At 56.1% G+C, this 135598-nt stretch overlaps 8 protein-coding genes and 1 long non-coding RNA gene across 18 annotated transcripts; 7 read left to right on the forward strand and 2 right to left on the reverse strand.

Moving 5' to 3' along the window:
* Positions 1-20493: 20493 nt before the first annotated feature.
* FAM187B (family with sequence similarity 187 member B) lies at positions 20494-31731 on the reverse strand. 2 transcript variants are annotated; one of them, XM_012775057.3, is made up of 2 exons: positions 30970-31731; positions 20494-20907 (listed from the first exon to the last, which is right to left on the reverse strand). In XM_012775057.3, the coding sequence occupies exons 1-2, from the start codon at positions 31725-31727 to the stop codon at positions 20520-20522; spliced, it is 1146 nt and encodes a 381-aa protein (XP_012630511.3). In that variant the 5' UTR covers positions 31728-31731; the 3' UTR covers positions 20494-20519. The 2 variants fall into 2 exon arrangements, with proteins under 2 accessions (XP_012630511.3, XP_012630510.2); XM_012775056.3 differs by lacking the exon at positions 30970-31731 and adding an exon at positions 22770-23598.
* A 3188-nt stretch (positions 31732-34919) lies between these two features.
* LSR (lipolysis stimulated lipoprotein receptor) lies at positions 34920-48993 on the forward strand. Of its 4 annotated transcripts, none has more exons than XM_012775052.3 (10): positions 34920-35324; positions 36464-36811; positions 41817-41936; positions 43614-43670; positions 44167-44313; positions 47367-47540; positions 47673-47732; positions 47836-47964; positions 48160-48761; positions 48853-48993. In XM_012775052.3, the coding sequence occupies exons 1-10, from the start codon at positions 35207-35209 to the stop codon at positions 48886-48888; spliced, it is 1791 nt and encodes a 596-aa protein (XP_012630506.2). In that variant the 5' UTR covers positions 34920-35206; the 3' UTR covers positions 48889-48993. The 4 variants fall into 4 exon arrangements, with proteins under 4 accessions (XP_012630506.2, XP_012630505.2, XP_012630507.2 ...); XM_012775051.3 differs by having other exon boundaries at positions 34921-35324; positions 47833-47964; XM_012775053.3 differs by lacking the exon at positions 43614-43670 and having other exon boundaries at positions 34921-35324; positions 47833-47964.
* A 946-nt stretch (positions 48994-49939) lies between these two features.
* On the forward strand, positions 49940-59255 carry USF2 (upstream transcription factor 2, c-fos interacting). Of its 4 annotated transcripts, none has more exons than XM_012775218.3 (10): positions 49942-50094; positions 50367-50413; positions 50505-50623; positions 50718-50918; positions 51347-51497; positions 51619-51706; positions 51995-52053; positions 58133-58227; positions 58385-58513; positions 58606-59255. In XM_012775218.3, exons 1-10 carry the CDS (start codon positions 50033-50035, stop codon positions 58693-58695), a joined length of 1041 nt encoding a protein of 346 aa, XP_012630672.2. In that variant the 5' UTR covers positions 49942-50032; the 3' UTR covers positions 58696-59255. The 4 variants fall into 4 exon arrangements, with proteins under 4 accessions (XP_075849116.1, XP_012630672.2, XP_020139196.1 ...); XM_020283607.2 differs by having other exon boundaries at positions 50718-50837; XM_075993001.1 differs by lacking the exon at positions 51619-51706 and having other exon boundaries at positions 49940-50094.
* LOC142861081 (uncharacterized) lies at positions 51227-54051 on the reverse strand. Its single transcript, XR_012912453.1, has 2 exons — positions 53752-54051; positions 51227-53657 (listed from the first exon to the last, which is right to left on the reverse strand). It is a non-coding gene; the product is annotated as an uncharacterized LOC142861081 (long non-coding RNA).
* A 1995-nt stretch (positions 59256-61250) lies between the features above and the next one.
* On the forward strand, positions 61251-62683 carry HAMP (hepcidin antimicrobial peptide). The gene is made up of 3 exons (XM_012775055.3): positions 61251-61409; positions 62334-62393; positions 62475-62683. The coding sequence occupies exons 1-3, from the start codon at positions 61320-61322 to the stop codon at positions 62577-62579; spliced, it is 255 nt and encodes an 84-aa protein (XP_012630509.1). The 5' UTR covers positions 61251-61319; the 3' UTR covers positions 62580-62683.
* Positions 62684-67317: 4634 nt separating this feature from the next.
* On the forward strand, positions 67318-82504 carry MAG (myelin associated glycoprotein). 3 transcript variants are annotated; one of them, XM_012775050.2, is made up of 12 exons: positions 67318-67352; positions 68981-69035; positions 69420-69488; positions 69636-70004; positions 71591-71887; positions 72374-72631; positions 74225-74485; positions 79011-79298; positions 79473-79569; positions 80918-81017; positions 81300-81344; positions 81995-82504. In XM_012775050.2, the coding sequence occupies exons 3-11, from the start codon at positions 69443-69445 to the stop codon at positions 81330-81332; spliced, it is 1749 nt and encodes a 582-aa protein (XP_012630504.2). In that variant the 5' UTR covers positions 67318-67352; positions 68981-69035; positions 69420-69442; the 3' UTR covers positions 81333-81344; positions 81995-82504. The 3 variants fall into 3 exon arrangements, with proteins under 3 accessions (XP_012630504.2, XP_012630501.2, XP_075849117.1); XM_012775047.2 differs by lacking the exon at positions 81300-81344 and having other exon boundaries at positions 81995-82503; XM_075993002.1 differs by lacking the exons at positions 80918-81017; positions 81300-81344; positions 81995-82504 and adding an exon at positions 79935-80074.
* Positions 82505-95794: 13290 nt separating this feature from the next.
* On the forward strand, positions 95795-109100 carry CD22 (CD22 molecule). The gene is made up of 14 exons (XM_012775044.3): positions 95795-96550; positions 98437-98492; positions 98778-99152; positions 100440-100736; positions 102669-102926; positions 103036-103299; positions 104112-104369; positions 104572-104835; positions 104919-105182; positions 106588-106684; positions 106825-106900; positions 107073-107191; positions 107955-108039; positions 108312-109100. Exons 2-14 carry the CDS (start codon positions 98459-98461, stop codon positions 108441-108443), a joined length of 2523 nt encoding a protein of 840 aa, XP_012630498.2. The 5' UTR covers positions 95795-96550; positions 98437-98458; the 3' UTR covers positions 108444-109100.
* A 2104-nt stretch (positions 109101-111204) lies between these two features.
* Positions 111205-114652, forward strand: FFAR1 (free fatty acid receptor 1). Its single transcript, XM_012775046.2, has 2 exons — positions 111205-111759; positions 112181-114652. Exons 1-2 carry the CDS (start codon positions 111343-111345, stop codon positions 113273-113275), a joined length of 1512 nt encoding a protein of 503 aa, XP_012630500.2. The 5' UTR covers positions 111205-111342; the 3' UTR covers positions 113276-114652.
* A 3348-nt stretch (positions 114653-118000) lies between these two features.
* Positions 118001-119531, forward strand: FFAR3 (free fatty acid receptor 3). The gene has a single exon (XM_012775239.2). The coding sequence runs from the start codon at positions 118005-118007 to the stop codon at positions 118989-118991; it is 987 nt and encodes a 328-aa protein (XP_012630693.2). The 5' UTR covers positions 118001-118004; the 3' UTR covers positions 118992-119531.
* The last annotated feature ends 16067 nt before the right edge of the window (positions 119532-135598 follow it).

Genomic DNA, 135598 nt, shown 5'->3' on the forward strand with positions numbered 1-135598 from the left:
AGTATCTGCTTCCATAGAACATTTTAGTGAAAATAAGGAGGGCAATGGGGTTGGCTCATTGCTTCTAACTGTGCTGTAAAACTCGAGGAAAGAAAATGATGCGCTCAGAGCTTCAAATTCCCAGCTCAAGTTCTGTATAAGGGACTTGGAAGCTCCCGTGACCTCCCTGAAAGAAACTCTTATTTTCCATAGCTACAGAGATGAGATTTCTGAAAATCAAACCCAAAGTCTAATCCTTTGGGTGGCTGAATTATAACAAACATTGAACTTCCAACCTCACAGGGTCTCTTTTGTTACAGTTAGGGCCTTGATTGGGATCCTGAAAGTTGGGATGGGGACATATGAGTAGATTCCAATAAAGCCGGGGGCCTTACACCCCTAAATTCTGCCAGTTCTCTTTGTCTACAGAAGCAGCCCTTTCCCTCTTGCCTGCAGAAGTGAGTCTCTTCTTGCCTGAAGAAGCTGTAACGGCCTCCTATAGAGTTGCCGCCTTGCAAGGCACTGTTGATGCCCCTACTCCTATTGCTTCTTCTTGCTTCTAAGACCTGTCGCTAGACTCAAGGATCCAGGCAAGGTACACAGAGTAACCCATGAAGAGGTACAATGCACACCCAAATAGTTGTCAATTTCTGTTTGCCAATTTATAGCAGCAGAAATCTGGGGAATATGTGGGGAAATGGATCTTAAGGGTGTGGAATCAAGGTGGAAGAATATAAACTTGGATGAGGCAGAACCATTAGCTAAAAAAGGAAAGAGAAGAAGACCCAAGTAAATAACACCAGAAACAAAATGGGAAACATTGAAACTGATATCACAGAAATAGAAAGATCATTAGAGACTATTGTGAACAACTATATGCCAACCAATTGGAAGACCTAGAGGGAATCAATAGATTCCTGGACACATATAATCTACCAAGCTTTAACCAGGAAAAAAATAGAAAACCTGAACAGACTAATAATGAGATAGAATCAGTAATAAAAAATCTTCCAACAAATAAAAGCCCAGGACTGGATGACTTCACTGCTAAATTCTACCAAAACCAATCCTAAAATTCACATGGAACCACCAAAGACCCTGAATAGCCAAAACAATCCTGAGCAAAAAGAAAAGAACAAAGCCGGAGGCATATAACACCATCTAACTTTAAAATATACTATAGTAACCAAAACAGTATGATACTGGCATAAAGATAGACACATAGATCAATGGAATAGAAGAAAGTACCCAGGAAGAAATCCAAGTCTTTACAGCCAACTGATTTTAAACAAAGATGTCAAGAACATACATTGGGGAAATAAATGCTGGCGGGAAAATTGGATATTCACATGCAGAAGAATGGAACCAGACCCCTATCTCTAACCATATACAAAAATCAAATCAAAATGGATTGAAGACTTAAATATAAGTCCCCAAACTATGAAACTACTAGAAAAAAACACAGGGAAAATGTTTCAGGACATTGGTTTTGGCTAAGATTTTATGGATAAGACCTCAAAGGCACAGGCAACAAAAGCAAATATAAACGAATGGAATTACATCAAATGTAAAAGCTTCTTCACAGCAAAGGAAACAATCAACACAGTGAAGAGACAACCTGCAGAATGGGAGAAAATATTTGCAAACTATTCATTGACAAAGGATTAATATTCAGAATATATAGGGAACTCAAACAACTCAACGACAATAAAACAAATAATCTGATTTTAAAATGAGCAAATATTCTGAATAGGCATTTCTCAAAATATACAAGATACACACATGGCCAAGAAATATATATATGAAAAATGCTTAACATCACTAATCAAAATGCAAATCAAAACCACAACGAAATATCATCTCACCTCAGTTAGAATGGCTATTAAAGAAAAACAGAACAAATGCTCGTGAGGATACAGAGAAAAGGGAATTTTTATATACTATGGGGAAGGAACATAAATTAGCACAGCCAAAATGGGAAATAGTATGGAGGTTCCTCAAAAAACTAAAAATAGAACTACTATATGATTCAGCAATCATACTGCTGGGCATTTTTCCAAAGAAAGAGGATCAGTATGACAAGGGAGTGATCAGCACTCCCTTGTTTATTACAGCCCCATTTACAATAGCCAAGACATAGAATCAACCTAAGTGTCCATCAGCAGGTGAATGAATAAACAAAATGTGGTACATATACCCAATGGAATACTAGGCCACCATAAAAATAATGAAATCTTGTCATTCATGACAGCATGACCCTTTATGAGAAATAAGGCTCTCCTTTCCAACTTTGTGACCCTCATCATTCTTCAGTGAGTTAACAAATCTCCGTTTTGTTATTAACACCATCTAGTGAATTTTTTATTTTGGTTATTGCAACTTTCAGTTGCAAAATTTCCACTTGTTTCTTCTGGGTATGTTCTGTTTTTTTGCTGGTACCTTTATTTTAATATTTGTTTCAAGAGGATTTTTTATATAATTTCAATGTTGGTGTCATTACAAGGGCATCTATTGATTGTCATTTCCCCGTGAGAGTTAAGATTTTTGGTATTCTTCGTATGCCAAGTAATTTTGGATGGCATTTTGCATAGTTTGAATTTTACATTATAACACTCCGGGTCTTGTTTAAATCCTATTGAGACTATTGAAGTTTTTGTTTTAGTGACCAATTAACCTGGGTAGATTCAGACTGCAAGTTCCTACTTGCCTTTATGTAATCTTTGGTTCCAATGTCAGTTCAGTTTGGGAAGAATTTGTGATGCTATTCTGATCTGTCTCACATATGGGTCACCCAGTGGTCAGTCCAGGCCCTGGCCAGAAGTCTAATCATGAGTGCAGTTTCCAAAGTCTGTGGTATGCTAATTAGGCCCAGATCAGTCCAGGAATTCATAAATAACTTTATGGGGTGACTTTCTCAAGTCCTTCCCTCTCTGCTATGTCTTGGGTACCTTCTGGTTCCCTGACCACTCTCTTTGATCCTCCAGCCTGAAACTGCCCCCTCCCACGATTGCACCAGGTCTAAAACCAAGAGATAAGAGAACAGAGAGGTAGCAAAACGCCATGGGGCTTGGCCCTGCCCACTGGATGGTGAGATAAGTCCCTCTTCCTTATATTTTTGGCTTCTGCCAGCTCCTAATGCCAGCTGCTTCAGCTGCTGTGATGAGATGACTTGCAAGAGAACAGAGAAAAAGAAAAGAAATTCTCTCCACTCTCTCTGAGATTTAGGAGTTCTCTTTCCTGCTCCTCAAGCCAGGCTTCTCCTAGGTTTCTCCTTATCTACACCACAGGGAACAATTCCGAGTTTTGGATCGTGTTTGAGTGAAAGTCAGAGGACACAGGAGGAAAATGAAATGGTAAACTCACCATTAATTCTATGTCACTTTGAATTCTTTTATCTTTCCCCAGTCCAACTATTGCAACTTGCTCTTCGGAATCTTCAAGAAGCTGGGCCATGTATTCTGTCCAGATTTTATAGTCGTGTTCAGTGGAAAGAAAGGGTGGCATGTGTTTACTCTTTCTTACCTGTGTGACGTCTCACCCAGAACTGGGACTCGAAATGGACTTTCGAAGGTTTGGTTACAGTGTCATCCGTCTTAGTCTGTTCAGGCTGCTAGAACAAAAATAGCATAAGCTGGGTGGCTTAAACAACAGAAATTTATTTTCTTGCGGTTCTGGAGGCTGGGAAGTCCAAGATCAAGGCACTGGTAGATCCGGAGTCTGGTGGGGGCCACTCTCTCGTCCATAAATGCTCCCTTCTCACGATGTCTGTCCATGGCAGAAGGGACAAGGGATTTCTCTGGGACCAGCTTTATAAGGTCACTAACCCCATTTGTGAGGGATCTGCCTTCATGACCTAATTACCCCCCCCAAGGCTCCACCTCTGAATACGATCACCTTGCGGGTTGCAATTCCAACATATGAATTTGGTGGGGAGGGGACATTCAGATCACAGTGTCATCCATGTGGCGACACCTGTGGGGCCGGGGCAGTGTCCTTCGGGATGCGGCACCTGCTCTACATCAGTGGCTAACACGTGGTGGTATCACTCCCCTAGGCAGGGCTCTTGAGTTCTCGAATCAAGGGGAGAAACTGGAAGTGGTTCCTCTCACTACTTCCCCTAGCGACCCACCCTCAAAATCTTTGCTACCTGTCCCCGCAACTTCGGGTTCTGCTCGTCCAGAGGTCTTCGTTCCAGAGGGAGTGATGCTTCTTCCACCAGCAGATGTGACAAGGGTTCCACTGAACTGGAAGCTGAGAGTGCCACCTGGCTACTTTGGGCTCCTCGTGCCACTGAACCAGTAGGCAAAAGGGGGAGGTGCTGTACTGGCTGGGGGCATGGATTCTGGCTATCAAGGAGAAATTGCAGGAGGGGGAGGTGGGGATGGGCAAATTCACATTCAACGGATGCAATGTGTGTGCTGTCTGGGGGATGGGCATGCCTGTAGCCCTGACTCTGCAGTGCCAAGGCAATTTATGTAACCAAAGCATTTGTGTTCCCCAAATACTCTGAAAAAACAAAACAAAAACAACTTAGCATCCTGATCCTCCTACTTTCGTTTATTGTTTGGAGTCCTTGGGTAGTTTCTTTCTGTTTCTGTCCAGATAGTCCTGTTGTAATTAGTTTGAAATACAGCTCTAGCGAGCTCATGCCAGTATGCTGGACCCAGAGGTCCTCCCTTAATGTTTAAATCAATGTTTCTCAGACATTGATTGACCCCTTGTCGGTCATGGGATCAATTTTGTGGATTATTTGGTCCCATGTTTTAAAAGTAAATACATTAGAGACTAGTCTACATCCTATCGCATTGCATCATGTGTAATAAGAGTAAGTTATGTATTTGAACAAAGGATAAATTGTGGGGGAGGAGGACTATGTTGGAATAGAGAAGATCACCCAGGGTGTCTCTGGGTATTCTCCTGTCTTGTGATTGTACGTTGATGGAAAACGAGAGCCATGCAGTTCAGGCAGGGCTGCCCGTGGACCAGCCTTTCAGAAGTGAGGGTTTGGGTCACTGCACCAGGCAAAGGCCCAGGACCAGGTGAGGTGGCTGCTGTCACCTTGACCAAAGGCCAAGTCCATATGGACTGGGTAGCAGGGAAGGTCGAGCTATACATGTAACTGTAAACGCCAGCCACGACCACGTGACCAGGTGTAGAACTACAGACGGTCATAGTTATAAGTCTTCCTTAATTTGATATGAATGTGTTTATATATATATATATATACCATGTATTTTTAGTTTCTTTCCCCCCTCTCCCCTTGTTATCTAACATCAGACGTGTTAATAGCGGTTACTTTTATATCTCAGTATTGAAACACAGGATACCAACGGAGCAGTGTGAATCAGCCGAGATAAGAATGAGCATCATCCAAGGCAAAAAAAAAAAACTATATTGTATTCTCTTCTGGGGAAAGTTATGGCATGTTTTCAGTTTTTTTTTTTTTTTTTTTTGAGACAGAGTCTCACTTTGTTGCCCAGGCCAGAGTGAGTGCCGTGGCGTCAGCCTAGCTCACAGCAACCTCAAACTCCTGGGCTCAAGCGATCCTCCTGCCTCAGCCTCCCGAGTAGCTGGGACTACAGGTGTGCGCCACCATGCCCGGCTAATTTTTTCTATATATATTAGTTGGCTAATTCATTTCTTTCTATTTATAGTAGAGACGGGGTCTCGCTCTTGCTCAGGCTGGTTCTGAACTCCTGACCTCGAGCGATCCTCCCGCCTTGGCTTCCCAGAGTGCTGGGATTACAGGCGTGAGCCACCGCGCCCGGCCTTGTTTTCAGTTTTGCCAGGCAGAACTGGGAGAGAAGCAGCAATGGGTAAATGTGGTCTCTTGTCGGAGGTGAAGCGTGGTGTGAAGAGGTGTGCACGGCTGCAGGTTGAATGGGGCGGACTGCGGTGGCTTTGTGACACGCTGAGTTGGTTAGACTGCACTTCCCAGAGCTCCCTTTTTGGTATTTTCGAGTTAGGCTGGGCCACAGGAGAGAGCCCTGGGGGAGATTTGGCAATGGGGGTGCGTAGCAGCCGCTTAGACACTCACACACATGTTGTCGCTCACTCCATTGGTTCTGAGACTGCCCCACCTCCCCTGGGTCCTCCTTCACCTTCTCCGGCTCCTGGGCCAGGTGTGCGTGTCCCCCCGTGGTGAAGGCGCTGGCTGCGGCAGGCACCTGAACCACCGAGGTCTGAGGCCACAAGGACCGACCTGGGCTTCAGTCCGTCTCTGTGGACTCCAGCTTCGTCCTTGCTCTCCCCAACTTTACGCACATCTTCCCCTCCTGACTTCCTGCACCTGCCGGCTTCGGGTTCCAGCGTCAGACTCAAAGACAAAACCGGACAGAGCCTGTTGAACCAGCTCTCCAGTGGCAAAACATCAAATCCAGTAGGCACGGCAGCACAGATTTGTTGAATGAGTGAATGAATGAATGAATGAAATGAGTCCCACAAAGCTGAGTCTCCTCTGCCTATGCCTACCCATGAAACACTGTCTATCCGTCTGCAGCTACATTTTTTTAAAACTTTAAAAGTCCAGCATTTTCCATCAAGTAAAATGTATTCAGTGGAAAGGAACATTCTACGGGCACAACTTTGCCACTTTCCCCTGGTGTTAAACATACTGTCTAGTGTGTAGCTAGAGCCTTGCACACTGTGAGTGGTGGCTCATTAGAGTGGTTCATGAGATCAGTTTAGAAGGGCCTTTTGAGATGAGTCTTTATCCTTAAAAAAAAAAAAAAAAAAAAAAAAAAAAGAAGGGCCTAACTAGCATTTTTTAAAATTAATTAAGTAGGAGAGAAGAGAGATTTCAGAGCATCAGGGTTTGTCGCCAGCTGTGTTGTTTGGGGAAAATTTTGTCATGTGGCTGCATCCTGGGTGAGATGTCAAATGACTCTCTTACAGTCCCCAAACTTTGAAAGTCACTGTGGTTGACAGCAATGCTTTTTAGTTTGGTAGCTTTGTTTCGTTTTCCATGTCCTTATCCGCAACATTTTTTTTCTCAGACTTTCCTAAGTCTCTGTCTCCCAGCCCCCAGGGACCTGAAGGGTGAAGACCACTGAGCTCCGGGATTTGAGGGAAGGAGATTCCTAGAGAGGCCTGGCTCGGAGGCCAGGGAACTTCCTGTTCCGGCCGGCCCCACCCCCATGCCCAACTCCCCTGGCCCTGAGTGCCAGTCCAGCTGCCCCCACCTGGTGACAGCGTGGTGGGGCAGGGAGCACAATGGGGCGGCTGCTTGCTGCCCTCCATCCTCCCTCCGTGCCAGGGGACAGCCCCTCGCTGACCCTTGAGAGCCAGGGGGAGGGCGGCGGGGGGAGGGTTGGAGGTGAAGCCAGACACCAGCCATCAAGAAGTCACATGACCTGCCAGGAGCTTCCCCTCTAGACTAGTTGGCTGAGCTAATTACATCGTAAATTATTTTCCATTTTCTGCCTAGAACCTTGCTCTGGACACTAATGCATGAGCTCATTAAACCTGCACCACAGCCCTCTGTGTGTGTGCGTGTGTGTTTGCGTGTGTGCGTGCATGCATGTGTGTGTAACCGGTGAGGAAGAGCAAGATGCAAATCAGTATTAGATGAACGAGGGGTTGGATGAATGAATGAATGAATGAATGCCTACAGGCAGGGACTGCAGGGCCCTGGTACTGCAGTGGACGGCATTTTGCAGAGAGACAGACAGCCCCAGAGCTGGGAGGTCACTTGAACAGGGTCACACCGGCAGGAAGCCACACCCATGGCTAGACACTGGAGGTCCAAGCCAATGACTGCTGTGCTTAACCTGCCCCCCCCCGCACCCCCCCGCACCCCCCCTCCCCGACTTCACAACAACCCTGGGGTGTAATAAGAAGTCAGTTATATGGCCTGGTGCTGTGGCTCACGCCTGTATTCCTAGGAGGCCGAGGCGGGAGCATCGCTCGAGGTCAGGAGTTCGAAACCAGCCTGAGCAAGAGGGAGACTCCATCTCTACTAAAAATAGAAAGAAATTAATTGGCCAACTAAAAATATATAGAAAAAAAATTAGCCAGGCATGGTGGCGCATGCCTGTAGTCCCAGCTACTCAGGAGGCTGAGGCAGGAGGATCGTTTGAGCCCAGGAGTTTGAGGTTGCTGTGAGCTAGGCTGACGCCACGGCACTCACTCTAGCCTGGGCAACAAAGTGACACTCTGTCTCAAAAATAATAAAAATAAAAATAAAAAGAAGTCAGTTATAATAGTGAAATAACATAATGGCTAACGCTTATGGGGCACCTCCTGAGTTTTCTATAAATTTATTTATTGCATAGAATTCCTCATAGCACTCTCCCCCTACATTTTTATAACCCAGAAGAAAAAGGGATTTGAAAAAGTGTCGTGCTCAGTTTTAACAAAATACAAAAACGAGCATCAGGATTACTGACGTGTTAATGTACTGAACCGAAAAGTTCCCAGAAACCGACGGGCGATGGAAACCGGCGACTCGGTTCACAGGTGCTGCTTGGTGTGCTCCAGACGGGCCTCGCTGGAGGCTGTGTCTGCTGTCCTGCCCGTCTGGGGAAGAGGAGATTGAGGGGCAGAGCGGGCGCCCTCGTGCAGGGCGCAAAGCTGGAATCGGGCGCCTGGCACTGAGGGCTCTGAGCTGCGGGGTGCAGAGTCCTCTGTGCCAGGTCTGTGCTGGGCACTGGCTGACAGCCGTGACCCCCACGGGTTCACAACGTGAAAGCTTCAGAGAGAGGAAGGCACTGCAGGGTGGTGAGATTGGGCGGGGAGTGTAGTCAGGGAGGGCTGCCTGGAGGAGGGGACATCTGGCTGAGACCCAAGGGCTGAGAAGGAAGCAGCTTTGCAGAGTTTGGAGGGAGGGTGTCCCAGGCAGAGGGGGACGGCAAGCACGAAGGCCTGAGGTGGGAACAAGCTTGGTGTGTTTGAGGAACAGAAAAGAGGAAGTGAGGCTGAGGCAGGGAGGGAGGGAGAGGGGAGGGGCAGGGAGGTTTTGGATAGGGGAGGGTTTCTCGGCAGCTTAGCAGACTCCAGAGCAGAGAGTGGGACATGGGGTGTGGTCTCCCAAGTAGGGTCTGCTCCCACCTGTTGGCCCCTCCTTCCCCCTCCCCCCACCCTCCTCCCCCCCTCACCCTCCTCCACCCTCCTCCCCCTCCACTCCTCCCCCTCCCTCCCCCTCCCCTCCCCCTCCTCCCCCTCCCCCTCCTCCTCCCCCTCCTCCTCCCCCCCCCTCCTCCCAGGCAACATCTGCCCCTCTGCTTCCCATGCAAGCTCTACAGCTCCCGCTGTCCCGTTGCTAAAAGGACTCACGGGTTCCTTCTGGGCAGGAGTGGGCATTCATTCCTTCATTCCTCCATTCCTCCATTCATGTATTTATCTGCTCATTCAGCAAATACCGATTTGCCTCGGGTCTTTGGCCCTGTCCAGTCCCTCTGCCTGAAACACTGACTTCCTGTCCCCCAGGGCTCTGCTTCCGATAGTGCCTCTTCCCAGACCTTCCCTGAACATCCCCCCACCCCCCACCCCTGCACCCCCCTGTACCCCCTGCACCCCCTGCACCCCCCGCACCCCCGTGGCCTACCTAACTTAGCCCCTCCCATCAGCAGCTGACCTGCTCTTAGTGCTAAAACAGGGTCAGCCGGGGCTCCCAGGGGCTCTCTCTCTCTCTCTCTCTATATATATATATATGAGTTAACAGTGCCCTGTGGGCATTCATTTACCCGTATTTTCCTTCGGGAACCCTCTTTCCCTCCTCTTAGCCTATGTGATTCGGATAGAGCCAACCTCATACCCCAGATGCAGAAATGAGCCCACCATCCAAGCAAAGCTGCAGGGAGGCAGATTTTGTTCTCCTGTGTTTACTTTTCTGCCAAGCTGTAAGGCTGGAACTGCTGGAGGTCATCTCTGTCCCCAAGAGGAGAGAACCTGTATGAAAATGGAATCAATATTGAGGAAAGCAGGGGGGAGAAGGGGAGAGAGGCACAGTCTCGAGCCTATTGGTTAAGCACCTGGATCCAGCCACACCTGAAATTCAAACTCCCCCGGACTTTCCATTACAAGAACCAACAAATCCCCTTTGTGCACAAGCTAGTTTGTGTTTCGGTCACTTGTGCTAGAAGGCTTGAGTGATAATAAAACCTCAAAGACAGGCAGGCGGTAAAGGGTAGGTACTTTCCTCTGGAGGGATGTGGCCAGTAGCTTCCTTCTCTCAGAAATCACCCCGCCTCCAGGGGCCCCTATTCTAAGAAGCCTGAGTGTTTGAAGTTTGTTCAGCCTGAGGCATAAAAGCAAAAGCAAAATGCTAGGCCGGGAGTGACTATAGAGACAGCCACGCTGCAGGCGCCAGCAACTGGGACTCTGCATTATTAATAAGCAAATACATTTTCCTTTACTCTGCTTATTTAAATGAGGGCCCTCATTTTATTAGCCTGTTTACATGCATTCAAGAAAAGTAGGCCGGGCGCGGCGGCTCACGCCTGTCATCCTAGCACTCTGTGAGGCCGAGGCGGGCGGATTGCTCGAGGTCAGGAGTTCCAAACCAGCCTGAGCAAGAGCGAGAGCCCGTCTCTACTATAAATAGAAAGAAATTAATTGACCAACTAATATATATAGAAAAATTTAGCCGGGCATGGTGGCGCATGCCTGTAGTCCCAGCTACTCGGGAGGCTGAGACAGCAGTATTGCTTGAGCCCAGGAGTTTGAGGTTGCTGTGAGCGAGGCTGACGCCACGGCACTCACTCTAACCTGGGCAACAAAGGGAGACTCTGTCTCAAAAAAAAAAAAAAAGAAAGAAAGAAAAGAAAAGTAATTTACTGTAGGAAAAATGTTTTCTGTCTCTTTAAAAACTTCCCCCACTCATTTTGGACACCGAGGTCTGCATCCCAGCCTCGGCTGAACTGTCCCCTGGGGGTGGAGGTCTGGGTGGGCTTCCCAGGTGGGCAGAGGCTTTGTCTTGGCCAACAACGTGGGAGAATTAGACTCGTTAGCAACAACAGCCTAGAACCGAGGGCCCTCCCTTTAAAAGCTCTGTGTTTTTGCTTATGCTCAGCACACTTTGGATTTTGAGACTGCCATTTTTCCTCCTTTACTGGCAAAGTAATAAACTTCTCTTTCCTTTTCCTCAACTGCTTGTCCTCATTCTGATGCAGACTCTGTGCGCAAGTGCTGAGCTTTTGGTAACAGTAACCTCAGCCTCTGCGTGGCCTAAGCCAGTCATAGTTCTCCCGTCTCCCTGTTAGTGACCGGTTCTGGAGGGGGCCGTGACATGTTTCTTGACATGCCCGGAAGATGCAAGGGGCCAGTCTGCTGTGGGCTGGTCATCTGGAGGCTTCTGGGATAAAATGTTTTTGTTCTTAATACTCAATCCAGGAGGTGGGGTGCTGTGGCTCACGCCTGTAATCCTAGCACTCTGGGAGGCTGAGGCGGGAGGATCTCTTGAGGCCAGGAGGTCAAGACCAGCCTGAGCAACACAGCAAGACCCCACCTCTACAAAAAAATAGGAAAAGCTAGCTGAGTGTGGTGGCGCATGCCTGTAGTCCCAGCTTCTCAGGAGGCTGAGGCAGGAGGATCGCTTGAGTCCAGTAGTTTGAGGCTGCTGTGAGTGAGGCTGACGCCACTGCACAATAGCTCCAACAACAGAGGGAGACTCTGTCTAAAAAAAAAAAAAAAAAAAAAGAATGCAAGAGAAAGAAACCTTCTTTTTCTGCCTCCCAGAAAAAAATGTGGCAGCGTGAGGAGGCATTAACTGGCATAAAATGAGACTCTTTCAAACTCTTACTCTAAACCAGAATTATAATAGAGTCATATGTTTTTGTTTTCCCTTCCATCCACATGGGAGAAGAGGGGGTGGCAATAATATTCTTCTGGTTTAACAAAGAAAAAAAACCCTCATAAATATTTATCCTTTGCAGAATCTACGTGCCAATTTAAGTATTATTCCCGGGGCAATAAATTATTAAGTAAGGCAAGAAATCAGAGTTACAGATGTTGGAAGGTTAAGGTTTCCTTTGAGAAGACACGCTAATGATCTCTGCAGTCCCCGTGGTCCACAAAGAATATTTGCAAGAGCAGTTTCCTGATGCTGAGGAGTGTCTGATTTTGTGTGGCTACAAAGAAAGAGATCATTTTGCTCCTTAACTTTCTGCAGTTTCTTTCACCAGAACTTAAAAGAGCTTCTAATCCTCAAGAGCTAGAATCCCGTCGGTTAGCACGGAGACCAAAATCAGAAAGGCCGAACACTTCAAATACGGAAAGGAGACGGGCCGAGGTTGTTTTTAGCAAAAGGAAGTGTAAGGTGCAATGTAAAATCGGTTCGACTTTTCTGCAGGTTTGAAAGTTTTCATATTTAAAAGTTGGGGGAGCATGAAAAAAGCCCATCTATAGCAGATACCCAAAAGAATCGTGCCTCAAACCAGGCAGAAAACTCTCTTTCTCAGACACAGCCCAGCCGGGCCCTTCTCCCCGGCTGTTGGGCCACCCAAGGATGTCGTCCCCCGTGGCTCAAGACCACCTCGTCCCCCGTTCCGGGGTGAGAGAGGAGAAAGCAGGAAGAAATGGAGAATCTGTCTATCGTTGAAAGTAGCAAAGATAACCAATAGAAAAACCAACAATGGCGATGACCACCATGAACTATGACTGACAGCTCGCATACCCAGCGCCCTGACCGTGGGCAAAGCCTGCTCTGAGCGCCTTGCAGAAATTCACTTGTTCTCTCTTCGCTGCTACCTGGAGACGTTATTCTCGTTTGCAGGTGGGGACACCGGGACTCGGGGAGCTTGAGTGGCGTCTCGTTACATAGGAAGGGGCAGGACACAAAACCTCCCCTCCCAGGGCAGGAAGTGAGCGGAGACGGCTCTGTGGGTAACACCAATGAATCACAAAACAGCGGCACAGACATCTTGTTAAGAACTGTGGAAGTTCTGAGGGACACGTTGTCGTGGCCCGTTTGCAGGATGGAGGATGAACGCAAAACACAGAAAGACACACAGACACACACAAAGACGGTTACAAGACTGCAGTGCAGAACGCACCAGTCGTTTTATTTTTATACCCCCAAAATCAAAGTCAGTTCCTTGTACGTGCCCACCCAGGCATTTCAGCAATGGCCATAAATTCTGGAATGCGTAGCCTTAGGGAAGCAGATGTACCCTGACTCAGAATCTCCAGGTGGTTGCTCTAGGCGCCAGGCATAGATCACGGACCGAGATTAGCAAGGATGGGCAAGGCAAGCCACACGGGGCATTTCTCATCCCCAGCTTCTGTTAGGGTGACCCCCTGAGATCTTAGGCTGACCCCTGGCGGCTGTGCCTGGCTTAGGTCGCCCCTCTTCTTGAGGGGTCTTACCCGTCATTGACTAACCAGCCGTCTTATGGGGTCTGAGCAGCAATCACAGGAACAACATGTTTATCGTGTGGCCTCCAGACCCCCATTGTCATGGGGCTGGGCAGCTCTTGCTGACTTGCAGCTCAGGTCCTTTGTTATGCCTCTAGGCAACAGCCTTGTTTATAACAAGGGCCTTGTCCGGAGCACATTGCTTTTAAACGCTCTGGGCAGAACACGTACTTTACTCACTAAATTTAATCCTTAAACTAGGAACATATATGTCAGTCCCCTACACACGCAGCAGCGAAGGGTGGGAGATGCTATCGTCTCCGGAGGAGGAAGGAAGCGGAGGGTGGGGAGAGACAGGCGTCCGGGCACTGAGACGACACCAGCTCGGCGGCCGTGCGGGACATGAGGCTGGAAGCCATGGATCTCGGAACCTGCAGGGCTTCCTCCGGAGACCGCAGGCGTCGGGGTGTCTCATTCACGTGCGCGTCCACACCCCACTCATATCTGGGCAGAGGGGCAACGACAGCAGAGCCGGTGGTCGGGGTTTGGGCGCTGCCACCAGAGCCTGGACATCGTGCCTGCAGAGGGGCTCCAGCGTGGCAGCACGAGGCGGGAGGAGTCCACGTGGGCACATCCTGGGGCCGCGCCAGCTCTCCCAAGGCAGAGTTGAGTGACAGCCCCACCAGGGACAACAGGAGGCGTCCAGGAAGCACGTGCTCTGTGCCGGGCGCTCTCCTAAGCACGGCATGTGTAGCCTCCACTTAATCTTCCCAACGGTAAGGATTAGGTGGGTGCTAGCACTAATCCCACTTCACATATGGGGAAACTGAGGCACAGAGCGATGACCCCCATGAAAGGCAGTGGAGACCCGCCTATGAACTTCCCACCACACATGGTCACCATGGAGTAAAATGTCCTTAAAGGAGTTGGTGGCAGGGCAGGGACCGTGCAGCCGAGGCAGTCTGCTGGGTGAGCTAAGTGCCCCCCTGGAATCCAGCCCTGCCACGTGCTGGCCATGAGACTATAGGCAAGTGATCATCCCTCTGTGAGCCTCAGTTTCCCAGCTGCAAAATGGGGGCCGTTGTCCCCAAGCCCACAGGCTGGCGTGAGAACCCGGTGAGAACAAAGCACGCTTGTTGTCTTTGTTCAGGGACAAGTGGCACTGCCTGCTTTCCACTCCTGCGATGTCATTACATTACCCAGTTCTCACTTGGCAGACAAATCAAAGGGCTATGAATAGCCGTGTCTTGGTTTCTCATAAATGCATTAAATATGACTTGGCATCTTGCCCAGGCTTCCTGTCGGGGCGGTGGGCAAGGACTGTTTTGCAGAGCTCTGACAGGTGTCGAGGTTGTGGTCACGTGCAGATGCCTGAGGCAGGGCTCAAAAGGAGCCCCAGCTGTCCGGGGCCTCAGGTATCGTCACCCCAGCCCTCACCATCCGGCCACCGGCCCCTTTGCCTGGCCCCACCCCTCTGGCCCTGCCGGCCTTAGGTCGGTCTGCTCATGGGGAGTCCTGGGAAGGTTGAGCCAGGCAGCAGGTGGAGGGCAGAGGATGGAGAGGCGGGCTGTGGCAGGTGAACTTGCTGGGCTGTCCTGAGTTCCCCAGTCTGACCTCAGTCCTGGCTCTGGGGGCAGCAGAGGCAGAATCTGGACCCCTCTGCCTGGGTTCAAGTCCTAGCTGACCCATGTGTGACATCAGGCTTAGCTATGCTTGCAGTGCCTCAGTTTCCCCAGCTGTGAAATGGACATAATGACAATGCCTGCCTCGTGGCATTGCTGGAAAGATTAAATGATGATGATGATCATCATCATGATGATTTGTGGACACTCAGAATAATATCAGGCCCAGAGTGTCCTTCCTGAATCAGGGTTTGCTGGTATTAATTTTGCTATTTTTCTGCTGGAACTAAGTGGGGGTTCAGAGCAAGGACTCTAGAGCCGGCCTGGTTGGGTTCAGTTCCCAGCCCCACAACTTAGCAACCAGTGGAAACTTGGACCTGGGTTTAACCCTTCTGAGCCTCAGTTGCCTCATCTGTAAAATGGGAGTGGTGATCATTTATTCCTCAGAGGGTGTCACAAAGATAAGTCAGCGCTTGCTGTGTACTTAGCCTGGTGCCCGGCAAACAGTAAACACTGCATTGCTGTCGCCACCACTGATGTTATTTCTGCTACACGGTGTGTGCTCGCCTCCCACCCAGGTGGCTGAGCTGCGGAGATGGGACCCTGCAGCTGACCAAGGACAGCTCCTCTCCTCTTGGGAGGCGCCTGCTTGGGGATTAAGGCGATGCAAGAAAAAGTAGAGTAGGGACACGGAGGAAGGCAGCCTCGGGGGACGCTGTATGTGCGCCTAGATCTAACTGCACCTGAAGCAGAACCTGCCCCTGGACTTCTCACTTCCAGGAGCCGATGATTCCGTCTCAGCTCACACCACTTTGCCTGGGTTTCTGTTACTCGCGGCGAAGGCAATCGGGGGGCTCCGATAATAGGGAGGGAAGACAGGTGGGGGTGGGGTGGGGGAAGCTAAGGAAAGGAACAGAAGTGACACAACTGGAGAAGAGTACACTGCGTGGACGCAGGTGCCTCCCAGCTGTGTGACCGCCACCTGGGCCTGCCCCCGGGGCACCCCTTCGCTCCTCCTTGCGTGCGTTTTTGCATTGTGACTTGGCCGCTCTTCCCAGCAAGAGATGGAGTCTGTTTCTCCACCCCTCGAATCTGGGCTGACCTTGTCACTTGTTTGGGCCAATAGAACACGGTGAAAGGGAGGCTGTTTTGGTCCCCAAGCCTGGGCTTCAAGAACCCGTGCAGCTTCCATTTGCATCACCGTTGTCTGAAGCCGCTGAGTTCGGGGTGGTTTCTTACACAGCAGTAGCTAACCGCTACATCTGGTTCAACTCAGCCTTGCCCGGGGGCCTTCCAAAACCCAGACCTCCGGGACACATGGCGGGCTGAGGCCTCCCCATCCCAGTCCCTGGGGACACAGCGCTAGTTCTGAGACTGGGCCTCAGGTGGCCTTGCCACTTCAATTCGCTTTCTTAGACCCCTGCCACCACCTTGTGGACAAGCCTGGGTCGGCCTGCGGGGGAACGAGAGACCACCGGGAGGAGAACCCGGCGGCCCCGGCTGACGACATCCAGCCTAAGACGGCCAACTCCCAAATAGGCGGGGGACCCCAGCCAAGATCAGCAGGGGCGACCCCAGGACGCTGCTAATCAGAGAGGCACGAACGATCCCAGCTAACACCCGAATTACCCAGCTAACTTGTAGGCGTGTAAGCAGTTATGAATGCTTACTATTAGAGCTCTCTGATGTGGGGGATATTCTGTTTTGCAGCCACGACTGATACACTAACTTGGTATCCACGGGCAAATGAATTCACCTCTCTGGGCCTCAGTTTCTTCCCATGAAAAAGAGGAGTCCTTTGGGGGTGGTCCTGAGGATGCCACGAGCTCATGACCCTAAAGCTCTTGGCACATAACCCGGCCGTCATGTGACAGACAGAAAGCAGAGGGAGACTTCAATGTCTCTCATTTTTTATTTTTAATTAAAAAAAAATTTTTTTTTTTTGAGACAGAGTCTCACTCTGTTGCCCAGGCTAGAGTGAGTGCTGTGGCGTCAGCCTAGCTCACAGTAATCCCGAAAATCCTGGGCTCAAGCAATCCTCCTGCCTCAGCCTCCCGAGTAGCTGGGACTACAGGCATGCGCCATCATGCCCAGCTAATTTTTTCTATATATATTAGTTGGCCAATTAATTTCTTTCTATATTTTATAGTAGAGACGGGGTCTCGCTCTTGCTCAGGCTGGTTTCGAACTCCTGAACTCGAGCAATCGGCCCGCCTCGGCCTCCCAGAGAGCTAGGATCACAGGCGTGAGCCACCGCGCCCGGCCCTGCTTATTTATTTATTTAGAGACAGAGTCTCGGTCTGTGTCCCGGGCTGGAGTACAGGCCTCCTCAAACTCCGAGGCTCAAGCGATCCTCCTGCCTCAGCCTCCCAAGCAGCTGGGACTACAGTCAAGCGCCACCACGCCCGGCTAGTTTTTCTATTGTTAGTAGAGAAGGGCAGGCCTTACCACGGCTCCCGCTGGGTGGCGAAAGTTTCTCATTGTCCACTTGGCCACCCTAACCTGGGGGCTCCCCCGACCCTCACCTGTGGGGGACTCCACCGTATCACAACCACCATTTTAAACGGACATGAGCTCACGTCCCTCCGCCACTCAAAACCCTCCTGTGGCTCCCACCTCACTTCAGATAAAATCCTAAGCCCTTCTCGGGGCCCACAGGGTCCTACGGGGTCCGGCCCGCCCTGGCTCCCTTCCCGAAGCCTCTTCTACCAACGCTGCCTCCCCGCCTGGGGCAGCTCCGTCCACCAAGCGGACACCGGCCACCCCCAGCACCTGTGAACACGCCGGCCCGGGCGCCCTCTGAGAGTGTGCACGGTGTCCCCGAGTTGCACATCCAGGGCTGGAGAAGCGGAGGCTTGTCCTCCAGCTCCCGTCCCTCAGACTGTTTGGGTGGGGGGCACCGCCTGCCCAGCCTGTCCCCCCAGTGGCCCAGCAGGCTCCCGAGGTGACTTAAAAAGCCCCCCCCCCCCCACACACATGCCAGAACCATCCCTGTGCCTGCTAGAGCCGCAGGGACTGCCCGGGCAGGCTGGGGGCCAGGGCTGGGTCCATTACTTGTCTATTGCTGCCTAACAAATTGCCACACATTTAGCACCCGTTGGCGATCTCAGTCTGTGTGTGCCAGGAGTCCTGGCAAGGCTCGGCGGGGCCTCCCTCCGCTTGGGGGCTCAGAAGGCTGCGGGCAGGTGGCCACCGCGCGCGTTTGCACCTGGGGCACAACTGAGGATGCATCCGCCGCCGAGCTCCTTCCGATTGCGACAGAGGTCATTCCCCTCTGGCTGGGTGACTGCGGGCGCTGGCTTTCTGCTGGCTGTCCACTGGAGGTCACCGTGAGGTCCCCGAGGCCACCCGCAGTGCCTAGAGGCTGCCTGCAGCTCCTCGCGGCCACGGGGGTCCCCTCAGCGCACCTGCGGGGACCGAGTCTTAGAGTGACCCGAGCTGGGGGTGACAGCCCACACTTCTGCCATGCGCTATGGGTTAGAAGCAAGGTCACGGGCAGGGGCCCTGCTGCAGAGGAGGGGATCACACAAGGGTAGGGGCACCGGGAGGTGGAGGGGCACTGGGGTCACGTAAGGGACCGCCTGGCACGGTGGGGCGCGGACAGCCTGGGCGTGGGACCGGGCCTGGCTCTGGCTGCTGCTCTAGCTGCTGCACAGTGGGGGCCGCTGTGGGACACCATGGGGTGTCCTGGGAGCCGGGCTGGGGGGCTGCAGGTCTCGGTTCACCCTCCCCTCGCCAGCCCCTCCCCGAGATCGCCGAGCGACCTCAGGCCGGTCACTCCAGCCTCTGCACCTGGCTGTTCCCAGCTACGGAACAAGGCCAACAGCAACCCCAGCCTCACCGGGCTGTCTTGCTCGCGAAGGGCTCGAGTTTCAGCCCCACCAGGAAGTGCAGGAATGCTTGCTAGTATTCCTGCCTCTGCTTCCCTGGGAGCCCCTGCCAGTTCTCAGGGCGTGACCCCGAGCCCCGCGGGCATCCTCGAGTCTCTGGACACTGTGCGAGGCGTGGCGTGTTTTGGCAACAGTGTGTGGGACACCAGGGGCGAGTTCTGCCCTGTCCTCGGGGCGCAGGTTCTGTTCCGGGAGCGATTCACACCTGTCCTGCCACCGCTCACAGCGGACTGTTGGAGCGATGAATTCTAAAGGGCATGAATATCCGATTCCTCGCTCTTGCACTTGGCTAAGCAGCGGCTACGGTTTCCGGAAGAGCCAGGCCGGGTGGTTTCCACGGGCCAGCTCAGCCAGGCGTGGCGCCTTGCCCCAGCGGAGCGGCTGTCTCCGCTTTCCGGGGCCGAGGGGGCTCGCTGGCCCGGGGGAGCCGGGACGGCTGGCGAGTGTCTGACTGCCCTAGGTCTGGACCCTTCTGGCAGCCCCTCTGACTGGGGGCACAGCGGGGAGGGCGGGGGAGGGACAGGGGACAGGGCCCAGTGCAGATCTGGGGGCCTGGGTGCCGCCAGCCTACACCCCCCCATCGTGTCCTTGGGAGAATGGGGTGAGTGAGGAGGCTACGAGTTATCACACTTGGGGGACCCCCCCTGTCCCCCAAGAATGGCCTCGTTCCCTCTGTCCCTCTGAGCAGCACCGGCCTTGAGCCAGGCAACCTGGGTTTGAACTGGAGCCCCCCTCCAGCTACTGAATAGCTACCGTGTTTCCCCGAAAATAAGCCCTACCCATAAAATAAGCCCCGGGAGGATGTCTGAGCATGTGCGCCATAGAAGCCCCACCCCGAAAATAAGCCCTAGCGACGGGCGTGGCCGCGCAGCGTCTGCACAACCCGTGCGTGTCGTGGCGGGGCGGGAAAGAAGCCGAGCAGCCCTTCTTGTCCACCCCATCGTGAGAGCTCTGTGGCTCGACAGGAGAGATCGGGGCCGACGGATCTAAAGGAAACAGAGTCGCAAGACATTCAGGGTGGGATTCGGGGTCTGGAGAGTGAGGATGATGTTCCAGAAGAAGACGACTTCACTATACTCTGAATAAAGGTAGATGTTTGTACCATACTTTTAAAAAAAAAATAACACACCCCCTGAAAATAAGCCCTAGGGTGTCTTCTTGAGGAAAAATAAATATAAGACCCTGTCTTAGAGCCGGGTGCTGTGGCTCACGCCTGTAATCCTAGCTCTTGGGAGGCCGAGGCGGGCGGATTGCTCAAGGTCAGGAGTTCAAAACCAGCCTGAGCAAGAGCGAGACCCCGTCTCTACTATAAATAGAAAGAAATTAATTGGCCAACTGATATATATATAAAAAATTAGCCGGGCATGGTGGCGCATGCCTGTAGTCCCAGCTACTCGGGAGGCTGAGGCAGAAGGATCACTCGAGCCCAGGAGTTTGAGGTTGCTGTGAGCTAGGCTGACGCCACGGCACTCACTCTAGCCTGGACAACAAAGCGAGACTCTGTCTCAAAAAAAAAAAAAAAAAAAAAAAGACCCTGTCTTATTTTCGGGGAGACACGGTAGCCCTGCCTCAGTTTCCTCGTCTGTTAACGGAGCAGGACCTGGAACAGGGACGGGTGCGGTCACCCTTGGCCAGTGCCACAGGCCCGTTTCGGGCCGCAGGGGCGAGGCACCGCGCGCGGGAGGGGCGGGCGCCGAGGGGCAACGGAGGACGGCAGGCGGGCCCGAGGGCTGCTTTATTTCACCAGCACGACGCAGTCTCTCTTGGCGCCCTGGGAGGGGCGGCAGAACCTGAGCATCAGCCCCGCCAGGGCCAGCAGGGTGCCCGCGAGCAGCGCCAGCTTCAGGCCGGTGAGGACGGAGCCCGCCTTCCACCACAGGATCTCGGGGGCCACCTGCGGCCGCGCCCCGCTCCCGTCCCTCTGGGCCTCCAGAGCCTCCGGGCTGGACTTGGGGTTGAACTGGGCCATGAACTCCTGCTGCACGAAGCACCGGTAGATGGCCGCCCGGAAGACCTGCAGCTGCCGGCCGCCCGTGGAGGGGTCCAGGAAGGTGTTGAGGGCCTCGCCCGAGAGCTGGCTCTGCCACGTCAGGAGGGTGTCGTCGGCTTCCCAGGTGACGGGCCTGCGAGGGGGACAAGGTCAGCGAGCTGGCGGCCCGGGCAAGCGCCTCCAGCGCTCCGGGAGGGTGAGGATGGCGGCGGCCCCAGAGGGCCATCCGCAGGAACGGGGAGCACACCCCTTCATCTTAACGTGCGCCCCCTCTCTGTCCCCGTCCCCTCCCCCCCGCTCGCCCTCCGCAGCCACACTGGCCTCCCAGATGCCCCCCCCACCGGCGGACGCAGCCCCAGCCCTGCCAGTCCTTCTGCCTGGAAGGCTCTTCCTCGCCTGCCCCAGTGGCCCCCTCCCCTCCCGGTCCTGGCCAAAGGCTCCTTCCGAAAGCAGCCTTCCCCGCCCACCCCCCATCCACAACTGCGTCCCCCCACCCCCACCCCGGCACCCCTCCCTGCGCTTATCACGGCCCCAAATGCTGTCTGTTTTGCGCATCTTAAACCACCCCATAGCCTCGCTCCACAAGGGCAGGGATCTTTGTCCACTTCGTTCCCCGCTGTTTCCCAGGGCCCCACGTCAGTGCCCGGCATACAAACGAGCAGGGAAGGTGTGTTCGGTGCATCGATGAACCGGGCACCCGGCACGCCCAGCAGAGCAGCCAGGACGCCCAACGGAGCCAGGGCAACGCGCAGCGGCGGCGGCCCCCACCTGCGCGCAGACCGGGGAACTGGGTGCCGGGCGCTGTGACCAGCACTTGGCCGGCTGTCAGCCTCCCTAAACGCCACAGTGACCCCATGAGGCCCCCCCCCGTGCCTGTGGAGCTGGATGGAGCCCCCCTGAAATTCATGCGCTTCCCAGAACCTCAGAACGTAACCTTCTTTGGAAATTGGGTCATTGCAGATGTAATTAATTAAGATGAGGTCAGGCTGGAGTAGGGTGGGCCCTAAATCCAATGTGACGGGTGTGCTCTCAGGAGGAGGACAGACGCAGAGAGAGGCACGGACAACAGGAAGAGCGCCAGGTGGTGACAGAGGCAGATGTCGGGGGTGAGGCAGCTACAAGCCAAGGGGGACCACGGACCTCCGGCTGCCGCCCGCAGCTGGGGAAAGGCCAGGATTCTGCCCAGCACCTCGGAGGGTCCGTAGCCCCCCTACCAGCTTCTCCGCTTCAGCCTCCCAGCCCCTGGAATGAATGGTTGGGAGAAAATACATTTCTGTTGTTTTAAGCCAAAGTTGGTGGTACTTCACTATAGCAGCCTCATGAAACTGATTCACCCCCATTCTACAGGTGGGGAAGCCGAGGCCCAGGCAGAAGCCACGAGGCCAACGCCACACATCGGGGAGGGCAAGGGGACCCCAGTGGCCAAGTATGTGGGAATTTAGGGTACGCGCTGCCACTTCCCGCCACAGATCGGGGGAGAGGGCTGGGCCACTCGGAGCTGCCATTTCCCTGTGAAATGGACCGTTGGGAGCTGCTGGGGGAGGGGGAGGGGCGGGAGAAGACGGCACACCTTCCCCATCCTCACAGCTGGGGGTGGTTGTACTGCTTGTTATAGCACTTGTTTCTTATTATGGGGGGCGGGGAGGTGGGTTGGGGAAGAGGAGGGGGAGGGGCGGTTTCCCAGGAGGTCCAGGAAGGAAGACAAGAGCCCCTGAGGGGCACCATCCTCTCCTCCGGGGTCCCGCCAACCCTCCCAATAAGTCGGGGACCTCTCGGAGCTGCCCCCTGTCGTGGCTGACCCCAAGCCGCAGTCTCATCACGCTGCCTGGGCTTCCCCCACCCCAGCTGGCTCCACGCTGGGCCGCCTCCCCCTGGCCCCTGGGCAGGAATGGGGGCGGGGCCTGAAACGGTCTTGACCCCCCCTCGGAGCCTGCTGGGCTGACCCCCTTGGGACCCCCCTCTGCGCGCAGATGTGTCCCCCCGAGGCCCCGTCACCTGTAGATGGATCCTAAGGGGCAGGAGAGCCACACAAACTCGGACTCCTCGTTGAGCTGGAAGCTGTCAAAGGTGATGTACCCCACCCCCATGGATGGCCTATGCTGGCACTGGACGTGGCAGGACTCCACCTGCAGCTCAGGCCGCATGCGATTGGACCACAGGTCCACCTCCCCCAGGTAGAGCCAGCAGGGCGTGGGCTCCTCCAGGGGCTCCTGCACGTAGCAGTAGCCCAGGCGCTTGCGCTCGCCCGGCTCCCCGCAGCGGTTGCAGTCCTGCCAGGGCTCCCAGAGGGTGAAGATGAGCTCCTTGCTGTTCAGGTGCACAGACCCGTTCTCCAGGGGCTGCTGCCCCAGGTCCCTGTGTGTTACGTGCAGCACGGTGGCGTCCTGGAAGTCCACGTCGTACCGCGCCACTCGGCTGCCGTTCTTGTCCAGGCAGCTGTAGACGCCCGTCTGGGAGGGCGACGGTTCTCGGATGACCAGGCTGCCCTCGGGCAGGGTCTCTACGTTGGAAAGGTGGGTGATGTTGAAGGGCGGCAGGTCACCGGCGTGCGCGAAGAGGTAATGCCAGTGCGCCCCCGGGGAGTTGCAGTGCAGCAGGACGTCATTGCCCGAGAGCAGGGCCCGCTGGCACTGCTTGCCTCTGGGGCAGCTGACCGAGACGTAGACCCCCAGCGCCGGGACGGCGAAGCCGAGCAGCAGCAACAGGGGGCTCAGCATGGTGGACTGGGACAGTGGCCGTGGCCGGCACCGCCTGGACATTGTGAGGCCGCCCCCATGAGCTCCGGCCTCAGCCCTGGTCAGTGCATGAGCTGCAGCCCGCACGGGCCTGTGAGGTCACTGTCCCCTTTTGTGACAAGCCGACAACACACGACTCAATTTCTACTTCACTGGGACAGGAGGAGACCAGGTATGTCTGGTCAGGGCTGTCTCTACCACCTGCCTCCCCCAGCTTTCCCCAGGGGTGAGTCTACACTGCCGGGCATGGTCCAAGAGCATTGAAGTGTCGCCTGTGAACATTCAATGCATTTTTCCCGAACGCCTGCTGGGCTCCGGGCACGCTTGTCAGCACCGGGAAAGGGCAGCGGACAAGCCCTCTCTGGTGACTGTTCTGACGTCCACACCTCTCCTCCCACACAATCCCCAGCCACGCGGCCTCCCTGCTGTCCCGTCCCTGAGTGTGTCAGGCCAGCAGAGGGGCTCCTGCCTCAGGACTTTTGCACGTGCCGGCCCCTGGCTCTTCCCCCAGATATCCGCGTGACTCCATTCTTCCTAAACAAATAAATATTTTTTCTCAGCTGCCCCTTTTCCTATCCCTTTTCTAAATCCCTTCTCAGTCCTGATATTAAAAATAGTTACTGTGCTGGCTTGACCAGCTGTCATTCGGTCATTTCACAGACGTACAGCGGACGCCTGCTGTGTGCCAGCCGTGCCTCTGACCATGGCAGGGAGCAGGTCAGACGAAGCCCTCGCCTTCCGAGAGCCTGTCGTCTAGCGGAAGAGAAACGCAGGAAACAAATCTGTGACACAGGCCGGGCGCTGTGGCTCACGCCTGTAATCCTAGCTCTTGGGAGGCCGAGGCGGGCGGATTGCTCAAGGTCAGGAGTTCAAAACCAGCCTGAGCAAGAGCGAGACCCCGTCTCTACTATAAATAGAAAGAAATTAATTGGCCAACTGATATATATATAAAAAAATTAGCCGGGCATGGTGGCGCATGCCTGTAGTCCCAGCTACTCGGGAGGCTGAGGCAGGAGGATCACTCAAGCCCAGGAGTTTGAGGTTGCTGTGAGCTAGGCTGACGCCACGGCACTCACTCTAGCCTGGACAACAAAGCGAGACTCTGTCTCAAAAAAAAAAAAAAAAAAAAAAATCTGTGACACGTGATGACAGGTACAGTTGGTTCTCATCACTTGCGGCAGTTACGTTCTACGAAGTTGCTAAGAACGCTGAATTCGCAAACACTGAGCAATTGCTCCTAGGGGAAGTACAGGGTTAGGTTCCTATAAGCTTCCGGTCATAACGTATTTGTCAGCCGATCAATACATAACCTTGTTTTATGTGTATTTTTGTTAAAGGCACTTTTTTTAGCGTGTACTGTTGATTCATTAGCAGTGAACTCACGGCCACAGCACCGTAACTCATGCCCGGACAACGCTTACCTAACACGCGTGTCTGCCCCGTTGGGCGCAACACAGCCTCCTTGCCTGTAGGGGCACTAGCGTGTCGCCTTATTCTACCCGAGCTGGGAACAGGCTCCCTCTCGCGTGACTCAGATTTCTCACCGTTCCCACCACGTGTCTGCAAATGCCTATGAAAGCGCCCTGGGTATTGATTTTGGAGTTACAAATAAATTCTAGTGAGTAGGCAAATCTGCAAATTCGGAATCCACAGATAATGGAATGAAGATCACCTGTAATAACAATTACTCGGGGACAACAGGGCGGGGGGGGATGGGGGTAGAAAGCGAAAGGGTGGTGTGTGGGTGTGAGCTATTTTAGGGAGGACGAGCTATTTCAGGTACACCAGGCTTACACACACCTGGATGGAGTGACAGGAAGAGCCATGTGGGCATCTGAAGGAAGCAGGTTCCCGGGAGACGTCCAAACCCTGACGTGCCTGCCTGGTTGGTGTCTTTAAGGGGAGTGGTGGCCAGAGTGGCTGAAGAAGACTGAACAAGGGCCATAGCAGACAGGCCAGGGGTTCATCTAAGTCAGGCGTCCTCAAACTACGGCCCGCGGGCCACAGGCGGCCCACCCGGTGTTTTTGCCACCGCTGCCTGTCCTGCTTAGCAGCCGACTGGTCCCGGGCCCACAGTGCGCATGTGTGGGATGTGCACTGCACTCTCCAACGGCCCTCCAACCTTCTGAGGGACAGTGAACTGGCCCCTGTTTAAAAACTTTGAGGACCCCTGGTCTAAGTCTTTGCTAAGATATGTGTCTGGCCCATGGCTCAGGGCTTCCTGTATTTGGCACAAGACGATGCTTAGACTTCTCTGCAACTGTGGCTTGCATGGTGTCTTGCTGCTGCCCCGCCCTGCAAAACCATCTGGAGTTTTTGTCGGCTTCCTGGGACCCTGTGAAGTCCCTCCATCTGACATCCATGCCCCTATCCCTTCCTCTCCATTTCCCTCCTTCGCTCTGTCTCTATCTTTCTCTCCTGAGCCTACAGACTCTTTTTCTAGACAGGTAACAGGGGCTATGGGACAGTAGGAGAAAATCCACTCCCAACTTTCATTTTACGTAGGTGAGAAGTCACAAACTGGGTGGATCCAGCCTGAAGAAATGTTTTGATTGGCCGCTCTGGAGTGTTTTTGGAATATTTAAATCAGTGACCAACATGTAAAATCCAAGAGATTTCATATGAGACTCTAGATTCCCTGCTTTTCTTTAGACAGTGTGGGTGAGACTTCTGCTTACTGCTACAATTAAGTAGCTGAATCAGACCAACCCTGTAGCTAATAACAACTGTAGACTTTAAGATAACCACGATTAATATGTCTAAGGGATGACAAGATGAGGAATTTGAATCTATAGAGAAGAAAAATCAAACGGAATTCTAGAATTAAACAATATAACTTGTGAAATTAGAAATGTACTAGAAGGGGTAATAAACTATTAGACACAACAGAAGAAAGGGTTAGTAAAACAAAAGATGGGTCAGTAGAAAAATATCTATACTTAAACATGCCAGGACAAAAGATAAGAAAACACCAAAGTGTGTAAGAATCATATGAGACATTGTGAAATGTTACAACGTTCATGTAAGTGGAGACTCAGAAGAAAAGGAGAGGTAGAACCCAGAAATATTTGAAGAGATACTGACTTAAAACTTCCCAAAACTGATGACAGACATCAAGTCACAAATTCAAGGCCTCTGAACCCCACACAGTATAAACATAAAGAAAATCACATCTAGGCAGGTTATCAAAACAAACAAACAATCAAACACTGCTGAAAACCAAAGAGGAAATTTTTAAAATAGCCTGATAAGAAAAGGACAATTTTTCAAAGCAAAATTTCAAAGCAACAAACATTAAGATTTTCAACTGAATTTTAAACAGAAATAATGGAAGTGAAAAAATAGTGAAATGACATCATCAAAGCATTAAAAGAAGATAACTGCCATTGCAGACTTCTATACCATAGTTAAAATATCCCTTAAAGATGGAGGGGAAAAAAATGTAGGATTTTTCAGATGAAAACTAAGAGAATTCACTGCAGCAGAGTACACTAAAAGTAAATTCTCCAGGTAGCAGGAAAATGATGCCCAGTGGAAGCAAAGTAATGCAGAAATGAAGAGCACCAGAAGAGTAGATATGTGGGTAAAACTAAATTAACACTGAGGGTTTTTAAAATTAATCTCTTGTGGAGTTCAAAATACATGTAAAATAAAAATATTTGACTTCAAAAGTGCAATAGATAGAAATGCAATAAATGGAGCTAAATGGTTGTGAAATCTTTGCATTGGCTGGGAAATGTTACAAGTACAAATTTATATTATATTCTAATGAGTTAAGAATTAATGTTGAAATCTCTAGAGTAAATATTAAAAGGGTAATAAAAAGGATGTATATGTAATGAGCTAAAAAAGGGGGAAATGAACTCATAATACTTTATGAATCCAAAAGCCAGAAAATAGAAAAAGAACCAAAGAATATATGAACAAGTAGAAAGCAAATAGCAAGATAGTATATTTAAACCCAACTATATCTGTAATTACATTAAATTTAAATGAACTAAATATTCCAATTAAAAGACAAAGATTTTCATTCTTAATACCAAAACAAATATCTGAATATATAGTACTTAAAGGAGATTTATTTTAAATAAAGCAATACAGAAAAGTTGCAAGTAAAAACAGGGGAAAACATCATGCAAACACTAACCCACAGGAAACTTGTATAGTAGCTATACCAGTAACAGAAAAAGAAGACATGAGGGTCAAAAGTAATAGAGATTACAAGAGGCATTTTATAAAATGGCGAATTCAATAGGAAGATGTACAATCCTAAGTTTCTATGAACTAAAAACATACAAAGCAAAACCTGATATTTCTAAATGTTAAAATATACAAATCCACAAAGTTGGAGATCTGCATCTCTCAGTAATTGATAGACCATGCAAATACAAACTTAGTAGAGATATAGAAGATTTGAACCATATTATAAATAAATTTGCCCTAATTTATATATATGAAACAGTGTACTCAAAAACAGCAGAACATACATACTTTTTACATTTACATGAAACATTTGTCAAGGCTGACTATATTCTAGGCCATAAAGCAAGTCTCAATAAATGTTAATGGGATTGAATCATACTTTTTAGTCAGTGGAATTAAGCTAGACATAAATAACAAAAAGATAAGAAGAATTTTTCCAGATATTCAAAAATGATGCAATGAAATGTCTAAAAAAAACCAATGAGTTAAAAGAGAAATCACAACTGCAAGCAGAAAGTATTTTTTAACTGACTGAAGATGAAAATATAACTTATTAAAACTTATGGGATGCAAATAGTTTGTGCTTAGGTGAAATTTATTGCCTAAATACATACTTGCGGGGAAAAAAAAGGATGAAAATGAGATATCTAAGCAAGCATTTCAAGAAGTTATAAAAAGAACAGCAAATTAAGCTTAAAGAATATAGAAAAAGGAAATAAGAAATACCAGAAATCAATGAAACAGGAAAAAAGTACAATAAAGAAAATCAACAGATCAAAATTTGATTCTTTGGAAAGATAATGAGATTAATTAAGCCCTAGCCTGAATGATCGAGAAAAAAGGGAGAAAGCCTAAATAACATCAGTAATGAAAAAAGAGACATTGCTGTATGTAACTCCTACAGGCATAAAAAGATGATAAGAGGATATTACAAATAACTTTTAGCCAAAACTTCTCAAAATTTAGATGAAATGGACAAATTCATGGAAAAACTCAATAATGACACAAGAAAAAAACTGAATTGTGGCCAGGCGTGGTGGCTCACGCCTGTAATCCTAGCACTCTGGGAAGCCAAGGCAGGCGGATTGCTCAAGGTTGGGAGTTCGAAACCAGCCTGAGTGAGACCCGGTCTCTACTAAAAATAGAAAAAAATTAATTAACCAACTAAAAATATATATACAAAAAAAAAATTAGCCGGGCATGGTGGCGCATGCCTGTAGTTCCTGCTACTCGGGAGGCTGAGGCAGGAGGATTGCTTGAGCCCAGGAGATTGAGGTTGCTGTGAGCTAGGCTGATGCCACGGCACTCACTCTAGCCTGGGCAACAGAGCGAGACTCTGTCTCAAAAATAAATAAATAAATAAACAAAAAAAACCCTGAATTGTTCTATATTTACTATTAAAGAAATTGAATCTGTACTTTAAAACATATGCACAAAACCCCTCTTGAGCCTAGAAAGATTTAGCAGAGAGTTCTTTCAAACATTTCTCAACAATTAAGAAATGACATCAATCTTACAAAACATTTCCAAAAATAGAAAAAGATGGAACACATCTGAACTTCTATGGGGCCAGAATCACCTTGATACCAAAACCTTCTAAGTACATTATAACACAGAAAAACCTCAGGTCAATATCTTTTATGGACACAGACACAATAACCTAAAGAAAATATTAGCAAATTGATCCCAATGATTGGAAAACAAAAACAAAAGAATAAACATGACCAAATTTCGTTTATCCCAGGAAGGCAAGTATAGATTTATATTTGAATATCAGTCTATGTAATTCACCACATTTAAAAAACGAGAGAAAAACCATATAGTTATCCTAGTAGATGCAGAAAAAGCATTTGATGAGCTTCAACGCTCATTCATAGCTCATAGCTCTTGGAAAATCAGGAACAAAAGGGAATTTTCTTAACTTGAGAAAGTATTTCTATTAAAGACCTAGAGCAAAATTATACTTAATAGTGAGATATTGAGAGTAACACAAGCAGGCCTGCCATCAACTTCTCTTTTCAGCATTTCACTGTAGGTAAGTGAATCTAGCAAAATAATTAGATACAAGGTCAAATATAATTTACATAGCAGCAACAAAGAACTAAAACATGAAATTTAGAAGATGCAATTTATGATAGCATGAAAAAAATCAAATACCTAGGAATAAATGTAATAAAAGATATGTAAGACCTCCACATTAGTAACTATACGTTATTGAGAGAAATTAAAGAAAGACTGAATCATGAAAGAATTTATCACCTTCATGGATTGGAAGACTAAATATTGTAATATATTGATTCTCCCCAAATTTATCTTTAGATTCAACAAAGTCTTGATTTAAAAAAAAAAATGATTCCAAAATTTTTACACAAAGGGCCAGGCATAACCAAGACAATCTTGAAAAACAAAGTTAGAAAATATTTACTACTATATAAAATATTTACTACTATATATTACGACTTATTAAAAACGTATAATAATTAAGATACTGTAGCATTGGTGCAAGGATGGATAGATAAATTGTATCCATCAGGATCCAATCAGGAGACAGAAACCACATGAGTGGTGTCTTGGTCTCTAGATTTTACATTTGGTCTCCCCCTAAATATCAGGACCCAGTGCAGAAAAGAACTAGGTCTTCCTTAGTCATCAATTTAATCTTGACATTATCTGCCCAGGGCTCAGCTCAGAGGCAGCACCAGGCAATTCTTGCGGAATGAGCTAGCCAGCGAAGACACCCCTTCCTGCATAGACTGGGAGAGAGAGCCTGATTTCCTGTTGGAAAGTAAACCCCTAGGCCGGGCGCGGTGGCTCACACCTGTAATCCTAGCACTCTGGGAGGCCGAGGCGGGCGAATTGCTGGAGGTCAGGAGTTCAAAACCAGCCTGAGCAAGAGTGAGACCCTGTCTCTACTATAAAATATAGAAAGAAATTAATTGGCCAACTAATATATATAGAAAAAAAGTTAGCCGGGCATGGTGGCGCATGCCTATAGTCCCAGCTACTCGGGAGGCTGAGACACGAGGATTGCTTGAGCCCAGGAGTCTGAGGTTGCTGTGAGCTAGGCTGACGCCACGGCACTCACTCTAGCCTGGGCAACAAAGCGAGACAATGTCTGAAAAAATAATAATAATAAAAAAAAAAGAAAGAAAGAAAGTAAACCGTTAGCCCAGGGGGTGTGGGGTGTGTGGGGGGGGGGACAGGAAACAAAGCCTGGGTCAGGGCGAAAGGCAGGGCTACCGCTCTGGTCCTGTCACCTGTAGATGGAGGCCAAAGGGCAGGTGAGCCACATGCTGTTGGTCAACTTGCCCGGCTGGTAGATGTCGAAGACGAAGTAGGGCTGGTTGACTTCCTTGCCGCGGTCACAGGGCACGTGGCAGGCTTCCACCTGCAGCTCAGGCCGCATGCGGCTGTACGGCCTGTTGGTCTCCCTCAGGTAGAGCCAGCAGGGCATGGGCTTCTCCAGCGGCTCCTGCACGTAGCAGTAGCCCAGGCGCTTGCGCTCCCCGGGCTCGCCGCAGCGGTTGCAGTCCTGCCAGGGCTCCCAGTGGGTGAAGATGACTATCTGGCCGCCCAGGTGCAGCGTCTCATTCCCCAGGGTCTTTTGGTGCAGCCCCTTGTGCGTAATATGCAGGTCGCTGGCGTCCTGGAAGTCGAGCTCGTAGCCCACCAAGAGGGTGGCGTCGTTGCTCTGGCAGTGATAGAAGCCCGTCTGGGAGGGCTGGGGGTTGGTCAGTTGGAGGCTGCCACCAGGCAGCCGCCTTGCGTTAGGCATCGAGCTGAGCAGGGAAGGGTCCTCCCCCCAAATGGAAGAGAAGTACCAGAGTGCCTTGGGATGGTCGCATTTCAAGACGACATCGTTGCCCGTGAGCAGGGCCCTCAGGCATACGCTCTTGTAGGCACAGCTGATTAGTATGTGGGCCCCCACGGTGGGGAGAGAAAGGCTAACCAGCCACAGGGTGGCCAGCATGGTGGACCGGGAGGGCAGAAGGAGTCCAGGAACCCCCCGGAGCATTGTGAAGTCACCTACAGAACTCGAGGATCAGCCCTCGGCGGTGGAATGAAGGCTGTTCCACGTCGCTTCCGGGCTACCGTTCAGTTCATGCCATCAGACGGTGTGTCCCGGGTGGTAGGGCCGAAAACGCAAGTGTCCACAGGAGCTGGGCACAAAATGAGTAAACTGAAGTCACAACTTATTGGACTTAGAAGGCCAATACTCCACATACTCCATAGACAAGGATGACTTCGAGACCATCAGAAAGAAGGAGAGACACGCAGAAATCACCCGTGTCTACTGTTTCCAGAATCCAGTGGGGAAACATTACAAGGGCCTCCTGTCTTGTGGACAAGGGAGGATTCCTTAATTAGCACCAGCTCGGCTCTTTGGTGGGGGGCGGGGGGGCAGGGCTTCCCGAACCATTGCTGCTGTGGCTCACGGCCCCACTCTTGGGGAGGTATCTCCTCTTCCGCTATCCTCCTTGGCTGCACATGAAGTGGAACCGGAAGATGTGCTCTCTTTGAGACGGCAGAAGTTTTTCTCAGCCTGCTTTCTGTCTCCCAAAGTTTGGGACCTAAGAGTACCTTGTAAGCCTCCAGTCAAGTTCATGTGTAAAAAACAAAACGAAACAAAACCAAAAAACCCAGACCACATCCACAGTTCTGTTCAAGATCTTCTTCCTCCTCCTACTCCTTCTTCTTTTCTCTCTCTCTCTCTCTCTCTGTCTGTCTCATTGCAGGTAACTTAAACTCTATCAAGCATCCTTGGAGAGGCGTAGCTTTCATCTCTCTTTCACTGGAGACATTTGTCCACCTGAAAGGATGTTCTGGTAGTATCTTCATTCATTCAGAGATTTTAAACGATTGTTAATAATTATTTAACTAATGCTACAACCTTGATTTTATCCTTGCCCAGAGCTGAGTTCTAACTGGGCTTTGTCTCTCAGTGGCCAACATCCACTCCTAACTCCTGTATTCCAACTGCTTCCTCTCAAGCTGCAAGTCCATTTTAAGCTCATCATCTGCCTTCCAGAGTAGCTCAGGCAACAGTCTCCATCCTTCTGGTTTCAAATAAGTTTTCTCGTTCCCAGTGTATCTAAGCCAATGCCATGTATTTTTTTTTTTTTTTATTACATCAGCACTACCGACGTTAATTTCGGTATCAGTCTAGATAGGCTATTGGCTACTGTAATAAACTTCCCCCAAATCTCAATGACTTAAAACAATGGAGATTTGTTTCTCACTCATGCCCCGTGTCTGTTGCGGGTTGATGTCGTGATCATTCAGGGATCCAGCATGGTGGAGCAACCGCCATCTCAAACCCTTCCGGTTTCTTCAGAGGAGGAAGAAAGAGCGCTCTGCAGGATTTCAGGCCTATATTAAGTGCTCTGCCCTTCCATGACGCATAGACACTTGCTCACAAAACACTGGCCAGAGACAACTATATGGCACTACCAGTCCACCAAGCCAACAAAAGAAATGGAATTCTACTATGTCCAGGAATCTTTTGGCAAATGACAGTAATGATGATCGCAGCTAAGCTTTATTATAAGGAGTATTTCCTCTGGTGTGTCCCTTTGTAACATAAAATTAAAACCATTTCCAAAATCTTCCCATTAGTTCTTCCCTAAAGTTCCACTGGCCAGGATTGGGTCCCATGTCCAGATCTAAACGAATCCCCAAAAAGAAATGAAGTTTCCATAGTTGGCTTAAACCAATCAAGGAGGTGAAAGGCTTGTACACTAAAAACTAGAAGAGACTGCTAAAAAGAAGTTAAAGAATATCTAAATAAATGGAAAGACATCCCATATTCATGAGTAGGAAGACTTAACATTGTTAAGATGTCCCGGCAGGGTGTGGTGGCTTACGCCTATAATCCTAGCACTCTGGGAGGCTGAGGCAGGCGGATTGCTCGAGATCAGGAGTTCGAAACCAGCCTGAGCAAGAGCGAGACCCCATCTCTACTATAAATAGAAAGAAATTAATTGGCCAACTAATATATATAGAAAAAATTAGCCGGGCGGGCGTGGTGGCACATGCCTGTGGTCCCAGCTACTTGGGAGGCTGAGGCAGTAGGATCGCTTGAGCCCAGGAGTTTGAGGTTGCTGTGAGGTAGGCTGATGCCACGGCACTCACTCTAGCCTGGGCAACAGAGCGAGACTCTGTCTCAAAAAAAAAAAAAAAAAAAAAAAGTCCAATATCGCCCAAAACAATCTACAGATTTAACACAATGCCTATCACATTTCCAAGGTTCTTTTTCAAAGAAATGGAAGCAGATCCTAAAATTTGCATAGAATTGCAAGGGCCCCCCAATAACCAAAACAATCTTGGGAAAGAATAAAGTTATTTCCCAACTTTGAACAGCCGAACCCGCCTGCTAGTAGCCAGTTTGCAACCTCCCGGAGCCCGAGGGGAGGAAGCGCACGGGGTTCCCAGGATGCGCTTCCCCCGGCCGCCGTCGGGGGCCAGCAGAGGCGCGCGGAGCGCCGGGCCCACCGCTCGCGCGCCCCGCCCCACAGAGCTCCGACACAGGGGCTGGTCCCCGGGAATCCAGGGGCGGACACCGGTCCCCGGCCCCGCGCCTCCTCTCGGTCCCTTTAAGAGCCAGTTTCCGGAGGCTTGGCCTGGGGCAAGGGGTGCCCCGGGGTGGAACCAAGAGTTGGAAACGGGGAGGTGGCGAGAACTTCCTTAGTAAAATTCCAACTTTTCCTGCGCCGGATTCCCCTCCTGCGTCCCGAGGGGGCAGAGCTCCCCTCCCGCGGACTTCCCTTGGCTCTTTACGTCATCCAGCTAGGGGGGCACACGGAGGCCCGAAGCGCCTCCCTGCACCCTGACCCGAGGATCCCAGAGCGGTTGGAAAAGTCAGGCGCTACCGCCTGGCCCCTCCCCGCAGGGCGCACCTAGGCAGGTCCATCGCCAGCCGGGGAGGGGGGTGTGGGCAGGAAGGAACAGGTGCGCGGCGGGACCCTCCCCCGCCCAACAGGTGGATCGCCCCAAGTGGAGCTCGCTTCTCGTGGAGCTCGGTCCGCTCAGCTCGGCTCGAGCGGGAGGGGGCGTCCCCCGTCCCGAGCGCCCTCCCAGGGAGCCGGCCACTTGGTCCCGGCCCTGGGGGCCGGAGCGCACCTGGGTCAGCCCACTTCCGGGGAGGGAGGCGGAGGAGCCCCTCCCCACCGCCCACCCCGGAGCCCGGCCCTCGGCTCCCACCCTTGTGTACCTGGGCGGATCCATTCCCCAGGGCGCGCGGGGGCGGGTGGCTCGGAGAGCCGCACTGGGCCAAGGCATTTTCTCCCGATAGCTGAAAGCCTGCGCTTCGTCCACGTTGTCTCCGTTCCTTAAAACTTCTAGAACGCGGCGGGGTGGACTTGGAATAGGGACGAGGAACGGAAGCGAGAAGGGGAGGAGCGTGCACCCCTCCCGGCCGTGGCGCGCGCCGCGCCCCCTACCCTCCTCCGGTACTTGGGAAGGGACTCGCGGGCCGGGCGCGCCTAGACGGCCGCGATGGCCGCGATGGCGCTGGTGGCCCGCGGGCTCTGCCGAGGGCTGGGCTCCCACCCGGCCGCCCCAGGCCGGGGCGCGGTCGTCTTCCTGTGGCTCCTTCTGAGCACCTGGTGCACAGGTACACGGCGCGGGGTCCCCTGCGCTGCGGGACGGCGGGGGGGGGTCTCCAGAGCGGGATGGGTAGAGTCGCCTGCGGCCGAGGCGGCGGGAGCGCGGAGGGGGGAGGGGGCAGGGACCAGGACCTCCGGATCCACTGGATCTTCGGAAATCCCGCGTGCGCCGGGCTGGGGGGAATGCCCGGCCCGCGGAGGGGAGCGCTTCCCCGCCCTCGTCTGGAGATAGCAGGAAGTGAAACTCCCGGGACGGTGAGTCCCGGCGCTGCAGGGAGAACGCGACCCTTTGTGGGGTGAAGGGCCGCCATAGCGCTGAGCGTCGGAGTAACGGGGACAGGGCGCGAGGGCCGGATCGGACGCTTCCTGGAGGGAGAGACCGAGAAGCAGTGTCCCGGCCTCGGGTGGGGTGGGTGTGGGCCCGGGGGCCTCCCAGCCCCACCCACCTCCCGCGGCCTCCGAGTATCTGCACGTAAGAGTCCGGGAGGATGGACTCCTGGACTCGAAACCCTGTCTGCTGGCAAGCTTCCACCTGGGTCCGATGCTTGTTTGTGTGGGGTCAGGGGCTTTATCTTTCAGCCAGCTCTTTGGGCACGGTCCTTTCAGATGGCCTTGGGTAGGATGGGGTCCCCCCCGAGGCTGACGGAGATATCGTGGGGGCTTTAGCCACTGCCCCGCAAAGCAGTTCCATCAGACAGCTCCAGAATTTTCCCTCCAAATTCAAAAAACCCTGGGTGACTTGGAACCCTGGGTGGTTTGAAGTGGCCCTGGGGCACTGGTGGCACCGCAGTGGCCACTTGGGTTTCCCCGGGCGGGCCACAGGGGGAGGCCCTTCTCCGAGAGAGAGTGGCCAAGGGGACAGGGAACCGGGGTGGTTCGGAGGCCACGGGCTGGGGTCAGAGATGGACAGAGGGTTCCAAGGACACGGGCCATCTGTGCACCTGCCCCTACAGCCCCAGGGGCCTATGAAGTGGGCATGATTATTGTGGCCGCTGCCACGGTTCTGGGGATCAGGGAAGATCTCGTGCCGGGTGTTCAGTAAAGCCGCATGCTTGTGTGAAGCTGGCGACAAGTGACGCCGCCCCTTCCCGTTGGGGCGCTTGCCTGAGCTCCCCGCAGTCCCTGCTGACTCTCCTCTTGCCCTCAGCTCCTCCTGCCAGCGCCATCCAGGTGACCGTGTCAGACCCCTACCACGTGGTGATCCTGTTCCAGCCGGTGACCCTGCCCTGCACCTACCAGGTGACCACGTCCCCCACGGTGCCCATCGTGATCTGGAAGTACAAGTCATTCTGCCGGGACCGCATCGCCGACGCCTTCTCCCCGGCCAGCGCTGACAACCAGCTCAATGCCCAGGTGGCGGCTGGTAACCCGGGCTACAACCCCTACGTGGAGTGCCAGGACAGCGTGCGCACCGTCAGGGTGGTGGCCACCAAGCAGGGCAACGCCGTGACCCTGGGAGAGTACTACCAGGGCCGGAGGATCACCATCACCGGAAGTACGTCGGGCGGGGCTGGGGGGGGGCGTCGGGGCTGGGCTTGCGTGGGGGGGGGCTGGGGGCGCCCTGTGTCCAGCCTGGGGTCCCCACCCAAAAGCTCCTGAGAGCCAGTGTCTTAAAGGACCGGCGAAGGGAGCCGTCCTTCCTCCTATCCGTCCACCCATTCCTTTTATTTAACAACAAAGCCTTGCCGAGCACGTAATACACCTGGGGTTGTTCTCGGCCCTGGCGATGCAGCAGTAACCCAAATCATCCCGTTGCAGTGAGAGAGACAAACACAACTTAGACGGTCAAGTGCTTGAAGGTACAGGAAACTGGGCAGTGGAGGGAGAGGCAGGGGTTCGTTCTATTATCGTGGCGGTAATGGCGAACAATGAGAAGGAGGATTTATATAAGTAACCACCTACAGAGGGTCTCCCGTGTGCCAGGCTGTCATCCAGGTAGGAATGGTCTGAAGCTGGGACCCGGCAGCCCCGAGAGCTCTTGTTTGTGACCACAACGCAGCCTCCTGATAGGGGGCACCTGCTGGGACTCAGTAAGGGGCAGGGGGACTCATTCATTCATTCATTCATTCATTCATTCACCCGTTCAGGGTTTACCCAGCACCTACTATGTGCCAGGCACTGTAGTAGGTGCTGGGGGTAGCGTGGTGATCGGGACGGCCAAGGTCCCCGTCCTCAAGGACATGACATTCTAGGGCGACGTGCTGTATGGGACGGCTTGGGCGCGCCCACCTTACGACCCCTGTGAATGTGATTTGAGGAGGGACTGGGCTGGGCCTGAAGAATCTAGAAGGCAGAGGGGAAGGCGGGGGGACAGTGGGCCTGGGATGAGGGCTCACCCAGTTAACGGCTGCGTCTTTCGCTGTCTGTGACAAGGGTTAGAGTGGAAGTCTTGGGCGTGGGGGCAGGCGGGGGAGGGAGCATCCTGGTGCAGACCCTGAGAAACCAGGTCATGGCGCATGCTCCTTCCTTCGTGGGGCAGAACAGGGATGAGAGGCAGCGTTCCAGGGACAGCCTGTCCGTCCTGCTCCGGGGGAGGGACCAGCCTTGCTTGCCCTGAATTCCCATGGGCGGTTCAGCCTGTAAGCAAACATCCCACTGTTCTTGAGGATGGAGGGCTTCTTGGGGGGGGAGGGGTTTCAACCTATACCGGCCCCCTCCCCTCTAACCCAGGAGCTGCCCCAGTGCAGACCAGGCAGGACTGCCCAGCCCCTGTCGGGACAACCCTAACGCTGAGTGGGAGTGGCACAAAACTCCAGAACGACCCTCGGGCTGTATGGGTGGGGACCCCTTTGAGCTCCAGTCCTGGGTCTTCCACGCTCCTGGACCTGGGTCCTGGCATGCCACAGGCCCTGGTGGGCAAACACCCATTGTGTGCCCGTCCTTTCAGGAAACCAGCACCCGGGAGACTTCCTCCCTTTCAGCTGTGAGGACGGGGAGAGGCAGACTTCCCTGTGGTCCTAGGTTCTAAAAGTGAAAGGGCCTGGGCCAACCAGCAAGGTGCTCACCCTCCAGGTGTCCCTCGGGTCCGGGTGGGTCCTGCCTCCCTTCCATTCATTCTTCCCTGCATTGGGTGACGTGGGGCGCCTGGAAAGGACCCCCGTTTCTACCTCTCAGGCTCTTTGGGGCCCCTGTGCCCCCCTTTCTCAGCAGCACGGGAGCAGAGGGCCATGAGACCTCTGAAATCGTGGGGGCCACCTCTGCCACCTGTCAAGAGGGGACCAGAGGCCTGGCTCCCGAGCCCAGCAGAGACCTGGCATCTTCTCCCTGCACCTGAAACAGTTAAAGCCGTGCCTGGCCCGTGTGATCTCAGGGCCAGCTGGGGACCGGGAGCAGAATAGGGTGCGCCTTGCAGGAAGGAGGTGGCCCCAGGCCTGGGGATTGATCTAAAGAAGCCGGAAAGTCGTGTCTTTTGTGGGTTTTGAAAACATCATTCAGGCCAAACAAAACGCATCCAGGCCCAGACCCGGCCCAGGAGACTCCCGGATCTCAGCTCCTGGGCCTGGCGGGGGCTTCCCGCCCACCCCCCGGCTTCCGGCAGGGACCAGCTCTTGAGCTCCGGTGCTGGACAGGTGTGGTCAGGTCTGCTCTAAAGGTACAGGTGGAAAAATAATGGCCCAAGAGGGCACTGTGGAAAAACTGGGGGATTCAGGAGAATCTGGAGTTTTTTGAGGATTCAGTGAAAGAATGTGTGCAAAGGGGCCTGGCGCGTAGTAAGAGCTTGATCACCGGAGGCATGTCCCCAACTCCTTCCCTTCTGCTCCGAACGCCACCTCATCCGCAGGCCTGCCCTGGCCTCCTTGTTTAAAATAGAAACAGCCCCTGGCTCCGCGCCTGCCTGGTACTCCGTGTCTGCCTTCCCCGATCCATTCTCTGAACTGCTTATCACTGTCTGATATGTGACGTAGCTAGATTTTTTTATTTGTCTCTTTCCCAGTTAGAACCTGAGCTCTGTAAGGCAAGGATTCCTATCTGCTCTTCACGGCGGTGGCTCGCAAATATTTTGGTCTTGGAGTCTCTGTGCGCTCATAATTATTGAGGCCCTCAATAATTTATAGCCAGCACACTGAGAGGAGTTTAAGAAATGTTTTAATGACAATAATAAAGTCATTATTATTATAGGGGTTAACATAAATACCATGCTTTTTATGGAAAAAAAAAAAAAGAAAATATATGTTCCAAAACCAAACACTTTTTTTTTTTTTTTTTTTTTTTTTTGAGACAGAGTCTCATTTTGTTGCCCTGGCTAGAGTGAGTGCCGTGGCGTCAGCCTAGCTCACAGCAACCTCCAACTCCTGGGCTCAAGTGATCCTCCTGCCTCAGCCTCCCAAGTAGCTGGGACTATAGGCGTGCGTCACCATGCCCGGCTAATTTTTTGAATATATATTTTTAGTTGGTTAATTAATTTCTTTCTATTTTTAGTAGAGACGGGGTCTCGCTCAGGCTGGTTTAGAACTCCCGACCTCAAGCAATCCACCCGCCTCGGCCTCCCAGAGTGCTGGGATTACAGGCGTGAGCCACCGAGCCCGGCCCAAACACGTTTAAATGAGAAGAGCGGAATTGTTTGATAGTTGTGCAAGTCTCTGAAGTCAGGCTGAATAGGAGAGGCTGGATTCTCAAAGCTACTTCAGTGTCTGTCTTATGCCGCTTGTGGCTCTGGAGGACTCTACAGTACTCTCTGAAAAGGGAAATAACATTTTGGCATTATTATGCAAATAATGTTGGGCCTAGTGTGGTGGCTCACACCTGTAATCCCTGCACTTTGAGAGGTTGAGGTAGGAGGATCGCTTGAGGCCAGAAGTTCGAGACCAGCCCAGGCAACCTATGGGGACCCCATCTCTAAAAGAAAAAAAAATTTTTCTCTTCTAAAGATGACATATTTTTAAAAAAGAAAATAACTTTGACCTCAGGGGTCTTCTAGAAAGGTCTCAGGGAACCCCACAGGCCACACTTTGACAACCGTTGCTCTCTAGGATACCAAGTGTCTCAAATACTGCGTAGAACACAGGCTGCACCCGGCAATTATTTGTTGGGTGTTGGGTGAATGGATCAAGTGTGTATTTGCACGTAGCCCTGTGCCCGGAATGCTGGGACAGACGACAAAGGTCAAGGAAGGTCAGCACGAGGAGAGGGTATGTTCATTTCTGCTCCTGGCCTGGCCCCGTGTTGGGCGCTGGGGGACCAGCAGCGACGGAGACAGACCAGCTCCAGTGGCGTGGGGCCGGCATTCTCTCGGGGTGATGGGCGGTTAGCCCCAAAGCTGGGTGACTGATGCACCTCGGGGCTTGGGCATGGGAGCCGCGGCCCAAGCAGGAGCCCCTCATGGTGGTGACAGTGCCGAGGCCACTGCATCTGGAGTCTCGTGAGTGGGGGGGACGGTGGGGTCACTGAGGCTGGCTTGACAGCCAGAGGCTGGGTCATGCCAGGGGCCTCGTGGGCCTGGGGTAGCTGTCTGGAACAGCGTGGACAGGTTTTCCGTGGACAAGAGGCCTGCCTTCCGAGGAGGGAAGAAGGCTTGGGTTCTTGCATTCCTTGAGCAGTTGTTGACGCATGTCCCGGTGGGCGCCAGGTGGTGCCGATGGGGCACCCTCAGTTACTGCTCTTGGGCAGGTGGGGGGGGCAAGGGGTTCATGGGCAGGCAGGGTGCCAGAAACACCTCCACGGGCAGGCAGGTGGCCAGGAACAGGAGCGGCTGGGAAGGAAGCGGCTGTGGAACTGAGGGCATCTCCTGGCGGTGATGTTCACCCCTGGCCTGTCACTGTCCCCCTGGGCCTAGGCAGAGCTGCCCAGTGGGTGCCCCGTCCCATGCTGGTGAGCGCCTGCAGGTATTTAGCTAATTAGGGCCTGAGGAGCAGCGAGGAAACCGGATGTGGTGAAAGACTTTGATGAACTAAAGGCATAATTAACAGGTTCCCTGTCTGGGACTGCTTCGGCCCAGAGCGTCCCCAAGCCCCGGGCCTGACCCGGAATGTGGGGAGGGAGGGAGGGAATGGACGGGCGACTGGGAGGGTCTCAGGCTCTGTCTCCCACACGGACACACCCGCTCTTTAAGGCCGCCTGGGCATCTCCTGCCTTCTGGAATCTGATCCATCTCTGCCTCCTTGCTCTGGGCCTGTCCCCTGGGTCTACATTAGGCTCCGTGCAGAGCACGGCGGGGCTCCGGCTCTGACAGGTGGCACAGAGATGGCTCTAAGTTGTCTCTGGAGCCAGAATGTCCCTGTCCCACCACTGACGGGCTGCATGACTTTGGGGAGATTAGGTGATCTCCCCAGACCTGGTGTCTCATCTACAAAACAGGAATGCCAACGGCACAGACTTCTTGGAATAACCTGAGTATTTAGAACAGGGCATAAAGGGCAGCGTGCCCTTGTGAGAATCCTGTCATTGTCACTCGATTCACGTGCAGTGCTGGGAGCAGCGGGGGGGGGGGGGGGGCCGTGGCCCTGCTGGGGTCAGGTGGCCCCACCCTTGAGGTGCCCTTGTGCCTTCTCCTCCTGATCCAGATGCCGACCTGACCTTTGACCAGACGGCCTGGGGGGACAGCGGTGTGTATTACTGCTCCGTGGTCTCGGCCCAGGACCTCCAGGGGAACAACGAGGGGTACGCGGAGCTCATCGTCCTTGGTGAGTGGGGCTGGGCCCCGAGAGCCTGGAAAGGGGGAGGGCACGGCCCTTCTGTCCACCTCTGCCTGTCTGCCCTCTAGCTCGCCCTCTGGGCTCTGTCGCCTGCTTTGCTCTCCTCTCGGCGCCGCCAGTCACTTGGGCTTTTTTGGACCCTGCACCCCAGGCAGGGACCCCTCGCCACAGGGCTTCCCTCCAGCCAGAGCCAGACCAGGAGTGCAGAGAAATGGGGACTCGGCCTCTTCCCAGTCTTCAGTTTTTGAACATCCAGATGTGACCAGAGTTGACTGGCAGTGAGTGAGGATGGTCGGTTGTGTGTAAAATCACAGGGAGGCTGGGCCACCTCCCGCCACGGCCCCAGGGCCACACGTCACCCCGGAGTCCCCTGCCAGAGAGCACGCACCTTGCTGTCCGCCCTGCTGGGACGGCCGGGTGGCTTGCAGAGAGAGAGTGAGTTTGAGTGAGACTGAAAGGAGGCCGGCCCCAGATGCCCAGGGGCAGAATGGGGGTCCTGGCTGTGGGGCAGGATGTGGAGGGGACATCGCCACTGGCCAGCTGCCCTGCTGCGGCCGCCACACGAAGTCTCGCGTGGCCTGTGGGCCGCCGTCCCGACGTGTGTGTGAATAAGCATGTGACTGGGACCGAGTTCCAGGATGCTTGTGCCACACGACAGTTCGCGTGTGCACCAGTGGCCCAGGAACCTCCACGTGTCGCCTGGCGAAACACACCACCCGCATCCGCAGTTCCCAGCATTTAGTCTCGGGGCCTGTTCATACTCTCAAAAATTATCGAGGGTCTCCAAGAGTTTTTGTTGTAAGTTTTTGTGGGTTACAGCCCCAGTTGCTTAATGTATTAGAAATTGAAACGGGGAAGAAACTGAAACACACAGGCTGTTGGCCTACGGGGCGATGACGTCGTCACGTCATGGAGCCTTGGGAAAACTCCCCGTGCGCGCACGAGTGAACGAGAATGAAAAGGCACGTGACATCTTAGTGTCACCAAGTTTTGGCCAAATGGCCAGGACCCCACTTGGAGAGCCACTGATGGACACGTGTCCTGCCCCGTGGCAGGGGCAGGCGGTGCCACACGTGTGAGCTCTGGAGGGGCTTTGTGGGCGCAGAACCAGGCGTGTGGCCCTTCCGAGACACAAGGGTTGCGGGACACAGAGCTCCCGGCCCCCAAGGGGAGGCACAGGTGGAAGACATTTGCAGGTGATGATTCAGGAACTGAGATCAAGATTGCATTGTTATAAAGACAATTCGTTATTATACATTTTTTTCCCGATTTTAAGATAAAACATTTTCGTGGGCCCCAGGGCTAAGGATCAGGACTCTGCCTTGTCACCTGGGCGGGGACTCTTTGGGGTGCTAGGACCCATGTGTGATGAAAAGATGGGGTGTCTGGGCTGAGGTCGAGCCTTCAGAACGCCACGGGACGTGCCGGAACCCTCCGTGGCGTGACAGCAGGGGACTGTGAGACGGAAGTCACACACCGACCAGCCCCCCACATCTGGGCAGGGGTGGAGGGCAGGAGCCACAAGCCAGGTCTCTCCTGGGCCACCGGCCCTTCCCCACTTCAGGGCACACCTTGGACTTGGGCGGCTGGGGCTGGGTTTAGGGGCGGGGCAGCCTGGGCTGGCTCCTGCCAGCATAATCTCCTGTCTCTCTTTTGTCCCTCCAGGCAGGACCTCTGGGGTGGCTGAGCTCTTACCTGGTTTTCAGGCGGGGCCCTTGGAAGGTATGGGGGGTGGAGTCTTCTCTCTGGGGTCCGCACACACCATTTATGGCGACCGACTCGGCTGTTCCCCCTCCCAACTAAACCCCGCGTGCTGTGGACCCCCCCACTAACCCGGCCTGATGCGGACTGAGTAGCACGTAGTGACCGACGACGGGCTCTGGGGCTGGGCGGGCGGCAGAGGGCCCGGGGTGCAGGCGGGGCTCCCGTGACTGGCGCCTGCAGTGCTCTTCGGGGACTGGGCAGCAGGCTCTCTCTCTTCCGTCCCGGAGCAACCGTCTGTCTTGCTGTGGCCGGGGTGCCTGCTGCTTTCCGCCTTGTCTGGTTGAACCCCCGGGGGACTGGCCTGGAGTGCAGGGGGGTGGGCGCCCCGCTGCTGCTGAGCCCGGTCTCCAGCGGCAGGTTCCCCGCGAGCTTTGCACGTGGCCGCCTGCGCCGCCCTGCTCCGGCTGTGCTCTCCCAGACCTCCCGCTCAGGGCCTCTGCTCGTCTCCCCGCAGACTGGCTCTTCGTGGTCATGGTCTGCCTGGCCGCCTTCCTCGTCTTCCTCCTCCTGGGCATCTGCTGGTGTCAGTGCTGCCCGCACACCTGCTGCTGTTACGTCCGGTGCCCCTGCTGCCCCGACAAGTGCTGCTGCCCGGAGGCCCGTAAGTCCCCGCTCGTGACCGCCCCTCCTGGCCTCCCTCCTGGGTCCGGGTCCGAGGGGAGGAGGTCGCTGTCTCCCTGCCCCCCACCCCCCAGCGCCACCGGTCTGGAGGTTATAAGGTTAACAACCGGGAAAAAGCAGGCCAAGGAGGGTCTGCTATTTCAGATGATCGTTTACTTAATCCAGCTTTCAGTTTATTTTGAATTTTCATTTATTTTGAGTGTTTTGAATAATATAATCCATGCACGTGGTAAAAAGGAAACGCCCAATGGTATAAGATAGTCACATGGAAGTAAAGCTCCCTTTAAAAACAAAATCTTCAGCCGGGCGCGGTGGCTCACGCCTGTAATCCCAGCACTCTGGGAGGCCGAGGCGGGTGGATTGCTCAAGGTCAGGAGTTCGAAACCAGCCTGAGCAAGAGCGAGACCCCGTCTCTACTATAAATAGAAACAAATTAATTGGCCAACTAATATATATAGATAAAATTAGCCGGGTATGGTGGCACATGCCTGTAGTCCCAGCTACTCGGGAGGCTGAGGCAGGAGGATTGCTTGAGCCCAGGAGATTGAGGTTGCTGTGAGCTAGGCTGACGCCACGGCACTCACTCTAGCCTGGGCAACAAAGCGAGACTCTGTCTCAAAAAAAAAAAAAAAAAAATCTTCAGCAAAAAAAAGAAACTAAACAAGGGTTGTAGCGCCCCATAATTTAAGCAAATTTTTTTAAAAGCACGTGTCCACGCAGACACCACACGGTTCGCCCAGCTGCTCTAAGGGCCCCTGGGGAGGGCTGGGAGTGGGTGTGGGGCTGGGGCTGAAGGTGGAGGAAGCAAACCAAACAGGAGGGCAAGGGAGAAGAAAGAGTCCCCTTCTCGGGGACCATAGCTGTCACCAGTCCCTAGTTTTGTTCAGGAGAGTGTCCGAGTTAGGCCAGCATCTCTGTGACAACAAAAGGCCAGGCCACCGCTGCGAGCACGGGCAGGTGGAGGTTTGCAGCCAGCTCCACGCCTGACCTGCTCAGAAGCCCAGTGAGTGACTTTCCCTCCCCGAGGCTCAGTGTCCTCGCCTGGAAGATGGGGCTGGTGGCAGAGCTTGTCACACCGGCTACACCTAGGGATTTGCCTAAGTCACCTGCACAGCATTTGGCTCGGGGCTTGGCTCATTCCTCGCACACTGGCTGTCGGGCACTGCCGCCGTCTGCCTCAGCTGTGACCGAGGACCTACCATGTTTCCCCGAAAACAAGACCTACCCACAAAATAAGCCCTAGCAGGATTTCTAAGCATGTGCACAATAGAAGCCTCACCCCGAAAATAAGCCCTAGTGGTGGGCGTGGGTACGCAGTGCGTCTGCACAAGCCGTGCGTTTCGTCGCGGAGCAGTCAAGAAGACGGGCAGCCCTTCTCATCTGCCCCATCGTGACAGCTGCTGTCCCAAAGGTGACCGGAAAGGTGCAGGCAGCTCCACCAACAAGGTTGGCTCCCCTTGTCAGGTCCCAGCCACCCTGTGTGGGCTGCAAGCTAACACATCCCCTGAATAGAAGACCCTGTCTTATTTTCGGGGAAACACGGTAGGTGCCAGACCGAACCCTGCTCAGACAGACAGCAGTCCCTCTCTGAGCCCCGTCTCCTTCTCTGTAAGGCCCCAACCTGATGGGGTGTTGGGAGTGTTAAGGGAAGACTGTCCGAAAGTGGCCAGCACGGGGTGGCGGCTCAGTCCCTGTGGCTAGTTGTATAATCTCGGGGCTGGGCACCCTGGCTCCTCTGCGACAGTTCTGCCGGCCATCCCCACCCCTCCGTTGTCACGTTCAGCTGAGAGCTCCTGGCTCAGGCGGTGGGTGTTAGTCCATCTCCCAGATGGGCTGCAACCAACTTTGTAGTTAGCTCATTAATTAGGACGCGGCCTGCAGCCAGGACTGCAAACGCCTGCCCGTGGCTGCATTCCTCTGTCCCCATGCCACGTTTCTTCCATCCGGAGACCCTGGCACTCCAGCCAGATGTCCCGTTAACTCCCTGACAGAGGGCCTGTAACTTCTGCCCCTGTAGACCTGTCAGGGGACATCACCTCCCTCTGCTAACTATACAATGGCAGGTCACCCGAGCTAACGAGGGGCTTCTAGGTAGGGCTGTGCACTTAGCCTTCTGCTTTCAAAACGGTCAGGGGAAGGGAGCCTTTGAGCCCATCTCCCCCTTCCACTTTCCTGTTCAAGTCCCGGGGCGGAAGCAACCTGCCTAGGACCCACCGACTTCGAGCAGCCACGGGAGCCCAGCCTCCCTCTCGCCAGGGGGAGGAAGGAAGCAGGGAGGATTTGCCCTTGAGCTGTCAAGCCTAGAGCCTGGCACCGGCAGGGAGGGGGTGCGGGTGTGGCCCGGGAGTTGGAAACACTGGAGAGATTTTGCTGCTCGGCCAAGTTAACTCCTGAGGCTCCTGCCTCAGACTGACTCCCATTTCGTCTGGGGCTGGAAGGGGACACAGCGGGGAGGACCCAGCAGGTCTGAGTGCACCGAGTGGGCAGGGGCTCCTCCCAGATGACTCATTCTTCTAGAGCAGGGGCTCGGCCACCAACAGGGGTACTTGATCCCGGTTGTGGGGACGGTGGTGGACCCTGCACACGGGCTTTATCTAAAGGGGCAGCTCTGTCCGCTGTCGCCCTGTAAGCAGGCAGCCCAGGGTGGCCACATCTTCCACTAAGTCAGCTGGAGAGTTGGAATCTTACGTGAAACCTTTTGATTGTCACATGTTGGCGAACCACCCTGTTGTCCAGCCAAGCACGCTGGCCATGCCACACTGGGGCTGGGGCTGCCAGCGTGCACTGCCTACTCTCAAACCTCTACGAGGACTCACACAGGAGGTGGGGATGTGGTGAAGCCGATGTCCCCTAGCCTCAGGGATGCTGCAGAAATGCAATGAGGACCAGCAGGGACCCGAGTGCCTAGGAAAGGTTTACAGCAGAGGGGGCGTTGGAAAGGTTAGGCCCATGTCCCTCCAGAAGCCCCATGGGTGGAAGGCAGCGAGCGTGGCTCCTGCCCACTTTCTCATGCAACTGTGTGTGTCCTCCCAGTGTATGCGGCCGGCAAAGCAGCCACCTCAGGCGTCCCAAGCATCTATGCCCCCAGCACCTACGCACACCTCTCCCCAGCCAAGACCCCGCCCCCACCAGCCATTATTCCCATGGGCCCTGTCTACAACGGGTACCCTGGAGGGTACCCTGGAGACTTCGACAGGAGCAGCTCAGGTGAGGCCGGGGGGCATGGGTGGGGGCTGGGAACGGAGGCAAGAGTGGACAGGTGGACTGGGGTGGGAGGAGGGGCTGGGAACCCAGGGCTTCCTGCCCGGTGGACAGCCACTGACAGCCAGTCTCGCCTAGTCGGAGGCCACAGCTCCCAGGTACCCCTGCTTCGTGACGTGGACAGCAGTGTGACCTCAGGTGAGAACCCATCATTCTGAGGTTGGGCACGCCTGTGGGGGAAAGGGCCGAGTCAGCATCGTTCCTTCCAAGCTGACCACCTGCCACCCCTTGTCCCTAGAAGTCCGCAGCGGCTACAGGATTCAGGCCAACCAGCAGGACGACTCCATGCGGGTCCTGTACTACATGGAGAAAGAGCTGGCCAACTTTGACCCTTCCCGACCTGGGCCCCCCAATGGCCGCGTGGAGCGGGGTGAGCTTGGGGTCTGAGGGGGAGGGGGAACTCCCTGATACCTGCCCTTCCCATGCTGGCTGCAGTCCCTGGACACCGTCCCTCCTTTCCTACCCCTGCAGAGTTATGAGCCAGGAGGGTGACACAGCTGGACCTCAGGCTCCCGACCTTAAGTCCTAGCCTCCCCCCAGCAGTGACACCCCCCTTTCCTTACAGCCATGAGTGAAGTCACCTCCCTTCATGAGGACGACTGGCGACCTCGCCCTTCGCGGGGCCCCGCCCTCACCCCCATCCGGGATGAGGAGTGGGGTCGCCGCTCCCCCCAGAGTCCCCGGAGGTGGGAGCAGGAGCCCCCGGGAGGCGCGGGAGGCGGCTGGCGCGCCGGGCGGCCGCGGGCGCACTCCGTGGATGCTCTGGATGACCTGCGGCCCGGCTCCGCCGAGTCGGGGCGCTGCTCGCCCCCAAGCAGCGCGCGGCGAGGCCGGGCCTACGGGCCCCCGCGAAGCCGCAGCCGCGACGACCTCTACGAGCAGGACGAGCCGAGGGACTTCCCGCGCCCCCGGGGCGCCCACCTCGAGGACGGCAGGGCGCGCTGCCCGCGGCCCCGGGACCCTCGGGACGACGGCTCCAGGGCGGGGGGCCCCCAGTACGACGGGCGGCTGCTCGAAGAGGCCTTGCGGAAAAAGGGGTCTGGGGAGAGGAGGCCGCGCCGGGACGAGGAGGAGGAGGAGGAGGAAGGCCACTACCCCCCCGCGCCCCCGCCCTACTCGCCCTACGAGACCGACTCGCAGGCGTCCCGGGAGCGGAGGCTGAAGAAGGTGAGCGCCCTGGCCGCGCCCCCTCCCGGCCCGCCCGCCCCGCTCAACCCGCCCCGCCGCCCCGCTCACGCCCTGTCTCCCTCCTTTGCAGAGCCTGGCCCTGAGTCGGGAGAGTCTCGTCGTCTGACCTCGCCTTTTGTACGTAGCTTTTGTACTTTGTTTGTTTTTTAACTGGAAGCGACACTGATGAAGCGCCTCCCCCGTCAAGCCTCAATAAAGTCTGTGACCACAGGCCGAGTCTGAGCGGAGCGTCTGTCTCGCCCGTCCGCGGGCCCCGGCGTCCCGGCCGGGCGGAAGGGAGCCGCCGCGCCGGCCTCCGCCCGAGTACGTGCCCCGCGCCGCCTCCGCCCGGCCCTGCGTGCGCGCGCCGGCCCCGCCCCGACGTGCGCATGCGCCCCGCGCCCCCCCGCCCTCGCGCACGGCCGCCGGGAGCGCGCGCGCGCCCCCTTCGCTTCCCACCCACACGCCCCTCCCCCCCCCGACCTACTTCGCTGTCCCCGAGCCCCGCCGGCCGGCCTGGGCCCCGGCGGCCCGAGCCCCTCCTGCGGGCGGCCCGACGTTCCATCCGGGCCCGCGTTCCAGCCGGGCGGCGACCTCGCGCCCCGCCGGGCCCCGGGCCCGCGCGCGCCCGCCCGCCGGGCCGCGGCGGAGACGGACAGCGCGCGCGCTCCCCGGGGGCTGCCCTCCCCCCGCGCGCGTCGGGCCCGGGCTCGCGCCGCCGCCGCCGCGCGCGCGCAGCTCCAGTAAAGGAGGAAAAAAAAGGGGGAAAATAGAAAGCGGCGGCGGCTGCAGCAGCGATCCGCCGCCGGACGGGGCCAGGCCGGGCGGCGGGCGCGCGAGCCGGGGATCCGGGGCGCCGGCGGCGGCCAGCCAGCCAGCCAGGGCGGGCCGGGTCCAAAAAAAAAAAGTCGCGGCGGCGGCGGCGGCCGGTCGGGGACGGAGGCCGAGGGCCGCGTGCGGCGGGCGGGGGGCAGCCGCGCGGCGGGCCGGGGCCTCGAGCCGCCCGAGCCGGTGGGCGGGCGCAGGCGGCGGCGGCCCGGGAGGCGGCGGCTGCAGGAGCGGCGGCGGCGGCTGCGGCGGCGGCAGCTCCTCCTCACATGACCCCACTGTTTGTCCCCGTGATCAGCGCGAGCGGCTCCCGTGTCTCCTCCGTCCCCTCCTGCCGCGCGGCGTGAGCGCCGGCCCGGGCCCCCCCGGCTCCCGCCCCCTCCCCTCCCTCCCCCCCCGCCCTCCCCCCCGGGCCCCGCGCCCCCCCCGCCCCCGCCCCCCCCATGGACATGTTGGACCCGGGTCTGGACCCCGCTGCCTCGGCCACCGCCGCCGCCGCCGCCAGGTAAGCGCGCCGGCCGGCCGCCCCGGGCCTCGGCCTGTAGGCCGGGCCGCCATGATCGCGGCGGCCGCGGCCCGCTCAAAATGGAGGCCGCGCGGGCGGGCGGGCGGGCGAGGGCGGCGGGCGGGCGGGCCGGGGCGGCGGGCGGGGCGGGCGGGCGCGGACCCCGGCCCCGCGGAGCCCGCGGCGCGCACCGGGCCGGGCGGGGGGCTGCGCGCGGGCGTGCGGGCGTGCGTGCGGGCGGCCCTGACCCCTGTGCGCCCCGCGCCCCGCAGCCACGACAAGGGACCCGAGGCCGAGGAGGGCGTGGAGCTGCAGGAAGGTGAGCGCCCGCGGGCCCCGGCGCGGCCGCCCGGGGAGGGGCTGGGGCGCGGGCGGGCGGCCGGGCGGTGACCGAGCCCTGCCGGCCGCAGGCGGGGACGGCGCTGGCGCGGAGGAGCAGACGGCCGTGGCCATCACCAGCGTCCAGCAGGCGGCGTTCGGCGACCACAACATCCAGTACCAGTTCCGCACAGAGACGAATGGAGGACAGGTGAGCCGCGGCGGGGCGCGGGGCGCGGGCGCGGGGCGCGGGAGGCTGGGACCCGGCCCCAGCGCCGGCCTCGCCGCTCTGCCGCCCCCTGCAGGTGACATACCGCGTAGTCCAGGTGACTGACGGTCAGCTGGACGGCCAGGGCGACACGGCTGGCGCCGTCAGCGTCGTGTCTACCGCTGCCTTCGCGGGGGGGCAGCAGGCTGTGACCCAGGTGGGTGTGGACGGGGCGGCCCAGCGCCCGGGCCCCGCCGCTGCCTCTGTACCCCCAGGTCCCGCAGCGCCCTTCCCGCTGGTAGGTGCCCAGCAACCCCCGGGGGGTGGAGAGGGGACACTGGCTCTGCTCCCGGGGAGCCCCGGGGGGTAGGGCAGGTGGCGCGCACGTGCTGCCTGCCGGCTGCGGGTGTCAGGTCCCGGCCATGCGCAGTGAGACCTCGGGCAGAGAGCTGTTAGGGTGTCTCATCTTTCTTCACGTAGAGTGGGGATGATCTGTCTAAGAGGAAAGTTTCTTAGAGTTAAAAATGGATTGTCCGGGCAAGCGGTGGCTGAGCATCTGCGAAGTTCCAGGGCCACCCGAGACACGGGACAGAGTGGCACACGCAGAAGGGTCCCACTCCTCTGTTTATTGCAGAGGACGTAGTGAACGTCAAACACAGCCACGAGGACGTGGGAGTGGGGAACAGAGGTGGCTCAGGGTGGCCTCCGTGTCCCCTTGCTCCCCAGGCTGTAATCCAAAACCCCTTCAGCAATGGCGGCAGCCCGGCGGCCGAGGCTGTCAGCGGGGAGGCGCGGTTCGCCTATTTCCCGGCGTCCAGCGTGGGCGATACCACCGCCGTGTCCGTGCAGACCACCGACCAGAGCCTGCAGGCTGGAGGTGAGTGGAGGGAGAGGCCAGGTTGGAGGACAGCGGGGGCGACAGGCCTAGCAGGGAGAGAAGCCCCCCAGCCGGTTCCAAGTCTGCCCCTGTCATGGCACTAACCCCACTCTCCCCGCAGGCCAGTTCTATGTCATGATGACACCCCAGGATGTGCTTCAGACAGGAACACAGAGGACAATTGCACCCCGGACACACCCCTACTCCCCGTACGTGCAGGAGGCCTGGTCCCACGAGCCACTGGGAGGGCCTGGCGTTGGGGCCGGAGGAAGGGAGGGTTTCTGGAGTAGGAGCTGGGCAGCTCAGCACACGGCAGGCACAGGGTGTATTTTTTGGCCTGTTTCTGCTTCTCTAGTGCAAGTAAAGAAAGTGCCATTTCCTCTTTCCACGCGTAGATTTATCTTGCAAAGGTAATTCTCAACTCTAACTGCTTGACGAATGCTTGGACCAATAGGCCCGAGATAATAACATGTGCCCATTTTTTCCCCCTCTTCCAGAAAAATCGATGGAACCAGAACTCCCCGAGATGAGAGAAGAAGAGCTCAACACAACGAAGGTAAGGACAAGGTGGGGGCTCCTGGGCCACCTGGCTTCATAGGCTCAGCCTGTCGTGGTGTTTGGGGTCACAGATAGAGAGGCAGCTCTGTCCCGTCACGGGGCACACTGCGCATGTTTGAGAGGTGTCTGTCGCGTGCTGGGGAGGTAGGAACTGCGCGGGGAAGGGAGAGGGCACAGCGTCAGAACAGACAGGGAGCTTGAGCTGGAATTGGCCGTGTGTTTTGACGTACTTGGCTGGTGATTTCTAATCAATGACCAACGTCTAAAATGGTGGACTGTACCTTCCCGAGTGCACTGCCTGCCTCGTTGAAAAACTGGGTTGATCTGGCTCGCCTGGGCCGATCTTCCCATGCGGTGCTGTTGCGTTCACGTCCCTCGCTCCCAGGCCTGCCTGGCCTCCAGAAATAGCTCCGGTCTGCCGGGGAGCACATCTGAAGAGGAAACTGCAAGAAGCTGTGCCTCTGGCTGGCTGAGCCAGAGCATCCTGCCTGCTCAGAACTCTCACCTAAGGTCAATTTCGGCCTTCAGGGCTGCCCCCTGGACCCCTCGCTCCAGCTGCAGCCACTGCAGTGGGCATAGTGGCATGCAGGTGCCAGGGGAGCATTTGCACCCAAATAACCGTCATTCGCCAAATGTTTACCGACGGCGGGTTCCAGGCTGGGCAGCACGGGCCCCGTGCCAGGTCTGGAGCCGGCTGGGCGTGCCAGGGAGGCTCCGCGGAGGGAGGGCCTGCATCGGGCTGCATGCTCGCGGGGGACGAGGGGAGGCTTCCTGGGGAAAGCGTGCTTTGGGAGCTTCTGTGGGGGGCAAGGCAGGGTGGGTCAGGTCGCTTCAGGGGGTGCAGGTTTGGTTGTGGCAGAGGCTGCATGTGGGGTGCAGCTGGGAGGGGCTAGGCAGGCCTTGGACGTCAGAGTGAGGCGCTGAGTTCTGAAGGTGTTTGTCAGGGAGGGCCGCGGGGTCACTGGTCTATGCAGTCGTGTTCTAAGCAGCTCCCTGAGCTCAGCCATTCACTCGCTGTGCACCGCGCGTTCCCTGTTAGGCCCCCCAGACACAGCGGTACCGCGCAAGGGAACAAAGTGTCAGCTCGCCCCGAGTTCCCTCCGGTGGGAGCGACGGAAGTTACATGTGGCTACAATGTGACGTCCGGGAGCAGAATAAGTTACATGAAGGGAAAAGGAAGCTGGATGGGGCGGAGCGGAGGCAGCAGTGAGCCGCGAAGGCCTCTGGGAGAGGCAGCGTGGAGCGGACAGCTGGACGGGCCGCAGGAGACGGCCGGGCAGGAATCGGGGGTCCGGGGCAGGCAGGAGCGAGCACTGGGGCTGGAGCAGACGTGGGGTGACTGAGAGAGAGAACTCGGGAGGGAAAAGAGGAAGTTGGCGGGCGCGAGGGCGGGGGCGGCCAAGGCCCGGTTGCAGAGGGCTTGGAAGAGGCCCCGGTGTGGGCGTCCCTGGCCCCGTGGTTGTGTTCCGGTGCGATCTGCGTGCGGAGGGGGTTGCTGAGGGTGGTCGGAAACCGGAGGCTCAGAAAGGAGGTGCGAGGGGCCGGGCCGGGGTGGGGAGACTCCAGGGCTGAAGAGTCAGGGTTTCATGCTGAGCTCAGTTGCTGTGGAGGGAAGGGGTGAGTCTGAGCTTGGTTTTGGGGGTGTGTCGCGGGGCCCCCAGTGGGCAACCCCGGCGGTCCCGGCTGCACCGCTTACCTGCCATGCGGTGTCAGGCTGGTGGTTAATCTCTGCACCTGTCGCGCCCCTCGTAAAACCGCGTTGACACGACTGCCCCGGGGCTGCAGCGAGTTGCGATGTGAGGCTCCGGGCCGTGTGTGGTGCCACACGGTAAAATCTCGTGGTGCCACCTGGCCACCTTCCCGCCCTGCTCGCGCTCTCTGCCCCTCCCTAGATGAATCCACTTCCAGTCTTGAGTGAGTCTTTCTCACCCTGCGGAACGCAGCCTTCTTCGTGAGCTTGCCTTGCCCTCCAGCTGCATCCTCAGAGCACGTGACCCGCCATCTGCCCATCCTCCTGTAGCCTTGGCGGTCTGGCTCGTTTGTCCACCAAAACAGCGCCACTTAAGGTCATCGTGATGACCTCATTGCCAAATCTACTGGCTTCCTTTCCTGTCTGGGCTCCAGGCATCTGACCCTGCTTATTCCCCTCTTTTCCGGAATGTTCCTTTCTGCGCCACCCTCTCGGATTCTCCTGTGCTCTTTGCTTCTCTCTGCCCCCCCAACAACCCACTGCTCAGAGCAAAGCCCCCAAACTTCTCGTGGGACGCTTGTCAGCGTTCTCCAGAAGGTTCTGAACGAGTAGATCAGGGAGAGGCCCGGGCATCTGCTTCCAGCAAGCTCCCAGGTGATTCTTCACCTTGGGCGAGTTTGGGAAACTGCTGTGGCCACTCTAAGGCTGGTCCCTGTCCCATCTGCCCCAAACGTACAGCGCGTGGGGCCCGGGGAGGGCTCGTACCAGCTCCAGGTGAGCCGGAGCTCTGTTCCCAGTTGCAAGTCTTCATCGTTTCTCTTTTTCCTCTGGAAGAGTATGTGAGCCACACAAAGGTGAGAACTGCTTGCAGATGTCCCCCGGCCTGCCCCACCCCCTGGATGCTGGTCCTGCTCAGCACGGTTCTTACTCCAGACCCGCATTTTGAGCTGTCCACTCCAAAGCCCCATCTCTGAGTGTCCTGGAGACACTTCAGACTCGTGGAAAGCAGAACTCGCCGTCTGCCCTCTCCAAAGGCTCCAGGCGACATTTCACGTTCCGGAGTAGCAAAAGGGGCCCCTGCCACCACAGTCACCCACACCAGAAACGAACACCAGAGCCGCTTTCGACTCTGCCCTCTTCTTCCCTGCCCAGAACCTTCCACGGTTCTGTGCGTGGTGGATTCCGACCAGCTTCTCTCTCCTTTTCCCCTTTCCACCATGTCCTGGTCCAAGAGCAGCTCATCTTGGAGCCACAAGCCCTGGGGCCTGGGGGGGGGTGCACGCGGTGTGTCAGAAAGGGAGGGTCCTGGTGACCAGGGCACACGTGTCCTGCCTGCACGGGTGGCCCTGGCGCAGCACCGGCCCGTTGCTGTCACGTCACAGTCTAGGGCCACTGTTGCCAGAGCCAGAAATCCAGATCTTTATTTAAAATCTAGAATTGCTTTCTCTGTTTCATTGGTTTCCTACTCTTGATGTTAGGAATTTGTTCTTTCTACTTACTTTGAGTTTAATTTGCTGGGTTTTGTTCTTTGGGAGTTTTTTTTCCCCCTCCTTTTTTAAGGTGATTTTAAACCTTTCTTTTTAATATAAGCCTTTATGGTTGCAAGTTTCTCACCAGCCCTACTTCAGCTGCCTCCCATTTGGGTGTGTGGTGTTTTGTTATCATTCACTTCGGAGTGTTTTCCAGTTCTCCTTGTGATTCCTTCTTTCACGTCCTGGGTTATTTAGAGGTACGTTGCTTAATTTCCAAATATTTGTGAGTTTTCTGGATATTGCTTTTGTTATTGATTTTTAATTTAGTTCTGTGGTCGTCAGAAAACACACCCTGCATAGTTTCCGTTCTTTGAAATTTTTTGAGACTCGCCTTGTAGCCCCAGAGACGGTCTAGCTTGGTGACAGCTCCACGTGCACTCGACGAGAGTGTGTCTGGCCCGTCGGTGGAGGGTCCCCGGTGTCCGTGAGGTCCAGCTGGGTGAGCGTTTAGGTTTTCTGACCCGAGTTCTTCGTCAGTTACTGAGAGAGGAACGTCGGCGTTTGTCAGCCGCATCTGTGGATTTGTCCAATTCTCCCTTCACTCCTGACAGTTTTTTTTTCCCGAGATCTCGCTCTGTCACCCACGCTGGAGGGCGGCGGCATCATCCTAGCTCACTGCAACCCCTGATGCCTGGGCTCAAGCGATCCTCCCGCCTCGGCCTCCCAAAATGCTAGGATTGCAGGCGTGAGCCACCGCGCCTGGCCCAGTTCTGGCAGGTTCTGCTTCTCGGTTGTGCTTTAGGTGTCACATGGGTGTGACCAAAGTGTCTCTGTGGAACAGAGACAGCCTTGATCTCAGCGGGTCTTCCTCCATCTCACGTATGCTAACGGTCTTCCCCCAGCCGAAGGCCAGACCCCGTTGCCACCTGCCTAATGACGGCCTAGACTCAGGGCCTGGGCCTCTAGAGGAGGAGGAGCAGGTGAGGTCCAGCCTGTTGGCAGAGCGTTCAAGGCCTCGACGACCTGTGACCACTTCCCCCACCCTGACCCGAGGTTATTTTCATGGCACTGTTTCTGGGACCTTGCCACTTGTCTGCCTGACGCCCTGCCTCTCAGGAGCCAGCCCAAGTGTTCCTAAGTCTTTCTGGGAGGACTGTCCCACCCCCACCCGCATGCAGAAGCCATTGCTCTGCGGTGACACCCCCCAGGCTCTCCGTGCAGTCTTCAGTCGACACCCTTGTGCTTTGGTGTCACCGCTCCCGTGCATTCACAGGGGCGCTGAGTGCCCGTGGGCAGAACCGGGGCCGGTTCCACCTAGACGCCAGCGTGGAGGAAGGCCCTGCAGGCACGTTTAGGTGCAGACGCTAACCGGAGAAGGTGCAGCCGCAGCCCTGCGCACAGGCTCCGGCGGCCGGGCCCCGGGAAGGTAGAGAGTGACGCGGGACAACGTCTCTTGCCGGTTCCTCCGTGAGACCTTGGGAACGGAGCTCGCTGCTGAGTGGGGGGCCCTGCCTCCAGGCTCGGGCTGGACTCCTAGCTCTGTGGGCCACAGAGTTCCCACAGACGGGGATGTGGCGTCTGTGTCGGGAGGGCTCAGGTCGCCGTGACGGCAACGGGGTGCTGAGCACTCGCCGGGCCAGGGCCGGGCCTGGACCGTGCTGGGTCCCAGGCACCATTCTTGCCGTGGTACCCGGGGTTTCAGAGGAAAGAGAAGAGAGCGAGGGAGGAGGCGGCTCCGTGTCACCGGAGGGTGTTGTCACTCAGGCCAAAGTGGAGGCGCTGGGAGGTGGGGGGCTGGTCAGCAAGAAGAGGAGAAAACCAGGAGACGAGGGTGGGATTGGCCTGGTCGGGGCACGAGCATCCCGGGAAAGGGTGGGGTTGGGCGAGGTGTGTTCTCTGGTGACAGGTAGGGGCGTGCTCTGGCCCCAGTGTCCCTTGGCCACCACCGTGCCTTCCTTTCCGCATCCCACGCGGCCCCATCCCTCGCTCCACGGACGCCACAGACAGCGAGAGCCGTCCTGGTGGGGGGGGGGGGTGGGGGGGGGTGTGGCACGTGCAGGGCAGGAATCGGGGTGGCGGTTTCGTGTCCCCATGGTGCCTGTGCTGTGCTCGGGAGGCAACGCAGGGCGGGAGCAGAGGTCTCGGGCACGAGCACCCTCAGGCCCCAGCAGGTGTCGGCAGGACGCACTGGGGCCCGAGGGGCGCCCTGTGTCAGGCAGCTGCCCCCGGCTGCCAGATTTGAGTGGGATGGTGGGGTTCTGTGGAGCAACATCACACACCTGGGTTTCCACATAAACCCTCCATTGCTGCGCCATCCCGGCCTTCAGGGTGGGGTTCGTGTTGCTCCTGGGGGGAGGTAACAATGCCCATGAGGGAAAAGGGTTCTAAGCAGGGGGAGCCGCGGTGGACTTCGGTTTTAGAGATGAGGAGAGAAACAAAATCGGGAGCCCGGGCTGTCGGGGAGACCGGAGGATCGAATCCGGGCCGCGGGAGCTGGCTCGGGGGGCCCTGGCCCTCTCCTGCTCCCTGGGAGTTCGCGCCTGCTGTGGCCAGATCTCTGCTTGCCGAAAGACGCCAATCCTGACGGGAAATTCCCTGATTTTTAAATGTTGCCTCAAATTTTGGGAAATGTACCGAGCAGGCCAAAACGAACTGGCAGTCCCTGGCTTTTGAGGCCTGCCCGAAGGTGCGCGGCCCTGAGGGCCAGGGTGTCTTTGTTCCTCGCGAGAGGCTGGCGTGCAGGCCGGCTGCCTGGGTTCAAGTCCTGGCCCTGCGCTGGCCGGTGCTGTGAGGGGTTTGGGGCTTGCACCGTGCCTCAGTGTCCTCGGTCCGGGCACCTACCCCGAGAGGGGTGCCGCTGGGGCGCGCGCAGGAAGTGCCGTGGGCGTAGCCGCGTGTGGCTGTTGTCCCCGCAGTGGAGCGGAGGCGGAGGGACAAGATCAACAACTGGATCGTCCAGCTCTCAAAAATCATTCCAGATTGCAACGCGGACAACAGCAAGACAGGAGCGGTGAGTGTCCCCCGCCCCCGGCCAGGCAGCCACCTGGCCTCAACTGCTGCGGTGGGCCAGGCCCCCCAGCCCCCCTTGCAGAAAGTCTGGCCCGGGAGCTGTCCTGGGCGGCCGGGGCTCGCTCTGACGGGCTCGCCCCCGCCCTGCACGCCCGCAGAGCAAAGGCGGGATCCTGTCGAAGGCCTGCGACTACATCCGGGAGCTTCGCCAGACCAACCAGCGCATGCAGGAGACCTTCAAGGAGGCCGAGCGGCTGCAGATGGACAACGAGCTCCTGCGGCAGCAGGTGGGTGCCAGGGCTGGAGCCGGGTGGAGCGCCCAGGAGCTCCGGACTCGGGGAGCCAGCCCCGGCTCCCTCGTCCCCGTTGTGTCTGCCAGATCGAGGAGCTGAAGAACGAGAACGCCCTGCTCCGAGCCCAGCTGCAGCAGCACAACCTGGAGATGGTGGGCGAGAGCACCCGGCAGTGACGCCCGCCCGCCCGCCGCCGCGCCGGCCTCTGCGCCCTTCCCCAGCCCTTAGCACAGAGAGGGACACACGCCCCTCCCCCAGCTGCGTTTTTTTATAGTAGATTTTTAACAAAAACGGGGAGAAATAATGCATTTCTGTGGATACATTGCCCACCACCCTCACCTCGGAAACCACGTCCCCCTCCCCGTCCGTCTGTCCGCTCCCTCCCGCCCTCACTGAGCCCCGTCTGGCGCTCTCCCCGGAGGCGGGCGAGGAGTACAGCCCTGCCGTGCGCTGCCTCCCTGGCCTCGAGGTGCTGAGACGGGGTGCTCGCGGGAAGGAGGGGAGCCCGTGGGGGCCCCCGGGGCCTGGGCCTAAGCAGGGAGGCCACGCCCCACCCCACCTCCTGTTTCTGGATCCCTGCTCCCCTTTGGGGGTATGTGTGTATGTGTGTGTGTGCGTGCGTGTGCGTGTGCGTGCGTGTGTGTTTTAATTTTCTTTATGGAAAAATGGACAAAAAAATAGAGAGAGAGAGGTATTTAACTGCAATAAACTGGCCCCATGTGGCCCCCGCCTTGTCTGATGGTGTGTCTGTCCGTGTTGGGAGCGGGGAGGCAGCTGGGGCCTGCAGAGCCCCGTGATGACGGTCCCAGCTGTCCCCACCACCCGGTGCCCGCTGGTTGGGTGGGTGGGTGGAGGAATTAAGGAACGTCCTCTGTGAGGCTCTAGGTGTGTGCGGTGGGGACCTGGGTGGAGGACGGGTCCCACGTTGGAGGAGAGGCTGGGGTCTCCTGTGTCCGCAGTTCCTGGGAACAGGCCTGGCTCCCGGCCCTGCGCCTCTGGGCTGCAGCCCTCCCCCCTGCACCAGCCAATGGTGGGGCCTGGCCTTGAGCCCCCCACCCCCCGGGAGGGCAGGTGGCCAGGAAGCCAAGCTTGGCCCGTCAGCCTGTCGCCTTGTGCTGTGGCTCTGGCGCCTGAGCCGTGACCCCTGCCCCTGGCTGATGACGAAACCTGGCCTGAGCCGAGATGCGGCGACGTCCGGCAGGGCTGGGGGCTGCTGCCCGTCTCCCTCGGGTGGGCACGCGGCTCCTCGCCGGACACTGTCCTGCAGCCCTGTTCAGTCCCACCCACTCCCAGCAGCTGGGCCTGCCCACCTGGTCACCTTGCTGTGCTCGCCACCCTGCCCCCATCCCAGGTGTCCCCAACTGGCCTCTTCCCTCGAGAGTCCCGTCTCCTTTTGCTGACTGTCCCCACCTTCGGCCTCCCATGCGAATGGGGAGCAGCCCTGGCTCCCCGAGGGCCCGTCTGTGGTTTTGCGTGGGCTTTGCCAGTGCAGCTGCCAGGAAGAAGTGTTCGTTCCTTGGCAGCAGCATTCCTGGCCTCCGGTGACGGTTGACACGGGATGGCCCTGGAGTGAGACAGAGACAAAGTTGCAAAATCACTGGAACCAGGGTTTGTGGGTCCCCCTGGCCTGTGCACCCCCTGAGGTGGTCCAGGTAGTGGGTAGGAATGGAGGTGCCACAGCTGGGCAGCCTGGGCTTACTCCCCATCCACTGGTGTCTGGGGAACCAGCTCCCAAAAGAAAACCCTGGTCTGTAGTGCTTGCCAATGCCTGTGGTGTAAACTCTCACCACTGCTGATCGCGGGGTACCTCCGTGCCGCCACTGAATGTGGAGTTGGGATGTGCACAGTTGCTCTGTTGAGCTGGGTCTGGTGCACCTCTGTGCCCTGCTGTTTAGGCAGCACAGGGGGTGGGAAAGCCTGGTAGCTAAGAGCTCAGGCCCAGAGTCAGGCTGGGCACGCGTGGGCACTGCCCTGCTCTCTGCCTGCGTTTCCTGTGAGTGAAGGAGACGATTCTCCAGGCGGGGAAAGCTCCTAAGAGGGAGCAGGGTCTGGGGAGCCAGGCCCCCGGGGACCCTAAGCCCTGAGCAGAGCCCGGGGTGGGGCAGGTAGGAGCTGCTCAGAGAACAGGGCACAGGCCAAGGTACCACAGAAGTGAGCCAGCCTCTGCAATGCTAAGTGCTGCTGCTGCTGTCATGGTCACAAGCTCGCTGGGACATTGTGCAGTTACTGGGGCCGCATCTCGGGCGTCTGGCGTTTGGGAAGTGCTATGTGTGTACTGGGGCGCCACCGACACTCCCCTGCCCCTGGCGGCCCGTACTCGCTGCCCAAGGTGTGCGTGTGTCTGTGCGTGTGTCGGGGGAACCTGAGGCCGAGGGGCCGGTGCGTGCCAGCCGCGCTCTGCGTGAACGAGGGCGTGCGGGGAAGGACGGGCTCCCTGGTGCTGCTCTCGGACCTGGTGGACTTCTGAGGCTAAAGGGGGAATTTTCCCCCAGATCAACATAGTGACATCATGCTGGGCTCCCTCGGTGGCTGTCCCCCAGTGTGTGTCTGCGGCCCGTCTGCCCCACCCCCAGACACACCTCTGCTGGCTGAGGGTGACACAACCCTGTTCCCTGTCACTCTGTTCCCGCTTATCTCCCGCCTTTTCGGCGCCACCACCTTCTTGGAAATGAGTTAGGCCAAAGGGGAGGGGGCTCAGACCACCGCCTTCCCCAGCGGGCCCCATAAAAGCGGCTGTCACTGGGTCCCGGCACAGAGCAAGTTCCAGACCCAACAGCCGGACAGACAGACGGACACCGCAATGGCACTGAACACTCAGATCCGCGCGGCCTGCCTCCTCCTCCTCCTCGTCCTCGCCAGCCTGACCAGTGGCTCCATCTCCCCGCGACAGGTGAGAGCCCGCCGGACCTGGGTCCTAGCAGGGCAGCGCGGGTTGGGAGAACCAGACCCCCGGGGAGGGGCCCCCGCGGGCCGCTGGAGACTCCCCCACATGGGGCAAGCTCAGGACAGCTCAAGGGGCCTGGCAGCTGCTTCAAGGACAGGGATGGGGGACCTGGTGGCGGGGACAGGGGACTGGGGCCCCGGACTAATTACTCCGGTATTTGCCGAGCAATTACTCAGTATCAAGTCTTGCTCTAGACGGGGTTAGATAAAGCAACGGACAAGGCAGATGAGAGAGAAGAGCTTCGCTCTCAGGGAGCACAGCCTGGCCAAGGAATTAGTTAATGAATGGTTAGAACATAAACAGTGGTGTTTAGTAAACGGCACTCGGGAATAACATAAAGGATGGTGGTAGAGGGACCGTGGGGGTCAGCAGACGGGTCAAGAGGCTGGCGGCCTAGCGAGTGTTTGGAGAGCAAATGAGACTTGACCCGCGGCTCCGGGGATAAGAGATGAGGCCGAGGGGCGGCAGGGTACAGATCACGCAAAGTCCCTCGGGCAGCCGTGCAGAAGCTGGTTTTGCCTTGCACGTGGGGGAAACCTCTGTTGGCTTTTAAGATGGGAAGAGCCACGATCTGGCCACGTTAAAGTCTCTCTGCTGTGTGGCGGCGGGCGGAGAGCAAGAGGCAACGTGCGGGAGACAGGCGAGGAGGCTGGCGCCCGTACCCAGGCAGAGGAGGGCGACGTCCCAAACCAGAGCGGAAGCCGTGGGGAGAGGAGGAGACAGGTCTGGGAGGCTTTTAGGAAGCAGAGCTGCCTGGCGGAGCGTGGGTGACAGCAAGAAGGCAAGGCCCTGCCTCCGGAGCAGGCTGGGGGCCAGGGCGCCGGTCACCTGCGTCTGAGAGCTCCTTCAATACCCCTTCCTCTTCCCCAGACGGGACAGCTTGCAGAGCTCCAGCGCCGGGACACAGCGGGAGCCAGGGCCGGCTGGACGGTGAGAGCACAGGGATGCCCCTCCCGGCACCCCCTTCCCTGCCCGGCTGCCCCCACGCTCACGGTCCCTTCCTTCCCGCAGCACGCGCTCCAGCCGCGAAGCCGGCGAGACGCCCACTTCCCCATCTGCATGTTCTGCTGTGGCTGCTGCCGGAAGTCCAAGTGCGGGATGTGCTGCAGGACGTAGACCCTGCCTGCCCCGCCCCCGTCCCTCCCTCCCTTATTTATTCCTGCTGCCCACCCACTCTGGTCTTGGAATAAAATAACTGGTTCTATCTTCTGTTTTCCAAACACGAGTGTCTGCTGTCCTTTCTCCCGGCCTGTGCCGGGGCCGTGTTCCAGCCTCTGCCTTGCAGGGCCAGTGCTCGCTGGGGTGCACGGCGGCGTCCCTGTGTGCCGGAGGTTGCCAGGATTCTTGGTGAAGCAAATGTGTTTTCTGTTCTTTCCCTCCCTTCTCCACTTGAAAAGATGGGGAATTTGTGTTGCAATAGCAAGAGAGGAAAGTTAAAGTTTCCTCTCCTTGAAGTCCCTTCTTGAAACAGTTCTCACAGTAAGAGCCAGGGGCTCCTTCCAGGGCTGCACGAAGAGGAAACTACTAAGACGTTATTTGCTATTTATCACTCTCCTTCCCTCCTGAGGGTACGGTGGGGTTTTCCTGCGGCTTCATGACACGTGATGACATCATCACTGTGTTGGCTAAGGGATTGTGTGCTTGTGTGTCTTGGGCTATAAAAATTCCCAATGTCACTAATACATTAAGCAAGTAGAGATATAATCCACTTATACAAGAGCTTTTTGGAGGCTTCAAAATAATTTTTTGGGGGGGGTGGTATAGGGATCCTAAGACCAGTTTGAGAACCATGACCTTCAGGGGCCAGACAGGTCTAGTAAACCAGTGAGGCAAGTTGGATTTGTTCTGTAGGAGCATCTTAGGTTGTGTTCTGTCAATAAGAACACTTGAAACACGAATATGGTTCACCTCCGTAAGGAATTAAGTTCCCTCCCATTCTTCTTGGAAACAGTACCTCTCTCATTCTGGTTTTTTTTTTTTCCTTATATATTTTTAGTTGGCCAATTCATTTCTTTCTATTTGTTAGTAGAGACAGGGTCTCACTCTTGCTCAGGCTGGTTTCGAACTCCTGACCTCGAGCGATCCTCCTGCCTTGGCCTCCCAGAGTGCTAGGATTACAGGCGTGAGCCACCGCGCCCAGCCGCCTCTCTCATTCTGATTGCTCCACTTCTGATAGAAACAGAGACACGTGATGTATTTCACTATCCTCTTAGTGTATAGGAAAATACCGGCACTTGCATGACGGTAAAGGACATTGGCCATTTGGCCTCAATGTTGGGCATGGCCGGGGATGGGGGGCCTGGGCCCGTTGGAAGACGGCTCCGAGAGTTGGCTGCCGAGCCCACAAGTGGGCAAAGCAGGCCAGACCTGCTGATTTTTTTCAAGAGAAGGTGGAGAGGTGGGGAGGGGGAGGAGCTGGGGAGAGCTTGGCCTCCTGTTTCCGAAGTTTTTTTCCTCCTCTGCCCAGCCTGAGCTCCTCCTCCTTGTCTTTAAAAGGAGAGAAGCGGCTCTTTGACACTGAGCTCATCTGGCTGTGGAGCTGTCCATCCAAGAGGATGAGAGTGAAATTGTTTTGGAAACTGACAAATGCCTCGTAAATGTAAAGGATCAGTATTAGGGGGTGGAGGCCTCTCCCAGGCCCTCCTTACGTGCCTGGGAGCTGGGAAACCGGAAGTTGCCAATTAAATTTAGCGAGCGTCACAGTACCCCAGACGGCCTGGTGAAATGCAGATCGCTGGGCCACACTAGCAGAGTTCCCGGTTCCACAGGTGCAGGGGGAGGCCCTAGAGCTTGCATTTCTATTGAGTTCCCAAGGGCGATGCTGATATTTTGGGTCGGGGGAGCCCCACTTTGAGGACCCTCTTGAAGCTTCCAGCACTGACTGAGGGCAGCACGACCAAGCCCCAGCTCCCATTCAAGGGGCATTCATGGGGACGCCTGAGAGCTTGATTCTGCCTGGAGATGAGTTTTGCTTCGCTGCACAATATTTATTTTATTTATTTATTTATTTATTTTTTGAGACAGACTCTCACTTGTTGCCCAGGCTAGAGTGAGTGCCGTGGCGTCAGCCTAGCTCACAGCAACCTCAAACTCCTGGGCTCAAGCAATCCTGCCGCCTCAGCCTCCCGAGTAGCTGGGACTACAGGCATGCGCCACCATGCCCGGGTAATTATATATATATATATATTAGTTGGCCAATTAATTTCTTTCTATTTATAGTAGAGACCGGGTCTCGCTCTTGCTCAGGCTGGTTTCAAACTCCCGACCTCGAGCAATCCGCCCGCCTCGGCCTCCAAGAGTGCTAGGATTACAGGCGTGAGCCACCGCACCCAGCCTATTTTATTTTACTTTATTTTATCTAATTTTATTTTAGAGATAGGACCTCACTCTATCACCCAGGCTGGTATGCAATGATGTGATTATAGCTCACTGCAGCCTTCTGAACTCTCAGGCTCAAGCGATCCTCCTGCCTCAGCCTCCCGGGTAACTGGGACTACAGGCATGTGCCACCATGCCCGGCTAGTTTTTTATTTTTTTGTCGAGGCAGGGTCTCAATGTGTTGCCCAGGCTGCTCTTGAACTCCTGGGCTCAAGCGATCCTCCCGGCTCTGCCTGTGCTGGAATTACAGGTGTGAGTTACTGTGCCTGGCTGCACAATATTTCAGATAAAACTGGGCTAATATCTAAAAACCAGGACATTTCCCATAAAAATCTGACTTCCTGCTGTTATAGGTTAAACTGGGTCTTCCCGAAAATTCATGTTGAAGTCCTAACCCCTAGCAAGTCAGAGTGTGGCTTAAGAGGTAGGGTCTTCCCAGAGAACCCTTCTCAAGTTAAAATGAGATAACCGCAGTGGGTCCTAATGCAATATGAGTGATGTCCTTATAAAAGGAGGACGCTGGGACAGAGACGCGCACAGGTAGAACGCCATGGCAACAGGAAGATAGCCGTCTGCAAGCCCAGGAGAAAGGCCTGGGACAGCTCCTTCCGTCACAGAAGGGACCAACCCTGCAACTCCGGCACTTCTGATTAGAAGCTTCTAGAACCGTGAGACGGTAAATTCTGTTTTTGAAGCCACCCATTTTGTGGTGCCTGGTTCCGGCAGCACCAGCAAACTGACACACCTGCTTCCTCGCGGGAGAGCAGCCGACCGGGCAGCACTGGCCCTGGGTCCCCCGTAGATGGGCACCTGTTCTCCAGGCCGCGGTCCCTGCACCCAGCCCCTCCCTCTCACTCGCTCCGTGGGCTGGAGCCCCCAGACCAGATCGGAGGTTTCAGCTGCGGTTTTGGCGCTGCCTGAGGGCCGCACCTGCCTGCCCGCCCTCCCCAGGAGCAGCCTTGGGCCCACACCCAGGCAGGAATGGCGGCTCCGGACTGCGCAGGCACATGGTGGGGGGCTGAAGTGGACACTCAGGGCCCTGACATGCCAGCACCCCAGGATCTCGGCGCCCTCCCCCAAAGCCCAGGCGCCAGGCCCCTCTCTTCTCCGGCGGGACCCAGGCGTCCAAGCCCCACCCCACTCTCAATGGGCCTTTGTCCCCACTGGGAAAGGCACGGGCAGAGTCTGACATCATGAAGCCGCGGTGGGGGTGGGACTCCCCCTCCCCCTGCAGCCTCCCCCTGACTCCTCCATGGATCTGCTCCAGTCCGAGGGATTTCCCCGCCCCTCACCCCTGGATTCTCCCTCCGGAGAAAGGACCCTCCTTCCCCGTGGCTCCGGCCTGAAAGAGGACAGAAGGTGTCCCAGTGTGGCCGAACAGCCGGCGGGCAAACCCCTGCTACGCTAGAAGGTGATCACACCACCTCCCCCTCCCCCACCCCCATCTCGCGAAGGTCGTGACCAGCGGGAGGGGCTGCGGTGGCAGCAGGACCACCGAGGCATCTGCACACAGAGGCCCCACCCAGCGCAGAGTCTGCTGGGTGCAGGGGGCTCCAGGCACACAAAGGTGCACAAGAGGGACAGACAGGTTTCTGCCGCAGCTCTGCCCTCCGAGAGCCCCCGGGGCCAGCAGAGAGGCCATGCGAGGACAGCACTGCCCGGAGGGGCCTGGCGACAGGTGCAAGAGGAGGCTTCCCGAGGGAGCCGCATCCAGGCAGCCGAGCCTAAAGGATGAGCCGGCTGTGGTCAGTGCCGGAGTGGGCAGTGCCACGGGTGGGGACAGCTTTCCAGGGAGAAGGAGCAACAGGTACAAAGGCCCCGAGTCCAGAGATGCCCCAGTGTCTCTGAAGGACACATTCAGCCGTGCACTCCACGTTTATTGAGCTCCACTGCATGCCAGGAGCTAGCCTGCGGGCCTCGGTCCAGGAGGAGGATGCAGACGGAGGCCCCGCCCTCCTGGAGCTCTTGTTCCCCTGAAGACAGTTGACACGTGCGGTCATTTCAGGTGGCAAGAGAAGCCAGGAGGAGAATGGGCCAGGATGGCCGAGGGGGAAGCCACTCTGGACAGGGCGGGAGGGCCCTGTCTCCTCCCCCTGCCCACACCGGCCTCCGCTGGCCCCTTGGGACTGAGGTTACACCTGACCTTGCCAGAGGTCATAGCCTCCTGTCCCTCAGCCTGGGATTTCCAGAGGAATTAGACAGCCCCCCCCCAGAGACCCAGAATCAGGGCGCACAGTGACGGGGAGCGGGGGACGAGCGAGGCAGCCCCCATCCCTCCAGGAAGGAGCTCGTGGAGCCCAGGCGTCAGGCTGCCCTGTCCGAGCCCCGTGGTGACAAGGGCCCCTTTGTGCCCCCCTCCCCCGGGGGCAGGGAGGAGCTGGGCCCTGGAGGCAGGCGGCCCCTGGCACCCGGGGGGAGGGGAGGGGCCGGCAAGTGGGGGCCTAGACCCTGGGAGGCAGGGGCCGCGCTGGGCCGCGGCGGGCGCAGAGGCTCAGAGGCGAGAGCACCCAAGTGAGTACTGCGCCGGGAGGCCTGGCGGGCGCGGGGGAGCGGAGCCCGGGGCACCCACAGCAGGGCCAGGTCAGGTGCTCTGGGTGTGGTTTGCGCTGCTTTGGGAGTGGGCTGGGACGAGGGGACGCGGGCTTGGGGAAGGAACCACAGGGAGAAAGGACAGAAGGCCCCGGGCAGCCCTCGTGCGTAGCTGGAGCCTCTGCAAGGGCAGCTCCCCTGGGCTCCCGAGCGAGGGGCAGAGCGGGAGGCGCCCGGGGCGTCAGGCGCCCAGCAGTCTGGGGGCGGGTGGGGGCCTGGGCTGCGAGTGGGCGAGTCCCGGCACCCGGGCGCACGGCAGGTGGGTGCACAGGTGCACGCCCGCCCACGGCCTCCCCAGGCCATTCTGTCTGCATCGGTGTTTCCCAACTCTTCTCATCGTGCCCCACTGGGGGAAGCTTCTGGAGTGTCGTTCCTAAGCCCACTCCTCCCTCCAAATTTTCACACTGCGGATACGCCGTATGTACGCTCTGGACGCGGCCTTTACAGAGCCGCGCTGCACTGTAACAGCCAGGGCTGTTTGGGCCCACACCCGACAGCGGTTTCAGTCGTCAGGCACGCGTGACTTGGGTGCCCGTTCCACGAGCCTGCCCGGGCCGGGCGCTGGCCCTCACCTGTGTCTGTCTCCTGGGCCGTGCTCTTGCAGGTGCAAGCGTGGCGTCTGCCACGTGTCCTCCGGCGCGTGGCTGGGCGGACCCGTCTATGGCCACGGCTCAGCGTGCGTGTGCAGGTCCCCGTGTCTGAGTGAGCCCGGCACGCGGGCGGGGCGGCAGGTGGGCCTGTCTGTCCAGGTGTGTGTGGAGCCAGGTGTGCCTCTGTGGATGTGTGAGTGGGGACAGGGGGGTCTCGGTGCCGGCCTGCACGTGTCTCTGATGTGTGAGCCTGCTCCCTCCGGCTGGGACGGGATCTGTCACCTGTCCTACCAGCGGCCGGCCGTGTCCGACTGTGTCCGTGGGAAGGGCGCAGCGGAGGCTGGAAAAGCAGCCGCCCGGAAGCCCTGGCTCCAGCCCCAAGGCGACCCACAGAGCAGCCGGGTGCCCGCGGCTCATGAACCCCCACCCCAGTCCACCCCGGCCGCCCTCAAGGCCCAGCCGGGAGTGCCTGAGTCCTCTCTCGCTCCCCACCTACCCCGGAAGCCCCCCCAGGACGAGGCACCCGGTCCCCCAGGGAACAGGACTCTTTTGTACCGGCGGCGCTGGCCTCTGCAGAGGGTGGGGACAGCCGCGGCCGTCTGTGGGGTGGGAGGGGGCGGCAGGAATTCACGCGGCATGCGGGGAATGCCGATGCCTGAAACCCAGTCATTGATGGGACAAGGTCCCTGCCGGCCACCCCCAGGGACACCTGCTCCCTCACCCCACCCGCCACTCCCCTGCCTCGCCCCCAGTGCTGTTGTCTCCTCCCCTCCCCACAGTTTTCCCACGCCGGGCTGGCAGGGAGGTGTCGCCGTGGGGCGGCTTCATGGCAGTGTGGGAGGGTCCCGAGCGTCCACCGGCAACAGGGGCCACGTGGGCAGCCTTACGAGACAGGCTGCAAGCACAGGGTGGGGCGTGCTCGGGTCACTGCCCCCTTGCACCCTCTGACTCTCCTTCCAGGTTGGCTGGCAGCCTCAGTGGAACCAGAGGACACTCGCCACTCAGGGAAACTGAGGTGAGGGTCGGGCACCGCCGCCCCCTTCCTCCTGGCTGCTCTTACTTCCCGCTACTGGCCCCGCCTTGGTTCTTCCCTTTTCGGAGATCCCCGGAGGCATAACAGCAGTTAAGACTGCCAACCAGCTGTGTGGCCTTGGGCAAGTTACTTAACCTCTCTGGACCCTCACTATGCAATGAGGCTAATAACTGCACCTACCTCTAAGAGATCAAATGAGTTAACAGAGCAAAGTAGAGCCCTGAGGCCGGGCACTCGGCCACTGCCATGTGTTTGCAATTATAAATGATTATAAATAATAGCAGGGGCGGCTCACACCCACAGAGGCCTGGACAGAACACCCCCGTCACCTGCGCCGGACGGGCTGACCTCTCCTCTTCCCCGTAGCTGTCGCTCACGAGCCGCACAAGATGATATTCCTCACGGCCCTGCCCCTGTTTTGGATTATGATCTCAGGTAAGGCTGGGGCCCTGGCCCCCGGAGCAGGCTGGGGCTGTGTCTGCAGGTCCCTGGCCCCCCCAGGCCGGAGGATTGGAGCAGGAGGCGGTGATCCAGGGGGGACACGTGGCCCTCCGCCTCAGCGCCCCCCGCTGTCTCCCGCAGCCTCCCGCGGGGGCCACTGGGGCGCCTGGATGCCCTCGTCTATCTCGGCCTTCGAGGGCACCTGCGTCTCCATCCCCTGCCGCTTCGACTTCCCCGACGAGCTGCGGCCGGCCGTGGTGCACGGCGTCTGGTACTTCAACAGCCCCTACCCCAAGAACTACCCGCCCGTGGTCTTCAAGTCCCGCACCCAGGTGGTGCACGAGAGCTTCCAGGGCCGCAGCCGCCTGCTGGGGGACCTGGGCCTGCGCAACTGCACCCTGCTGCTCAGCAGCGTCAGCCCCGAGCTGGGCGGCAAGTACTACTTCCGCGGGGACCTGGGCGGCTACAACCAGTACACCTTCTCCGAGCACAGCGTCCTGGACGTCATCAGTGAGTGCCCAGAGGCTGTGGGGCACCGGGGGCAGGGGAGCCCCAGGAGGGGGGACGGCAGGTCCGGGAGGTGCCGGTTTGGCTGGGGACGCAGACCCCAGTGCCACACACCGTGCTGCGGATGACAGACATGAACAAAGCAGGTCCCCAAACTGTCTCGCTGCCCTGGGAGGAGCACAGGGGGTGCTCTCACCCTTCTAGAAACAACCCGGTGGGGCCCAGGGCTCGGGGGCAAGGCCTCTGGGTCCCTGCTTGAGCGAGGTCACCCTGCGCAAGTCACTTACCCTCCCTGGGCCTCGGTCTCCTCTTCCGTGAAACGGGGACAAGAGCAGCCGATGGGGAATAGTCGCCAAGCGCTCGCTCAGAGCAGGGCCTGGCACCTGGCGCCCAGCCCTGGCTGACGGAGCAGCCCTCGCTGTCAGCGCTCGGAGTTGCTAATTCCAGGGTTTTTTTTTAAATGTAATCTCTTAGTTATTAAATATCGGCTAATTCAGATATTTATTTTGAGACAGAGTCTCGCTCCGTTGCCCAGGCTAGAGTGAGTGCCGTGGCGTCAGCCTCGCTCACAGCAACCTCCGACTCCTGGGCTCAAGCGATCCTCCTGCCTCAGCCTCCTGAGTAGCTGGGATTACAGGCATGCGACACCATGCCCGGCTAATTTTTTTTTTTTTTATCTATTTTTAGTTGGCCAATTCATTTCTTTCTATTTTTAGTAGAGACGGGGTCTCGCTCTTGCTCAGGCTGGTTTTGAACTCCTGACCTCGAGTGATCCACCTGCCTCGACCTCCCAGAGTGCTAGGATTACAGGCATGAGCCACCGTGCCCGGTCTAAAGATATTTAAAAAAAATTTTTTTTTTAGGCCAAGTAAAATGCAGCTATGGCCAGATTTGGCGATCAGAGCAGGGCCCGCTGCCTGGTGTCTGCCAGGCCCCACGGCTGGGAGCCCTGAGATTTGGGTTCCCAGCGGCTTGAGTCTATAGAAGGAGCCAGATTACAGCCCTGGTGGAGGAAGGGGCCACATAGGTGCAGCACACATGCGTACACACACACACACACACACACACACACCCCACACATACACACACTACATACAACACACATGTACACACTACATACAACACACATACACACACTACATACAACACACACAGCATGCCACACACAACATACACACATTCGCAGGTGGAAGGAGCAAACCAAAGCTCACCTGGGAGAGGAGAGAGGGCAAGACACAGAAGCTGAACCAGAGTGATGGGGGTTGGGTCCCAGTCTAACTTGGTGCTAGCTGTGGCCTCAGTTTCCCGATTTGCGAAATGAGCACAAAAACAGCACCTGCGAGCATGGCTGACAGGGCCCGGCCAGCTAGGCGCCGTGGGGTGCTCGGGCGGCTGTCGGTACTTCCCGACCCCCTGGGGCTGGGTCCAAGGAGGGTTTCTGGGTCAAGGGTGACCTAGAAGGGGAAGGCGGAAGGGAATCCTGTCCCCGGAGCCGGGGGAGCGGACCGGGTGCCCGCGGGGAGCGGGGCGAGGTGGGGGGACCCGCGGCCCCGTGCGGCTCCTCACCCCTCCTTCTCCGCCTCGTGCAGACACCCCCAACATCGTGGTGCCCCCCGAGGTGGTGGCAGGCACGGAGGTGGAGGTCAGCTGCATGGTGCCGGACAACTGCCCGGAGCTGCGCCCCGAGCTGGGCTGGCTGGGCCACGAGGGGCTGGGCGAGCCGGCGGTGCTGGGCCGGCTGCGGGAGGACGAGGGCACCTGGGTGCAGGTGTCGCTGCTGCACTTCGTGCCCACCAGGGAGGCCAACGGCCACCGGCTGGGCTGCCAGGCCTCCTTCCCCAACACCAGCCTGCAGTTCGAGGGCTACGCCAGCCTGGACGTCAAGTGTGAGCCTGGGTGCGGGCCGGGGCGGGCCGGGCGCGGGGCGGGGTGCGGGCCGGGGCAGGCCGGGGGCGGGGCGGGGCGGGGCGGGGTAGTGGGGGCGTGGGCGGGGGCGTGGCGGGGGCGTGGCGGGGTGCGGGCCGGGGTAGTGGGGGCGTGGGCCGGGGCGTGGCGGGGTGCGGGCCTGGTGCGGGGCGGGGGGGGGGGACGCGGGACGGGCCTGTGGTGGGGGCGGGGCAGGGGGCGGCCAGGGGTGGCGGGGGCGTGGCGGGGGCGTGGTGGGCTGTGGGCTGGCTGCGGGCTGGGCGTGGGGGGGCGCTCGCGGGCCAGGCGCGGGGCGGGGCCAGGGCGGGGCGGGTGCGGACAGGGCACGGGCAGGGCGCAGGGCCGGGCGTGGGGGGGGCGCGGGCAGGGCGCGGGGCCCGGGCGGGGCGGGTACGGGCAGGGCTTGGGCACCGCCCGCTCACCCCGGGTGCTGTCGCGGGCCTCAGACCCCCCGGTGATCGTGGAGATGAACGCGTCGGTGGAGGCCATCGACGGCTCCCAGGTCAGCCTGCTCTGCGGGGCCGACAGCAACCCCCCGCCGCTGCTGACCTGGATGCGGGACGGGACGGTGCTGCGGGAGGCGGTGGCCGAGAGCCTGCTGCTGGAGCTGGACGGGGTGAGCCCCGAGGAGGACGGCGTCTACGCCTGCCTGGCCGAGAACGCCTACGGCCAGGACAACCGCACCGTGGGGCTCAGCGTCATGTGTGAGTCGCTCTCGGGGCACCCACGGCCAGCGGAGGGCGGAGCGGCCTGGCCCGGGGCGAGCGCAGGCTGCAGGTGGAGGTGTCCCTTGTGCTTCCGCAACTGTCTGCTGCGCCCGCCCTGCACGGCTGTCGCTGCAAGGCGCCATCCGTCGGAAGACTCAGCTTCCGTCCCTGCCCCTGCTAAGTACAGTTTCCCGGGGGCAGTGCTGGGCGGTCTGGGGAGATGTGGGCCTGGCCCAGGAACCTGCATTTTTATTCATTCATTCATTCATTTTATTATTATTATTTTTTGAGACAGAGTCTCACTCTGTTGCCCAGGCTAGAGTGGCATGGCATCAACCTAGCTCACAGCAACCTCCAACTCCTGGGCTCAAGTGATCCTCCTGCCTCAGCCTCCCGAGGAGCTGGGACTACAGGCACGCGCCACCATGCCTAGCTGATTTTTTCTCTATATATTAGTTGGCCAATTTCTTTCTTTTTTTTTTTTTTTGAGACAGAGTCTCACTTTGTTGCCCAGGCTAGAGTGAGTGCCGTGGCATCAGCCTAGCTCACAGCAACCTCAAACTCCTGGGCTCAAGCGATCCTCCTGCCTCAGCCTCCCGAGGAGCTGGGACTACAGGCATGCGCCACCATGCTTGGCTAATTTTTTCTATTTTTTAGCAGAGACGGGGTCTCGCTCTTGCTCAGGCAGGTCTCGAGCTCCTGAGCTCAAGCGATATGCCCGCCTCGGCCTCCCAGAGTGCTGGGATTACAGGCGTGAGCCACCTCGCCCAGCCAGGAATCTGCATTTTTAAAATGAACCCTGTTATAGTTCTAACGGATAGTTGAGGGCACCCCAGGCCTCCCCCAGCCCGTTGTGTGCACGCGTACATTATTGGGCAGCCAGAAGGGGGCTGGTCAGAACAGGAGCTAGGAACAGGAACTTAGCTGGGAAGTAGGTAGGGGCCATTCATTCATTCATTCATTCACAAATATTCACTGAGGCAGAGAGTCCGGGCTGAGGGTACCAACAGGGACAGCCACAGCCAACATGTGCTCGCAGTTCCGGATGCTTCCCACGTGCCCTCTTCCCCAGGCACCTGCCTAGGCTCGCTGATGCCGACCCTCACCGTCCTATCTAAAACTGGAACCCTGATTTCCCATCCTCTCGCCCCCTTTATTTTTCATCTCAGAATGTGCCCCCTTCTTGCTAAGTACGTATTTCGCTTGTGTAGCATCTCCCCACATGCGCTTTGTTCAAGCTGCAACAGCGCCTGCCGCTCGGCAGTTCTCAGTGAGTGTTGCAAGATCATCTCTGTGAGGTTGGAACCATTCTTAAACCCATATTCCAGATGAGTAAAGTGAGGCCCAGAGGTGTTAAGGCATGGGTCCGCACACAGCTTGGCAGGGGCAGAGCTGGGATCCAAAGACAGGCACTCCGGCTGCAAAGCCCCTGTTCTTGTACACGAGACGGCCAGGAGTGGGGTTGCCCGAGCCATCCTGAGCCGGTGTGCTGGGTTCAGGGTGCCTGGGGCGGTGTTTGAGGGGGGCAGCTGGCTGGCAGAAGCAGCACCTTCTGGTTCTGACTGTCGGCTCCCTGTCCTGCCTCCCCAGACGCGCCCTGGAAGCCGACGGTGAACGGGACCTTGGTGGCCGTGGAGGGGGAGACGGTCTCTGTCGTGTGCTCCACGCAGAGCAACCCGGACCCTATCCTCACCATCTTCAAGGAGAAGCAGATCCTGGCCACCGTCATCTACGAGAGCGAACTGCAGCTAGAGCTGCCGGCCGTGAAGCCCGAGGATGACGGGGAGTACTGGTGTGTGGCCGAGAACCAGTACGGCCAGAGGGCCACCGCCTTCAACCTGTCTGTGGAGTGTGAGTACCTGCCATGTCCACCCCTCGGTTGGATGGCTCAGCGGGGGACACCCGGATTCCTGGGAGGTGCCCATGCGTCCCAACCAGTGTCTGCCTTGCCCATACTCGCTGGCAGATGGGGAGGAGGGCAGGGAAACCGAATTCACAGCAAGAAAATAGAAATCCCACCTGAGAATGCGTGTTCCTGCATCCTAGGGTGGGCTATTGACCAGGTAGATTTCTGGATCCTGTGGCCACCAAACCTCTGCGTGAACTGAAACAATAGCCATGACGTCTAGCCCCGGCAGAGTGTCCCTGTGTACTAGGTGCTGTTGTTGGAAGCACTACTCATTTCGTCCTCATGACATCCTTATGAGAGGCTCGATGACTGGCCCCTAGTTTACAGAGAAGGAAACTGAGGCCCAGAGACCTTATGCCCTCTGCCCAAGGTCACACGGCTAAGAAAATAGCACAATTTGAGATTTAAATCCAGGCGGTGTGGGTTCGCTCTTCTGTACTGCCCAAAGCTGACCTCATCCTGTGCTCTGACATCAGAATACATTGGCGCAGCGATTGTTAAGTGCGCAGGGCTGCTCGGCTCTGCGAGAGGTGGGGCATAGGACCGAGAGGACAGCAAGCTTGTTGGGGGACACAGCGTAGCCAGAGAGCAGAGTCGGACGCACACAGAAAGCTACTCTGTTGGAAATGAGACTCATTGTTGCTCTGCAAACCAGCACGTCCCCCGAGCTCCGCACGTGCACCAGGGTCTCACGTGGGTCCTCGGCCCAGGCACGGCCCCCTCCTGGGTCTCTAGCAGCAGGCCGCGGACATTCGTTAAGGAATTGCCTCCTCTGCAGGGGTTACCCTGTGGTCCCTGGGGGTCACCCTGTGAAACGGGCGTGTGTTATTATCATCCCTCTTTACTGGGGAGAAAACTAGTGTTCGGAACTCTGGAAGCCGTGCAGCCATGCGGCTAGGAAGGGTGGTCAGGGCCAGGATTCTTCCAGACGCCGGTCTGCCCCCGCTGTTAAGGACTTCCAGCGGCGTCACCTCCTCCCAGCCCAAGCACACCCAGGCACTCGCTTCCCCTGGCTCCTCTTGAAATCAAACCAACGGATTGGGAAGGGGGCGGCCTTCAGCCTGCTGGCGTGGGGGACGGGCAGCGGGAGTCCTGTCCCCCGTCCCACCTGCCGGCTCCGCATTCCTTTCCCTTAGGTCCCCTCTGTCCCTGCACCTGATGTCCCCCGGCGCCAGGGCTGTAGTGTTTGTTCACTGACAACGGTGGGTGACCCTTGGGCAGAGGACCCACCTGTCCCACCTGCCAGCCCCAGGGCCCCCCACAGCGCGAGGGAGGTGTCCGCCCTCACCGAGCACTTGTGACCTCTCGGGGGACGGGGACAAGTCTGAGCACGTTATGTACTGACCTATTTTGTTCTCACAACCACCTGATACCGCGTTTCCCCGAAAATAAGGCCTCTCCATAAGATAAGCCCCAGCAGGATTTCTGAGCATTTGCGCCATAGAAGCCCCACCCCGAAAATAAGCACAACCGTGCGTTTTGTCGCAAAGCGGGAAAGAAGACGGGCAGCCCTTCTCTTCTGCCCCGTGGTGACAGCTGCTGTCCCAGAGGTGACCGGAAAGGTGCGGGCAGCCCCACCAACAAGGGCGGCTCCCCCTGTCGGGTCCCGGCCACCCTGTGCGTGCCGCGAGCTGAGGCTTTGAGGGGAAAATGACACATGCCCTGAGAATAACCCCCAGGGTGTCTTCTCGAGGAAGAATAAATATAACACCCTGTCTTATTTCGGGGAAGCACGGTATGTGGGGGAGGACGATTCCTCACCCCAGTTTAACGCAGGGAAACTGGAGTCTTGCTGGTGTCCGGGGCCGAGTCCCAGCTCTGTCTCCGTCTTGCCGTGTGGCCTCAGGCAAGTGACTTCGCCTTTGCCAGCCCTCAGCCCCATCCTCCGAAAAAGGGTTGGAAAACAGTTGCCACAGAGACAGCTGTGAGGACTGGGAGAATTACACCGAGGGTCCCCAGCGCCCGACACTGCCGCGGGCCCCATAGATGTCCGATGTCACCGTCTTTTGCCCGTCTCCCTTTGCACTCCAGGTTGGGTGTCTGCCGTGTGCTCTGTGGTTGAGGCTTTGCTCACGGGCTCCCTCTGCCGGGACGGCTCAGGCTGTCCCGCCTTGAGTACTTGGGTGGGATGTGGAGTGTTCGCGACACACCTGTGCGCCCATCCTCGCAGTCCCGCAGCCCCCCGCTGTGAGTTGAGGACCGCGAGCCCTGCCTGTGCGTGGAGAACTGCCTCCTGGAGGCTGCGTGGCCTCGGCCAGCCAGCAGGGGGCAGAGCCGGGTGGGATTCCAGCCGCAGCCTTCCCGTCCCAAACTCCCCACCCTCTGTACCTCTGTCTTTGGGGTTTGTCTCCCGTCACATCTGGGGTTCAGAGTTCTTCCCGCGCAGGCAGCGAGCTGGCCTTGCCCTAGACGCCGGGGCGGACGCTCGTCACCAAAGCACCGGCAGGGCCGTCTTGAGCGGGAAGTTTTTAAAAATGTCTGGTCTCTTTTTAGTTCAGGGTTTTGTTTTTTTTTGAGACAGAGTCTCACTCTGTTGCCCAGGCTAGAGTGAGTGCCGTGGCGTCAGCCTAGCTCACAGCAACCTCAAACTCCTGGGCTCAAGCGATCCTCCTGCCTCAGCCTCCCGAGTAGCTGGGACTACAGGCATGTGCCACCAGGCCCAGCTAATTTTTTCTATATATATTAGTTGACCAATTAATTTCTTTCTATTTGTAGTAGAGACGGGGTCTCGCTCTTGCTCGGGCTGGTTTCGAACTCCTGACCTACCTTGAGCGATCCTCCCGCCTCGGCCTCCCAGAGAGCTAGGATTACAGGCGTGAGCCACCTCGCCCGGCCCACTTTTTAGTTCAGGTTTGTTGTCATTAATGTACTCCGTGGCGTGCTGATTGGTTAACTCCGCAGTGGACATAATGCCTATCTGCCCAAAGAGAATCTGGAGCCCGTTGTTTTGCATTTAGTGGACTCAGAGGCGTGTGCACCGGGGTTGCAATACCTGAGGCGAATGCATCTGCTCACGCAGTTCCCTGGCGTGTCGCTGTTACCGGCTTATTCTTTTTGGCTTGGAAATGAAAGTGAGTGGGGCAGGTGGGCCAGGGGTCTTTCGCCCGTGTGTTAAGTGGGTTTGGGCCAGAACTGAGACCCGTGCTCAGTCTAGAGCAAGCAGAGGAGGGAAAGAGAACGTAGTTTGAAAAGGGACATTCGATGCTATAACGTAGCTTCTTATTTTGGAAGACAAAAGGAGAAAAACCACACCAGTGCTATTTTTGCAATCAGATGGCAGAAAAGCAAAGCTCAGCGGAATGGCTTTGGGTGGAAGGTGGTGTCTGGCGCTGGTGGCAGTGGGGAGTGCAGGTGCGTGCACAGGAGGGGCTGAAAGTGGGGAGCAGAGAGGCGGTGGGGGGGCCCCTCCCAGGGCCCGAGGAGGCCGGGGGCTGGGAGAGCAGAGGAGCTCCTCCCCAATAAGCGGGCCCAGGGCAAGACAGAGCAAGCTGTCTTGGTGGAAATAAGAGGCCAACCACGTCAGCATGGAGCGTGGGCAGGGACAAGGGACAGGAGTGGATGACGAGTGGAGAGGGCACAGCTTCCCGGGTCCTCAGAGGCAGGACCTGCGCGGAGACCCGCAGGGAGCGAGGGGGGCCGTTCTGCAGGCACGTGAGGCCGGTGTTGCAGGCCCAAGGAGAAAACACGCACACACTGTGGCGGGAAAGAGCTCTGAGCTTGGGAAGCGGCGTGGAGAGGGAGTGTGGCCAGGGCCTCGGGGCCCTTGTAGACCGAAGAATCTGGATTTTACTCTAAGTGGCCCAGGGAGCCACCGGAGCAGGGCTTTGAGCAGGGCGTGCCATAATCTGATTATGTTACGAGGTGAACACAGTAACCGCAAGAGACCCCGCAAATCCGGAACGCGGCTCAGCTCCGCGGGAATGATCCTTCCAGGCTGAACCCGAGGCTGGAGCCGCCTGCTTTGGGGCGACTAGGGAGGTCTCCACAGGGGAGTACCCCAGACTGTCCTGAGATGGGGCTGATTTGGATTCCAGAAAGAAGCACGAAATGCCGGGCGGTCAGTCCGCTGCATTTACTAGGGGCCCTTACCGAGTGCCATGGGTGTCCTGCAGGCAGCGAGAGAAAGGGATGTTCTGCCCAGGTCTGTTCGGGGTTCGGAGTTTCTAGGAGGGTTTAGGACTTTGGCTCGGGGCCGGGGCTGGTTTCTTCCAGTGTCTTGGACAACAACCTAAACGCCTGTACCAGAGCCTGGGAAAGTTCGAGGCTGGGTTCAAGCCCGCATTGGGGGAAACCTGCAGCCGGCCGGGTTGCAGAGCGTTGACAGTCTCTGTGTTTCCCAGGGCAGAGGACGAAGTGGGGGGACCTGGCTGCCGCCCCCCACCCGGGCCGGCCTCAGCCAACGAGCCCCCCAGGCGCGGCCCCCGCCGGCCTGGCCACTCTCAGTCCCGCTCTTCCCCCCCCCCGCAGTCGCCCCGGTGATCCTCCTGGAGTCGCACTGCGTGGCGGCCCGGGACACGGTGCAGTGCCTGTGCGTGGTCAAGTCCAACCCCGAGCCGGCCGTGGCCTTCGAGCTGCCGTCGCGCAACGTGACGGTGAACGAGACGGAGCGGGAGTTCGTGTACTCGGAGCGCAGCGGCCTCCTGCTCACCAGCATCCTCACGCTGCGCGGCCAGGCCCAGGCCCCGCCCCGCGTCATCTGCACCTCCAGGAACCTCTACGGCACCAAGAGCCTGGAGCTGCCCTTCCAGGGAGCCCGTGAGCAGCGCGGCCGGGGTGGGGGTGGGGGGGCTGCACCTGGAGCCGGGAGCCCCCCCCCAAGCCAGGCCGGGCAGGCAGTGCTGGAGCCTTCGGGCTGTCGTCCCGGCTCGCCTCCTGAGAGCCCAGGTGCCCGGCGTGTCCCTGAGGGGCCTGCGTCTTCTCTGTCCTCAGACCGGCTGATGTGGGCCAAGATCGGGCCCGTGGGAGCCGTGGTCGCCTTCGCCGTCCTCATTGCCATCGTCTGCTACATCACCCAGACGCGCAGGAAGTGAGTGACAGCGCGGTCTCCGGCCGGACGGCCTCCAAAGGGGGCTGAGATGGGCTGGAGGCGGAGGGGTGGGCAGGGCGGGCGGCGCTGTGGGGGGGGCGGGGAGGGCGGATTCCGCTGGGAGAATGTCCAGCCGGATTGGGGGGGGTTCTCCTGGGACTGCAGCCAGTTTACACGCATCAGCCACTGCCCGCTTCCCCACACCCCGTGCCATGGCCTCCCGTCTCCAGGAGACCCCCACCCCACCCCGCAGACTCTGGAGGGAGGGGGAGGCCCAGGGACCCCTGCAGCCACAGCGTCAGTTCCAGCTGGGCCCAGAAGCACGAAAGATCACACACATCTGCAGCAACAAAAACACTCCCCAGGCCTGTGATCCTAGCACTCTGGGAGGCCGAGGCGGGAGGATCGCTCAAGGTCAGGAGTTCAAAACCAGCCTGAGCAAGAGCAAGACCCCGTCTCTACTAAAAATAGAAAGAAAAATTCTCTGCCTATGCCATTCCATAACTTGAAAAATAAAAAAGAAAAAGAATATAAAATAATAAACTATTTAAGAAAATAGAAAGAAATTAATTGGCGAACTAAAAATATATAGAAAAAATTAGCTGGGCATGGTGGCACATGCCTGTAGTCCCAGCTACTCGGGAGGCTGAGGCAGGAGGATCGCTTGAGCTCAGGAGTTCGAGACCAGCCTGAGCAAGAACATGACCCTGTCTCTACTAAAACTAGAAAGAAATTCATTGGCCAACTAAAAATATATAGAGAAAAATTAGCCGGGCATGGTGGCACATGCCTGTAGTCCCAGCTACTCGGGAGGCTGAGGCAGGAGGATCGCTTGAGCCCAGGAGTTTGAGGTTGCTGTGAGCTAGGCTGATGCCACGGCACTCTAGCCTGGGCAACAAAGTGAGACTCTGACTCAAACAAACAAACAAAAAAATACCCTCCCCAGCCCAGACCACACCCGCCCGCACACCTGAGCCGCCACTACTTCTCTTCCGTGCGGCGCACACAGCAGCTGCCCTGAAAGTGAATGAACCTCCGTGCTCCACATCCTGGGGGCAAGAGGGGCAGACAGACCCAGAGCACACGAGGGAGCCCAGAGAATCCAGACCGGGGTCCTGAAAAGTGGCAGAGGCCGCGGGCCGGGTCCTCAGCCGGGGCCGAGTCCCAGCCACGGGAGGGGTGGGCATGGTGCCCAAGAGGAGGCCGGTCCTGCTGGAGAGGCGGTTTGCCCCGTCCTAGAGAGATGGTGCGAGCAGCCTGGGGGTCCTTGGCCCAACTCCTAAGGTAGACGGGGGTGCAGACAGGGAGGGGCGAGGGGGGCCTGGGGCTGACTTGTCCTCCCCTGCAGAAAGAACGTGACAGAGAGCCCCAGCTTCTCGGCAGGGGACAACCCCCCCGTCCTGTTCAGCAGCGACTTCCGCATCTCTGGGGCACCGGAGAAGTACGAGGTGAGGACCAGAGCCCCGCAGCCCCGGGCGAGCTGGGGACTGGCTGCCAGGGACGCCGAGGGCCCTGGGGACAGCCTGTGAAGCTAAGGGGCGGGCGGCGGGAGGTGGTGTTGGCCTCTCAGAGGAGGAGAGGAAGGACGCGGGAAGGGGGAGGCTGGGCTGGGCCTGGAGGCTGGGGAGGAGGTCCAGGCTGCAGCTGAGTCGGGGACTACGGGCTGCGGGGCCCAGGGGAGCCCTCACGCTCCCCGCTTGTGTCTGTGACCGCGTTTCCTTCTCCAATAGTCCAGAGAGGTCTCTTCCCCGGAATGTCACTGAGCGCCCCAGGAGGTAGGTCCCCGGGGCCTCAGTGTGCCTGCCGCCGGGCCCGGCCTGGGCCTGGGGGTCGGCGTGCATGTGTGTGCGTCCCGCCAGCCGCCCAGGCGCTCTGTGGCTACGTCTGGCCCTGCCCGGCAGTCTCGCCCTGTCTGTCCAGTCCCTCTGCTGCTCCCTTCTGTCTGTGGCCGCCGTCCCGTGTGTGTCCAAAGGCCTGTGCGCGGGGGACGGATAGCGTGACGGGGAAGCCCCAGGTTCACCCGCAGGACCCCCCAGACGGGGGAGGGGGACCACGCCAGGTGCAGACACAGGGGGGTGCTATGAACCAGCCACCCCCCACATTTGGAAAGGCGGGAGCCCGACTAGGTGGCTTTAATCTGGGAAGGAGTTAGGGGTTAAGTTGTGTGTTCCCCCCAAAATTCCTACGTGGAAGAAGGCTTCCTGGAGAAACTGAGTCTGTGGGTGCATTTCCAGCTCAGCAGGGAGGAGGACGGGGGCCCCGGCGAAGGCTCCGGACCCGGCGGCTGCGGGGCTCGCTGGGCTGGCGCTCTTTGAGCAAGGAGGGTCACGCGGGTGCCGGGGGGGGGGGGGACAGACACTCCAGCCTTCATGTCGCTGGGAGAAGGTGGGCCGGGACCCCGCTAATGGGCTGTTTCCCCTCACAGAGCGAGAGGCGCCTGGGGTCCGAGAGGAGGCTGCTGGGCCTCCGGGGGGAGCCCCCGGAGCTGGACCTGAGCTACTCCCACTCGGACCCGGGAAAACGACCCACCAAGGACAGCTACACTCTGACGGAGGAGCTGGCCGAGTATGCTGAAATCCGAGTCAAGTGACAGAGCTGGGGGCAGCCCGTGTGGCCGTCCCCCCCCTCAGGACCCTGGCTGGCCCCACTGGCTGCGGGCTCCCTTCCTCCCCAAGCAGCAGGGGCTGGGGCAGGTGACAGTGAGGCCCTGGGGCCTGGCCTCCCCTCCTCCCCAGCTGCCCCCCTGCCGGCGCCCACGCCCCCACCCCCGCCGCCGCTCCTCTCTAACCTCCTTTAACCTCATCTGTCCGGAGGGGAGCTCGTCTGTCCGTGTTATTTATTGCTACCCCTGCCTGGTCACCTGCCCCCACACCTGGCCCCGGGGCCTTTACACAAGGGACGTGAAATAAATGGCCCGAAGCCAAATACCGGTCTAGACCCTTATGCTTTTTGACCCCCCCCACTTGGGGAGCCTCCACCTTGCCGTCTCTAGAATAATCGGAGTTCCTCTTTGCTCTCTGCTGTGTAGGGGTGAGGGCCGGGGACCCCAGCCTCATTCCTCAGCCCTCACCCCTGCTTCTGCTGCAGTCAGACCCACCGGCAGCACTGGGCTCGCCCGTGCACGTGGCCTCGACTCGGCTCGCCGCAGTCCCCGCCGCTCCGTGCTGTCCCGCCGCCCGGCCCCTGGCGCTCAGGGCGGGGAACCCCGCGGCGCGGTGTGTCGTGAGCCTGCGCGGCTTTCTCGACCACCCCTCGCTTTCGCTGGGGCTGCAGTCTGCAGCGTCAGCCTTTCGGGTGTCGAGAAACATTCATTAAGCACCAGCTGCATACTAAGCACCTTCAGGAAGCTCAGGCTGCCCTGAGAAGGGACCGCGTGCAGAGCCACTGCGAAGTTGAGGACGCTGGGACTCAGAGACGCTAGCTGACTCGCCCAGCATCCCCGAGCTGGAAAATCCCCCAGGTGGCAGCCCTGGAATTGGTTCTTCTGATTTAAAAAATGCACTTTTTCTGTAACACACCGGTCAGGAAGTTAAAGAGGAGCAGAGGCTCCGGTGTAGACGGTACTAGTAACTAACATTCATTGACTGCTTGCTGTGACTCTACCCAGTCCACTCTCATTAATCTCCGCTTCCCTTCCCTAACAACTGTGACAGGGGTTCTCCGCACGAGGTCCCTGGGAGGCGGGTCACCTGGGAGCTTGCCAGGAAGGCAAAATCTCAGGCCCTGCCCCAGATTGCGGGAATGAAAAACAGTGAGACACAAAGACGTTCCATCCCCTTCTGAGGTCCCCAGATCGGAGCCCCAGAGGCCACCGAGCTCTTGCGCTGTGCCGCACGGCCGCCGTGGTGGGGACCGAGTGCAGGGCCTGGGTGCTGACGGGGCCGCGGGAAGGCAGCCGAGGTGGCAGCTGTCCCCGGCCTTTGAGGCAGGCAGAGGATACAGGACAGAGACCAAAGCAAAGGATGGAGGCAGGAGTAAACAGACCACGTTGGGAGGGAAGGTGACGTGGGGCCGCCTGACTGGCAGGGGAGGTCCACACGCAGGAGGAAAGAGGAGATGGAGGGCTGGGAACAGGGGGACGGGGACTCCCCGTGAGGCCTGCCCAAGCCGGCCAGGGCTCGCCCCTTCCTCACAGAGCTCAGAGTCTTGCAGGGAGAAGGACGGGAAGGAGCCTCACAGGTGACACCAAACTGCAACTTGTGACGCCTGCCCCAGGGAGCAGCTTGGGGCTTTCCGAGCACAGAATGTCAGTGTGACTCAGGGTCTCAGGGGTCAAGGGACGCTTCCCTCTGGAAGCAAAGCCGCACACGTGCGAAGGCCCCACGTGGGACCCGTCTGGAGCGGAAATGAAGCCGGAGAGCTGTGAGCTGAGGCGGAGGCGCGGCCCAGGTGGAAGTTTCTTCCAGATCCGCACACACGCTCCCGGCCCCGCCCTGGCACGCCTGTCCCCTGACGACAGGCCCTGGCTCCGGCATGTCTGGCCTGGTAGGAATTCCCGCTGAGGACTTCGCCCTGAGGAGCAGCCCGGGCCGCACGCAGTGACGGGGGTTGGGGGGGTGACGTTAACGTCACTCTTCATGCCTCATGGAGTCTGTGGCAGAACAAAAGGAAACCAGCACAACAAACTGGCTTTGGATGGGACTAAGTCAATAAAAAATAAATGCAAAATAAAAAGAAAAAAAATATGAAAGAAAAATCGATGCAGTGCATTGATTTAAGGAAAATGTACCAGATAAACATATTCCAGGTGGTTCATAGGACGAAAGTCCCGAAGGTGGTAGGCGAACCTCTCCAGCTGGGGAAACGGTGAACTGATCTGTGGCAAAGACCATCCCCCAGGAGGGACAGCCCTCACTGGTGACAAACGCATCAGACCCGCGTGCAGGGTTGCTCGTGGACTCTCTCCGCCCTCCTCCTGGACCTGTCCAGGGTTCAACACCGAGCATCCCTGAGCCAGGCCCACGCTGGCTCCAGGGGTACAGCGGTGCCCGAAAGGAACACGCTCTGACCTCCTGGAACCCACGCTCTGCAGCGGAGACAGACGACAACCAGAGAAGCAAAGGCACTGTGCGGGTCAGACAGGAGCCTGCTCAGAAGGCACAGGCAGGATGGAAGGTCGCGTGTGCGGGGAAAGGCAGCCGTTTTAAAAAGAGGGGTCTTTTAGCCCAGAGTGGTGGCATGTGCCTGCACTTTGGGAGGCCAAGGCAGGAGGATCCTTGGAGGCCAGGAGTTTGAGGCTGCGGTGAGATATCATCGTGCCACTGTAGTGCAGCCTGGGCAACAGAGTGAGACTTGTGAAAGAAAGAGAGAAGAAAGAAAGAAAGGAAGAAAGAAAGAAAGAAAGAAAGAAAGAAAGAAAGAAAGAAAGAAAGAAAGAAAGAGAAAAGAAGAGAAAGAAAGGAAGGAAAGAAGGAAGGAAGGAAGGAAGGAAGGAAGGAAGGAAGGAAGGAAGGAAGGAAGGAAGGAAGGAAGGAAGGAAGGAAGGGAAAGAAAGAAAAAGGAAGGAAGGAAGGAAAAGGAAGGAAGGAAGGAAGGAAGGAAGGAAGGAAGGAAGAAAAAGGAAGGAATGAAGGAAGGAAGGAAAAGGAAGGAAGGAAGGAAAGAAAAGGAAGGAAGGAAGGAAGGAAGGAAGGAAGGAAGGAAGAAAAAGGAAGGAAGGAAGAAAAAGGAAGGAAGGAAGGAAGGAAGGAAGGAAGGAAGGAAGGAAGGAAGGAAAAGGAAGGAAGGAAGGAAGGAAGGAAGGAAGGAAGGAAGGAAGGAAGGAAGGAAGGAAGGAAAAGGAAGGAAGGAAGGAAGGAAGGAAGAAAAAGGAAGGAAGGAAGGAAGGAAGGAAGGAAGGAAGGAAGGAAGGAAGGAAAAGAAAGAAAGAAAGAAAGAGAGAGAAAGAGAGAGAGAGAAAGAGAGAGAGAGGAATTTGAGGTCTGGACCTGGATGCAAAGAGGAAGTCTCCGTGGTTTCCAGGGACTGTGGGTCCAGGCAGAGGTGCAGGGCCCACGCCGAGCACGTGTGGCCATATTCACGGAAGAAGGAAAGCGCCTGTCTGAGTGCGGTGACGGATGGAGCCGGAGCGGTGGCCCAGGGGAGCTCGGTCACAGAGGGTGGCCTGCGGGCCAGGGCGGGACTGGGGGACGTGGGCTTCCCTGAGCGGATCCGGAGGCGGCTGGGAAGTGGGCTCAGAGGGGTGTTCTGCAGGGGCTTGGGTGGCAAAGGCCCACTGGCAGTTGTGGGCGAGGGCTTGGGGACATCCGCTGTCCCCGAGAGGACTGGAGGGGCGGGGGCGGGGCCTGCTGTCGGGGCGCCCGGCGGGGGGGGGACAGGAAGGCCGGGGGCACCCTTCCCTTGGGGAACGCAGAGCCGAGGCAGAGTCAGACCCGCTGACTCCCAGAGACCAGAGACCAGAGACGGGGACAGGCGGTGAGCCGAGGCCTGGCCGAGCTGGGATGGAGGTGAGCGCGTCTCCTGGCCCGGATGCCGGGAGGGATGGGCGGCCGCGTGCAGGAAGGAGGCAGGACACCCAGGCGCCAGGCCACGGTCACCACATAGGCCTCTTTGTCCCTTCCCTCCTGCCAACCTCCCGAGTCGCTCCTGACCCAGATGCCCGGTCCTCCCTGGCCCGTCCCCAGCCCTGCCGCTGGGACCGTGCCTGGGGCGGTCAGCTCCATTATCCTCGCGGATGAAGGGCCCCGGCCGGCGCTGGCCGCTGCGACGTTCCCCCCTCCCCCAGCCTCCTTCTGTCCCAGCCTCCTGGCTCTCAGCTCCAGCCTGCGCCCCGGACAGGAAGTGACAACCTCACCTCACGGCGGGGCAGCGGCCAACAGAAGACCCCTTCCCACCGCAGAGCTCCGTGTGCCCGGGATGCCTTCCCTGGGGAGGGGGACGGAAGCTGGGGAAGTTCCATCCCCAGCGGCCCGCCTGTCCAGCTCAGGCTAGGGCTGAGTGTGTGAGTTAATGCCACCAGGCAGGTGCCGCTCAGCAGAGCAAGTGACAACCATGCCCGTTAGAATGACAGCTGACTTTCACGGGGCGCCCGTGGCAAGGCAGCCGCTGTGCAGAGGGGTTTACAGGCTGGTGACCTGTCACAGCACAGCCGTGACGTCACGACCAACCTCACTGTCACCCTTAGAGGGGAAACTGAGGGGCTGTCCCCGCTAACAAATGGCAGGACGGGGATTTGAGCCCAGGTCTGACCACCGCACGCTTGTCATGCGCTGCACGTGCTGCTGAACTCGTCCCATGTGTGGCCTCACTGACCCTGCGAGGAAGGCAGCGTCATCATCATTCCTGTCTTACAGTCCTGGGGTGGGGAGTGGGGGGGTGGGACATAGCCAGGTGGGAAGTGGCTGCCCAGGGGTTATGGGGGGACCTCCTGGTTGCCTGGCTCCACTACTTCCCTGGTGAGGGGTGACAGTCACCTTTGGAGGGAAAGAAGGAAGGAAGAGTGGAGGCACCAAAGCTCTGCTCCCCACCCTTGCCTGCTCCCCGCAGCCCTTGGGCTCCCGAAATCAAGACAAGTCAACGAACCTGTTGCCCGATGTCCTCCCGCTACAGGACTCTGAGCACTGCCTGGCGCCATGGCAGGCAGAAGCCCCCGATACCCCTAGTATGAGCAGGGATCCGAGTCCCAGTGAGTCCCCCGTCTGGGACCTTGAGAACCCAGTCCCCTGGCCGAGAGTCTCCCACTGAGATGGCTATGGCTTTCTAAAACCTTTTCGTTTTTATCTTTTAGAGACGGGGTCTATGCTGCCCAGGCTGGTCTTGAACCCCCGGGGCTCAAGCAATCCTCCCACCCAAGCCTCCCAAGTCACTGGGAGGTGACACTTACGAGTCTGAGCCACTGTGCCCAGCTTTAAGTTTTTATCGTGAGAGTCACGGGAAGTTGCAAAGAGGGAACAGAGAGGTCTGGGGTGCCCTTCACCCACTTTCCCCTGATGGTTACGTCTCGCGTCATGATAGGGCAATGTCAAAACCAGGAATTTGACGGTGGTATAACGTGTGCGTTCTGTGTCACTTTGTCACACGTCTAGATGTATATTACACATAGCCACCACGTCACTCAGTTCTGCACACTCATCCAAACTGCAGCCTGTATCAATGCCTCTTCCCTTTCTGTCCCAAGACAGCACTCCATGGCATGGCTGTGTCACAATTTGTTTAACCTATCGAAGGGCGATTTTGTTGCCGGTTCGCGGCTCTTACAAATAAAGCTGCCAGGAACGAGGGTGGACAGGTGTTTGGGTGGACATGAGTTTCCATTTCTTGGAGAAAAAATGCCCAGCAGTGTAACTGCTGAGTCATATGATAGGCACATTTTTATTTAATTTTTCAAGAAACTGACACACCGTTACATTTTCCCGAGTGGCTACACAATTTTCCGTTCCCGCCAGCAATGTGTGAACGATCCAAGTCCACTGCATCCTCGCCAAAAGCAGTTGGTATTCGTCATTGAAATAAAAATTTTAGCTCTTCTAATAAGTATGCAATGGTCTCTGGTCATGGGTCTTCATTTGCATGTCACCAGTGGCTGGTAATGCGGAACGTCTTTTCATGCGCTTATTTACTGTCTATATATATATATATCTCCTCCTCAGGGAAGTGTATCTACATGTCTTTTGCCCATTTTCAAACTGGATTGGTTTTTAAAAATATCTATAACAGCTTTGCTGAGATATCGTTCACACACCATGCACCACACCCATTTAAAGCATACAACTTCACCGTTTTAAGTATATTCGCTGAGTTATGCAACCATCACTGCAAGCAATTTTAGAGCATTTAATCACACCCCCCCCCAAATAATCTCACACCTGTCAGCGGTCACTCCTCATCTTCTGTCACACGCCTCTGTCCCACTCTAGCCCCGGGCGACCACTAAATCTACGTTCTAGCCGAGGCGGGCGGATTGCTCAAGGTCAGGAGTTCAAAACCAGCCTGAGCGAGACCCTGTCTCTACTATAAAAATAGAAAGAAATTAATTGGCCAACTAATATATATATAAAATTAGCCGGGCATGGTGGCGCGTGCCTGTAGTCCCAGCTACTCGGGAGGCTGAGGCAGGAGGATCGCTTGAGCCCAGGAGTTTGAGGTTGCTGTGAGCGAGGCTGACGCCACGGCACTCACTCTAGCCTGGGCAACAAGCGAGACTCTGTCTCAAAAACCAAAAATAAATAAATAAATAAATAAATAAATAAATCTACGTTCTGTCTCTATAGATCTTCCTTTTCTAAACATTTCATATTAATGAAATAATGCAATTTGTGGCATTTTGTGACTGGTGTCTGTCACCTACTGTTTTAAAGGTTTATCCATGTTGTAGCATCTGCCAGTACTTCATTCCTTTTCATTGCCAAATAATATTTCATTCTAATATTTGTATAATAGTGGTATCTCCTTGTGGTCTTAATTTGCATTTCCCTAAAAGCTAGTGATATTGGACATCTTTTTATGTGATCATTTTCTATCCATATATCTTCTTTGGTGAAATGTCTTCATGTCTTTTGCCCATCCTCTCATTGGATTGTATGATTTTTTTTTTTATGTTGAATTTTGAGAGTTCTTTATTTACTAATTCTAGATGAGTCCTTGGTCCGATCGATATGCAGTTTGCAAACATTTTCTGCCGGTCTGTAATCTGTCTTTGCATTCTCAACAGGGTCTTTCACAGAGAAAAAAGTTAATTTTGAAGAAGTCTAATTCATTGATTTTTAGTGATCATGCTTTTGGTGATCATGCTAAGAATATTTCATCAAGCCTGAGGTCCCAAAGATGTTCCTCCTATGCTCCCTTCTGAAAGTTTTATAGTTTAATGTTTTAGGTGTAAACCTAAGATCCACTCTGAATTAGTTTTTGTATAAGGTGTGAGGTTTAGGTTGAGATTCATGTTTTTGTCTATGGATATCCAACTATTCCACCCTCCTTTGTTGGAAAGACTAACATTCCTCCATGGAACTGTCTTTGCTCATTTGTCCAAAACCATATAAGTGTGGGACTATTTCTGGGCTCTCTGGTCTGCTCAGTTGATCTGTGTGTCTATATTTTCACCAATACCACACAGTTTTTACTGCTATATATGACTTTATAATAAGCCTTGAAATCAGGTAGAGTGATTCCTCCTCCTTTGTTATTTTTTTTTCAGAAATGTTTTCTATTTTAGTTCTTTTGTATTTCCATATAAACTTTAGAATAATCTTGAATATTCTTTTATAAACATCTATTAAAAATCTTGCTTGGATTTTGATAGTAATTGCATTAAATCTGTATATATATAAATGTGGGGAGAATCAGCATCTCCCATCTTTACTATGTTAAATCTTCCAAGCTATGAATATGGTATGTCTCTCCATTTATTTAGGTCTTTTTTGTTTTTTTCCAGCAGTGTTTTGTAGTTTTCAATATACAAGTCAACTACAAGTCTTATATATGTTTTGTTAGATTTACATCTAATTTTTTTTAGCCATTGTAAATGGAATTGTATTTTAAATTTGATTTCCATATGTTCATTGTTACTATAAAGACGTGTGGCTGATTTTTGTGTTGATTTTCTATACTTCAAACTTGCTGAACTCACTTATTAGTCTCATAAGTTTCTTTTTTATAAGTTCTTTGCGATTTCCTACATAGACCGTCATGTCATTTGCAAATATGGATAGTTCTCTTCTTTTCGGATGTATGTCCTTTTTATTGCCTTATCGCACTGTCTAGAACTTGAATAGGAGTGGTAAGAGTAAATATTCTTGCCTTGTTCAAGATCTCAAGACTGAATATTCAGTCTTGCAGTTTTAAGTATGTTAGCTATAGTTTTTCTAGATTAGTTGTAAATTATCAAGTTGAGGGATTTCCCCTCCATTTCTAGTTTTCAAAGAGTTTTAAAACCATGAAGATGTGTTTAATTTTATCAAAAGCTTTTTTTGCAATAATTTATCTGACCGTGTGACTTTTCTGCTTTATCCTGTCAATATAGTGGATTACATTGATTGATTTTCAAAATTTGAACTGCCTTGAATAAACTCCACTTGGTTATGGTATACAATTCTTTTTATATATTGATGAACTCTATTCGCTAATATTTTGTGAAGACTTTTGCATCTATATTGATGAGAAATATTGGTCTGTAATTTTCCATTTTGTACTAGCTTGGTCTGTTTATTTTTTGGTTTCAGGGAATACTAGCTTCATAGAATGAGTTGGGAAGCATTTCCTCTACTATTTCCTAGAAGAGATTATGTGAAATTAGTGTTAATTTTAGTGTTAACAGTAATTTAATTAGTGTTAATTTAAACATTGGGTGGAATTCTCCAGTGAAACCATCTGGGCTTGGAGATTTCTTTTTCAGGTTTTAAATTATCTTGGTTGTTACAGTGCTGTTCAAATTATCTAATTTATATTGGGTGAGTTGCAGTAGTTTGTGCTTTTTGAGGAGTTGATTCTTTTCCTCTAAGTGGTCAAATGTATGTGTGTAGAGTTGTTCACAGTATTCCCTAATTATTTTATTCATGTCTGCAGGGTCTGTAGTGATATGCCCTGTTTCATTCTTAATATTAGCAAATTACTTCTTTCTTTTTTTATTTCTCAGTCAGTGGTTTGTCAATTTTATTGATCTTTTCAGTAAACCAGATATCTTCTTTCTCTATATTTTCCTGTTTTCAGTTTCATTTAGTTCTGCTTTTATATGTATTATACCCTTCCTTATGCTTGCTTTGGGCTTATTTTGCTCTTGTTTTTCTTTTTCTTTTCTTCTATTTTTCTTTTCTTTCTTCCTTTTTTTTTTTTTTTTTTAGACAGAGTCTCACTTGTTCACTTGGTTAGAGTGCAGTGGCGTCATCATAGCTCACGGCAACCTCAAACTCCTGGCTCCTGGGCTCAGGCGATCCTCCTGCCTCAGCCTCCTGAGTAGCTGGGACTACAGGCATGCACCACCACGCCTGGCTAATTTTTCTATTTTTAGTAGAGACAGGGTCTTGCTCTTGCTCAGCTCGGTCTCTAACTCCTGAGCTCAAGTGACCCCCTCGCCTCAGCCTCCCAGAGTGCTAGGATTACAGGTGCGAGCCACTGCACCTAGCCTTTGTTTCTCTATTTCCTAAGATAGAATTTTATATTATTGATTTGAGACTCTTCCTCTTTTCTAATGTTAGCATTTAGTGCTATAAATTTCCCTCTTGTGCTTTGGCTATGTTCCTGAAATATGATAAGTTCTATTTTCATTTTCATTCAGTATAATGCAATTTTTAAAAGGTTCCCTTGAGATTTCCTATTCGACCCATAGATTACTTAGAAGTGTGTTCGTTCCCAAGTGTTTGGAGATTTTTCTGTTATCTTTCTGTTATTATCTGCATCTAATTTGATTCCATTGTGGTTATAGAACATACTGTGTATGATGTCAGTTATTTCAAATTTTTTGAAGCTTGTTTTATGGCCCTGGATATAGTTTATCTTGGTATATGTTTCGTAAGTGCTGAAAAAATGTATATTATGCTGTCGTTACGTGAATGTGTCTATAAATGTCAATTCGATTCTGTTGGTTTACAATATTTTGAGTTCTTATATATTCTTGCTGACTTCCTGCTTGGTTGTTAAATATTTTCTCTACACACATTGACAACAGAATTAGACAGTGTTATAGTTTTTGCTTTCACTGTCAAACATAATTTAGAAAACTCAAAAGGAGAAGAAAGGTCTATTGTATTTACCCATAGGTTTGCTCTTCTATGTTCTTCTTGCCTGATGTTCCAAGATTCCTTCTTTTTCTTTTTTCAGAGTTGTTATTTATTATCACAGAATATAGCTTTTCATTTTCAGACAGACCTAGGAGGTATGAGATGGAGTCTTTTTGTTGTTGTTTTTGTATTTTTTCTTTTTAATTTCAGCATATTATGGGGGTACAAATGTTAAGGTTATATATATTGCCCACTCCCCCCCTTCCCTCTTCAGTCAGAGCTTCAAGCGTGTTTTTTTTTTTTTTTTTTTTTAATCATTTCCTTTCTGTTTAGAGAATTCCCTTTAGCCATTCTTTTAGGGCAGGTCTGTGTTGGACAAAAATTCTCTGAGTTTTCTTTCATTTGAGAATGTCTTGACTTCCCCCTCATTCCTGAAGGATATTTTCACTAGATACAGAATTCTGGGTTGGCAGTTTTTTTCATTCAGCACCTGAGAAATATTGTGTCACCTTCCTATGGTCTCCATGGTTTTTTGATGAGAAAGCCATTGTCATTTGAATGGTTTCCCTGCTGCAGGTAATGTGTCATTTTTATGAGGATGCTTTTAAGATTTTTTTTTTTGTCTGCCTCTAGTTTTTAGAAATTTAACTGTGTGTCTTGGCATGGATTTCTTTGGGTTTATCCTGTTTGTGATTTACTCAGCTTCTTAAATCTGTAGTATATGGTGTGTGTGTGTGTGTGTGTGTGTGTGTGTGTGTGTGTGTGCATGTGTGTTGTCAAATTAAGAAAATCTGTAGCCATTATGTCTTGGAAATTGTTTTAGCCCTGCCTTCTTTCTCCTTTGCTTGTGAGACTCCAATGACACACATGTTAGATCTTTTATTACAGGCACACATGTCCTTGAGGCTCTGTTCATTTTCTTTTAGTTTATTTTCTCTCTGTTGTTCAAAACAAGTAATTTCTATGTTCTATGTTCCATTTCACGAATTCTTTCTTCTATAGTCTCCATTCTGCTGTTGAGTCCATCCATTAAGGTTTTTATTTCAGTTATTGTATTTTTGTGTTTTTGTTTTTTTTTTTTTGGAGACAGAGTCTCACTCTGTTGTCCAGGCTAGAGTGAGTGCCGTGGCGTCAGCCCAGCTCACAGCAACCTCAAACTCCTGGGCTCAAGCGATCCTCCTGCCTCAGCCTCCCGAGTAGCTGGGACTACAGGCACGCGCCCGACATGCCCGGTTAAATTTTTTTGCCCTATATATTTTTAGTTAGCCAACTAATTGCTTTCTATTTTTAGTGGAGACGGGGTCTCGCTCTTGCTCAGGCTGGTTTCGAACTCCTGACCTTGAGTGATGCTCCCGCCTCGGCCTCCCAGAGTGCTAGGAATACAGGTGTGAGCCACCGCACCTGTGTCGCCTCGGCCTTTGTGTCTGCTGATTGTCTTTTCTCCCTCACTGGGTCTTAGTATGATGAGTGATTTTCGATGGGAACATTTTGGGTATTATGTTGTAAGACTCCGGATCTTATTTAAATCTTATATTTTAAGCCGGGCGTGGTGGCTCACGCCTGTAATCCTAGCTCTTGGGAGGCTGAGGCGGGTGGATTGCTCAAGGTCAGGAGTTCAAAACCAGCCTGAGCAAGAGCGAGACCCCGTCTCTACTATAAATACAAAGAAATTAATTGGCCAACTGATATATATATAAAAAAAATTAGCCGGGCATGGTGGCGCATGCCTGTAGTCCCAGCTACTTGGGAGGCTGAGGCAGGAGGATCTCCTGAGCCCAGGAGTTTGAGGTTGCTGTGAGCTAGGCTGATGCCACGGCACTCACTCTAGCCTGGGCAACAAAGTGAGACTCTGTCTCAAAAAAAAAAAAAAAAAAAAAAAAAATCTTATATTTTAGCAGGCCTCCCTGTGTACTGCCCCAGCGAAATGAAGGGGGGGGGCGGCGAGGAATGCCTCATTCTTTGCAGCTGGGTGCAAAAGTCCAGGTTCTCCACTCAGCATTTCTTGACACCTCAGGCAGGGGGTGAGGACTCCTTGTTTTCCTGGGCAGGGGTGGGAGTTCAGGTTCCTCACCAGGTTTTCACTAATACCACCCTGGTATTTTTTTGGGGGGGGCTTATGACTATCCCCCGTTTTGCTTTCACTGACGCCTTGGAGGGGGCTTGTTACCGCTGGGTGGGGGCGAAAGTCCTGAGTCTCCTCCGGGCCTCCTCTGGCACCCCTCCAGTCGGGGGGAGGAACGTCTCACGACCATGTCGGGTGGAGACTGATGCCAGGCTGCCCATGTGGTCTCCGCTGATGCTGCAGGGAAGGTGACCCCAGGGAGAGGAAAGTCCCAGCGCCACACTCCACCTGCCCTGGCACCAGCCGGCCAAGTATGGGGAGTGGCTCGGGGTTCGTTGTCATTGCCTGGGTGGGGTGGAAGTCTGGGCCCCCCACCCAGCCTTTGCTGGCGGGGCAGAGGGCGAGGCTGTAGTCTTCCCTACGGTGTTTGGCTGGAGTAGGGCAGTTCTTGACGGGTAGCGTTCTATCTTCCCACTATCTTGGTTCTTTGGCGAGAAAAGCAGAGTTTTGCCAGAACTTTTTTGTCGTTTAGGCTCATTGGCATTTCCCATTGTTGCCTTCTCCCACACCCGATCTGGGATACACGAGGCGAAGGGAAAACTCAGGGAAGGCACCACCGTGTCATTCCTTGGGCACCAAGGTTCCCGACTCATCTGCCTTCTCTCCGCCTTTCTGTCTTGTTCTGCTTGTTTTATGAGACAGAGCGTCCCGTTGCACTTAGCAGAAGAAAAGTGTATCTACTCCATGTTTCAAGAACAGCACTGCTTTGTGAACAAGTTGTTCTTCCCTCTTTCTGTGTCCATCGGTAGAGAGCAGCTGGATCAGAGCCAAGAGCCATCAGCAGCTTCCGTGTCACCTGCAGGCTTTGCATGGCTTTGACTGCTGCCTGGTTTTGCTCCTGGGACGCTGACTGGAAGCCCCATGCGAGTGGAGAGGTTTCAGTCTCAAAACTTTCCCAATTCGGTAATACTTTGCACGAGCCACCTTCTTTCCTGGTGTCTAAGCTCTTCCCTGGACCCCTGGGGCTGCCGGATGCCCCACCTGGTTCACGCCTGTGACACAGGGCATTGGGCGTGGAAATCACCGCGCAGGGGCCATGGAACCCCCAGTACTTTCAAGTTGACAGGCGCCTTTCCAGCTCGCCGCCTGCTCTTCTGCGCGGCTTGAGGCCCCAGCCTTTCCTGAGAGCCGGGGCGAGGGCGGGGGGCGGAGAAGCCGGCTCTGAAAGTGACCTGGTACAGAAAACCCGCAGCCCGAAACTAGGAACTGAGCCTGGATATTCGAGCGTCCCAATCCGACTCCAGGCCCGAATCCCGCCGTGGTCTCTGTGCCCCACTCCCCAGACTAGGGGTCCCCAAACTTTTTATTTTTATTTATTTATTTATTTTCTCTTTATTATTTCTCTCTATTATTGTTTAGTTATCTTTATTTTTATTTATTTATTTATTTATTTTTTGAGACAGAGTCTCACTTTGTTGCCCAGGCTAGAGTGAGTGCCGTGGCGTCAGCCTAGCTCACAGCAACCTCAAACTCCTGGGCTCAAGCGATCCTCCTGCCTCAGCCTCCCGAGTAGCTGGGACTACAGGCATGCGCCACCATGCCCGGCTGATTTTTTTCTATATATATCAGTTGGCCAATTAATTTCTTTCTATTTATAGTAGAGACAGGGTCTCGCTCTTGCTCAGGCTGGTTTCGAACTTCTGACCTCGAGCGATCCTCCCGCCTCGGCCTCCCAGAGTGCTAGGATTACAGGCGTGAGCCACCGCGCCCGGCCTCTTTATTTTTTTTTATTTTTATTTTTTATTATTATTATTTTTTAATGTTAGCGTATTACGGGGGTACAAGTGTTAAGGTTACATATATTGCCCATGCCCTCCTCCCCACTTGCTCAAATTTTTTACACTTGATCTTAGCCAAAAGGCTGAGAAGCGATGCTCAAACTTTTTAAACAGGGGGCCAGCTCACTGTCGTTGGAGAGTGGGGTGCACATTCCACACATGCGCACTGCGGGCCCGGGACGAGTCAGCTGCCAAGCAAGGACAGGCAGCGTCGGCAAAAACACCCGGCGGGCCGGATAAATGTCCTTGGCGGGCCGCATGTGGCCCGCGGGCTGTAGTTTGAGGACCCCCCCACCCCAGACCATGATGCCTCCAGAGGCAGGGGGCGTGGCCAAGGAGGCGACAGTCGGTTACTGCAGACTTCACTGGACTTCCCCTTTCACTCTCAGACGCCACCAGGGTCCCTGAAGAGGGAAGACAAGAGGAAACAGGTAAAAATCGTTTTGGGTTTTTTTGGCATGCGAGGAGCAAGCAGGGAACAGCTGCTCTGTGCCGCATAAGTCCCAGGGCTGGGGACACAGCATGGATGTGCCATGGGGGATTGTCTCTCCCGCCTGCAGACGGGTGGTTGACAGACCCCTGTCTTTGAGCATCCCTCTGGGCAGGCTCGGGGAGGGCAGGAGGGATGCCCAGGAGGGAAGAAGGGAGTCGGGAGTGGGGGGTCAGCTTTGAGGTTCTGCACGGCCCTGAACAGGCCTGCAGGGAGCAGGCCACAGGTGCGGGCAGTGTGGCCTTGTCCTGGCTTTGTGACTATGGTCCCTAGCCTTCACACCCCACCCTGCCCCCTCGGCCTTCCCATTCCCAGGCCTGGGGCCCCGGTTCCCACGCTCCAGAGACTGCCTGGAGCTCCTTGGGGGAGTACTAGGCAGCCCTGCTTGGAAGTGCCCCTGTCCCACTGGAGCCGATGACAGTGTGGCTGGCGGAGGGGACACAGTGGCCCAGCCACTGGATGTGTGAATCGTTGCCCCGGGCAATGGAATCTAGTCCTTTGCCTCAACCCTTTAGGGAACCCTACAGGGATCCCAAAGTAGCTCTCAGGACTCTGGCCCTGCAGCCCTGCAAAGTTTTTTTGTTTTTTTGTTTGAGAAATGTGCAATTGATCCCAGGGCCAAAGACATATGTGCTGGATGTGGCGGGGCTGTGTTCCGATCCCCACGTCTGCAGCTCTGTGATGCAAAGTCCCGCAGGAAAGAATCTTCCTTAACTTTTTAACCCAGTTTTGGGGACAGATCCCCTTCCTGCTCTGGGCCAGCAGCCTAGCGCCCCCCCCCCATACTGGACACCCAGCGGCCCTCACGGCTCAAGCCGTGCAGCCTGGGGACGTAAACAGACCGAGAGAGCCGGTGTCGGTGCGTGGGAAACGTTGGCGGCGGGTGGGAGGGGCTCGGGCCGGGGCTGCACCGGAGTCACACTCTGTGATCACATCCTGTGAGTTCCCCAGGGGCCAGCACAGAGGGCCACAGCTATGTAAATTGAGACTTAAATTTAACTCTATGTAAATGCAACTCTGTGCAAAAGTCAAGGATGGTGGAGGGCGAGCTCGTGGCCCGGAGAGAGACGGGAAGACGTTGCAAGATCTAATCCACAGATAGGTTTTGTCTGACCAGCTCTGTGTATTTTTTTTTTTTTAAAGCAGAACATGTCACATAAAAATCGGGCTTCTTATTTTTCTTCAAACAGTGGAAGACAGGGCTGAGCTCGTGTTCCGCTTGGCAAGAACTGGCTGGAACTGAGACAGCAGCCACCTGTAGGCAAGGCCTGGCCTTTGTCCCCACTTGGATGATGTGTGTTTGCTGCTTGGCCCTTGGGGGCGTCTGAGTGAGACCCTTGGACCATGTTCTCCTAAGACCCTCCAGACCCCTCTAAATGCCCCCCTGGCCTCTCCAACACCAAGGCTGCCGTACTTGATGATGGTTTTAGAAGTATTTTTTTCTTGCTCTTTCCAATCAGAGTTTGACCCTGTCTCTCCCCTGAACAAAATCCCCAGCGATGGCTCCAGTGTCCCCGTGCCTTGCACGGGGGTGGGGGGGGACTCGGTGGTCTTGTGCCACTGAAAGCCCGAGGGCTGGGCAGGAAGTTGATAAAACTATAGATGGATGAATAGATGGGAGGGAGGGAGGATTGCTGGGGGGAGAGAGAGGAAGCCCCCACGGAGCTCTCGGGCTGAAGGAAAGAGATCCGAGAGCTTCTGGAAGCCCCCACGTTCGGCTCGGGAAACAACCAGGCCGGCCCTCCTGGGGTGGGGGAAGGGCTGGCGCTCGGTGGGTGGGAGAAGTGAGCGCCCAGGTGGCTCAAAGGCAAACTCTTCCCGGCTCAGGCGAGCGCCCAGACCAGGCACCATGCGTCTCCTTGGCCCCTGGCTCCTGCTCCTGGGTAAGGACCGTGGTCTAGGCTGGGACTCGGGTTCGGGGACGCCAGCGGGCACTGGGGGAGGAGGACGGACTTGGGGCGGAGAAGAGTAAACGCCGGGGCGGGTGGGGCAGGCAGCGCACCGGCCGGCCGGAGGGTGGACACACACGCGGACGTGCTTCTGTCTCTGCGCACCTCCCTGTCGCTCCTGCTATCGTAGGGTGGGGGGTGGGATTTCTGGACTCCTTTGCGAGCTCTCACCACCACCACCCCCCCAATCACGCTTTCTCATCCCTGCGGTGAGTTCAGAATGCCTGGCTTTCTCGGGCTCATACAAGTGGACCTTCCATCACCCCCCCACCGTCTACGCCTGGGAGGGGGCCTGCGTCTGGATCTACTGCAAGTACTCCGGCCTGAACTCCGACGACCTGGAGAACGTCACCGTGTACCACGATGCCCAGTACAGCAAGGACACCAAGCGCTACAACGGGACCGTCCTCTTCCGGAGCACGAACTTGGCAGAGCCCCCCTCTGAGCAGCAAAGGGTCCGGTTCCTGGGAGGCAAGAGAGACAACTGCAGCCTGAGCATCGGCCGGGTCCACGTCAACGACAGCGGGAAGCTGGGGCTGAGGATGGTGTCCAAGACGGACAAGTGGATGGAGGAGATACACCTCAACGTCTCTGGTAAGGCCCTGGCAGGGCGGGGGCTGGGGGAGCCCCTCTGCCCTGGGCAGGGGTGAGGAGGGAGGTCCTGGAACGGGGGTCACAAACCACGCTGCCCGCAGAGGTCGGCAGGGGACGCGAGCGGGGAACGAGGGCCGCACGAGAAGAGGCCGTGGCCAACCGCAGCCTGGGCCACTTGTCCCGCCTCCTGCCCCTCCGCCCGCCACCCCCACCCTCACCCCCAGCCCGTGCTGGAACCTGGGTTCCACGGTGCCAGATTTTGTGATTTTTCAAAAGAAAATGGAAGGCCGGGCGCGGTGGCTCACACCTGTCATCCTAGCACTCCGGGAGGCCGAAGCGGGAGGATCGCTCGAGGTCTGGAGTTCGAAACCAGCCTGAGCAAGAGCAAGACCCCGTCTCTACTAAAAATAGAAAGAAATCAATTGGCCAACTAAAAATACATAGAAAAAATTAGCCAGGCATGGTGGCACATGCCTGTAGTCCCAGCTACTCGAGAGGTTGAGGCAGGAGGATTGCTTGAGCCCAGGAGTTTGAGGTTGCTGTGAGCCAGGCTGACGCCACGGCACTCACTCTAGCCTGGGCAACAAAGTGAGACTCTGTCTCAAAAAAAAAAAAAAAAAAAAAAGAGAGAAAATGGAAACCTGGATTTTCAAGCCAAATCTCCCAATGTGTTCATGTTGGTGGCTAACTCCAATGAGCCCTTCAAGGCTAGATGCCCCACATATGGCCTGTGAAACGCAGGTCTGAGACCTCTACCCTAGAGAGTGTGGTTCCGCTGCCCGTTTCTTCGGTGGACAGTTCTAGAGCAGCCCTGTGTTCGGGGTGAGGGCTGCTGTCTCAGGCCCTGCGGTCTGAAGGGTGGTCTAGGCGGGGGCGGAGCCGAAGACCGGTCCTGCTGAGGCAATGCCGTGCTTGGGTGTCTCCAACGCCCAGGCCGTTAAACAAACACAGTTTTGTCATCAGAGCTCAAAAATACATGTTGAACTGAACTGGTCAGATTCACTTAGGGCTAGTGGGAGGAATGATCTTGCAAACATCCAGAAACAAGAATGAGATGGGCAGTTCCCAAGGAGGGTCCACTGGCACCCAGTGGCTCAAGGCCTTTCGGAGAGTATTTCTGCTGAACAAGCGTGACTCACAGCGGAGGCAAGCAGGACTGGAGAGAGGCGGAAGGGACCACCGGCAAGGGCTTCCCGAGGGGCTATTTGGGACGGGACGTCTTGCAGGCAGGTGTCTGCACCCATCCTCGCCCCCAGGCCTCCGGCACGACCTCCACTCTTTTTGCAGAGAGGCCTCTTGTGCCTCGCATCCGGCTCCCTCCAGAAATTCGAGACTCCTGGGAAGCCACTCTGACCTGCTGGCTGAATTTCACCTGCTTTGGGTACCGGACCCGATGGCTATGGTCCCTGGAAGAAGAGCCTGTGTACAACTCGACCTCCATTTCTGCCACGATGGACTCAATCCAGAGCGAGCTCAGGTTCCGGCCGCGGTGGCGTCACCAGGGGAAGAACGTGACCTGCCAGCTCTGGAGCGACAGGGAACAGCGGGTGCTCTCCGAGGAAACGGTGCGGCTGGATGTGAAGCGTGAGTCTCCCAGTTGCGCCCGTGGGAGGGACGAAGTCCCCGTCGCCTTCTCCCCTGCCCCGCCGTGGGCATGAGCCCAGTGCGGGTGAGAGGAGCCCCCCTAGTTTGAAGGCCGGGGCATCAACCCGCGGCCGCCCCCAGCAGGGCGTGGCCGCCCAGAGCCCCTTCCCTCTGTCCCTCTTGTCAGCCCTGTGTTTCGGGACACAGGGTCATTTCCGCCTCTCCTTCTGCTGAACAGAATAAATAATCTTTTTTTTTTCCCTTTTATTTCATCATATTATGGAGGTACAAATATTGCTAGGGTTACAAACATTGCCCCTGCCTCCCCTCCCTCCCCAGAATAATCTTTTTTTTTTTTTTTTTTTTTTTTGAGACAGAGTCTCGCTTTGTTGCCCAGGCTAGAGTGAGTGCCATGGCGTCAGCCTAGCTCACAGCAACCTCAAACTCCTGGGCTCAAGCGATCCTCCTGCCCCAGCCTCCCTCCCGAGTAGCTGGGACTACAGGCATGCGCCACCATGCCCGGCTAATTTTTTATGTATATATCAGTTGGCCAATTAATTTCTTTCTATTTATAGTAGAGACGGGGTCTCGCTCTTGCTCAGGCTGGTTTTGAACTCCTGACCTTGAGCAATCTGCCCGCCTCGGCCTCCCAGAGAGCTAGGATGACAGGCGTGAGCCGCCGCGCCCGGCCCAGAATAAATAATCTTATCCCCAAGCCAGGGCAATGTTTTGGGGATTATCGGGTTAGCTTTCTTTGTTCTGCCTTGCGGCGGAATATTTTTCCCGTTATTATTTTGTGCCTCATTCGTTCATTCAACGAATATCTGCCGTGAGCCCACTGGGTGCCAGGTCTCGTCCTGGCCGGGGGCCGGGGGCGGGGAGGGTGGGAAACGGCAGTGAGCAGAGTCCCCGCCCGCACGGCGCGGGCACGGCAGCGAGGGGGTCGGCAGTGAACGGGTTAGCAGAGAGAATCTAGACCCTGACCGCAGGCAGTGACACATGACCAGGGGAAACGGGGCAGGGAGGGCAGGGGCGTGACGGGTGGAGGCCTCCCCGAGGAAGGGGAGCAGCGAGGCTGACTTGGGGAGGGAAGAAATGAGAAGAAGCCTCCGGGAGAGGAAAAGAGCGAGGCAAGGCCTGGAGGAGGCGGCACTGGGAGGGTGGCAGGGCCAGAGCGCGCGAGAGGAAGCAGGGAGGTGGCGGGGAGGGCTTTGGGATCTGGCCGTAAAGTGTGGAACCCACTGCGTGTCTCCAAGCAAGGAATGACAAGGTCTGGTTGACAGCACCCTGTTTCCCTCAAAATAAGACAGGGTCTGATATTTATTTTTCCTCCAGAAGACACCCTAGGGCTTATTGTCAGGGGATGTGTTATTTTTTTTAAGTACGGGACAACCATCCACATTTATTCAAATACAGTTAAGTCGTCTTCTTCTGGAACATCGTCCTCACTCTCCAAACCCCGAATCCCATCCTGAATGTCTTGCGACTCTATTTCCTCTAGAACCATCGGCCCCGATCTCTCCTGTCGAGCCGCAGAGCTGTCACGGGGCGGATGAGAAGGGCTGCTCGTCTTCTCTCCCGCCCCGCGACGACACGCACGGGTTGTGCAGACGCGCTGCGCAGCCACGCCCGTCGCTAGGGCTCATTTTCGGGGAGGGGGGAGGCGCTTCTCTGGCGCACATGCTCAGACATCCTGCCGGGGCTTATTTTACGGGTAGGTCTTATTTTCGGGGAAACTCGGTATTAGGAATCCCGCCGCTAGGGGAGTGGGAAGCGGGAAGCAGAGAGCTGAGTGAGGAGGCCGCGGCAGCCAGCCGGGGGAAGGGACCAGCGGGCCACTGCCGTGTCAGAATAGAAACTGACTGCCCCTCTCACACTGCCCTCCCCCTGAGGACTGCCCGCCCCCTCCCCCCGGCCCCTCTGCTCCCCCAGACCTCCCGCAGCTTCAGATCACCGTCAGCCCCCCTGAAGCCACCGTCAAGGAGGGGCAGTCCGTGAGCATGACGTGCAAGGTCATCAGCAGCAACCCGCCGTACCACACCCTATCCTTGCTCAAGGACGGGGCCCCGCTGAGGCTGCAGGAGACGAGGCTGCGCTCGGTGGCCAGAAACATGAGTGGGAAGTACAGGTGCCAAGCCTCCAGCGCCTTGGGCACAAGCCAGTCAGAGGAAGTGGTCCTCGATGTGCAGTGTGAGCCTCCCTGGGGCTGGGGAGAGGGGCGGGGAGCCAGCACAGCTGGATCCGGGGGGCCCCGAGAAGTCAGCCTCACCTCCCCACCTGCCGCTGCCCCTTCTTCCAGATGCTCCAGAACCCTCCGCGGTTCAGAGCCTCCTGACTCCCGTGGTAGAGGGGAAAACAGCGGAGCTGATGTGCGAGTCGCAGGCCAATCCTCCTCCAACAAACTACACCTGGTATCACGACGGGAAAATAGTGCCGGGGAAGACGGAAAAGAAGCTGCGGATCCCGAGAGTCCTCCTCTCGCACGAGGGGACTTACTCCTGCTTGGCAGAAAATGTCCTTGGCCTCGGGCAGGTGGGCCCCAGAGCGAAGCTGGACGTCCAGTGTGAGTAGCCACAGAGCCTGCGGTTCTGGGGACAGGGGACCCGGAAGCACAGGCAGAGGCCAGGGTCTCCCGAGATGGAAGCTTCCGGGGGCAGGGGCGTCGTTGCCGTTCGCAGGTGTGTTCCCGGCGCCCAGGGCAGGGCCTGGCTCTGGCGGGGGCTCAGTCGATGCTTGTTGAATGAAGGAATGAACTGCAAGACGCCAGGGCTCCACGCGGGACGCAGTGGCCTAGTCCCGGAGGAGGTCCTGAAGTTCTTGAGGGTAAACGCAGTGAATCCTGTCACTGCGTGGAGCCCAGGACAAAGGGAACTCGTGGGCTTGCTCCCTGGACCCCAAGGTGTCACATGTGCCGATGGAGATGCCCAGGTCCTGAACACCTGGACAGCTGGATAGGCAATGGCAGCAGCGGCAGCGATAGGGATGACTGAGTGTTTTCTATACGCCACGCTCTGCTCTAAGGGCGCCATGTCATGTCACCCTTGCAGCGATTCCACAAGCTCAGGTCCTCTCCAGACCCCACTGGACAGCTGAGCACACCTGCAGCCTGCAGCCCGTGGCCTTGTGGCTCTACGTGGCTGGGTCTGGCGGTCTGTCCCCAGCGCTGCGCTTTGAGCTGCTGTGCCCTCTGCCTCCAACCCCAGCCGGGCAGGGCTTGCAGCCTCACGCAAATGCAGGAGGCAGGCACCGGCCTCCTCTGATGCATTCGGGAACTGCGAGAAAGCAGGGGGGAGGCGGGCGGGACGGGCAGCAGGAAGGCAAGGGCATACCGGGCAAGCCGGCTTTCCTCCACTCGCCTGTCTGGCTTTCTCCTAGATGCCCCCAAGACCGTGACCACGGTGATTCAAAACCCCACCCCGATTCGAGAAGGGGACCGCGTGACCCTCTCCTGTCACTACAATTCCAGTAACCCTAAAGTCACCTGGTACCAGTGGAGACCCCAGGGCTCCTGGGGTGAGCAGTCGCCTAGGGTGCTGGTGATTCAGAAAGTCTCCTGGAACCAAGGGACCGTCACCTGCGCAGCCTGCAACAGCTGGTGCTCCTGGGCGCCCCCCGTGGACCTGAACGTCCACTGTGAGTCCCCGACGGGGCGTGGGGGTCCGGGCAGTGGCCCGGCTGGGACGTGGGCGAGGAGAATGCAGCCCGGTCCAGCGTCTTTGACGGAATCGAGGGAGGAGGGCCAGGCCTCGCGGCCCGGCGGGGAGAGGAAGCCCTGGGGACGGACGGCAAGAGGGACGGGGAACTGGGAGGTCAGCCTGAGGTCCTTGCCCTCCAGATGCCCCCAGAGACGTGAGGGTCCGGCAGACCAACCCCCGTCCCGAGATTCACTCGGGACACCGGGTCGTCCTCCAATGCGACTTCTCAGGCAGTCGCCCCCGAGAAGTCCGCTTCGCCTGGGAGAAAAACGGAAGCTTTCTGGGGGAAGGAAGAGAACTCAGCCTTGACTCCGTCTCCCCGGAAGATGCTGGGAATTACAGCTGCTCGGTCAGCAACTCCATAGGACAGACGGCGTCGGAGGCCTGGGGGCTCCGAGTGCTGTGTGAGTGGCCGGGGCTGGGGGCCGGGGACACAGGGGAGGGCAGGGGACCGGCCGCCCGGGCCTGACTTTGTTTCCCCTTGCAGATGCTCCCAGGAGGCTGCGGGTGTCCCTGGCCCCGGGGGCCAGCGTGACGGAGGGGGAGAAGGCCACGCTGACATGCGAGAGCGATGCCAACCCTCCCGTCTCCCAGTACAGCTGGTTTGACGGGAACAACGGGGAGCTCCCCAACACGGGCCGGACGCTGCGGCTGGACCCTGTGAGGGTCCAGCACTCGGGCGCCTACTGGTGCCGCGGCGCCAGCCGGCTGGGGGAGGGCGAGTCGCCCCCCAGCACCCTCACTGTCTACTGTAAGGCCCTGCCCTGCCCCCAGCCCACCGGGCTCCCTCCCCACCTCCCCTTTGCCCTCCCGACCCTCCATGGCTCCCTCGCAGGCTGGGTCCCTCTGTCTCTCTCTCTTTTTGTGTCTCGTCCTTGACAGCCTCTTTTTTTTTTTTTTTGAAGACAGAGTCTCACTCTGTTGCCCAGGCCAGAGTGCCGTGGCAACCTCAAACTCCTGGGCTCAAGCGATCCCCCTGCCTCAGCCTCTTGAGTAGCTGGGACTACAGGCATGCATGTTCCACCATGCCCGGTTAATGTTTTCTATATATTTTTAGTTGTCCTGCTAATTTCTTTCTATTTTTAGTAGAAACGGGGTCTTGCTCTTGCTCAGGCTGGTCTCGAACTCCTGACCTTGAGCCATCCTCCCGCCTCAGCCTCCCAGAGCGCTAGGATGACAGGTGTGAGCCACCTGCGCCAGGCCTCATCCTCCTTATCTTTATCTTTTGAGATTTCAGTGGCTTTCTAAAAAGAGAATACAAGCACACGGTAGAATAATTTTTTAAAGCACAGAACGGTAAGCAGTGGAAACAGGCGCCTGTCACCCTTGGTCTCTGAGAACCCTCGTCCCCTCCCCAGAGGCCCCGGCTGTGCACAGTCACGCCGGCTCCCTCTGGGGGCTGCTGTGGCCACGTGGTACCTGTAGACAGGTCCACGTCGCTGCGCCCTTCCCTGTCACACGGACGGCAGCAGAGCTCACACTCCGATACCACTTGGAGACTGTCCCGTCTGTGTGTTTGCAGAGCATCTAAAGAGCCTGCAAACGTAGGGAAGGCGTTTAGTTTAGTTGTTGTACTGTTTCAGATTAATGATCAGAACCGTGGCTTTAAATTTAGAGAATCATCGCCCGTGAGGCCGGGGCGACAGGGAAACGTCCTGAGCGTGTTACGTGGCAACACGACAGACGCACCGTGCCCAATCCCTGTTCCCTGAGTCTTCTCAGACACCCCGAAAAGTGTCGCTTTTTCTCAGGGCTGCGCCGTGCCCCCTTGTGAGACTGTCCCAGACCTTCTCCCCGGGGCCACTTCAGCACAGAGGCGTGCGGCGGCCTCTTGCTCCGGGCGTGCCAGCAGGGACAGTCCCCCCGAGGAACTGCTGGGTCAGCGCCAGTCCCCGCAGCGTGGCCAAGCTGCCCTGAAAGTCGCACCCACGTTCGGGGGTGCAGGTCACAGGCCGTGCTGGGGGCAGGCAGGAGCCCCCGGGGGACAGAGCAGGTGCTGGAGGGCGGGGACCAGCGTCTCCCTCCCTCCTGCCCCCTCTCCCACGCCCAGAGGCGAAGACGTGCGGGCGAGCAGGGGCTGGACGCAGAGGGAGATCAAGGCGCCCTCCGGGCCGGCGCTGCCCCTAACTGATGGAGGTCTCCCCCTTCCCCCCCAGACAGCCCGGAGACCATCGGCAGGCGGGCGGCCGTGGTCCTCGGGATCTGCCTGGCTGTCCTCATCCTGGTCATCTTCGGGGTCAAGTTTTGGCGGAAGTGAGCTCCTCCTGCTGCCCCCCCCCCGGCCCCCCGAGCTCTCCCTTGGCTGGACGCGCGTTGCTGGGTGCTCCATCCTGCCGAACCCACGGGGTCCCGGTCCCCTCCCTGGACCCCACCGACCTGCCCCTATTTCTTAGCTGGAAGAGGACCCGCAGCCAGCAGGGGCTTCAGGAAAACTCCAGCGGTCAGAGTTTCTTCGTGAGGAATAAAAAGGTAGGACGGAGAAAGGGCGCGTGCAGGGCGGATGTTGAAGTCAAGAGAAGGACGGGGTGAAGGCGGGTGCTGCAGAGTCCTGGGTGGGGGCGGATCGGGGCTGCCGGGGGCCCGGGGAGGGACTCGGGCTGGGGAAAGAGTGCTCAGAGCTTCAGGCTTTTCCGCCCCCCAGATGAGAAGGGCCCCGCTCTCCGAAGGCCCCCACGCCATGGGCTGCTGCAACCCGGTGATGGATGAGGCCGTCAGCTACGCCGCCTTGCGCTTTCCCGAGACCGACGCACCGGGCGCCGGGTACCGAGGGTCCTGGGAGGGTGGCCCGCCTGCCCCACCCGGCGCCACCATATTCTCGTTACCTCTTTCCCGCTCCGTAACCACCCTCCGGGTGGATGACAGTCTCTGAAATTGACCGTGATTTTCCCAAGCCAGGGGCGTGCATGCCCAGAGTTGGTGGTTTTTTTTTCCTCTTTTTCTTTTATTTATTTTTGAGACAGAGTCTCGCTCTGTTGTCCAGGCTAGAGTGAGTGCCGTGGCGTCAGCGTCGCTCACAGCAACCTCACACTCCCGAGTCCTGGGCTCAAGCAATCCTGCTGACTCAGCCTCCCGAGTAGCTGGAACTACAGGCATGCGCCACCATGCCCGGCTAATTTTTATCTATATATATTAGTTAGCCAATTAATTTCTTTCTATTTATAGTAGTAGAGACGGGGTCTTGCTCTTGCTCAGGCTGGTTTCGAACTCCTGACCTCGAGCGATCCGCCCGCCTCGGCCTCCCAGAGTGCTGGGATCACGGCGTGAGCCACCGCGCCCGGCCCAGAGCCACCACGCCTGGCCCAGAGCCGGTCTTTTATCACAAAGATCAAGGCCTCGGGACAGAGGCCTGGGCTCGCGCACGCGGCCCCGGTTTCTAGTGCGTGCTGGGCACTCTGGAGACGGCAGGTCCTCTTGAGCAAGGCGCGGAGGTTGGGGTGCTGTTGGGGGCCGGGGGAGCTGGGAGGAAGAGGAGCGTTCTCGGGAAAGGCTTTGTGGTCATCCGCCCGCATCCCGCCCCTCCCAGAGACGTGGGGAACTCAGGGTCGCAGAGGCTCCGCCAGGACGGCAGCGACGAGGTCACTTACTCGGTGGTGCAGAAGCGCCGCGTGGTAAGAGGGCGGAGCCGTGGGCAGTGGGGGTGTGGGCGCCTCGGTGCTGCCCACGGGAAGGGCTCGGGCAGACGCTGGGTGGTGGCTGGGGCCGGTCACAGAGCCAGGGCAGGTACCCCCAAGTCTTGGACGCCGCCAGGGCATCCAGGTTCTGGGCAAGAGGACTCCCACGCGGGCTTTTGGGGTACCGGGTGGAGCCAAGGAGAGGAGGGGCAGAAGGCAGGGAGGCTGGGGACCCTCGGGCCAAGCTCCCCGCCGCACGGCTTTTTCAGGGTGACTATGAGAACGTGGCCCCACATTCCCCGGACGACGAGGGCATTCACTACTCGGAGCTGATTCGGTTTGGGGCTGGGGAGCGGCCCCAGGCACGGGAGGGCGTGGAGTACGTGACCCTCAAGCACTGACGGTGACGGTCACGGTGACGCTGTGGTTGGAGGCACCTGGGGCAGCAGGGGCCAGGGAAACCCCAGAGCCCCCCGGCCACCCTGCTCAGCTGCGGCCACGTGACCTCCTCGGCACCCCTACCGCCCCGTCCTCTCTCCCCAGCGACACTGACTGTGGACGACCTTAGTCCTCGCCCAGAGACATCTGTCTGGCGCGGGTGACCCCAGCCCTCCAAAGGGCCCGCCCCTGGTCTTTCCCCACGGTGCTCCCTGCCCCGAAACTCACGTGCACACCTGCGCCCACCCGGCCCTCTGCCGCCATCCCCCAGCTGGCCGAGTCCCTGCCAGGATCAGCTTGTCATCACTCTCCCTTCTCCCTGTCCCTGTGCCCGTGGCCCCTCCCCTGTGCCGGCACCCCTGCTCACTCAGTTCAAGCCCAATTTCTGCATCTGGAGAAAAAGCCCGGAAAAGGACAGACATGGGGGTAGGAAGAGGCACTGTCCCCAGCTGGCTTCTGCTCTGCAAACGGGTCTCCACGTCGGCGAGGCTTTCTGTGGCAGGGGGCGCGCTGCCCGGCCCCCACGCTCGGGGCTCCCGGAGCCCGGGACCGGCAGTGGTGTGACATGCGAGTCACAGACAGAGAACTGCACAATAAACATGGCTCGGACACCCTTCAAAGGACCAGAGAGAGCTCCTTCCGGTGTGTGAGTCAGAGCGCAGGGGGAAGATGGGGGAGGCATCGTGGGGGCCCAGAGAGGAAGAAAAGGGAGTCCCAGCGATCTGTGATCGAGGGTCCGCTGACTTGTTAGGAAAAGTGCGCGGGCTCTGCAGGCAGACCAGCATGAGTGTGACCTTGGCCCTTCTATTCAGCTAGCCGAGTGACCTTGGGCAGGGTTCACCACCTGCCCCCAGCCTCCGTTTCTCCACCTGTGAAATGGAGAAGCCACTGCCTACCCTGCAGGGGGCTCAGGGTAAGAGGTGTGGAATGATCTTATCTATGCTGGGGCCACCATTTAAGAAGCCTAGCACAGCAGCCAAAAGTCCCTGAAAAAACAAATTGCCACTGTCTTCTATTTGCATTTCTCGAAGAATGTAAAAGGGGAAGCCGATCCGATACGCGCGGCTCTTCTCAAGAATGAACCTACCACGTTCTTTCGCAACCCACAGCTGCTCCAAGGCCAGCAGCCGTGAGAAACCTCGCGGCTCCCCTGTCGTTCGCTGCCCTCCCCGCCGGCCCCCTGTTATCTTCACCGATTCAGGCTTTCCGGTTAGTTTGGTCTCTCACCCTGCCACCTGCCACGGGGCTAAGTCGCTCTCCGCAAGGGCAGAAACCTGCGATTAATCAGTCGCCAAGGTGAGGAACGTGCAGTTCCCGGCACCCGGCAGGCGCCCCCAAAGTGCCACCTTCCCTTGTCACGCCCGCTCGGCACAGAGATGGCAACTCTCGCAGCTGCGGCAGAGTGGGGCTCCGATTTACGCGTCGATCCACTGTGTCCCCAGTAACCTTTCTGGAGGAAGGTGAAACTTCGAGAACGGTTTATGAGAGAGAGGGGGAGAGTTTTGTGGTTTCGGTACCCAAAGCGAGGTCCACTGACACTCAGGCATTGTTTCATTCATCCCGCAAACGTTCGCGGAGCGCCTGCCCCCGCACCCAGCACGCACCCGGCAGCCGGTCGCCGGGGCAGGGAAAAAGATTGGACGGAGTTCCCATCTTGGGGGGTCTCTAGTCCAGTCTGGGGCGCCCAGGGGTCTTCAGGGCAGGGTCCCCTCCGGGGAGCTGGAGGCAGCGCTGAGCCTGACGGGCGCGGCGCAGGTTCCCGGCAACCGACAAGCGCCTGCTCATCCTGCCCCTCCCTGCGCCCAGCTGCTGACATAAACCCTCTTCGCGACCCATTGACCGCGAGACGTGGTTGCCAACAGGCATCGCTGGGGCGCGGTGAGCAGGTGGCCAGGAAGCGCGGAACCCCCCTCCCCCGCCCCGCCCCAGACCTCACCGTCCCCCCCAGGGCCCGGCAACCTGCCACTCGCTGGGCTGCCTGAGCACCTACTACACGACACAGGGTGGGCGACACAGACGCAATCGTCGCCTCCTAAGGCCGGCGTTCCTGCAGGAGAGCTGACAAACCCGACGTCCCAGAGTCACGGGCGCTCGGGATAGACTCGGAGGAGGGAAGGGGCAGTTTGGATGGCGGGGTCAAGGAAGGCCCTCCAAGGAGGTGACAGGTGACATGGGGCTGAGACAGGACCTGCCGGGAGGGAGGGGCTGCGGCAGGGAGCCCCTGGAAGACCCATGTCTTCCCCGGAGCGGCGTTCCTTTCCACCCGCCCCCAGTTCCGTCAGTTTCTCAGTGTGGCCCAAAGACAAAACACGCCGGGCGGGCGGCAAGGCCCCGGCTGCGCCAGCGGAAAGCAGGCAAGCGAGCGCCCGTTTGGCCACTTTCCCTCCGGGTAGGAAAGGACAGGAGACCATGTCGTTGGAAGGGGTTGCCGATTGATATGCCGGGAATCCCGTGCTGTTTCCACCGGGAGGCTTGGGAGAGGAGCTTCCAGAAGGTTCTCATGGGCGACTTGGAATTCCAAAGGTGCATCGCGGTCTGGCGGCCGACACACACACCTGGGGTAGCAGAGACAGACAGACAGACAGACAGACAGGCACAGGTGCAGTGATGGAGCCTCACAGAGGCAGTTTCTTTTCCACTGGCCAGGCCGCGTGGGCCGCGTCTGAGAGAGGGCCAGCTAGGCGCTCTTGGAAATCTGGCTTAGGAGGCCTCCTGGAAGGGCCAGCTGACCCCAACGGGGAGGCGGATGGCCGGCCGGGTGCCCAGGGCCGAGGGAAGGAAGCTGAGCGGCCGGCTTGGGGCACACGTCTCCTGGGCCTGCAGCCTGTGCGAGCTGCACCTTGCAGTGACTGCCACGCGGAGATGGCGTGGGTGGCCGCAGCCACTGCGGTGTTCTTTGTGTGCAGGAGTAGGGAAGGCCTGGCCCCGCCAGCGAGTGCAGAGAGGAGGGGACAAAGCCACAACGTCCTGGCTGTGCCCCACAAACCCTGCTCCCTCTGGTACTGGCTCTATGCACCCTCACCACACCCAGACCAAACCCAGACTCCTCTCCTCGCCCCCTTCTGTGTCCCCGTCACCTTCGTAGCCCCTCGCCTCCTTCCAGCAGCCTCAGCGCCAGCCCAACGCCCCATTAGCTGCTCACCCAGGCTGCGAGGCCTCAGGCTAATGGCCCAGGCCCCCGCCCTTCGCTCCCTTCCGGCTCACTGCTCGAGCCGGGCATCCTCCAGCAGCCCAGAGAGGGCACTTCTGAGCCTCAGAGACAGCTGGCAGCGCCAAGAGGTGAGTCCCTCTTTCCACAGCTCCTCTACACCCCAACGACGCTTCCCCAGGCCCTGGAGCCCCTGCCCGGGTGTCCCCTGGGTCTGCTAAGGTCATGCCCATGGCCCTGAGGGCTCCCAGCTTACCCTGGGGCTCTCCCCCTGGGGGACCTCCTTTGCCTGCCCCTGGCCGCAGCCCGTCACGCCCAAACCCCAACTGCCCCATCCCTGCCCCGCAGGCCCTCGCCACGGGGAGCGGCTCCTTCCCGTGCCAGGGAACTGGGGGCAGCGGAGGGACCTCGGGGGTCCAACTCCCATTCCCAGGGCTCAGCCCTGTTCTCGCTTCCCTCCACCCCTTCTCCCTACTGGGTCTCAGACATGGGGAGGCCTCCCCCACCCTGGGACCTGCCTGGCTAAGTTCTGTCTTCTCGGTTATTCCGCAGGTGCCCTCTTCCCCCGGTGCCCCGTGCGGGCTCTACTGCTGCCCGGCGGCTGGCCCTCCCATGCGTCCCTGTCCCCGCCGTCTGGCGCCATGGCTGCTGCTCCTCGGAGCGGCGCTGAGAGCGGCGTGTGAGCCCCGGAGTCCCTCGGCCCGGGCGGGAGACCGGAGCGCAGGGGCCGGCTGGGCTGGGAGCCGGGGCGCGGGCGCCGGCCCCATGCAGCTGCCGCCGCAGCTCGCCTTCGCGCTGTACGCGGCCGCCTTCGCGCTGGGCGTCCCGCTCAACGCCCTGGCCATCCGCGGCGCCGCGGCCCAGGCCCGGCTGCGCCTCACGCCCAGCCTGGTCTACGCCCTGCACCTGGGCTGCTCGGACCTGCTGCTGGCCGTCTCCCTGCCGCTGAAGGCGGCGGAGGCCCTGGCCTCGGGAGCCTGGCCGCTGCCCGCCCCGCTGTGTCCCGCCTTCGCGGTGGCCCACTTCGCGCCGCTGTACGCGGGCGCCGGCTTCCTGGCCGCGCTCAGCGCCGGCCGCTACCTGGGCGCGGCCTTCCCCCTGGGCTACCAGGCCGTGCGCAGGCCGCGCTACTCCTGGGCCGTGTGTGTGGCCATATGGGCCCTGGTCCTCTGTCACCTGGGGCTGGTGTTTGGGCTGGAGGCTCCGGGGGGCTGGCTGGGCGTCAGCACGCCGGTCAACGGCTCTCCCGTCTGCCTGGAGGCCTGGGACCCGGACTCCGCCGGCCCGGCCCGCCTCAGCCTCTCGCTCCTGCTCTTCTTTCTGCCCTTGGCCGTCACGGCCTTCTGCTATGTGGGCTGCCTCCGCGCACTGGCTCACTCGGGCCTGAGCCACAGGCGGAAGCTGCGGGCGGCCTGGGTGGCCGGCGGGGCCCTGCTCACGCTGCTGTTCTGCCTAGGGCCCTACAACGCCTCCAACGTGGCCGGCTTCCTGCACCCCGACATGGGCAGCCTCTGGCGGAAGCTGGGGCTCATCACAGGTGCCTGGAGCGTCGTGCTCAATCCGCTGGTGACCGGTTACCTGGGGAGGGGTCCCAGCGGGGGGACGGCGTGTGCAGGAAGAACGCAAGGAGGGACATCCCAGAAGTAGCAGCCCCCGCTGCGGGGAAGGAGCATAGAGCCGGAGGGGCCGGTGGTGGTGCAGGCCCCCGGCGGGGGCTGCTGCGGAGAAACCGCAGGGCAGCCTTGCCCTGGGCCACCCGTGCAGCCGCTCCTGGAAAGAGCCCGGCCGGGGTGAAGAGTGGAGGCCAGGAGCCGGGCCGCAGGGGGAAGGTAAGCTCCCCTCCTGCCTCTGCGTCTGCCCTCCGAGTGTCCTCACCTGCCTGTGGGCAGAGCTCTGTGCTCGGAGGAAGGAGAGGACGGAAGTCAGAGTCTCATCTAGAGGAACTGCCACTGCAATGCTGCATTTTAGGAGATGCTACTCGGAAATCATTTGAGGAAAAAAAAACTAAGGCAGAAGGCAGGATAATGACGCTGTTATACTACTTTGCGGTCACAAGGGGGCAGCATTAGAGCTGTGCACAAAAGATGCTTCGGCAGGAGGACACCAAGCACAGGAAAATTGTAGTAGCTGCAGCAATAAATATACAGTCGACCCTTCAGCAGTGTTGGGGGCGCCGATGCCCACACAGTGGAAAATCTGTGCATAACTTTTTTTTTCCAAGAGCACCCATAATGACATGTAAATTTTGACTCCCTGCAAAAATTTTAAACTACGAATAGACTGCTATTGACAGGACGCCTCACCAATGAACATAAAGTCAATTAACACATATTTTGTATGTTATATGTATTATATGCTGTATTCTTACAATAAGGTAAGCTAGAGAAAAGAGAATGTTATTAAGAAAATCATAAGGAAGAGAAAATTCATTTTCAGTACTGTAACGTATTTATCGATACCGTAAGTTTACAATCGTCTGTTTGCAAGATGAATCGTAGACCTCAATCTATGGTATCAATATATCAAGCAATTCAACTTTTTCTTGTAATGTCATGACTTCTCTGCCTTTTGGGGGCCCTGACGGTATAACTAGTGGCACTTCGCAGGGGTCCCATGGGGTTATTTGAGGTTTACGGTATTGCACTAAACCCAACGAAAAATACACAAGAACTATGGGAGATCACTTTCTACTTCAAAACACAATATGCTGGAGAGAAAAACTGCTTGCAAGGAGAAGAGTAGCGTCGTATGGCATTTTAAGCAGACACCTAAAACAATTGATCTCACTAACAGGAAGTGGCAACGACATTATTACAGTGATACTTTATGTACTATAGTAATTTTATGTGGTTATGGTTTAATACTTCATCTTTATGTTTGTTTACGCTTCTCTTGACTGCGAATGGCACTATGTATAGTCTGAGTTTGAGTGCATACGTTTTTGATAAATATTAACTTTTCATAGTAGATTTGTATGTTACAGTAGTAGCGATAAAATAAACTAGTATCTACATGTTTTATGCATTCATGACATACCTTTTTCTTAATTTTTTAAATATTTCTAGGCTTTTTTTTTTTTTTTTTTTTTTGAGACAGAGTCTCACTTTGTTGCCCAGGCTAGAGTGAGTGCCGTGGCGTCAGCCTAGCTCACAGCAACCTCAAACTCCTGGGCTCAAGTGATCCTGCTGCCTCAGCCTCCCGAGTAGCTGGGACTACAGGCATGCGCCACCATGCCCGGCTAATTTTTTGTATATATATTTTTAGTTGGTCAATTAATTTCTTTCTATTTTTGGTAGAGACGGGGTCTCGCTCAGGCTGGTTTCGAACTCCTGACCTTGAGCGATCTGCCCGCCTCGGCCTCCCAAAGTGCTAGGATTACAGGCGTGAGCCACCGCGCCCGGCCTATTTCTAGGCTTTTGACTGTGAATTTTTTCAAATTGTCAAAAATATCCAGGAAATGTTCTGATGTATTTACTGAAAGAGAAAAAAATCCACAAATAAGTGGACTCACACGATTCAAACCTGTGCCGTTCAAGGGTCAAGGGTACAGCCTCTGATACACACAGGCGTCACACTGAGCACTTTACAATGAGTGCTGATTCGTCTCATCCTCACACATCGCTTTGGCTTAGCCATGCAACTGCCGTGCAAGTGGGCCGGGGGGGTCACTGCCTGAGGATGCCAGGCAGAGGGGAAAACGCTAAATGGTAGCTCACCAAACCACGTGCCTGCCTTGCTTCCATTCAAGGGATTGAGCATCTTCCCTTGCACTGCCCGCTCCTTGGGCAGTGCACCTGGACGTAGGGCATTCTCCCCTGGACAGAGGGTGCCTTTTCTTAACTTGCAAAAGGGTGCTGCATGGAGTAGCTACAGTCCTGGAACGGGGTTAAGAAGCTTGCCTGAGGCCCTACAGCAAGGAAGAGGTAGATGCAGGATGTGATCCTTCCAGCAAGACCCCCAAGGGCCGGGGGACATCTGGAAGACTTGGGGTGTTGGAGTTAATCCCTGTATTTGTGGTCCCTTTTGCAAAGGTGAAGGGTAGCACCCCAAATCCCTGAGAGGGAGGGCTGCAAAGGAGACAGACGCCCGGGCATGCGCTCTGAGGAGGCGAGGTGTAGACATCAGACGTGTTTCTCTAATGACAATAACACCATGGATACACGGGTAGGAGCACGGCAAGTGGTAGCTGTATTGGTGGTGCACAAACTGTATCCAGTGGTCTCTTTTCATGCTTAAATGTCCGCAAGGGCAAGGATCTGCGTTTTATTTGATGATGTATCCCCAGCAACTAAAAGAGAGACTGGCACATAGTAGGTGCTCAGTAAATCTTTGCTGAATGAATGAATGGGCTCCTAATAGCCCTCCCATGAAAATTCTATTACTCTTGTTTGATAAGCATAGAAACAGACAGTCTAGAGAACTTAAGTAACTTTCTCACTGCCGTACTTTTAACAACTTAATTGAGATTTACTTTTCACATCATAAAATCCGCCCATGTTAAATGTACAATTCAATGTTTTTTTTTTTTTTTTTAGTAAATTTACTAAGCGTGCCTCTCCATTGCTATAATCTAGTGCTAGAACGTTTTCGGTACCCCAGTAAGATCCCTCATACTCATGGACATTGAATCTCTATTTCCACCCCCAACCCCCAGACAACCACTAATCCGCAGTCTCTGTAAAATTGCCTCTTCTGGACATTTCTTATAAATGGAATCGTGCAACATACGGTCCTCTATGCCTGGCTTGTTCCTCTTTGTATAATCTTTTTGAGATTCACCCGTGCTGTAGTGTGTACGGGTGGTTCGTTCCTTTTTTGCTGCCAAACGGAATTCCACTGTCTGGATGTCCCGCATTTGTTTATCCACCCACTCACAAATGGACCACCCGGCGATGTTCCCACTTTGGGCTACTATGACTAACGCTGCCACCAACGCTTATCAGCAAGTCTTCGTGCAGACACGAGTTTTCATTTCTCTTAAGTAAACACCGACAGCGGAATTTCTGGATCACGGGGCGAATTTATGTTTAACTTTCTAAGAAATCGCCAGGCTGCTTTCCAAAGTGAGGGCTGCCCCGTTTCACATTCTCCCCGGCAATAAACGCGGGCTCCCCTTTCTCCACGTCCTCGCCGACGCTTGGTGCTGTCCGGCTATGTGCTTGCAGTCGTGCGAGTGGGTACGAAATGGCAGCGCGTTGAGCTTCGCAGACATTTGAATGAGCGAGTAAATCCTCTCTGAAGTTGGACAGAGCTTGGGTTTGGGCCCCGGTGGTGACATTTAACAAGCCGCCTTCCCACGGCAAGGAAAAACGATTTCAGGACGTCGTGGTGATGCTCTGAGAAGCAAGGTCTCTGCTGTGGACCGCGTGTCCGCTAAAAGGCAGCTGCTGTCGTGGCCACCACCACCATCATCATCATCATCATCATTATTATTATTTATTATTATATCACCCCAGAGACAAGCCGCACCAGTGACAGGGATGATGGCTGCTGACAGCTGCCGAGCACCCGCCCCCACGTGCCAGGCTTTGTTCAAAGCACTTGACAATTGTTGGTAAGGTTTCGATCCGCCCACACGTATGTTCTAGCCTGCGTGCATTAACGCTTTACTCTGGGGGACCGGTGCTATGACCGTCCCTGGTTTGCAGGCGAGAAAGCAGAGACAGAGAGAGTTCAAGTCACTCGCCCCAGACCACAGAGCCAGGAAGAATCGGAGTCGTGTGGAGCCCAGGCCTCTGCGTCCAGGGCGGCCCCCGTGTCACGCCGCCTGCCCTTACAAGGCGAACTGGACAAGTGCCATCCTGGAGCAGCAGACAAAATTCGAGCGGAGGGGAGGGGAGGGGAGGACGGAGTCCGCTCGAGCCTGGTCGGGGCGGCCCATGCCGGGCTGCCCGAGCAGCCAGGCACACCGTGGTGGAATTTGCTCCTCTTCTTTGCATACGGACGCAGCCCTGGTAACGCGGCTCAAGGCGTCTTTTGTGCTGCTGTCCACCAGGGAGTGACGTCATGGGCACTGCCAGGCCTTTATCAGCTCCGTCAGATAAATAGCTAGCCACACTTGCTCCGGGGCGGGCGGCGAGGAGCCGTGCGGCGGAGCGCCTGGGGCCTTGGAGACGCAGGTGAGCCTGGGCCCGGGGGGCTGCGGGGAGCCCCTAAGGGTGCCGCGTCCGAGGGGAGCCGCTCGTGCCTGCTCTGCGGGGGGCAGGGACAGGAGACAGGCAGGACCCAGAAGACGGGCAGGCTGAGGCTGCTGCAGACAGCATCTGCAGGGGTGAGGGGCGGGGGTGGGGACAACGTGCCCTGCGGATGGGTGACCCCAGCCCGATACCGTCCCCCTCTCTGTCTCGCTGTCTCTCCCCCACCAGGGGCCGCGGCCATGGGCGAGAGCTCGGACGGCTCCTTCTTCCCCGGCAACCACTGGCTCTACTTCTCCGTGTACCTCTTCACCTTCCTGGTGGGGCTGCCCCTCAACCTGGCGGCCCTGGCGATCTTCGCGGGCAAGCTGCGGCGCCGCCCGGTGGCCGTGGACGTGCTCCTGCTCAACCTGACGCTCTCGGACCTGCTCCTGCTGCTCTTCCTGCCCTTCCGCATGGTGGAGGCCGCCCACGGCATGCGCTGGGCGCTGCCCTTCCTCCTCTGCCCGCTCTCCGGCTTCCTCTTCTTCACCACCATCTACCTCACCTCCCTCTTCCTGATGGCCGTGAGCGTCGAGCGCTTCCTGAGCGTGGCCTACCCTCTGTGGTACACGACGCGGCCCAGGCTGGGCCAGGCGGGGCTGGTCAGCGGCGCCTGCTGGCTGCTGGCCTCTGCCCACTGCAGCGTGGTCTACGTCGTGGAGCTGGGGGGCCCCTCCGCCCGGGGCCCGCGCGCCAACGGCACCTGCTACCTGGAATTCCAGGAGGACCAGCTGGCCGTCCTCCTGCCCGTGCGGCTGGAGATGGCCGTGGTCCTTTTCGGGCTGCCCCTGCTCATCACCAGCTACTGCTACAGCCGCCTGGTGTGCATCCTCGGCAGGGGCGCCAGCCAGCACCGGCGGAGGAGGGTGGCGGGGCTGGTGGCCGCCACGATGCTCAACTTCCTCGTCTGCTTCGGGCCCTACAACGTGTCCCATGTGGTGGGCTACGTCCAGGGTGAGAGCCCGGCGTGGAGGAGCTACGTGCTGCTCCTCAGCACCCTGAATTCCTGCGTCGACCCCCTGGTCTTCTACTTCTCCTCGTCCGGGTTCCAGGCAGACTTCCAGGAGCTGCTGCAGAAGCTGGGCGGGCTCCGGGGGGCCCTGGCGGCAGGGGGGCGGCGTGGGACCGGAGGTGCAGGAGGAGGGCGGCCGGCGGGCGAGGGGCTGCCCCAAGTAGAGGAAGGGTAGTGGGCTGTCCGGGGGCAAGCGGCCTGGGCTGAGCGCTGGGTCCTCTGGGCACGGAGCTGTCGCGGGGATTGCACCCCCAGGGCAGGGCCTCGGCGTGGAGGGCTGGGGACCGGAGTGGCCCGGGGTCGGAGCGGGCGCCCCGCCTTCCTAAGGGTGCGTGCGCTGAAGCCCAGCCCTTGACCCCACGGCCCTGCCCTTCCCCCACATGCCTCGGACTCGGCTAGGGGAAGGGGTCAGTGGGAAGGACATTCCAGAGAAGAATGAGGTCCCCGCGGCCGCAGACCAGTCCTGTGCTTCCCTGAGGGTCGGGGGGAGCGAGGAGCAGGGGCTCCCGGGCTCAGGACAGGAGCAGGGGGAAGTCCCGCCCTTCCTTCGGGCCTGGCCCTCCGGCAGGCCAGCGGTGGAAAACACAGGGCTCCAGGGGTGAGGGCTCGTTCTGCTCTCCCACAGGCTTTTCTGGAAATTTACCATCGCTCAGTCAATTCAGATCATCGGAGACATTTATGAACAATGAGAGAAGAAAAATTACCCAAATAAATTTGGAAGCATGTGAAAAAGAATGGTTTTGCGTCTTCTGTGTTTTGCTTTCACGGTGTGTGGGGGTGTCGGGTGGCTCTGCTGGAACCGGTGGATGGAGGAAAAACACCCAGACTCCGCAGGACGTGGGCGAAAGAACACAACGCCCAGAAGCTGGGAGAGGATCTGGGCTGCAGGGGTAAAAGCAATAGCTAATCTGCCTTAAGGATGTGGCCCCGGCCGGGCACGGCTGCTCACACCTGTAATCCCAGCATTTTGGGAGGCCGAGGCAGGAGGATCGCTTGAGGCCGGGAGTCCGAGACCAGCCTGGGCAACATCGCGGAGACCTCGTGTCTACTAAAAATAGAAAAATTAGCCAGGCATGGCAGTGCGCACCTGTAGTCCCAGCTACTCAGGAGGCTGAGGCAGGAGGATTGCTTGAGCCCAGGAGTTTGACATTGACGTTGCAGTGAGCTATGATGACATCACTGCACTGTAGCCCAGGTGACAGAGTGAGACCCTGCCTCAAAAAAATAAAAAGGTGTCCTAACATATTATCTTCTTTTGTCTTCTCAATAACCACGTGGTAGGCACTGTTACTGTCCCCACCTTACAGGTGGGAGAATGGCCCAGAGAGGCCAAGTCTCTTCCCTGAGATCCCACAGCTGGTCAGTGATTGCAACGGGACCGGAAGCTGGAAGCAGTTGACTCCAAAGCCGGTGCCCCTAACCCACTTGGCTGTTGTGCCTTTAGCTGCATGTCGGCCGCAGCGACTGGCGCAGGCCCATGTCAGATGAAGCAGTCTGAGCAGGACAGGTGTCAATAGGCCGCCAGAGAGAGAGAAGGAAACGCAAAGCAGATTGCCTATCAGCACGGGCTCATCCTCTTCCCAGTAAAGAAACCCTCTTGGAAAAAAATAATAAGCGCAGTTGACTTCAAGTTACTGAACAGAAAGGTGGGTGTTCTTAAGAGCCATTTCCTCTGAAGTGTGGTTGTTTGGCACGTTTTCATTTTCCCCTGAGGGGCGGTACGAGACAGACAGCTCTTCAGGGCTCCTCGCCCAACAAGGCAACCAGAGATGCTGTCGGTCCGCTCTGTTTGAAAAACATGCATTAAGCACCTACGACATGCAGATGCCAGGGAGTTCAATGCTAATGCCTCTAAGCACTGCTTTCTTCCTGGGGGTAGGGCTTCTGGGAGAATGAGGGCTGGCTGTCACGAACCGTCCCTCTGTCCCACGGCTCGTCTGTCCCTCTCAAGGCACTCGGGGTCGTGGCTGCTAAGAAGGTGACAAGAACGTGGGTCTGTGTGGTTCAGAGAGGGTGCAAAGCCGGGAGACCCCGCCGCTCCGGAATGGGAACCACGGACCCAAGCCTGGGAGCAAAGAGGGGCTGGAAACCCTGCATTCTAGAGAGAGCCACGGAGGACAGGCGTCGGACTCCTCCCCGGGGTTTTAAGGAGGAGTGGGAGGCCGTTCGCCTGGCTGGCATTGCTGCCCCCAACCGCCACCCAGCACCAGCCCAGCCCACCCTGCACGAGCAAAGCAGAGAGGGGTGGGGAGGAGGGAAGGTCGGCAGGAGTCAAGGGAAAGGCCATCTCGGGGAACAGGGGACGTATTCTGGGACCGCAGCGCTGTGTCACCTAGGCGGGGCAGGGAGGGCGGCGGAGAGACGGGCAGAGGGAGCACCCTCAGGGGTGAGGGAGCACCCTCGGGGGTGAGGGAGCACCCGTGGGACAGAGACAGGCAGAGGGAGCACCCTCGGGGGTGAGGGAGCACTCTGCTCTCTCCCTGGCTGGCAGAGGAAGCAGGTGTGAGTCTCACGGGCGAGGGTATCGCAGGCAAGGGGAACAGTTCTGGGGATGCCCAAGGACTCAAACCAGGTGGTACCCCCCAAGACAGAGACTAGAGCAACTCACATTCCAGCGGCAAGCACAGAGAGCCAGCGGTCGGGCAGCTGACACCCAGCGGGCACCGACAGCAACGCAATAGTAGCCAGAGCATGGCTTCCCAAACGTTTTGCGTCTTTGCCCCTATAAGGAGGCTTTTGGGACATATTTCTTCCTACTCAGCACTTTCCTCCCCCTGCTTATGAAATTCCAGTGCAACAAATACACTATCTGTGTATGGGTTGTGGCCCCTTTGGAAGATCACAAACCATTGTAAGGTTATTTTTTTTTTTTTTTTTTTTGCTCCCCAAGAACTAATTTTCAGCGTTTTGGGGCCAACGTGGATCCTGCTGAGAATGCATGAGCTAGGGAAGTGGTGTCATCCAAGGCGGCGATAAGCCCATCTTGCATCACTGTCGCCCAACAAAGTGAGCTTCACGACCTGGCTGCAGAAAGGGAGACTGCCCAGGTGACAAAAGGCAAGGTGACAAAAGGCAAGGGGCGGTTATCACAGCATTTGAGGTCAGGGCGGAGTGAAATTTAAATGAAGCGGCGTTTGATAGGCTCCAAGCAGAGCAGGGCCAGCGTCAGGCCTGAGCTGAGAAGACCACTTGAGGTCCCATTTCTTGGGAAAATACAAAACAAAGATAATGGTAGAATTTTGCACCCGAAAACTCCTCCTCTGAAGCTCCGGTGGGCCGAAAATCCAGGCTGCTTCTTTCTCTGAGCCGGAGGGACCCGGCTGGGCCAGGCGGGCGTGGGACGTTCTATTCTTAGCGGCAGGATTGTCAACCGGCCAAGTTTCTGACAGTCTCTGATTTTAGAGAACTAGGCTTCTCAGCAATGTAGTTCCGTTCATCAACAAAACAAGTTCTTAAAGGTTTACAAGAGGAACTTTCCTAGAAGGAAAGACCCTCCTTCACCGAAGCCGAGGGCCGAAGGACGGGGGGGAAGGGTGGACGGGACCCGGTTCCGATGCGGGTTCTCCGGGCCACCGGGCAAGTCTGGGCTTGCAGGAGAACGGGGAGGGGACCAGAAGCTTTACCTTCACCCAGTGCGACCGGACACCCCGGGAAGCTACCCGAAAGGTCATTGGGACACAGGTGACAACGGTTCCATCGCCGTGACCGGAGGCAGTGGGCAGGGAGAGCACGCAGGCTTGCGCTTGGACTTTACTCAATAAGCCAGCCTCGGTGGCGGGCAGGTGGCACAGCAGGACGCACCTGCTGGGGGCACAGGCTGACCTGATGCCTTTTCCCCAGGTAAATGTGTCACCTGGGACGGGAACCCCCGGAGTGTTCAGCGAGCGCCCCCCCCAGCCTGCACGTGTGCCTGGCGGGCCAGGGAGGCTGGGTGCAGAACCGGAGCGGCCCACCCGGCTCGCCTGGGGGGGTCCCCAAGATCATTTGCAAAATCTCATCTCAAAGCGGCGCATCAGTAACAGCAGAAGGACACCTGGAGGTTAGGCGACAGGTGCCGGGAATCGGAAGTGGGAGACAAGAGTTTGGGGTACGGGGACAGAGAGACTAGAGTCGTGTGGGAAGGAGCTCAACTCTTGACCTTCCTCTCCGACAACACGGCTCCTCTGGTTTAAAAAAAAAAACCACCACATCAATTAAAAACAAAACAAAGAAGAAGAAGAGATACAGGTAGTTGTGGTCTCTGAAACTTTTTAAAATCTGTGAGAAGCATGCTGACCTGCCTTTGGGGTCGGATCTGAAAACTATCCACGTGGCGGCTGATCGGATCATCGAGGTGGGGGCTGATCAGATCGTGGAGGTGGTGGCCTGTGCTCCGGGAAAGGGTGCTGGGATCCCATGCCAGGGAAAGAACGGGACAGGAGGAACGACAGTGAACAAACACTGGCAGAAGTGGGGAGGGACACGAGCTCCCCTCCCGTGGAAGCGTGGAGCCCGGGAGAGAAAGAATTGAAAAGAGGAAGTGGGACACAGAAATATCGTTTGAAGGAGGCATATTTTACTGGATTGAGACCTGAAGGATATAGGGAGACAACCAGATCAGTTAAGCCCTCTTGCAGATGCACCCAGCCCCAGGGGTCAAATCATGATTGGCACCTATGATGACACTCTTGATCCCCTTAATGGGTGACTGGTCTCAGCATGGACGTGTGACCCAAATCTAGCCAGCAAAAGGGAAGAAGTCTGCTGTGGGGAATCTCTGCCTGTATCTCATAAAAGAGATAGATATGCTATCTCCTTCCCTGTTCTGGAAGCTTTTATGTTATGATGTGATACTTGGAGCTGCAGCAGCCACATTGGAGCCATGAGGCCACACACTTGCAGAAGAAAGCTCACAAGCTAAGGTGGACAGAACAGAAGGATGGAAAGGGCCTTGTCCATTGACTCTGTTGAGCCAGGACCACCTACCCCCAAGCTCATTGTTAAAAACGTTCCTATGGTTGACTCCCTATTGGCTGGATAAGCTCAAACTTGCAGCCCAATGCAATAGATCAGCCTGTATCCTACTAGAACCCACCAATGACATCTTCTCTTATCTTAAACTATTTTATCGTCCGGGAATTTCTAAACTCTGCCTCTTTGCTTTGTAGGAGCTATGTCACCTTAGTGTTTCCCTTACCTATTACAGCTAGATCCAGGGGAGATTTCTCATGGGTCTGGTCGTTAGCTCTGGCACCCAGATGTCATGTCAGGACCCTCCTCCTTCTACAAGGGGACTTTTGAGAGCTGGCTGCCTGGGGCTGCATGGACGCGGCATTCCAAAAGCCAAACACGCTGGATGGGACCCTTTTAAGGTCAAAGGCCAGATGACGGACGGTCTCCGTTGCAAGCTTGCACTTAGATTATATTAATAAAAAACACCCGTACTTACTGTGGAATCTTGGACACCATGGGAACAAGAGAGGCTGAGCGAGTGGGGTGGGGACTGTGAGCAACGCTGTCCTACGGAAGGACAAGGACCCAGCGCTCGTGCCCATGGGGTCGCTATTAACACACACGATGCCCACATAGAGACGAGAGCACGTGTTCTGGACGCCTCAGTTGCTACTTGCAATTAGCGTACGCAGTTGGGTGGCTTCCCCGTTCCCCCCTCCCTCTTTCTAATAACTGTTTTTGCGTGGTTCTCTGTGCCTGGACATGCTTTCTTTTTTTTTATTTTATTTTATTTTATTTTTTTTTTTTTTTGAGACAGAGTCTCACTTTGTTGCCCAGGCTAGAGTGAGTGCCGTGGCGTCAGCCTGGCTCACAGCAACCTCAATCTCCTGGGCTCAAGTGATCCTCCTGCCTCAGCCTCCCGAGTAGCTGGGACTACAGGCATGCGCCACCATGCCCGGCTAATTTTTTGTATATATATTTTTAGTTGGTCAATTAATTTATTTCTATTTTTGGTAGAGACGGGGTCTCGCTCAGGCTGGTTTCGAACTCCTGACCTTGAGCAATCCGCCCGCCTCGGCCTCCCAAAGTGCTAGGATTACAGGCGTGAGCCACCACGCCCGGCCTGGACCAGCTTTCTTACACCCTAGACATCTCCTTCAGGGTCTCCATTAAGACAACTCTTTGTTTTGCGGATCCTTCGGAAAACAATGGAACGATCTGCAGCAGCTCTGCCAAGCGCCCCAACCGCCGTGCCCAGCCCTCACTCCGCGCTCTGTTTGTTCAGTTCACTCCGCAGGGAACTGTTCCGGGCGGACCTTCTTTTGATTGACACATAGCCTCCGACACACAGCAGATGAGCGGTTGCCGGGGGCTGGGGAGTGGAAGGGGGGTATTGATCGGGAAGCTATCAGAGGGACATTTGAGGGTGATGGAAATGTGCTATAACTTGATGCAGTGTGTGTGTGGGGGGGGGAATCCCATAATAGTCAAAACATACTGAACTACATGCTTAACATGGGTATATTTCATCGTACGTAAATTACGTCTCAGTAAGTTTGATTTTCAAAAATGGTGTCGCCTCGCTCCAAGCCCAGAGAATATGTGTACATATAGCATTGTCCATCTTGCTAAGTTTCCTCAAGCCAAGCAGGTTCCTACTCGATAACCCAAGCTACACAAAAGGGGCGGAAACCACGGTGGGGACCAGTGCTCAGTGGTGGCCAGCTCCTCTCTTGGTGCTGGAGGTCTGCAGGGAGAGGTGGGGACCCGGGCCACCTGGAGAGGGCATCTAAGCTCAGTTCCTGCCTTGTCGCCCAAGGGCCTGGGGGCTCAACGCTGCAGACCTCCCAATTTTGCAAGCCGAAAACCCAGCAGCGACTGCTTGCTGCTTTTAAACTTATATGCTTTTTTTATTTTTTATTTTATTATTTTTTTAGAGATAAAGTCTCACTTTGTTGCCCGGGCTAGAGTGAGTGTCATGGCATCAGCCTAGCTCACAGCAACCTCAAACTCCTGGGCTCAAGCGATCCTCCTGCCTCAGCCTCCCGAGTAGCTGGGACTACAGGCATGCGCCACCATGCCCGCCTAATTTTTTGTATGTATATTTTTAGTTGGTCGATTAGTTTCTTTCTATTTTTGGTAAAGACGGGGGTCTTGCTCTTGCTCAGGCTGGTTTCGAACTCCTGACCTCGAGCGATCATCCCTCCTCAGCCTCCCAGAGTGCTAGGATTACAGGCGTGAGCCGCCAAGCCCGGCCTGAACTTATATTCTTTTAAGCAGGTAACAAATTCGCAGTGTTAAAGTGCCGTGCCAGGCGAAAGCAAACAGGCCTGAGGGTGGCCTCCCAGAGGACGAGGACGGGTGGGGAAGCAGCGTGGGCAAGTGTGATTTTGCCGTAAGCGCAGCTCAGAGACACTTTTCCCCGGAGCCGGAGACGAACAGTTGCAGAGATCTGCTGGCTTTCTTAAAACATTCTTCCTGGTCCCTTGTTCTCATGCTAAGGTCCCTTCCTGCCCGGCCCTGCAGCCCTTCTCTGAAAGCCGTCTGGGTCACCCACGGAGGTCCCACGCTCGTGCCAGGCAGGGAGGGGACCCCTCCTCCTGTCCCCCCGCCCCCCCCCAGGGCTCCGAAGGGCTGGTGTTCTCTTGCCCTTGCTCTACCCCCGTCCCCGGTCGTCCCAATCCATCGCCAAGGCTGTGAACACAGACGACACCCGAATTTCCACCCGCAGCCCCGGACTCTTGTGTTTCCGGCTGTGTGCAGCGACATCTCAACTCCATGAGTCCAGATCTAACTCTTCATCCCTCCCCCAAATGGAGCTGCCCCACTTAGCCTGTTCCACTCCTGTAAATGGCAACCCCACCTACCCACCTGCCCCTGCCAGAAGCCCAGGTGTCACGATTTTCTTTAAAGATCCAATTCTTGCCAGGCGCGGTGGCTCACGCCTGTAATCCTAGCACTCTGGGAGGCTGAGGCGGGCGGATTGCTCGAGGTCAGGAGTTCAAAACCAGCCTGAGCAAGAGCAAGACCCCGTCTCTACTATAAATGAAAGAAATTAATTGGCCAACTGATATATATATGTAAAAAATTAGCCGGGCATGATGGCGCATGCCTGTAGTCCCAGCTACTCGGGAGGCTGAGGCAGGAGGATTGCTTGAGCCCAGGAGATTGAGGTTGCTGTGAGCGAGGCTGACGCCACGGCACTCACTCTAGCCTGGGCAACAAAATGAGACTCTGTCTCAAAAAAAAAAAAAAAAAAAAAAAAAAATTCAATTCTTTTCTTTTTTGTTTAATTTTTTAAATGATCCTACAATAAAATGAACTTTTTTTGGGGAAGAGGTGTACCGTTCTGGGAATTGTAACACACGCCGATTCCTGTAGCTACCGCCACAATTAGAATTAGGGCGATTATTGTCACATCTTCCCCTCAGCCCTAACCACTGACCACAGATCGGCTCTCCGGCACTGGAGCTTTATCTTTTCAATATCTTGTCACGTAAACGGAATCATCCGGCTTGTAACCTTTGGAGCCGGCTCCTTTCAAGCTCAGCAGAAGGCCTTTGGGATCGGTCCACATTGCTGTGAATATTGATAGTGTGTTTCCTTTTGTTGCCGGGCAGTGTTCCATCCACCGCATTTTGTTCTATTTGTTCATCCAGACACCCACGGAGGGATATTTGGGCTGTTTTCAGCTTAGGGCAATTATGAATAGAGCTGGTCTACACATTTACATACACAGGCTTTTGTGCGGACATCGGCTCATTTCTCTAGGTCAAATACCCAGCGGAGAGATGGCTGAGATACATGGCAATTGTACGTTTAACATTTTTAAGATACCTTCACACTGCTTGCCAAAGTGGCCGTGCGATTTTGTATTCCCTGCAGCAATAGCTGAGGGATCCAGTTGCTCCACATCCTTGTCAGCGCTTGGTGGTGTCGGTATTTTTCACTGTGGCCATTCCAATGTGTACGTATCGGTCTAGAAGCCCTTCTTGATTTTTCTCCTCTGCTACCCACATCCAGTTGAGCATCAAGTTCTCCTGCTTCTATGTCCAGAAGATATCTGTGTGAGTCTACTTCTGACCTTGTCCTTTCTCTTGTCCCCACCCCCATTGGTTCACACCACAGCCGGAGGGTCCCTGGAGGAACATACACTGGAGCATGTCATTGTCCTGCATAAAACCTTTCAGTGGCTTCCCATTATAAGCCCCTGCTCATAGTCTTCAAGGCCCTACATGGTCATCTGGTCCCTCTTCTCTCTCCAAGCTCGTTTGGGGCCATCCTGTCTCCACCGACATGGCTTCGCTGGTCCGGCCCTCTCTCTGCTTCTGGAAAAGGCAAGCGCTCAGCGTGTGCACGCCCTGTCTTCTCCACGCCCTACCTGGCTGTCTCCCTCCTTCGAGAAGGTTTCTCTCCAGCATCACACATGAGAGACGGTTTCCCTGATCACCCCAATGGCAAGCAGCACCCCCCGCCCTTGGATGCTCTCTGACACTGCGCTACGGCAGTTTGACCCACCTACTTGTGCGGTCATTTGCTCAGCGTGACTCCCCTGCTAAGCTGGGAAGCCCGTGGCGGCGTGACCACGTCTGTCTTGCTTATGACTCTATACCCCAGCAGGTGCCTAGAGCTGTGCCCGGCACAGAGTGGGCATTTGGTATTGGATCCATGAAGGAATCATTTAAAAAAAAAAATGATCTCCAGTTTGCCACTATTGTAAATTAATGCTACAAGAAACATCCTCTTACCTAAATGCCCGTGCATGTGCGCATTTCCTAAAAGGAGAACTGCCGAGTGAACTGGTCTACACGTTTGAAGTTTTGACAAATACCGACAAATCTCCTTCCCCAGCTGAACCAACCCCCTTCTCCCCCGACAGTCTGTGAGGGACCTCATAACTGGCAAGCAGAGAAAATACTGCATTTTAATTTTTTGAAAAGTCGATATTTAAAATTTGGCAACTCAGTGTGTTAGTCATGTTCTCCAGACAAACAGAACGGATAGGATATGTGTGTGTGTGTGTGTGTGTGTATGTGTGTGTGTGTGTGTGTGTGTGGTGTGTGTATCTATCTATCGATATATATATAGAGAGAGATTTATTTAAAGAATTGGCTCACATGATTGTGATGATTCTAAAGTCTGCTGCAGGAGGCAAGTGGACTAGAGTCTCAGGGAAGAGTTCAAGTTCAAGTCCAGAGGTAGTTTGCTGGCAAACCAGGAACAGCCGACGTTGCAGATGAAGTCCAATGTTATAGACGACATCCAAAAGCAGTCTACTGGAGAATTCTCTTTTGCTCGGGGAGGTCAGTATTTGGTTCTATCCAGGCGTTCGACTGATTGGACAAGGCCCACCTACATTATTCAGGCCAAACTGCTTTCCTCAGAGTCCACAGATTTAAATGCAAAGCCAAAAACATCCTCGCAGAAACATCCGGAATAATGTCTGACCAAATATCTGAGCACTGTGGCCCAGCCAAGGTGACACACATAAAATTAATCATCACACTCTGTATTATGCTAAATTTAATCTCCCAGATAAAAAGTGAGGTAGAAAAATATTTGCGTATTGTATATAATCATTTGTGTTTCTTCCAATACCTTCCTTGTTCTTCTTTGACTTGCAGGAGATCTTTGAATAATGGCATGTTAACTGTTTATCAGTTATATGCATAGAGAGATTATGGTCTTTTAATTGATGCATGATAATTTTTTCCAGAAGTTTTATATTTTCATGTGTTCAAATTTGTCACTTTTTTTGACAACCTCCACATTGATGTCAGGCTAGGAAAACACTTTTTCATTTATAAGACTTTTAAAAATTATAGGGTGCCTTCTGGGGCCCCCGTCTCTTGGGGCCCTGGAACCTCATCCAGAAACAAAAATTTAAAAATTATTTTAAAAAATTATATAATACTTACGCAACTTTTCAAGTTTTAGAAAACGTATTTGATCTTTAATACATCTGGCTTTTACTCTTGTTGTCCAGTTGTAATTCTTCCAAATGGATACTCAACTATCTCAACATTATTTCCTGAACACTTGATGGTCCTTCCCCACACTGATTTGAAATGGACTTGGATCATTAAGTAGCAAGAATCCTCAAAATGTAACCTAAAACAATAATACACCGTCATTTTTATCATCCTCGTCAGCATGAATGTTAAAGATTCAAATATCCGGTGCTGAGAAAATGCACAGGAAGGGGTATGTATTCTCATGCCCAGCAGGTAAGAATGTAAATCACCAGACACTTTCACCAAGGCAATATGGGAATATCTGTCACAAATTTTAAAGCCCATCTCTTGATTTCACAATTACATCATTTATGCACCTAAAAATCCATCTACCCAAAATACTCACACCTGTTCAGATAGCTAGGTAGATGATAGATCCATAGATAGTCACCGAAGCACACTGTTTGTTACAGCAAAAGAACTGGAAACTATGACAATTGATCCTAAATGGTTACATAAATTTTAAGACAGCCCCTGAATAAAATATCCTGTAGCCATCAGAAAGAATCTAGGTCTGTACCTACTGACACAAAAAAGATTACCAAGGCACAGGGTAAGGTGAAAACTGAAGTTTCAGCACTTAGGGAGACTGAAGCAGGAGGACTGCCCGAGAGGGCAGGAGTTCGAGACCAGCCTGGGCAACAGAGTGAGACCTCATCCCTGCAAAAAAAATTAAATATTAGCCAGGCAGGGTGGTGTGCATCAGTAGTTCTAGCTCTTAGGGAGGCTGAGATGGGAGGATCACTTGAGCCCAGGAGTTTGAGGTTGCAGAGAGTTGTGATCACGCCACTGCATTCCAGCCTGGGTGACAGTGAGACCCTGTCTCTTAAAAAAAAGACCAAAAACCAAAAACAAAACAAAACAAAACAAAAGCAAACAACAAAAAAAGAAGTTTCAGAATTTTATATATATATATATATATATATATATATATATATATATATATATATATATACAGTGTGTGTATGTGTGTATATACACATACATATAAACAAAATAGAGGTTTCCTCTAGGAAGGAAAGGAAGCGTCAGGGAGAAGTGAAATGGCATTTCACATTTTCCTTCTGTACAGTTAGGTTGTTAAATTAAAGAAATAATGGTGCAATGGCTCACACCTGTAATCCTAGCTGGGAGGCCGAGGTGGATGGATCGCTCAAGGTCAGGAGTTCGAGACCAGCCTGAGCAAGAGTGAGACCCTGTCTCTATTAAAAATAGAAAGAAATTAGCTGGACAACTAAAAATATGTAGAAAAAATTAGCCGGGCACGGTGGCGCATGCCTGTAGTCCCAGCCACTCGGGAGGCTGAGGCAGGAGGATCGCTTGAGCCCAGGAGTTTGAGGTTGCTGTGAGCTAGGCTGACGCCACGGCACTCACTCTAGCCTGGGCAACAGAATGAGACTCTGTCTCAAAAAAAAAAAAAAAGAAAAGAAAAGAAAGAAATAATGGAAAAACATTCACCATCTTGATTCTGCCCCAGCAGATAAATTTCAAGTAGCCTGAAAATCTGCAGGGCCACTCACTATGAGGTTAGCTGGGATAACGGGGTAGATCGTGTGACACGCTCAGGCCTTGGGGCTGGGGAGGAGCGAGGTAGTTAAACCACCCCCAGACCTCGGGCACTGAACACAGGAGTGTTCTCCCTGAGAAGAACGAGCTGGTGTGCAGCGACTTGCCTCTTGGGCATTCCGAGTCTGCACGACTTCTAGACGGCTCTCGGCTCAAACGCCAGACTGCTCGTGCCGGGCGCGGCAGACGCTGCACTGAGAGCCCCCCGGATCGCAGCCCTGGACCATTTGCCCACGCCAGGACCCCCGTCGGCAGCCTGGAGGGCATCTGGCCCCGGCCTTGCAAAACCTCTCTCCTGACGTGATCGGTGAATGAAGTCAAACATACAGCCCCGGAGAGACCGTACGGCCCACTTCTGGCTCTACGTTGTAATGCATTCTGTCAAAATGCAAACAAATCCTAAAACCATTTTGTGAACAATACATGCCTTGTTTCACATCAGGAAACCGGCTCTGCATTGCACATACATGTGAAAGCCATCACGGTCCCTCCGATCTCAAACCAACATGCAAATACGTTCATCTGGTGGCTCTGGGATTTATCTTTTTTTTTCCTCCCTCCCATAGACTGGGAACCTCAAGAGATGGAAGTGGTTTGTGTTGTCCTGACTGCTGAGCGACCCCGGTGACCCTGGTCGTCTTTGAGCCCCCAAGCGTCCCAACCTCTTCCGTTTTAGGGAACCGTCTGGGCACGGATGTCGGCGGGAGGCAGAGTCCGTCCCTGTCTATCGAATGATAATTCTGGAACCTTGTTCTCTGAGCATCCCCGATGCCACATATACCAGTCAGGTGCACTTGCCCAAATTCTGAACCTGAGGCTGCTGGGACAGAGGTAGAAGAGAGGGGAGCTATTTCTGGTGGTGGCAGTGGTGGTGGCGGATAGACTGTGGCCTAAGGGCCCAGTGTTCAGGGGTGAGGAGGGGGCTGCTGCATCCTCAGTGGACTGGGTTACTGTCATGACTTTTAACGTGGCCCCGGCCACACAGCTTCCTTTATTCTCAAAGCCTGGTTCCCCAGCCTTCCTGGAGAATCTCTGAGCTACCCAATATCTTATCATTAAGCCCCTAATTGAGCCAGGGTTGGCTTCTGTTGCTGCAATTAGAGCCATCACTGAGACTCTAGTCCAGAGCAACGATGATGAGCTGGAAAGCCTGCATTCTGTCGAGAACTGCCCAGCCCATGAGCAATCAGAGAAGTGAGACTGCATTGAAACGGCATAGAGACATTACTCGGTGTCCATTTGACCGGCAAAGGCCTGGAAGCTGGATAAAGCCAAGTGTGAGTGGGGACGTGGCTCAGAGATCCAACCGCTGTGAGGCTGCTCCTCAACACCACCTCCTCCGGGAAGCCTTCCTGGGCTGCCCTGGCTCTCTGCCCACGTTCCTCCTTTCTGTTCACTCCACTGCTGGAGTGAGCTGCTGTACCCACTCCCAGAGACCTCTGTGTTCTCTTTCATCTGAAAACGAATTCCCAATTCCCCTTCATTCTGTTTTTGGTGCCCCGTATCTGACCTTTGCCTTATCCGTTGCGGCATGCCGATGAGGAAGGCGTGGCTCTGTGTGGGTGTCTGTTGCCAAGACAACAGGAGGGTGCTGGACCAGATTCTGAGCAGCTGCAGCAGCTTATCACAACCCAGCAAAGACCAAGAGAGGAAGATAAGATCAGAGGGTGAGGCAGCCGTTGTCCGAGAGCAAACAACTCCCGACTGAAGTCAGCACTTGCAAGCTGGCCCCTCTGTCCTCTCTGCCCTGTCCCCCGGTCCATCCTCTGGCCGCAGTGACGCTGCACACGTGGGCGGGAGACTCAATCCAGGCCAGGAAAAGCTGAGCCCCGTCCTTCTCTTTGAACCACGAGGAGAAAGAACCTGTCTTCTATTGAACTTGAGCTTGAATGCTGGCCCATCCCTTCTGGAGGCCACTTTGAGGAGAGAGGCTGCCTGAGCCTGAGGTTAACTAGAAGGAAGGCAAAACGGAGAGAAACCATGCATCCAGGCATTCCAGGTCCTAAAGCAGGTCTACTCTGGGGTTTTTTTAGAGTTGAAAGCCAAACATTCTCCTTCCTTAGCTTAAGCCAGTTTGCAGTGAGCTTTCAGTCACTTGCAATATGCAAGATATCATAGTTGCAGCCAAGCTTTCTCATTTTTTTAAACTCGGATTAAATATTTAAGTGCGGAAACTTAAAAACATATCAAATACGCACACACCCACCATGCAGAATGAATATGCATTAACATTTAGTCCTATTTCTGCAGATTTCTCGGTTACACTTCTCTCTCACTTCCCTGCCTTCTTCATCAGAGCCAACGTTATTTTGGGATTTAAGTGCATCCTTCCTGTCCATGTTTTTTTAAAAGGTACTTTGCACCTGAGTCCCTAAACGCTGTTTAGCGTTCTGTTTTTTCAAATGTCCGTAAATACCACACAGCACAAGTCGTTCTGTAACTAGCTATTTTCCAGCCCAAATCCTCCACCCCGGTCTTTGATATCTACCCCATCACCGAAGCTCACAGAGCCCATTGCTTTCTTTTGTCTGCTACCATGCTATCTCATGCCAATAAGCCAGGTCTTATTTCTTCCATTCTACCCTTGATAGCCATTTAGATAATCTCCCGTTCTTCACCAGCACAACGGTGCCTTGAACATCCCCGAGCGTCTCTCTGCGCACGCGTGGGAGTGTTCTGCCGGCTCCATAGCGACGGCATAGACCCGGCTCTTTCTGCAAAAGGGCTCACCGGTGCAGAAGCACCCCGCCTTCCCACCAGCGCTTCTCCCACCCCAGTCCCGCAGCCGAGCCTCGGAAAACAGGGATAGGGAGCGAGTTCGGTGTGCACCACCTGCCGACAGGAAAGGAGCTCAAACAAGGCTGAGGACCCCCCCCCCAGGGAATCCGCATGTGTGCCGGTCACACAGAGGGACCACGATGGGGCACATGTTAGGGACCGACCTTCCACAGCCCCACCGGACAGAAAAGCAGAGACATCGAGGATGTAATTACACAAGAGGAGGTTTATTTTCTGGCTAGCCAGGGTCCAAGCCCTAGAGCACCAACGCAGTGGCCACTCTTGCAGGCAAGGACCCCGACCGGGGTTGCAGCGTGCCTTTTATCCCTACGGTGCATACGCTATGCAGTGGCTGATCACGCGTGGAACATGCATTGACCTTTAACATGATTGGCTGGCTGGCAGCCCCACTATACAGGGGTCCGAACAATGCAAAGTTGGCGCAAACAAGCAAGCAAGCAACGGTTTCCAGAAGCCGGATGTTAGTTCCGGCTTCACTGGGGGTGTGGGCCTTGCAGGTATGCAATGTCTCGACCCCTCACACACAGTGGGGCAGACAACCTCTCCAGGACCCAGGGGTATGGGACTGGGCCGCCTCCCTGCTCCCTGCCTTTCTTAATCGAATCTGGATTGTCCAGAACATTCGAGAAAAGTGTGAAGGTAAAATGATGCGAGTAAATTAGGCAGAGAAGGATTTCTCCCCCAGTCCCACCATTTATTTATTTATAGAAAGCGCATGTGCGCCGGAGAGAAGGGGTGGACGGAAGGCTGCAAAGTCTCGGTGCTGGAGGAGACCGCAGGTTAAAGGAGCAAAGGGGAAAATAAGACGCTGGGGGCCTGAGGGAGGATCCGGGGTTGGGCTCAAGCTTCCTGGTTCGCAGGGATCAAAGTGAAGCCTCTCTCGGCTCTGGGTCGTGTGACACGGGCCAGGACGAGGTGCAAGTTTCTGCAGAGAGGTGGAACGCGATGTGTCCGCCGTGTACTCACGTGTCTCTGTCAGATGGCTTCCAAGAAAGCTGCAGTCACCTTAGATCTGCGTGGTTTGAGGAAAGCCCAGGTGAGGAGAAGGCAGAGGTCCTGCAGAGGCAGGGGACGGGGCACTGGAGGTGAAGCCACCATGGGGGACGGAACCTGAGCCCCCACCTGCAGGTAGCATTGGGCTGTGTGGGCAGCCCCGGCCCTCCGTGGACATTTCAACAAGTGGCCCCACTTCCCTCTCGGCTGCTCTCGTGACCACGGGACTCCGGGGAGCGTTTGCAAGGCGCAGCTGAAGAATAACCAATTCCAGCTGCATCCCCAAAAGGGCAAACTGACCAAACAAGGAGGGGAGCTGGGGCAGGGACTCCCGGGAGCACGCGAGGAAACGGGCAGTAACACAGTCTCGTTTGCAATCATCAACAATCGTCAGCCAAGAGGACATAAAACAGGATGCCCAAATTATGAGAGCCCAACAAAGTCTGAAAGAAGAATCAGGGCTTGAAGATCTAGAAGC

This window comes from Microcebus murinus, chromosome 16 (assembly GCF_040939455.1).
Source record: "Microcebus murinus isolate Inina chromosome 16, M.murinus_Inina_mat1.0, whole genome shotgun sequence".
Lineage (NCBI taxonomy): Eukaryota > Metazoa > Chordata > Mammalia > Primates > Cheirogaleidae > Microcebus > Microcebus murinus.

What these genes read in the sequence shown, in the direction of transcription:
- FAM187B (XM_012775056.3), bottom strand. Translation starts at nt 23,533, where the DNA reads ATGTCCAGGCGGTGCCGGCCACGGCCACTGTCCCAGTCCACCATGCTG. An exon ending in CCCTTAGGATCCATCTACAG is followed by an intron (nt 20,908 to 22,769) that starts GTGACGGGGCCT and finishes TCCCCCTCGCAG; the next exon opens with GCCCGTCACCTGGGAAGCCG.
- LSR (XM_012775051.3), top strand. Translation starts at nt 35,207, where the DNA reads ATGGCCGCGATGGCGCTGGTGGCCCGCGGGCTCTGCCGAGGGCTGGGC. An exon ending in CGCGGAGCTCATCGTCCTTG is followed by an intron (nt 41,937 to 43,613) that starts GTGAGTGGGGCT and finishes TTGTCCCTCCAG; the next exon opens with GCAGGACCTCTGGGGTGGCT. An exon ending in CAATGGCCGCGTGGAGCGGG is followed by an intron (nt 47,965 to 48,159) that starts GTGAGCTTGGGG and finishes CTTTCCTTACAG; the next exon opens with CCATGAGTGAAGTCACCTCC.
- USF2 (XM_012775218.3), top strand. Translation starts at nt 50,033, where the DNA reads ATGGACATGTTGGACCCGGGTCTGGACCCCGCTGCCTCGGCCACCGCC. An exon ending in GGGCGTGGAGCTGCAGGAAG is followed by an intron (nt 50,414 to 50,504) that starts GTGAGCGCCCGC and finishes TGCCGGCCGCAG; the next exon opens with GCGGGGACGGCGCTGGCGCG. An exon ending in CAGAGACGAATGGAGGACAG is followed by an intron (nt 50,624 to 50,717) that starts GTGAGCCGCGGC and finishes CGCCCCCTGCAG; the next exon opens with GTGACATACCGCGTAGTCCA.
- HAMP (XM_012775055.3), top strand. Translation starts at nt 61,320, where the DNA reads ATGGCACTGAACACTCAGATCCGCGCGGCCTGCCTCCTCCTCCTCCTC. An exon ending in GCTCCATCTCCCCGCGACAG is followed by an intron (nt 61,410 to 62,333) that starts GTGAGAGCCCGC and finishes CCTCTTCCCCAG; the next exon opens with ACGGGACAGCTTGCAGAGCT. An exon ending in GAGCCAGGGCCGGCTGGACG is followed by an intron (nt 62,394 to 62,474) that starts GTGAGAGCACAG and finishes TCCTTCCCGCAG; the next exon opens with CACGCGCTCCAGCCGCGAAG.
- MAG (XM_012775047.2), top strand. Translation starts at nt 69,443, where the DNA reads ATGATATTCCTCACGGCCCTGCCCCTGTTTTGGATTATGATCTCAG. An exon ending in CGCCAGCCTGGACGTCAAGT is followed by an intron (nt 71,888 to 72,373) that starts GTGAGCCTGGGT and finishes CGCGGGCCTCAG; the next exon opens with ACCCCCCGGTGATCGTGGAG. An exon ending in ATCACCCAGACGCGCAGGAA is followed by an intron (nt 79,570 to 80,917) that starts GTGAGTGACAGC and finishes CCTCCCCTGCAG; the next exon opens with AAAGAACGTGACAGAGAGCC.
- CD22 (XM_012775044.3), top strand. Translation starts at nt 98,459, where the DNA reads ATGCGTCTCCTTGGCCCCTGGCTCCTGCTCCTGG. An exon ending in GATACACCTCAACGTCTCTG is followed by an intron (nt 99,153 to 100,439) that starts GTAAGGCCCTGG and finishes CTCTTTTTGCAG; the next exon opens with AGAGGCCTCTTGTGCCTCGC. An exon ending in TCTTCGTGAGGAATAAAAAG is followed by an intron (nt 106,901 to 107,072) that starts GTAGGACGGAGA and finishes TCCGCCCCCCAG; the next exon opens with ATGAGAAGGGCCCCGCTCTC.
- FFAR1 (XM_012775046.2), top strand. Translation starts at nt 111,343, where the DNA reads ATGGCGTGGGTGGCCGCAGCCACTGCGGTGTTCTTTGTGTGCAGGAGT. An exon ending in ACAGCTGGCAGCGCCAAGAG is followed by an intron (nt 111,760 to 112,180) that starts GTGAGTCCCTCT and finishes GTTATTCCGCAG; the next exon opens with GTGCCCTCTTCCCCCGGTGC.
- FFAR3 (XM_012775239.2), top strand. Translation starts at nt 118,005, where the DNA reads ATGGGCGAGAGCTCGGACGGCTCCTTCTTCCCCGGCAACCACTGGCTC.